General features: G+C 32.1%; 20 protein-coding genes and 1 long non-coding RNA gene across 41 annotated transcripts in view; 11 read left to right on the top strand and 10 right to left on the bottom strand.

The window, feature by feature from the left end:
* The first annotated feature begins 1,959 nt into the window (after positions 1–1,959).
* Positions 1,960–9,777, top strand: LOC123206458 (metal transporter Nramp6-like). Its single transcript, XM_044623672.1, has 14 exons — positions 1,960–2,043; positions 2,392–2,536; positions 4,518–4,596; positions 4,690–4,730; positions 5,197–5,275; positions 5,375–5,479; positions 6,277–6,386; positions 6,564–6,745; positions 6,834–6,903; positions 7,394–7,567; positions 7,707–7,811; positions 7,997–8,128; positions 8,893–8,988; positions 9,223–9,777. Exons 2-14 carry the CDS (start codon positions 2,420–2,422, stop codon positions 9,559–9,561), a joined length of 1,629 nt encoding a protein of 542 aa, XP_044479607.1. The 5' UTR covers positions 1,960–2,043; positions 2,392–2,419; the 3' UTR covers positions 9,562–9,777.
* An 8,040-nt stretch (positions 9,778–17,817) lies between these two features.
* On the top strand, positions 17,818–19,634 carry LOC123206471 (cinnamoyl-CoA reductase 1-like). Its single transcript, XM_044623691.1, has 5 exons — positions 17,818–18,014; positions 18,140–18,300; positions 18,531–18,713; positions 18,793–19,145; positions 19,248–19,634. The coding sequence occupies exons 1-5, from the start codon at positions 17,879–17,881 to the stop codon at positions 19,405–19,407; spliced, it is 993 nt and encodes a 330-aa protein (XP_044479626.1). The 5' UTR covers positions 17,818–17,878; the 3' UTR covers positions 19,408–19,634.
* A 761-nt stretch (positions 19,635–20,395) lies between these two features.
* Positions 20,396–22,658, top strand: LOC123206446 (cinnamoyl-CoA reductase 1-like). Its single transcript, XM_044623648.1, has 5 exons — positions 20,396–20,615; positions 20,708–20,862; positions 21,193–21,378; positions 21,583–21,935; positions 22,344–22,658. The coding sequence occupies exons 1-5, from the start codon at positions 20,483–20,485 to the stop codon at positions 22,534–22,536; spliced, it is 1,020 nt and encodes a 339-aa protein (XP_044479583.1). The 5' UTR covers positions 20,396–20,482; the 3' UTR covers positions 22,537–22,658.
* A 1,640-nt stretch (positions 22,659–24,298) lies between these two features.
* Positions 24,299–27,624, bottom strand: LOC123206459. 2 transcript variants are annotated; one of them, XM_044623673.1, is made up of 7 exons: positions 27,319–27,624; positions 26,618–26,690; positions 25,783–25,834; positions 25,536–25,622; positions 25,409–25,452; positions 25,017–25,085; positions 24,299–24,939 (listed from the first exon to the last, which is right to left on the bottom strand). In XM_044623673.1, exons 2-7 carry the CDS (start codon positions 26,626–26,628, stop codon positions 24,552–24,554), a joined length of 651 nt encoding a protein of 216 aa, XP_044479608.1. In that variant the 5' UTR covers positions 26,629–26,690; positions 27,319–27,624; the 3' UTR covers positions 24,299–24,551. The 2 variants fall into 2 exon arrangements, with proteins under 2 accessions (XP_044479608.1, XP_044479609.1); XM_044623674.1 differs by having other exon boundaries at positions 24,299–24,936.
* A 378-nt stretch (positions 27,625–28,002) lies between these two features.
* On the bottom strand, positions 28,003–33,885 carry LOC123206461. Of its 4 annotated transcripts, none has more exons than XM_044623677.1 (5): positions 33,105–33,885; positions 31,833–32,249; positions 30,858–30,984; positions 30,578–30,769; positions 28,003–28,653 (listed from the first exon to the last, which is right to left on the bottom strand). In XM_044623677.1, exons 3-5 carry the CDS (start codon positions 30,951–30,953, stop codon positions 28,381–28,383), a joined length of 561 nt encoding a protein of 186 aa, XP_044479612.1. In that variant the 5' UTR covers positions 30,954–30,984; positions 31,833–32,249; positions 33,105–33,885; the 3' UTR covers positions 28,003–28,380. The 4 variants fall into 4 exon arrangements, with proteins under 4 accessions (XP_044479612.1, XP_044479613.1, XP_044479611.1 ...); XM_044623678.1 differs by having other exon boundaries at positions 32,046–32,249; XM_044623676.1 differs by having other exon boundaries at positions 28,004–28,653; positions 31,750–32,249.
* Positions 33,886–33,964: 79 nt separating this feature from the next.
* LOC123206462 (40S ribosomal protein S12-like) lies at positions 33,965–36,163 on the bottom strand. Its single transcript, XM_044623680.1, has 5 exons — positions 36,062–36,163; positions 35,908–35,954; positions 35,129–35,417; positions 34,398–34,463; positions 33,965–34,305 (listed from the first exon to the last, which is right to left on the bottom strand). The coding sequence occupies exons 2-5, from the start codon at positions 35,913–35,915 to the stop codon at positions 34,246–34,248; spliced, it is 423 nt and encodes a 140-aa protein (XP_044479615.1). The 5' UTR covers positions 35,916–35,954; positions 36,062–36,163; the 3' UTR covers positions 33,965–34,245.
* A 1,418-nt stretch (positions 36,164–37,581) lies between these two features.
* Positions 37,582–39,074, top strand: LOC123206454 (probable CCR4-associated factor 1 homolog 6). Its single transcript, XM_044623655.1, has 2 exons — positions 37,582–37,825; positions 38,021–39,074. The coding sequence occupies exon 2, from the start codon at positions 38,116–38,118 to the stop codon at positions 38,944–38,946; it is 831 nt and encodes a 276-aa protein (XP_044479590.1). The 5' UTR covers positions 37,582–37,825; positions 38,021–38,115; the 3' UTR covers positions 38,947–39,074.
* Positions 39,075–49,641: 10,567 nt separating this feature from the next.
* Positions 49,642–53,110, top strand: LOC123206452 (aquaporin NIP6-1-like). The gene is made up of 5 exons (XM_044623653.1): positions 49,642–50,171; positions 50,358–50,582; positions 50,673–50,873; positions 52,109–52,170; positions 52,672–53,110. Exons 1-5 carry the CDS (start codon positions 49,929–49,931, stop codon positions 52,874–52,876), a joined length of 936 nt encoding a protein of 311 aa, XP_044479588.1. The 5' UTR covers positions 49,642–49,928; the 3' UTR covers positions 52,877–53,110.
* Positions 53,111–53,172: 62 nt separating this feature from the next.
* LOC123206453 (60S ribosomal protein L7-1-like) lies at positions 53,173–55,794 on the bottom strand. The gene is made up of 5 exons (XM_044623654.1): positions 55,433–55,794; positions 54,945–55,042; positions 54,721–54,858; positions 53,665–53,767; positions 53,173–53,528 (listed from the first exon to the last, which is right to left on the bottom strand). Exons 1-5 carry the CDS (start codon positions 55,625–55,627, stop codon positions 53,313–53,315), a joined length of 750 nt encoding a protein of 249 aa, XP_044479589.1. The 5' UTR covers positions 55,628–55,794; the 3' UTR covers positions 53,173–53,312.
* A 1,044-nt stretch (positions 55,795–56,838) lies between these two features.
* LOC123206455 (Golgi SNAP receptor complex member 1-1-like) lies at positions 56,839–66,835 on the top strand. 9 transcript variants are annotated; one of them, XM_044623663.1, is made up of 9 exons: positions 56,839–57,079; positions 57,943–57,995; positions 58,094–58,215; positions 58,755–58,815; positions 59,682–59,921; positions 63,959–64,126; positions 65,663–65,776; positions 66,195–66,266; positions 66,611–66,835. In XM_044623663.1, exons 5-9 carry the CDS (start codon positions 59,715–59,717, stop codon positions 66,734–66,736), a joined length of 687 nt encoding a protein of 228 aa, XP_044479598.1. In that variant the 5' UTR covers positions 56,839–57,079; positions 57,943–57,995; positions 58,094–58,215; positions 58,755–58,815; positions 59,682–59,714; the 3' UTR covers positions 66,737–66,835. The 9 variants fall into 9 exon arrangements, with proteins under 9 accessions (XP_044479598.1, XP_044479593.1, XP_044479592.1 ...); XM_044623658.1 differs by having other exon boundaries at positions 58,094–58,341; XM_044623657.1 differs by lacking the exon at positions 58,755–58,815 and having other exon boundaries at positions 58,094–58,341.
* An 11,146-nt stretch (positions 66,836–77,981) lies between these two features.
* On the top strand, positions 77,982–79,098 carry LOC123206445 (zinc finger protein 1-like). The gene has a single exon (XM_044623647.1). It carries the CDS (start codon positions 78,098–78,100, stop codon positions 78,908–78,910), a length of 813 nt encoding a protein of 270 aa, XP_044479582.1. The 5' UTR covers positions 77,982–78,097; the 3' UTR covers positions 78,911–79,098.
* A 4,187-nt stretch (positions 79,099–83,285) lies between these two features.
* On the bottom strand, positions 83,286–86,735 carry LOC123206473 (uncharacterized protein At2g39795, mitochondrial-like). The gene is made up of 3 exons (XM_044623694.1): positions 86,469–86,735; positions 83,945–84,267; positions 83,286–83,592 (listed from the first exon to the last, which is right to left on the bottom strand). Exons 1-3 carry the CDS (start codon positions 86,682–86,684, stop codon positions 83,433–83,435), a joined length of 699 nt encoding a protein of 232 aa, XP_044479629.1. The 5' UTR covers positions 86,685–86,735; the 3' UTR covers positions 83,286–83,432.
* Positions 86,736–87,519: 784 nt separating this feature from the next.
* LOC123206472 (protein MNN4-like) lies at positions 87,520–89,519 on the bottom strand. Its single transcript, XM_044623693.1, has 4 exons — positions 89,260–89,519; positions 88,444–88,493; positions 88,309–88,361; positions 87,520–88,179 (listed from the first exon to the last, which is right to left on the bottom strand). Exons 1-4 carry the CDS (start codon positions 89,472–89,474, stop codon positions 87,835–87,837), a joined length of 663 nt encoding a protein of 220 aa, XP_044479628.1. The 5' UTR covers positions 89,475–89,519; the 3' UTR covers positions 87,520–87,834.
* Positions 89,520–93,746: 4,227 nt separating this feature from the next.
* Positions 93,747–95,568, top strand: LOC123206451 (deSI-like protein At4g17486). The gene is made up of 3 exons (XM_044623651.1): positions 93,747–94,257; positions 94,599–94,886; positions 95,106–95,568. The coding sequence occupies exons 1-3, from the start codon at positions 94,125–94,127 to the stop codon at positions 95,357–95,359; spliced, it is 675 nt and encodes a 224-aa protein (XP_044479586.1). The 5' UTR covers positions 93,747–94,124; the 3' UTR covers positions 95,360–95,568.
* A 792-nt stretch (positions 95,569–96,360) lies between these two features.
* On the bottom strand, positions 96,361–104,649 carry LOC123206474 (DCN1-like protein 4). 7 transcript variants are annotated; one of them, XR_006500024.1, is made up of 11 exons: positions 104,490–104,648; positions 104,309–104,378; positions 103,219–103,303; positions 100,942–101,016; positions 100,816–100,852; positions 99,603–99,686; positions 99,416–99,476; positions 99,209–99,315; positions 98,588–98,653; positions 97,004–97,121; positions 96,361–96,894 (listed from the first exon to the last, which is right to left on the bottom strand). XR_006500024.1 is itself a non-coding variant. In XM_044623699.1 (10 exons), exons 2-10 carry the CDS (start codon positions 104,376–104,378, stop codon positions 97,783–97,785), a joined length of 681 nt encoding a protein of 226 aa, XP_044479634.1. In that variant the 5' UTR covers positions 104,490–104,648; the 3' UTR covers positions 97,524–97,782. The 7 variants fall into 7 exon arrangements, 5 of the variants coding, with proteins under 5 accessions (XP_044479634.1, XP_044479632.1, XP_044479630.1 ...); XR_006500023.1 differs by having other exon boundaries at positions 97,004–97,113; XM_044623699.1 differs by lacking the exons at positions 96,361–96,894; positions 97,004–97,121 and adding an exon at positions 97,524–97,878.
* Positions 104,650–105,741: 1,092 nt separating this feature from the next.
* LOC123206463 (nuclear pore complex protein NUP96-like) lies at positions 105,742–112,801 on the bottom strand. Its single transcript, XM_044623681.1, has 6 exons — positions 112,360–112,801; positions 109,196–111,795; positions 108,814–108,937; positions 107,930–108,078; positions 107,166–107,263; positions 105,742–106,094 (listed from the first exon to the last, which is right to left on the bottom strand). The coding sequence occupies exons 1-6, from the start codon at positions 112,388–112,390 to the stop codon at positions 105,899–105,901; spliced, it is 3,198 nt and encodes a 1,065-aa protein (XP_044479616.1). The 5' UTR covers positions 112,391–112,801; the 3' UTR covers positions 105,742–105,898.
* Positions 112,802–114,964: 2,163 nt separating this feature from the next.
* Positions 114,965–121,336, top strand: LOC123206442 (protein RAE1-like). Its single transcript, XM_044623644.1, has 11 exons — positions 114,965–115,234; positions 116,190–116,276; positions 116,370–116,447; positions 116,546–116,739; positions 117,460–117,601; positions 118,449–118,529; positions 118,782–118,910; positions 119,842–119,919; positions 120,067–120,138; positions 120,788–120,868; positions 120,958–121,336. The coding sequence occupies exons 1-11, from the start codon at positions 115,175–115,177 to the stop codon at positions 121,006–121,008; spliced, it is 1,053 nt and encodes a 350-aa protein (XP_044479579.1). The 5' UTR covers positions 114,965–115,174; the 3' UTR covers positions 121,009–121,336.
* A 4,492-nt stretch (positions 121,337–125,828) lies between these two features.
* LOC123206444 (ethylene-responsive transcription factor ERF003-like) lies at positions 125,829–126,865 on the top strand. The gene is made up of 2 exons (XM_044623646.1): positions 125,829–126,099; positions 126,297–126,865. The coding sequence occupies exons 1-2, from the start codon at positions 126,017–126,019 to the stop codon at positions 126,727–126,729; spliced, it is 516 nt and encodes a 171-aa protein (XP_044479581.1). The 5' UTR covers positions 125,829–126,016; the 3' UTR covers positions 126,730–126,865.
* Positions 126,866–129,747: 2,882 nt separating this feature from the next.
* LOC123206448 (ATPase 9, plasma membrane-type) lies at positions 129,748–134,218 on the top strand. Its single transcript, XM_044623649.1, has 15 exons — positions 129,748–129,844; positions 129,986–130,105; positions 130,226–130,324; positions 130,416–130,553; positions 130,649–130,963; positions 131,063–131,389; positions 131,486–131,605; positions 131,705–131,827; positions 131,913–132,017; positions 132,117–132,426; positions 132,509–133,023; positions 133,102–133,275; positions 133,356–133,538; positions 133,627–133,790; positions 133,867–134,218. Exons 1-15 carry the CDS (start codon positions 129,791–129,793, stop codon positions 133,961–133,963), a joined length of 2,844 nt encoding a protein of 947 aa, XP_044479584.1. The 5' UTR covers positions 129,748–129,790; the 3' UTR covers positions 133,964–134,218.
* Positions 131,572–132,250, bottom strand: LOC123206449. The gene is made up of 2 exons (XR_006500022.1): positions 132,092–132,250; positions 131,572–131,896 (listed from the first exon to the last, which is right to left on the bottom strand). It is a non-coding gene; the product is annotated as an uncharacterized LOC123206449 (long non-coding RNA).
* Positions 134,219–134,770: 552 nt separating the features above from the next.
* LOC123206441 (ribonuclease 3-like protein 1) overlaps positions 134,771–139,211 on the bottom strand; it is a 4,533-nt gene continuing 92 nt past the window's right edge. Inside the window, exons 1-4 of one of the 3 annotated variants that reach the window (XM_044623642.1) lie at positions 139,151–139,211; positions 138,815–139,067; positions 135,708–135,822; positions 134,771–135,510 (exon numbers count right to left, since the gene is read on the bottom strand). The exon at positions 139,151–139,211 is cut by the window's right edge and continues 92 nt beyond it. In XM_044623642.1, the coding sequence (XP_044479577.1) occupies positions 135,354–135,510; positions 135,708–135,822; positions 138,815–139,067; positions 139,151–139,211 (586 nt within the window). In that variant the 3' untranslated portion in view covers positions 134,771–135,353. Of the gene's footprint in view, positions 135,631–135,707; positions 135,823–138,814; positions 139,068–139,150 lie in introns of all 3 variants that reach the window. The other 2 variants (XM_044623643.1, XM_044623640.1) reach the window with 2 other exon arrangements.

Below are 139,211 nucleotides of genomic sequence, written 5' to 3'. Positions count from 1 at the left end.
TTTGTTCGGTCTCTTGATCTACAAAATGATCCATTTTATCCTAAAGAAGAAGATAAAGAAATACTCAGTCCTGAAATACCATACCTTAATGTCATTGAAGCTTTATTATATTTGGCCCAATGCACAAGACTAGATATATCCTTTACAATTAATTTGTTGGCTCGATTTAGAGCTACACCAACCCGTCACCACTAGAACGGAATTGAATACATATTTCGTTACCTATATGGAACTAAATATTTGAGATTATTCTATTCTGTCAAATCTCCTAAAAATCCTAATTTGGTTGAATATGCAGATGATGGTTATCTTTTTAACCCCTATAAGGCCCGTTTATAGACAAGATATGTTTTCACTTATAATGACACAATAATATCGTGACACTTTACCAAACAGACCATGGTTGTAACGTCTTCAAATCATTCAGAAATTCTACCTCCCCATGAAGCAGTCGAGAATACATATGGTTACGGTCTATTATCCATCATATCCGAAATGTATGCAGTCTTCCTTTTATAATAGACACTTTTTCTATATTATATGAAGACAATGCAACATGTATTGCCCAAATTAGAGGAGGATACATCAAAGGAGACAAAACCAAACATATCTCACCGAAGTTCTTCTATACTCATGAGCTCCAACAAAGTAGAAAGATTGATGTCAAACAAATCAGATCTAATGAGAATCTGACAAATTTATTCACTAAGACACTACCGACATCAACATTTGAGAAGTTAGTGTATAATATTGTTATACGGCAACTCAATAAGCAGCCAAATTAATCCTACTACAAAAAGGGGGAGTATTCATCAGGGGGAACATTTATCAGACCAATTTTTGAAATATATCATATTGTAGACAAAATGTACACTGTACTCTTTTTCTTGACTAGGTTTTGTCCCATCGGGTTTTCTTAGTAAAGTTTTTAATAAAACAATTTAAGCACGTCTAACACCAACTTATATGACCTTAAATAATTATGTTCTTTTACTTTGATTTTTATCTCACTTAATTTTTTTTAACAAGATTAATATAATTATCTGTAAATGGTAAAAATCCAAAGGAGAATGTTACATATCTAAGTGGTCTCCACCTAATCAAGTCAAGAAAAAGTGATAGGAAATCATTTATTATTGCAAGCATATGAAGGAGGGAAAATGTTGAGGGCTGATGTAGGAAGAAGAAATAAAGGGAATTAGCCAATTGTATTAGGTGATAAGGGTGGCGGCAAACTGCTATATAAACCTCTCTTTCTATCACTTGTGGATATATGAAAAAACACTCAACTCTCTTTCATAAAGCCACTCCTTTAATTTTCGTTTTTGCTTCTGCTTCTTTTCTCTCTTTAGTTCTCTTCTCTTTTTATATATATTTGCAATTATCATTACTATCTATCAATTAACTTTATAACACGTTATTAATACGATTTGTTCAGGTATATTATTATAATCTTTCAATTATTATATATATTTTATCTTATGTTATGTTATGCTTCTATTTAATTTTTTAGTTATAATTATACCTTATTTGTAACCCAAAATTTGTAAACTATTATAAATTTAGACATAAAGTCCTGAATATTATTTGTAACCTAAAGTTACAAAATTATAAGAGAAAATGTCACCTTTTAAATTTTTTGGTAAAGAAAAATTATTAATTTTTAAACTGAAAAAATAAATAGATGAATATTTAATTTTTTAATATTATGAATTAAATAATATTTTTAAACTAAAAAAGATAAATAGATGAACATTTAACATTTTTATTAAATAATTATTTAATGATATTTTTAATATTATTTAATAATATTTTAAATCTTTTTTATTTAAAAAAGATAAATAATATTTTTATTGATTAAAGAAAAATATTATTGATTAAATCCCGGGATATGTGACAACAAAAGTTTCCAAATGTTTGTTTATTTTAGTAGTAAACGTGGATGTGTTTCCAAGACTACCGAGTGTAGCAATTTGCTCCACTGTTTGATTGATTTATTGAAAGTTCGTTTACTGTTTGTTTGCTGAGAAAACATGGGGAAATGCAATAGCTTTTTTCCTTCTCATTTATTTTTTAACACTTGATTTGTTCTATTTTCTTTCTGTTTCTCGGAAGTAGTGTTAATTCTAATCATCCTGCACTTTTCGTATAAATCTTGTGTATATTACATTCAATTTATATGATCTATTGAAGATTTCAGTTATGAGTTTTTTTTTATTTTATTTCAGATGCGTGATGATTAGTGATTGCATGTTTCTAAGTGCAATTGTCACTATTTTCAAATGCAAACTGAAACTTATTTTATTGTTTCAGTTAATGAAATTTGGTTTCAGTTTTCAAGCAGAGAATTGCCTGAATACGATTGAAACTTCATATTTTGTGATTCATCAGAATAACATCAGGAAACAAAAAGGTGGCTATGGCGGCTGCAACATCTGAGCGGCCACAATTCATTGCCAGCACTGGCGGAAATCAGAGCTTTTCAAATACACCGCTGATTGAGAGTGAAGAAAATGACCAAATTGTTGTGCCCGATGTGAGTTTTTTATTTCTATTATTATCATGATTCATTGTATCATTTCCAGCTCTGAAACTTTGTGCCTTTTTGGGCTTGTGTTGGGTTGCAGACAATCTTTTTTTGGGATGTCAATCTTTATTTTAATTGGTGATTGCATGGAAGTTTTTACGTTGTGGCCACAGTTTATGGTAGTTGAAGATAGTTTGGGTTGAATTGAAAAGTGAAGTGAAGAGTAATATTTTTGTTGTACTCAGATACTAAATCGCATAAATCTTTTTATCAACAAATATCTTACTGGCAGAGATGGCCATTTTTCGGTGATAGGGGCTGAACCTATACATGGTTTTTGAAAGTAATTTGAGTTCAACATCCTGATCATATTCATTTTACTTTTTCAAATTTTTGTTGAATGAAAGCTTCAGTTGGTTGTGTCTTTTATACATTATCTTGGTTAGATATAGTGAAGAGACCGTGGAATAATGAGCTAGAAAAGTCCATCTAGAGATACGTCCTTGTTATGACTTATTATTAGGTAATTAACATCACCGGCTTTGAACCTAGTATTATTGATAAGATGATATCTACTTCATTGAACACAAGCCACTGAAGTTTTACCTTTTCAATGTTGAGGTCCTTTTTGATATTACATTTCGGATCTTACTATTACATATCTGTCCAAACATCTGCATGTGACTTGGAGATACTTTATATTGGATTGCCTTTTTATGTTCTTTTAATCAAGTTAGTTTCTAGCCATGGAAACTCAAAAGTTGAATATGTATACGAAAAATTGTATCCACATATTGTGGATAAACTTATGGCTATAACAGTGACTTTTGTAGAATTTGGAGTTTTTTTTTTTTTGGTCAAGGAAATGACATAGCTGGATGCCTTTGTCAAATATTATAGGCGTGTCATGCTGTAATCCCCCAGGTCTCTATGTGGCCCTAAATTGTTATAGATCATCCACAAAATTCGGTAATTGCTCCTTTGGGGATGCAATCTTGTTGAATTGCTCCTATCATTTTTCCAATAGAATAATTGTTTTATGAGAGATGGTTCTAATGAGTTGAGTTGGTTGGAAATTTAATTTATCAGGTGCATTTACTAAGCTAAATGCACCTGATAAATTGAAGTACTGGGCACAACTAAAACTATAACCCCTGGAATTTTGTGTATTGATAATTTAATAAAATAAGTTGCAGAAGCATATTGAGTCAAAGTAGGTGGCTCTATTGTAGGCGGCATCAGTAAAGGGCATTAATGCTGTTACATTTAAAAAACAAAACCTTTTTGTGTAGAAGGACCATGTGGTAATATTAAAGAGAGGATAACAAGGAATATAATGGATTTTACAACCAAGAAAGTTACGCTTGCAATGTATTTAATATTTGTTTAAAAAAAAAGTTAAATGTTATCAGTGTTTAAACTGATCATGGATGCTTTTGATTGTTTATTTTCATTAATGCTAGAGTATTTTAAAAAAAGAACAAAAATGTTATACATTTATCAAGAGCTAGATATGTATTTGACGTTGTCTAGATATATATTTAGTTTATTCAGCTTTAGGAATCTCCTTGAATACTTAAGAATTTTCCCGATAAGGGAACTGGAATATATTTGAGGGTGCAGAGCTGCAATGTGGAGCACAAGTGAAAGATGGGTTATTTGTGTAGGACTTTTCCCAACTATAATTGACTCTCTACTTAAACATCATAGTTCTTATTAGTTAGTTTTTGGCCTTTGCGCTTTGGATTCTTACTAAATGTTTTTCATTCTTTCATGAATAGTGGTTGCAAGATACGTATTGGTACCATTGACCTCAATTTTGAAATTTCAATAACAAGGCAATCCTTTTTAGATTTTTGCAATGCTATCAATATGAAACTTTTGATATAATGTATTATACAGGGATCTGCTGCAGTAAGTCTTTTTTGATGTAATTGTTTATTAAAATAAAATAGTATGATATTTGATAATATATGTTGCATTCTTGCAGAGGACAAGCTGGAAGAACTTGTTTGCTTATATGGGTCCTGGATTCCTTGTTTCCATTGCATATATAGATCCCGGAAATTGTAAGTTCACTATTTTTCTTTCTTTCTGAGAAATAAAACATTGCAATGCTCCTAATCAGTATTCGCTTGTTATAATTTGTTGATTATTTACAGTTGAGACGGATCTACAGTCAGGAGCAATTTACAAGTATGAGGTGTGGATACTATCCTTAAAATGAAAGGACTCCTCCCATCATTTTGTTTTAATGAACTCATTTTTTCCCTTTAAATTTTCATGATTAAGATTAAATTAATAACTGTCTTATTGTTCTTAGTGTTCAAATTTTAAATTAATAACTGTCGAAATATAATCTTATTGTTCACCGTTGAAATTAATCTTAGTGTTCATAATTCTCAAGTTTAAAGGATTCATTTTCCAAAGATCTTTTCAGCCAAAAAAAGGGTATAAAGAGATGTCATATCATGTACCATTCTATATAGTCTAGTTTATTTGTGCCTTGGTGGAGATACAAGGTGAAATTAGTTTCTTGACTGGTGCAGTTGTGCAATTCAAAAAACAAAAGTTAACGCGTGCTTTGAAAATTCACATCAATTCCTGAGTTCATTTCTGAATTTCAACATCATGCACTCTTCTTAAGAGACGTTTTTCTTTTCTTGCAGTTACTTTGGATCATATTAGTGGCTTCATGTGCTGCTGTAATTATTCAGTCCTTAGCAGCCAATCTTGGTGTTGTCACAGGTCTGTCATCTGTAAAGCTGGCCATAGTTGCTACAAATCTAGTTTCAATGTGTGCACTGATACAGCTCTTTGTTTCAAATGTTGTTTCTTTGATTGTAGGAAAGCATTTAGCAGAACACTGTAGAAATGAGTATCCTCGGGTACCAAATTTCATCTTATGGGTTCTTGCTGAAATTGCTATAGTTGCATGTGACATACCTGAAGGTAAACATGTCACTCATTTGCTTGAAATTGTGAAATATGAATGCTCTTTTTTCTATTGCCTAATTGTCTAGAAATCTGGGGACTTGTGCAAATAGGTTGCATATATAGAGATCGATGTAGGTAAGTTACTGAAAAAAATTGTTTCATTCTTAATCAAAATAAGGCCATGCTTAATAAGAATATAGACAAACAGATGCTTCCGAGCAAAACACAGACACACACACATAAATAAAAAAGACAGAAGATGCCAGTTTTAGTTCAATGGTAAATTCTGAATTAAGTTGTAATTTTTGACTTGCAAGGTCTTACACAAGGTTCTATGTGCAAGATTAGGAAAAACTGTGTTTTCTGCTTAAGATATATCTCCTTTTTCTGTGTTTTTCTTTCCCTGGTCACAACAGATCCTTGTTTTTATTCAGTAAGTTTTGTCCTCTTTTTGCTGTCTTGAAGCAGAGTCTTTATTGGCTGGGCACCTATGTTATGAGCATTCTTGCCATTTTATGTTACCTTTGCATTTTTGGCTTAATTAGAGTTCACACCTATGTAGAACTTGATGTCAGTAGATGGAAATGACTCATTACTAAATAAAATTAACTGTATTCCCCTGGTAGACATAAAAATGAAGCTGTGAATACGATTTTATTTTATTTTATATGTGCACATATATGTTTGATTTTATGTGCATAGTCGATGATAAGAGGGGCTTACTCTATATGCAACATCTCTCTTTAGTAACAATTTTCCTGATATACCTTCTGTTCAACCTATTCTGACTGAATAATTTCTTCTATTCTCAGTGATTGGAACGGCCTTTGCATTGAATATGCTCTTTAAAATTCCAGTATGGATTGGTGTCCTTTTAACTGGCTTGAGTACATTGATTCTTCTAGCATTACAACGATATGGGGTATGATGTTAAATTTCACATGTCCTATACATCTAGATTAGATTGCAATTGACTGGTTCATTGAATCTTTATTGGCCAGTAAATTGAAATTGCTTTATTAGCCTCTGGTGGCACTAAAATAAGATTGCAAAAAAAAAAAAAAAATCAACTTAAGTTTTTATGTCATCTATTTTGCAGGTTAGGAAGCTTGAATTTTTGATTGCTTTTCTTGTATTTACAATGGCTGCATGCTTTTTGGCCGAGCTTGGCTATGCAAAGCCAGATGCGAAAGAAGTTTTATATGGGCTTTTTGTTCCCCAACTCAAAGGAAATGGTGCTACCGGTCTTGCAATTTCTCTTCTTGGTGCTATGGTTATGCCGTAAGTTCCAGACTTGTTCCAACTTTTAAGTATTTAATCCTAATTGAAAGTTCTCATCTTGTTTGTTGTTGTGCGTTTCATTTTGTAGGCACAATCTCTTCCTGCACTCGGCATTGGTGCTTTCTAGAAAAATCCCAAGATCTGTTCGGGGCATCAAGGTGAAGTTTCAATTTGGTAGACTAGTTTTGTTATTTCTGTGGGTGTATAAAAATCAGTGGGACATTTGGTCTGTACATCATTGTTTTTGGATCTGAAATAATATTTTTACCCTAACCTATTAGCTTAAACTTCAAGATTTTGTGATTTCTTCTCATTGATATGTCCAAAAGGTTATGCTTCTCAGTTCTCCATGTCACAGATGTCTGCCTCATATCTGCTATACTATTTCCATTTCCATTTTCATTTTCGTTTGCATTTGTATCTAGATTCAATGTTACAGGTTAGGTATATTGTTTGTAATAATGTAGAACTCCAAAAAATGCTCTTATTCATTGACATCTATATCAATTAACATTGGAATTTTTACATGAATCTACCTTTATAAATTGTACCCAGATCCAACCTATTATTGGACTTCTTTAAAGAACTAAAGTTTCTGGTTCAATGGCTTCTTAACATAATGTATTCCCATGTCATTTTTGTTCACAGGAGGCGTGCAGATTTTATATGATCGAAAGTGGCATTGCTCTATCAGTGGCATTTCTCATTAATGTATCTGTTATTTCTGTAAGTGGAGCAGTTTGCAGTTCTTCAAATCTAAATCCTGAAGATAAAGATAATTGCAAAGACTTGGATTTGAACAAAGCTTCCTTTTTACTTGGAGTATGTATTCTGGCAACATTTTTTTTTATATTTCAAATGTTATTTTGACCTGGCATTATTACTACAAGATAATATCATTTTCTTCTGGAATTATACTTGGTTATTTTTCTTGATACTAGTTTATATATATGTTTTACAGAATGTCTTAGGTAGTTGGAGTTCAAAACTCTTTGCAATTGCTTTGTTGGCATCAGGTCAAAGTTCTACTATAACGGGCACTTATGCAGGGCAATATGTCATGCAGGTATTTTTATAATTCTTGTCTCTAAATGGCGATGTTTAACACATGAAGATGCTTTCTAGAAGTTAGCTGATATAATTAGCATATGATTGTTGACTTGGGTAAAATGCATCTTTGTTGCTTTAAATTTGCATTCTGTGGCACATCTTGTTTTTTGTTTGATATTTTCTTTACATTCTATTTTGTAGGGCTTTCTTGACTTGCGGTTGAGGCCATGGATTAGGAATTTCTTAACTCGATGCTTAGCAATAGTCCCTAGTTTAATTGCGCCACTGATTGGCGGTTCTGCTGGGGCTGGAAAACTCATTATTATTGCATCGGTAACTGACACAACTTGCAATTTTATTTAGAATGAAAACACCTTATGTTGAAATGACGGGGTATACATTTAGTCTATTATATTGAAATGCAACATCTATTTTAGACTTTGGAAGTGCTTAGAATTTTTGTTGAATTGGTAACTGGACTTAATTTTGCAAGCAAGTCAATAATGAAATATAATGTGTTAATGTTGATTCTTAAAGAGTTTTAAATTGTTTTCCTAATGTTTTATGGATTTTTTTTTGCAAATTTCGAATAAATAATTTAGTAAATTTGTAGCTTCATCTTGCTAATGTTCTGGTAAAACCTCAGCATTGTTGCAGAATCTTAAACACCATCAGTTTTTTCCATTATTGAGTATTTTCTCAGCTGATCTACAATTTCTTTTTTGCTTTATCTGATTATTGTAATATAAAAATAATGGATCCATCCATTTTGAAAATCACATCATATTAATCATTTTGTCTTATGGTTAAATGGCTTTTTGTCCTGATAAGAGTGAGTGCTTCAGATAAAATTATTAATAGCAGATTTGTTGAAGTGATCTGTACCCCCTACATATATTAATGTTTAAGATTATATCAGCTACAATATTATAGTATTTTATTCTTCTCAGAACTAAATGACCATTGGTTTTCTCTGATTTCATATCACTGACAATAAGGGTTGACAAGAGAGAGAGATTAGAAAGGAAACAGTTATATTAGTGCATTTTTACCATTATATCAAAAAATTTTCACTTACCTCTAATGCTTATTTGCAGATGATTCTCTCATTTGAGCTTCCATTTGCTCTTGTTCCACTTCTCAAGTTTACTAGCAGCAAGGTCAAGATGGGGGCATACACCAACTCCCTTATGGTACAACTTTATGCTTGTTTCTCTATTTATATTGTTAAGTGTTTAACGTTGTAATCTTATACTTTAGGATGGACATTAAATACGAGAAGGTTTGCCACTAAAGAATCTGGAAAATGTTTTGGTTTTGCTCTTGTGTTTTCCATTTCGCCTTGATCATGCAGGACTACAATTATTAACCTAAGTCTAGAACATCATCATTAAAGGGCTGATATTTATCTCTATCTCTCCTGGCAGATTTCATCTATCACTTGGATCATTGGTTTCCTGATAATGTCAATAAACATATACTACCTTGTAAGCAGCTTCATCAAGTTTCTTTTTCGTGGCCCTCTAAAACTCGTGGAAGCCATCTTCTTGGGAATATTTGGTTTTGCAGCCATAGGATTGTATTTTGCTGGAGTAGCTTACCTGGTCTTCCGTAAAAATAAGAAAGTAACTCACCTTTTGGCACTAACAACAGATGAAAGTGAACAAACATCTAATGCTTCTGGTATTGCATCAATGTACACTCTCCCTCGCGAAGACATTGCATGCATGCAGTTACCACAGAAAAGGGGAATGGATCTTGAGTAATAGCTGGTAGGTTAGGTGATAATAGGAATGTGAAATCTCTAAAATCACTTTTGCTATGCTTCTTTTTTCTTTTAATTTTTATAATGAAAAATCTAATTTTCATAGTGTGGAAGGACATTAGAATAAGTTAATAGTTTCAGTTTTATGCCTTGCCTCTTTGCTCATGCTCCTCATCAAACTTAATTTACAACATCACTTGAAATCTCTCTTAATTAATTAATGTGTATCTGTGAGTTTTGGCCATATTTAATGCTGCTTCTCATTCAATTATCTCTGCCAATCTAACTGGATTTGATGGGCTTAGCTTAACATAAATTGGAGCAATTAAAGTGAACAGGTATTTAAGGAGATAGGAGACAGATTTTTTTGTTAAAAGTGATACACTATTTGGGGTTTTGGTAAAGCTCCCTGCTTTTGATCTGGTGAGCATTTGCTGGGTGTTAATTGGACTAGGTGAAGAATAAGAAGGGAGTACAATAGGCAGATTTACAACTAATTGGATATCTAGATAAGAAGTTGTTTACTTAACTCTGTGGTGTGTTTATGTTGTGTTAAGGTGTATCAAAATTTGGTGGGGATAAATCCACAACAGGTGGTAACCGGAGATGCAAAATCACACAGATTTTGGTATTAAGATAAGGGTTTTTGCTGATCAAATGTAGACAAGGATGCAGTTGATATTGGGAAAGTAAAAACTGAGCAAGGCTTATTAGCTATGTTGCAACTATCACAAAACATACAAGCTCTACTTTTGGAAACAAGTTTGTTTGAAAACTGAGTCATGTAAAAAAGGGAAATTTTCTTTCATTGAATTTCACGCCTTGAGCTATGTAAATTCTTCCATTGGAACCCAAACTCCTGTACCCTTTTCAATATGGAAATTAAACTTGTTTTGGTGGCAGGGTCTAAGATAAGGAAAGAATCCCAACATTCAAACACCCTAAGGAGGGCAACCTATTAAATTCAAATAATGAGGACTAAAGCCACCCAAAATTTAAAGGAATTCGAAATTCAGCCAATAGAGCAAGTTTGTTTTCTTCCGCTCAATCATTTTGTTGATGAACATGTGGACATGAATGTCTGAATATAATTCCTTAACATTTTAAAAGGCATAAAAGACTTATACTTCCTCTCCAATTAGTTTGTAAACATTTAATTTTAGAATCAAACTGTTTTTCTATATGTCTATGTAATAAGCATGACTTCAACTCCTTATTTTAGTTTGAAAGGAAAGACCTACGTAAATTTACTAAAATCATCAAAATGTCTTCTCCTTTTTCCATTATTTTTCTTATTTTGTTTAGTATTAGTTTTTGTAGCATTAACCTTGTGTGAATCACACTCTGTATATTTTCATAAATTCGAGTTTTAAGAACTTGGCGATCGCTAGATCTTCTTAAGTGTATGGTAATTTCTTTCTATAATCATTTCAAGTAAAAAGTAACTTTGAAATAATTGTAGCAACGTGACATGATTTAGAATTTTTGATCTTCAAATCTTTAAATTCTAATAAATAATTAAAATTTTAAAATAATTATTTAATAATTAAAATATAATTAATTGTATCACAAAACATGCAAATATACTAAAAATGTAACATTTAATATGATAAAAGAGTAACAATGCTTTAATTATAGTTCTCGCAACTTAGAGGAGTTATTATAAGAAAATAAAAAATTATTATTTAATGTTTTATATATTATTAGAGCCGTAGAGGATTTTTCTATTTAATGGTTCCAAAAAAAATCGTATTCAATTCAAAGATTTTTTTCTAAGTTATAAGTTAAAGTAATATTTATTTACTATTTAATTATCGTCTTTATAAATGAAATTTATAAATTTAATGAAAGAAGAGATTATTGTATAATTGTATTAGTTCTATCAAAATAAGTAATTTAGTAAAATTTTAAATAATAAATAAAATGGCTATTAAGTTACATCCGACACCACCACTCGTGTAAAACTAATGCAATCGTATAAGTTTGTTCCGCACAAAATTGTCAGAGTATTGCTCGTATGACTATGATTAGGCAAAAGATGTCTCAATTAGATGCATGAGGTAGTCAAATTTGACCACCTCCTCCGGTCAAATGAATTGGATCAATCCGACCCATTATGGATTGTCCACTGAATTTGGGTGGGTGGGTGAGACCTCAGTGAGTTGGGTTTCTTTCCAATCTTATACTCTTGCATTGCATTTAGTGCGGGGCCGCCTTAGTGAAATTTTCGTTGGATTTTGAATCCATCACTCAATAAATAAGCCGACTAATTACTTGAAATTAATGGGTAATTCAGCTTTTATTAGCTATCTTCACGTTGCATTTTAACTAAAGTTTTAAGTTTGAATTCTTAAATAATTATCTCATATTATTCCAATACCATATTTCAAGTTATTGTTGGTCTTTGAAATAACAAATAGAATTGCGTTATGTATATAATTTTATACATAAATAATAATATATTATTATGTAATCGTATGATGATTGTTAGAGACTAAAGTTAAACAACTAATAAAATCAAGGTAAAAGGACTATTTTCCACCCAAGTTCAGTTGCATTCTTAAAGTTACATCTGTAGAGTTTCAAAAACTCAAAGTTTTACCCAATAACTAATCGGGGTTAAAATTTTTTATTAGAAACAAGAGTAAAATTGTTATTTTATTAATAATATTAAAAAATATAAAGCTGATTATATTTTCCCTACTAAGTTTTAAAAACTAACAATTTCACTTCTGTCTAAAATTTTCTTAACTTTGAAAAATCACATCCCCCCAAACCTAGGTGTTTTTTTCCTCCTTTCCAGCCACTATCTTCTACACTGACAACCTCTCCTCTCCACCCTAAAATGTCGGATGACGCCTCCCCTCTCTAAATCTCTTCATTGGAGACGAAAAGATTCGTCTCTTCATCGGAGACAAAGAGATCTAGAAAGGGGAGGCATTAATTGATGTTTTAGGGTGGAGAGAAGAGGTTGTCAGCGTCAGAAATGGTGGCTATAGGAGTAAAGAAAAAAACTTTAGATTCAAAGGGGAAAATATCTCCTCGTCAAGACAAACAGATCAATCTCTTTGTTGGAGATGAAAAGATCTGGAGAGGAGAGACGTTGACCGACGTTTTAGGGTAAAGAGGGGAGGTTGTCGACGCCGGAGATGGTGGCTAGAGGGGTGAAGGAAAAAACTTTAGATTTGGAGGGGAAAATATTTTTTTGTCGAGACAAAAAGCCTAATCTCTTTGTTGGAGATGAAGAGATCTAGAGAGGAGAGGTGCCAACCGACGTTTTACAGTGAAGAAGGGAGGTTGTCGATGCCAGAGATGGTGTTGGAGGGGTAAAAGAAAAAACATTAGGTTTGGAGGGAAAAATATGACTTTTCAAAGTTAGAAAACTTTATGCAAGGGTGAAGTTGTTAGTTTTTAAAATTTATAGGAAAAAATTTAATCAGTTTTATATATTTTTTAATATTATTAGTAAAATAATGATTTTATCCATATCTTTTCTAACAGTAGTTAACCCATAGGTGAGACTTTGAGTTTTTCAAAACTCATGGATGTAACTTTGAGAACGCATCTAAACTTGGGTGGGAAATAGTCTTTTGGCCTAAAATCAATATAAGTAAGTGATATATATGTAAGTGAGATTAAATCTTAATATAAACCAGTTAGTTTTGTGTAATATGAGTTTCGACCTCCGTATTTATAGTCAAATATATTTCGGCAATGATATATCGTTATTTTTATATAAAATTATACATAAAAATTATACATATAATTTTATCATAAAAATATTTTTATTCACACTTTTAATAATGATAATTTTTTTACAAAATGTGTAATATTATGGGTGTATAATTATTAATTCAACTGGCAAATTGGTGAGGTCTCTGGGAGCATCATACAAGAGGTCTTGCATTGACTAGGAAAATAACTAGTTATACCATTTTAGTAGGTCATCTATAATATGAAACCCAAGTTAAGAACATTTGACTTTTATGCATAAGATTTTTATTTGATTTGTACACACAAAATTTCTCAGGTGTTATAACCAATAAAATAGTAATTATACATTATGCTTCCAAATTCGAATTAGTAATTTAATTTGACCATCTCAGCATCAAAATATTGACTTCCCTCTTAACAATATCTTATCAGCATTTGAAGTAGCACATGGGCATTGAGGCGCTTCCAGTATTGCATAGCCTTGAATAATACACTCATTAACTCGATTTTAAAAAATATCAGAATTGATGGAATATTAAGACTTTTAAAATAAAAACTTAAATTTAATTTTTTATTACACTTATCAGACTTTACACTTATCTAATACAGTAGTTTAATATGATTTGATATATTATTTAGAGTGTTCCAATTTGTATTTACAAAAATTGATGTCTAAAATTGGCTCTTTTCTTATATTCTCTATAAGTATTTCTCCAAAACAACACCCACAAACACCATGAAACGTCCATTCTCCACCCACCTCCCCAAATACCATTCGCTACCACAACAATCGAGCCATCCGACCACCTAAGGCACGTTGCCTTGATAGTATTATTGATAGATTCGTATGTATAAAAGCTTGAGAAGAATTATTACCGCTAGCATCAACACTTCCCAAGTTTCTTTCTCCTTAGTTACTTATTTGTACTTAACTCATTTTCGTCTTTTTTCTCTAGACATATTTTGAATCAAGAATCTTCCAAGAAACACGTCTTATTACTTGAATATGATAGTTTTATTGATTAAAAAATAATTAATAAAATTATTTATATATTTTTTAGTATACAAATACACATCTAGTTAGTATATATAGTATTGCCTAAAAAACAATAGGACCGATTATTTTCTAGATCATATTTTTTTATTATTATTATAATTATATTTTTTTTTTCAAATTTTAGAGATAAAAAGAAGCCGTGTTCTCTGTAAAAGTGGAGGCTTGTATTTCCTTCTTTCAATCATAAAAAATCCGAAGAAAGGTTATCGGCCATCACCTAACCCTAACTCATTCACAATGAATTTGAAAATTTTAACAGACACAAACTTTTTGCCCTTACAAGTTTCTTCTTTTCACTCATCTTTTACTGTTTACAAATTTAATTAAGGCCAAAAGACTAATTCCCACCCAAGGTATAGTAAATTTCTAAATTCCCACTCACCAACGTTCAAAAACCCAAACACTCACCCATAGTTCAAAAAACTAACACCTACTCTCCAAAATTAAGATAAAATTAAGGGTAAAATCATCATTTAACAATAATATTTAACATTTATATCATTTTACTCCCTTAATTTAAAAAACTAATAATTTCACCCAAAATTAAGTTTTAAAAAGTGATATTTTCCCCCTACATAGGGTTTCCAATTTCACCGGTGAATTTTCGACCAACAACGACAGATCTCTCTCCCACCTGGTGTCGTCACTCCCTTTTGTGTTAAATATTGGATCGACGACGTCTGGATTTGACGAAGAGTTGAAACTCTTTTTTTGGATCTTTCTCGTCCAAACGAAGTTGGTTTCGTCTGGACGACGACGATGATCTAAATGAGGAGATCGGTCTTTTTTAGACTATCATCATCTTCCAGATGAAGCAGACTTCGTTTAGATGACAAAGATCCAAAAAAAGAATTTCGATTTTTTGTTTGAACTCTGTCAAATCCAGACGTTGTCGGTCCAATATTGAACATTGGAGGGAGAGATAACATCGGGAGGGAGAGAGATCGACCATCATTGGTCGAAAATTTACCGGCAAAATTAGAAACCCTAGGTAGGGGTAAAATATCACTTTTTAAAACTTAATTTTAGGTGAAATTGTTAGTTTTTCAAATTAAGACAGTAAAATGATATAAATGTTAAATATTATTGTTAAATGATGATTTTACCTTTAATTTTATCTTAATTTTGGAGGGTAGGTGTTAGTTTTCCAAATCATAGGTGAGTGTTTGGATTTTTGAAAGTTAGTGAGTGGGAATAGGATTTTACTATACCTTGGGTAGGAACCAGCAGCAACCATTTATGACTTTGAGGTCAAAGTTTTATACCTTCCACCATGCTGAATTTCCAATTCTTACAATTGAAAAATAATTCGTCTTTTGAATTACTATTAATATGTAGAAAAGCCATCGATTGATTTCCCTACACTGCAGTGTTTTTCACATGGTTTTAATTTGCTCTCAACAACCACTCGATTTTTTGTGGGGTTCTTTCTTCGTTATTTCAAGTTCCCGCGTTCAAAAAGTTAGAATTTTCTTCCCATGGAGTATGACTAGGGCTGGATTCGAGCCGAGCCGAGCTCGGCTCGCAGCCAGCTCGGGCTCGGCTCGGCTTTTTAAGGGTTGGCTCGAGCTCGATTCGAGCCGAATTCGGCTCGTTTTCAGCTCGGCTCGGTAACGGCTCGGCTCGGCTCGTTTATTATATCAAAACGACACCGTTTTGTATATATATATGGATCAAAACGACGCCGTTTTGTATAAAAAAATTTTTAAAAAAATATACCGAGTCAACCCGAGCCAGCTCGGGCTCGGCTCGAGCTCGATCGAGCCGAGCTGAGCCCGACTCGTTTCGGGCTCGAACCGAGCCGAGCCGAGCTCGAGCTCGAGCTGGCTCGGCTCGAATCCAGCCCTAAGTATGACTATTCACTTTTGTGTTTCCTATGTAGTTAGAATTTTTACCCTTATAGCGTTAGATCTGAACTAAGTTTATTTAGACTTAAAAATTGACTTAACTTAATTTAGTTTAATTTAAATTTAAATATAAATTGAATTCCAATGAAAAGATTTAATTTGTTTTAAAATTAAGTCAAATTTGAACTAGAGAGAGTTTGAATCGATTTGACTCGTGAGATTGATCGATGGCTGAATTCAGTTCAAATTTAGCTTGTGACCTAATTAAAATTATATTAAATAATTATTAAATAACTTCATTTTGTCAATAAATCATAAATGTAAATTATAAATCTGAGTCATAAATTTAAATCATAAATTAAAATCAAATTCGAATCGAACTATTTTTATTTGAACTGAACTCGAATTGCCTTTAATGTTGGCTCAATGAATTTGAATCAAACTTGAATAGAGCTATTTTTTATTCAAATCAAAATGTATGAGGTAGGTTTAGTTTGTATCCACCCCTACTTTACATACATTAATTTAATTAAATATACATGATCACTTTAATAAATTAATGTGAATGTAATTACTGATAATTGTTACGAATGTCAAGGGAATCTGATTCTATTCAATATAAATTTCATTGTTTATTTGCGATGGTTATCTTTGGATTCACCCTATTATTTTCAAATTATCATTCACATGAAGCGTTTCACACTTAAACCCTTATTTTGATATCAACTTTGGATAGATAAGACAATAATTTTTTATCTTATATATAAAACAAAGTGTCTTATAAAATTAACCATAATGTAACGTGGCTAGGACAAAGGGATATCGGCAAATTTTTTTTTTAAAAAACTTTGACAGCTCATTCAATAAAAATAATTAAAAATAGGTAAAAACTTTAATCGAATAAATATATTATAGAGAGATGAATAATATTATATGAGTAATTTTACACATAAATAATGACGTATTATTATATAATTAGATACTTAAAAATTAAAGATAAAATAATATATAATCATATAATAACTATTGTTATTTGTATACATAATTTTATTGAATAAAGATTATATAATTCAATAAATGTAATAAGGAAATATAAGATCTACGGTTTATGTGATATTAAAAATTTATTTTATCGAGTATAATTATATTTATTTAATAAAATAATTAGCCTTTAATAAGATTTTTAATATCTAAATTATATTTATTAATGTAAAGATGTAATTATTATAATATAAAAATGTGATTGTTTATAATCAAAAAATATATTATTTTTCATAATGCAAAAATATGGCTCTTCGAAATAAAAAATTAAAATTAAAATCCTCTAAATTTTTTATATTTTAAAATATAATAAATTAAATAATATATTTCTATCTTTAAATTATGTAAAAAATATGAATTTAGAATTTATGAATATGATAGTTTGATGTATAATCATTTCTTCGGAAATGTAATTATGATTCACATGTTGAATCGACTGTATTAAAAAAACAAATATTCTAATAAATTTGACTTATCAAAAGATAAACATCCAAAAAATAAAAAAATCTAGTTCAACTTGATAACTTACTAGCCCTTGAAAGCCTTATAAATATAACATACGCGTAACCAGTTCTCTTGCCTCAATCCGAGCAAAAACTCCCTATCTGATATAAGCTTCATCTTCATTTTTTTCTACTGCTCAAACGAATAACTACAATATGCCAGCCGTTAATAGCTCTCCGGTTTCAGGCCAAACTGTCTGTGTCACCGGCGCCGGTGGTTTCATTGCTTCTTGGATTGTTAAGCTTCTCCTTGAAAAAGGGTACACTGTCAAAGGAACTGTCAGGAATCCTGGTAATTATTAATTTATTAATTAATTATTAAGTAATGATATTCATGATTGTTTGGTTTTCTTGGTGAGGTTGTTTCCAGGGAAATTCTGAAAGATTGTGTTATTGTTGTGTGTGTTTATTTTGTAGATGACCCGAAGAATGATCATTTGAGGGATCTCGAAGGAGCAAAGGAAAGATTGATTTTATGCAGGGCCGATCTTCTCGAGTATGAAGGACTTAAAGAAGCCATTAAAGGGTGTGATGGTGTTTTCCATACTGCTTCACCTGTCAGTACCTCAGACGTTCCAGTGAGTTCTTTATCTTTGCTTAATTTATTTGCTCTTCGGTTCTTGTTTGGTTTGCGAGAAAAGGTTAGAAATATTTTTCTATATAATATTTAATACGTATATCAAATTATTCGTAACATTTAACACAGCAGAATGAAAGTTATTTTGAACGATGAAGACGAAATGGGTAAATCCATTGATTTGCTTTCCAAAAACGTTGATTTTGACTGTGTTAATGTTTATTCATGAAGGATAATGTGGAGCCGGCTGTGGTTGGAACAAAGAACGTGATTATCGCAGCTGCCGAGGCTAAAGTCCGCCGTCTGGTGTTCACATCCACGATTGGTGCTGTCTACATGAACCCCAATCGAAGCCCTGATGTCATAGTCGATGAGTCCTGCTGGAGCGATCTTGACTACTGCAAAAACACAAACGTAAATTATATTTTTATATAATATATATATTCTTAATTAAACAATAATGCTGATATACATAACATTTCCTTTTTCACAGAATTGGTATTGCTATGGAAAAACTGTGGCGGAGCAGGTGGCCTGGGAGGAGACAAAGAAGAGAGGGGTGAATTTGGTGGTGGTGAATCCATCGCTGGTGCTTGGGCCGTTGTTGCAACCAACAATCAATGCTAGCATAATTCACATTCTCAAGTATTTAACTGGGTCTGCGAAGACTTATGCTAATTCCGTTCAGGCATATGTGCACGTTAAGGATGTAGCACTTGCCCACATTCTTGTTTACGAAACTCCGGCCGCCGCCGGCCGATACCTCTGTGCCGAAAGCATATTTCATCGCGGCGAAGTCGTGGAAATTCTGGCCAAGTTCTTCCCTGAATATCCCGTCCCGACCAAGTCATTAAGTTGTTCATTATTTTGGTGAATCTTAAAAATGATTTTGTTGTTTCAGATTTCATTTGAATTTACTAAAAAAATTCTCGATGTGGAACATTGCAGGTGTTCAGATGTGAAGAACGCAAGAGTGAAACCCTACAAGTTCTCAAACAAAAAGCTGAGGGATTTAGGATTGGAGTTTACACCGGCGAAGCAATGTATGTACGACGCCGTTAAGAGCCTCCAAGAGAGGGGTCACCTTCCTATCCCTTCAAGAGATTAGAGAAAGGATTCTGGAATGGACCATAATCACTATGAAAGACGTAGAAAAGGATTCAAGAATTCATCATCATTAACTAGAAATATTAAATTTAACGGTTTATACATTTACACTTTCGTGTGATATTAATGTCTATTCATGTATTTGTGTTAGCCGTCAAGTTCTTAACGCAAGCACAAAGCCTATATTAAGATTAAATGTGATTTCGAAGCATGCCAAAGTTCTTTTTCTGATTTGAATTTGGGAAGAAGTTTAGTTCGATTCAAGTATATGATCTCTATGTCTGAATATTTATGTTCCCCATCCTTGTTTTTAAAGAACACAACGAGAGCACAACATCATCCATTAATTTTACACCATTTTGATGTGATTTTAATCATAATTACATCGAAAACTCATTTGATGACTCGAAGTAGAGAACATGAGTGCATGGTTAGACCAAAAATACTGCAAGAATCATTGCTTACCGCAACAAATGTTGGTGTCATCGTTGATTGAGCTTGAGTGGATAGTTGCTTGTTGTTGGAAGAGATTGAGAGTCGAATTGTAGATGAGCAAAAGTTGTGAGGTTTTGGGGAAATTTTGAGGCATTACTTACTATCAAAAATTGAGGGGAGGGGGGGTGGTGTGGGTGGAATTTTTGGGTCTTCAACTTTAAGGGTGACAATTTGTTATTTTGATATAGTTTGCATGAAAAATAGTATTAAAATAGTGAGCCTTTAAGGAATGGAATATTAATAAAAAAACATTTCAAATTAATGGAAATTGGGTTGTGTTTTTTATATAAATTTTACAAATCTTTTGGAGACTAATTGCAAAAGTAGGTTTAAATTCAAAGGGAAAAAAAAAATAAGAATTTTAAACATTAAAAAAATAAAAGCCTGTTCAGGATATTTATAAGTGCATTAATCTTTTTGAAGTACCTAAAATTCTAACCTATGGTAGGTGAGAAGGTGAACTTTTCTTTTCTTACAAATAACAGTTCTATAATCTTTCTTTCTCACCTTAACTGGTTGTTCATACTCAACAAAAATTCTCTTTCATTCTTCTTCTTCTACTCTCTCCACCTAATTCCAATATGCCAGTTGACGCCTCTCCAGTTTCCGGCCAAACTGTTTGTGTCACCGGCGCTGGTGGCTTCATAGCTTCATGGATGGTTAAGCTCCTCCTCGAAAGAGGCTATTATGTCAAAGGAACCGTGAGAAATCCTGGTAATTAACTGATTTTCATTTTTTTGAATTTCTCGTTCACTGATTGTCTTATGTTCATGAGTGAGGTTATGAATGTGTGTATGTGTATATAGATGATCCGAAGAATCGCCATTTGAGGGAGCTTGAAGGAGCAAAGGAAAGATTGACTCTATGCAAAGCTGATCTTCTTGATTATGAGCGTCTTAAAGAAGCCATTAATGAATGCGATGGAGTTTTTCATTCTGCTTCGCCTGTGACAGATGATCCAGTGAGTTGTTAATTTTTTTCATTTTCTTAGCTTGTTTCTTTTTACTGTTTGGTTGCCAAGAAAGTGAAAAGAAAAAACATTGAATACGTGTCATTTACCTTTATAAATTGAAAAAAAGAAAGCATATAACAAACGAAACCACTAAACTTTTATTGTAGGTTCCGCGATATTCTTTCTCCAATTGCGGTTGTTGAGAAATTAAATCTCTACGTTCACCTAAAATTTCAAGTTTAGTAATGCAGTTTGATGATTATAGTTTATTTAATGAAGTGAATTTGCCTTTATGCTTCTGTGATAAGTAAAAATGATTTGGTTTGTTTAATGATGAAGGAACAAATGGTGGAGCCAGCGGTGGTTGGAACTAAGAATGTTATTCTTGCAGCGGCCGAGGCAAAAGTCCGGCGTGTGGTCTTCACTTCGTCGATTGGTGCTGTCTACATGGACCCCAATCGGAGCCCTGATGTCATCGTAGACGAGTCTTGTTGGAGCGACCTTGAATTTTGCAAGAACACGAAAGTATTTTCTAAAAAATAAAATTATATACACCTACTGTTATGATATTTTATCATAAATTCAAAAATTTTCAATTATACAATTATATATCATATATGTATTATTTATATACACAAAAAAATTAAGTAGGCATAGGATTGCTATGGAATAAATATAATTTGTTTATATTTTTTTTGTTGCTTACCTGATCTGTTCTGCCATGATCAGAACTGGTACTGCTACGGAAAAGCAGTGGCAGAGCAGGCGGCGTGGGCGGAGGCGAAGGAGAGAGGGGTGGACTTGGTGGTGGTGAACCCGGTGCTGGTGCTAGGACCACTGCTGCAACCAACAATCAATGCTAGCATTATTCACATCCTCAAGTATTTAACTGGCTCCGCAAAGACTTACGCTAATTCTGTTCAGGCCTACGTGCACGTTAGGGATGTAGCACTAGCCCACGTTCTTGTTTACGAGAATCCGGCTGCCGCTGGCCGGTACCTCTGTGCCGAAAGCGTGCTCCACCGTGGCGACGTGGTGGAGATTCTTTCCAAGTTCTTCCCTGAATACCCCATCCCCACCAGGTAAGTTTTCTCTCCATTTTTTAGTGTTAATTTGTCATCAATTGGCTCCATGCTAATTCAATTAAAAATCTTAATGCTTATTAAGTTTTCGTTTGAAGAGGTTGACGATGATGCTAAAAGGCTAACTTTCAATTGGAAATGTTTATGAGTAAGCTAAGACTCACTAGCGGCTTTACCAATTTTGATAGGTAAATGATAAAAATATCTAATCCCACCAGAAAGATGGAGACAAACAAAACCTGTAAAAAGAGACGAATACTTACAAAAGGAAATATGATTGAATGGTGCTCACCTAACACATTGTCTTTGTCAGAGACATTGGTTGGGGGCATCATAGTATACATAGTTTTGTTCCTTCTTATTTACATATTAAATTGATTACTTATGCGTTTCCAAATATAATTGCAGGTGTTCAGATGAGGAGAACCCAAGAGCAAAACCCTACAGGTTCTCCAACCAAAAGCTCAAGGAGCTAGGGTTGGAGTTTACACCAGTGAAGCAGTGTCTATACGACACCGTTAAGAGCCTGCAAGAGAAGGGTCATCTTCCTATGCCTACACACCAACAAAAGAACTCGCTTAGAGTTCAATCTCTTATATAAATCAAAGTGTTTTTATTGTTGCCACTGAGTCAGAGTGAGTTTGTATAAAAAATGGTATCACCGATGGCTAATTAACAATATTGTTAAAATTATAATATTTGATAATATTTTGATTTATTTAATTAAATTTGGGTAGAATTAAATTAAATTAATTTAAACGAAATTTAAATTGAATTAATTTTAATATGATACAATACATTTACACTTCTGTTTTATAAAAAACCTCATTTGTTATCCTGTCATTATTTCGTCTTTGTAAATTTAACAAGTTTTGTCGATTGATTACTCACTAAATTTTTTTTGTATTCAATTGTGCTAACTTTAGATCTCTCTTTATGTTTAAAATAGATGTGTTAAAAATGAATATATCTATACTATATATATATATATATATATATATATGCTAAAGATGAAATTTTACTTCACATGAATACTATTACACAAATTATTGTATTATCTCTCCATAGGTGGTTTCTTAGATTATCTTTTCATATGTTACTTTAATATGAGATTGACGCCAACCAAAATTTCAGCATATGAGATCAATTGATTTTACAATTGTTGTATATTTAATCTAAAAAATTTAAACTCAACAATTTTATATTTACTTCATTTTATCTAACATATATATATATATATATATATATATATATATATATATATATATATATATATATATATATATATATAAAAATCTTGTTTTAAATACTGATGCTAAATATTTATACATGTTCTCTCTCTAAAGTGTATTAAAAGCAAGTAATACTGTAAACTTTATTTTGGTTTCTCAAAGTTGAAGATAAGGGCAATTTAGGTATTTTATCATATAAAATGGTAAAAAAGTTTAAAGTATAAAAAGTGTAATATAAGAGGGCATTTGGTTCCAGGTTTTTAAAATTACATTGGTAATCTATTTTTTATTCCTTTGTTTAGTTTGACAGTAATAAAATATTATAGTAATCTTTTATTACTAATATTGACGTGGCAGGTAATATAGGTAATAATCTGATTACCACATTCACTTTAGGTATTTAAAGATTATCAAGGTAATTTTGATTTTATTATAATTATATTATTATTTATTAATTTTTTGAGACAAAAATAAATTTATTTTTAATTAATATGATAAATAATATAAAAAATATTTAAAAATAATTATATTTAAGGACATTTAAGTAAAATAATTTATTAGTAATTTTTTATTACCTTTAACCAAATACAATAATTATTTATACCTACCAAATTTTATCAAACATAGTAATCATTTATACCCAGTAATCTTCTAAGTAATCTATTTTCAAAGTAATCTTTCTATTTTGGTAATAAAATATTACCGAAATCAAACGTCTCCTAAATATATACATGGGCCCAAATGAGGGTAAAAATTTCAATTTTCCAAATGTTTTTGTTTTTTTCTTCTTTGTGTGAATGCCTCCTCAAATGAGATTAAATCATTCTAGTCTATTACGAAATTACCCCAGAAGTTTTACTTTATTTCCTCATCCACGTGAGCGTGTATATATTATAAATTAATAGTGTAATTTTGTAGCATTATTTGTTTAACCTTCACCTACCGTTAATTATTATTATTTTATTCATTATCAATCTATGAGTTAGCTTTTCTTCCCTAACCAATCAATCAGTGAACTTAATCATAGAAATTATTCAACAATGTAAGTCAAATTGCAGCTTATTTTTTTCATATCCGTAGCTGTCAATTGACTCTTCTGATAAAAGGGATGCAATAACTCATTACACAAAATGATGATAATATACTTAAATATGATCTTTAATATATGGATAACTAATTAAATTGCAGTCTAAATGGTCTGTCTGTGACCTCAGTTTTCTACACCCCATTACACAGTAGAGGGAAGAAGATGAATTTACAGCTCTCTGGCAAAATAAGAAGGCACAAATGAGCTGATATTCACCTCAAAAACACAGCCACTATATATAAACCAACACTTCCACTATACAGAACCCAAACTTGTAAGTTTTCAAGCCTCTTCTCCCTATATTACTTGGTCTATGTCCAGTATTTCCTTCGCTTCAATGTTGGTTGAACATTCCACATTTTTTGCTTCTTTCTCTTTGTCAAAATCCTCTCCGACAGTATTGCAAACGCCTGGAAATTCCCCACCATCACCTTGAGAGCTTTTGCTCTTGGTAGGGGTCGTATTAGTCTTTTGTGGTCTGGTTATGGTCAATATCAGTTTCCTGTCTTTCACTATCAATTTGTTTATGGAGTTGTGATCATCCCCTTTCGAACCGCAATCTTTTCCAGGTGCATCGATCATTGGTTCACCATGGGTAATAGTTTTGTCAAGTTTAGTACCATTGGCAGAAGCACCAGCTGATTTTCTAGCCTTCGCTTTGGATGCAATGGCATGATCATTACTCCTAGAAAACCATGTTATTAGCTAAGGGCCAAAAATACCAAAAACTGATTCATAATTCATTCAAGATTATAGACCAACCTTTTCAAGGATGAGGCCTTCACTTCTTTGACCAGCTGAAACTTTGTCTCATGTTTTTCCCTCTGCGATCTGCTCATGTAAAGAAAAGAAAAATCAAAGATGTATAAGCCAAAGGAATTGACCACAAAGAACAACTACATTGGGATTTGAGCGAAAAAAAAAACACGTTCATTGAATGATAAAACAAAAGCATTTTAAGAATACGATGTGACCAATTAACAAACCACAAAAAATACATCTTATACATCTTGTTGCATTACAATATAAAATTGGTGACTACTCTAGTGCAAAAGAACAAAAGGTACAAAGTATACTCCCGTGTTGGATGTTTAAACCTTAAAATATAAGACTTCTGCAAGAAGGCAAAAGTATATCTGATGAGCAATACTTACATATGGGATGAAGAATCAGATTTTAGCACATCAATCTCTTGTCCCTGTTTATAGTATCAGTATGTTACATGGGAATTGCTAACATAGTAAAGAAAATTAAAATTGCACATAATAGCAGAAAACTCACCTCTTTTGACAAATCAACATCTCCAACCAGTTTAAAACGTTGTCTTTCAAGATTCAATCTCTCTACATGCCCATCAGCATATAATATCTATGCAAAATCCACAAAAAGAAAGAATTTTTAACAACACATTAGGTATTAAATGATAGACCATGGATTATAGGCAGTAAGAAACAGCACAATGACTTGTAAATTAACAAGACCTTTGGTATAAATTAGATTATCCATATCGTATTCGAATTCATTTTACCTTGTGCCCCTTTTTTATGCAGTCATAAGAATCAATGACACCTTCATAAAACCTGTAGAACAAGAAAAAGTGCCTCATGAGAAAAACAAAGTTTCAACTTGTGTCTTACAAATATCCATGGTGAAAGATAAATACAGCTACGGGGCAAAGGGCTCAAAATTCCATAGTCACAAATATACAACATCATTGTATCCTTAACAAATGAATATTCGTGAACTCTGGGTAGCTCTGGAGACCTTGGGAACACAATGTTTGCCAAACATACAAAGCACCAAGAAACAATAAGTGACATTACAAAAGCTTTGCCCCAATCCATCACCAGATGAAGACCATGCATTTTTTAGTCAAGTTTCCTCCATGTCAGAAGCCTTGCATATAGTATGCAAGACTTTGCCCACTCATTCAGTGAGTTGATGTAGCTACATCACATGCAATACTATTGCTAGGCAGTTACCAAGCCTTGAGTGTTAGTCTAACAATCTCCAGCTACTAGTTCCTTCTTAGACAAGCATTATGTGTTAGAACCTAAATGAATTTGTAAAGAGATCACGCTTAGTCCTGTAATGAAATGGAGGCATGATTGTTCTGGATCGTAACACAACTATAGGACATATGCAGGCTTACTTGATTAATCTCAATCTCCAAATTGACCGTTAGGAGGTGAAGGATAATTCTAATGTTTTAGAGAATGAGACTTGGAATTGCAGAAGCCAATGAAAGCAATCAACTTGCCAAGACCAAAAATAAATAAATAAATAAATAGAAGACAAAGAATTTTTATTTAAAAAGAATATTACTCAGCAAATTATGAAGCAAGGTGCACTGAAGTACTCACGTCTTGTCCATTGGCCATCAAACCTTTACTCTCTTACCAACCAATTGCTCACTGTGCCACGCATTTCAGAAGCCTGAATTGGAACAATAAACAAACATAAAGATGCAGAAACATGACATTAAGATTAAGAAGAGATGAAGAGATACAGAAGGGTAAAGCAAATAAAATACTATTAGATCAAAGAAGATGATTTGAGGAGTAGTTAAGGCAATCCACAGAATAAGCCAGTATAATTAACTAAGGGGACCATATGTTCAAAACAAGCAAGTGGTTCAGCTTCCTAAACATCTGATGAGAAAATCCTGAGCTTCAGCGTACAAATAAGCTACAACAAAACACTGTTCCACTGGGATCAAGGAAACAAAGGAGAAAAGAAAAAAACAAAAGCGTTTCTAGATGAATGTAGACAGTACTTATTTGCTCTATTTGATATTTTATTAACTAATTCTGAGTTTTTTTTTTTTTATAAGTGACGTCTAAGGGATGGAGATATCAATGCTACTCTTCTGCAGTTTGTGAATAATAACAAAGGTTGAATAATTTAGCTAATGGATGTTATATAGCACTATAGCAAAAGATGTCAAAATAATTCTTTACTGGCCACTTCTAAGATAAGAATAAATGATGTCAATATCTTTCCAGAAAATGATGTCATGTCAAAATTACCAGCTCCAGAGCAGACGAACAATATGAATTCATACCAATTCCTCCCCAGCAGTACACTTCCTCTTGACTTTGGTTTTAGGAGTTTCCTCTGAGTGATTTCTATCTCTATTTGATGATTTAGATGCAGTATTCCTCTTCTATATGGTTGACAAGCAGGTTAAAAACATTAGAGCTTATATCAGCCGACATTTATAAAGAAACCAAAAGAAGATAGACAAGTCATAGACCCCACAAATAAGTTTATTACTGCTTTCTTCCAGGAAGTGTATTTCTTCTTGATTTCTGTGATAGGAGTTTCCTCTGAGTTATTTCCATCTCTATTTGATGATTTACCCACAACTTTAGAAGTTCTCCCCTCCTTCATGATTGACAAGAAAGGAAGATAATGTGAGAGCTTATAACAAAACAAAGACTTTACCAATTAACAAGATTTTAAGAGAATAAAACTCCTCTCTTTTTTCCGTACCTTAGTATTAGATGCATCAATAATACCATTAGCTGAAGCAGTGACAATCAAACTCCCTTTCTTGACATCTGTCTGGACTGATGGCTTGTCCTCATTGATACCCTTTCCCCTTGCCTTAATAGCTGGCAGGTTTTGTGGTTTTCCCTTGAGACCACTTGGGACATCAATTTCATTCTCCAAAACTCCACATTGAGGAGCTGCAGCAGTCTCTTCACTAGCCCTTGCAGCAAGTTCACCTTCTAATGAGCACTTATGTCGTTTTATGTCTTTGTCATGTCTGTTTTCAGGCTCCTTTTTCAACATAGAATTTGCAGATCTGATCAATCTCACTGAGAGGGAATTGAGATCACCATTTTGATCCTCCATGCTCCGTTTTTTTTTTTTTTGGCCAACCCCTTCGAGGATGACTTTCCTCATTAATGTGGCTTTTTGTGGTTGGGGAAGAAGCAGGTTCACCCACATTCTTTTCTGTTGGCAGAAAAGCTATCTTCTTGGAATCTGGATCTACAGATGGTGAATAATGAAATTCCTCATCATGAGATCTTTTGCGACCAGGTAATTCAGAATTTTTTCTTCCAGTACAAATCCTAGAGTGGTCATAGCCTTCCTCTGGATTCATCAAGGAATTAGGTTATCTACCCCTTTTCTTCCAAGCACTCTCTGGCTTGGTATCTGACTTGACATTCCTCACAGAGTCTAAATTATCAGGTTCAGCAATGCCTTTCACATCAATACTTCTGGAATGGTCAGCATAAGTACACTGCTCAGATACTTTTGAGGTCCTATTATCTATGGATTCATCATTCCTAGATGGAGAAGTTCCATTACACTTCATTGTCTTGAAAATATTATCCACACCGTGGCAAACTTCTCCATGAGAAACAGAATCTAATCTGTTAGTCGTCTGATCAATAGAAATTTGAATGTAAGTTACAACTATTATAAAAGGATTATTAAAACAACAACAAAAATAAAAACAAAATATATAGCAACAGTTCAGACATAATGTCATCAAGGTCATGTAATATCAAAAAGCTCAATTTTTCATCTGCCAGAAGCATGCTAATGCAATTTATCAAAATTTTTGTCCTGAATCATGATTATTTTCACAGAAACTGCTCTTATTTCAGTGCTAATGATATGACCGACGGTCTTGTATGCATTTCAGGAAAATTCGATGGCTATGTATGAAAATATGTTTCACATTTTTGTAACAAGAAAAAGATATAGATCAGGCACAAGGATTTACAAGTGGAATAGAGACCTCCTTCATGATCAATTTTAATGGCCACTTAATTCATCTACTGGATTTTCAAGAGCATTGACCTGGTATACCAGTTACATGATTCAAAAGAAACCAGATTTGTCCAAGAAGTTTATCAGGCATTTAAAAACATAGTGATGCATGTTTATACAGCCAGTATTAGCACCAAAAGGGTCAAGTTGGATCAAAACAGCCATTGATTCCATCCAGAGTTTTTATGATGGATTTAAACGACACTTAAAAAGCTTGTTCCACAGTGAGAAAGAGGTATACAAGAGTTTATGACCCAACATCCAATTCTATTCTTCCAGCAATAAGACCAAGGATAGTTTAAGGCATTGCTATACTAACGAATAAGAATGTAGCGTATACATGCCACATGGAAAGAACATGTACCAAAAAATAAGAATGTAGCATAATACCTTACTCCGTGTGTTTAAAATATTCATGCACTGAAAATAACATCCATAGACTCTACAAACATTTTGATGCGTACCTGAGCAATGCTTCAGAACCAGAGCAATTCCAGGCAGAACCACACCTCACAACTCAATCACCAATATGGAAGTAATGCAGAAGCAAGCACTTACAGCCAGAAACAGAACATGTATTTGTAAATGGATGCAAAAAATACTAATTGTATTGATTGATTTTTTTAATTTGGTTACAATATTCTCTCATCAATACAAAGACTATTTCTCAGCTAATACATAGATAGTTATCAAAGTACAACACCGGAACAGATTACACTCAATAACACCAGCTTAGAACAAACAGACTTGATTCCCCAAAATCCACAAAAACACAAAATGCAGTGCACCAGCTTCTTTCTTGCTCAGCTTCCGAGAGGCTGGCTCTCTCCCACCCACATTCCTGAAATTTTTCCTTCTGCCTCTGCATTTCCACCCGCTCCCTTTTTCTTCCTTTCCTCAACTAATCTCTTCTTCTCTTCCTCTAATGATATGCCACGTCTCTCTTTCTCCTGTTGTTGATTTGTTAGTATAGTTGAGACCCTCCTCTCTTCCTGTTTGCTACCAACTGCCCTCCCCTCTTTATTTTTTTCTTTTCCTAAGAGAGACATAAACATTAGTCCTAACACATTTTCATTATAATTATATCATCACCCTATGCTGCTGAAGTTGCATAACAAAGTCCTCTATACACATCTCATACAAATTAGTTGACCAGTTTATATATATCCCTTACTAATCATGAACATAGCAGATGCACAGCACTGTCCTTTGCTTTAATTTTCTGCTGGCCATTTTATAATCGTCTCTAGCTGAAAACCTTTTTTGTGTTCATTATATTATAGAATCTATTCACTTTCTTCTATTCAAAAATCCAAGGAAAGAGGAAAACGCCCAAAACAAGAGCAGCTAAGAATCAAGATTAGCTTCAGGAAATTATTAGAGAAACAAACTTCAAAGATTTAAATTCAGTAAATGAAATCAAAACTAAATAAACAGTGTATTCAATCAAAGCAAAAAATTGCATGAGGGTAAGACAACATCTCCAACATGGGAATGCCAACCATGTACTAGTGATATGAGGAGAAACATACCAAGTATTTCCCATTACAATCAAGACCCTGGAGAGTTTTATATTCATTTTTGCAAATATGGGAAACTATCTCAGCATACTCATCCAAAGCAATGCCTCTAGACTGCACTGCATCCATGAAACTGGATTTAAGCTTAGCAGCACAACTAGTGATAAACTTCTTTCCTAGCTTCCAAGAAACAGTAGAAACATCCTGAAATTTCAGAACAGAAAGGACTAAATAAAAATTAGAAAAAACAATTAAAACTATGACCAGAAATTATTGAACAAGAAGTAATTACTTGATTCTCCTTTCGGACACTAGCTAAGAGAACACTGAGAAGATCCCAGGAAATATCTTCACTTTCATCTATGACCAGGGTCATAATTGTTTCCATGGATGAAAATACAGCATGTCAATGGTTGGACCTTAGAATTAGCAGGAAAACACCATTAGTAATTAATCACTAACGGAAGATGTAATTGATAGTTGCGGTGCTAAGAAATGAAAAAGGACATCAAGTTCTCGACTACTACATAAGTAAAATGAGAAGCAAAGACTACCTCAGCTTACTACAATAATAAAATATTTTGAGAGACTTAGAAAATTAATTAAATGGTGCCAAAATATCTCTCTACCATAAAAGTCTAAGAGCTGACAACTACCATCCTATTCACCAATACAAAACGGTAAAGAGCCAATGTTGCATTTATGTGAATACATCAACAAGCACATGACTTTAGTTCGCCTGAGTATAACTGTACAACTAAATCATAGTCCAAAAGTGTATGGATCATACATAATTCACCTTGGTCTTGCCTTGTCGAGCCCAATGCTCCATAAATATGAAAGCTCAGTTGACTTTTGGGCATACTATCATCAATATGGTGAATTTTATATTATAACTCCATGCACACAAATTGACTAGGTTCTAAACATGGATTTTGTTCCAGCTATTATAGTTCCATAAGTTCAAGACTGAAACTGAATGTTATGATCCCATAAGTTGAACAACTTTGTCTAGCTGTATGGAATATTCATATTAAATATTCAAGCCATGGGATATAACATCAGTTTGACCTTTACATCAAACAGGGAATTATCTTTGAGGAGTTTATAGAAATTGGTATGAGTTTTAACATCAGTTTGAAGAGATAGAGAAAAACAATAAACAATATGGACAATGAACTTACCTAATGAATTTTAGGAAATGTTGAAACATCTCAATAATCAATGTATCACACTCAAGGTCCAACATCACCAAGCATGAACTTACATTCGCAACAGTGTCAAGAATGGAAACTGCCTTTGTATAACAATGACCAGAGACATGTGATAATTTCTCAAAAGCTGCAACAGACAGCTCAAAAATTTCCTATCCACCAATAATTTTTAAACAGAAAACATAAGAGTCAACAAAATCATCCTCTAACTGCAGCTCATCAGTTACAAATTTCTGTTTAGATTGAAAATTTTATCAGAATAGCACCTTCATAATGTCATCATCATAGGGAGCCTCTGGGGCTGCTATTCAGGTGATTTCATTAATGCAAGATGCAACTGATAGCCTCACATCTGTGTCTGAGTACCTCAGTAGCTCATCAGCAATTAATGCCTCCATTGACGGTAGAAGTGCATCTTGCATTGACCTTGGAGGTGCTTGTTCCACATTTGCAAGCAAGTGCTCAGCTTTCTAGCAAACAAATCAAACCAATAGAATTAACCCAAGGAGTTTTGTTTGAAATGAAGCAATGAACGAGAAGCAAGAAAAATCCATAAGGAAGCTATGGCACTGGTGAAGCTTGGCAAGTAGCCAAGATAGAGTTAATAAAAGCATTGTCAGATATGAAGCTCAAACTACAACTAGCCCCTGTTTTAAATAAGAACTTCCCAGAGTGAAAACTATAAAAATTACACTTTAAATATCAGTAACCAAAAATCCAAGTACCATAAAAAAGAAGCTCCTATCACAATAAAAATTATTAGCTTAAAGAAACTTTTAAACTGATTCAAAAAGCAATCTTAATTTACAAAATATGCCAGAAACTGATAATATAAAACCATGTAAAGATAGTGCCATTGAATACTTCGAAAGAGCCCGTTAACTTCTTATCACTGATTCCACAAACAAACATCTATTTTCATTATGGAATAGAAATTGAGGAACGAAAATGAATTTAAATGAAAAAAAATCAAGTCCTAATACAAACATATTATACCATACTACAAGAAATGCAAAAAGGAAGCTTACATATCACCCAAAAAAAATCACCATTTGACACTTACAATACTTAGCTATACTGCAATAACATGCACTTGAATATTCTGAATGAACATGTAACCAGGATACAAATTGAAGCATATATTGAAAACATAGTCTGTTTGTAAACACCTGAAAACCCAAATAATACCCAGTTGATAATTTAACATTTCATTCAAGAATCAGAGAACCCAAAACATTACAATTGCACACCAACATTAATAAACAAGAATACAATCAACCCATTTTCACAAAAAATAATAATAAAAATAAAAAACTGGTCATTACATCAAGAAGAGCGGTAAGTTCATCAATGGCAGATGGAGGACTCAGCAGCACATTCCCGACCTCCTTAAGCTGTTCCTCGTGCTCCACATCTCTCCCTGAAGAGCCCATTTTCAATCCCACAAAGAAAAAAAAAAAAACACCCCTAAAGAGCACTAACTTTAAAAGGCTGACACTTAGTTAACACTTCCAAAATGAAAATGTTGATTACTAAGTGAAACCCCACAAAGGAAACAACATACTTGCAGCTGTTAAACACAATCACTTGCCTAAAATTTACCCAATTCAAGAAATAAAAATAGGAAAAACAAGCAAACAGGAGGCTAAGTGTTGACTGTTGACATGCAGGAAGGAAGCACAGAACAGAGCCCAGTTTCGGATTCTGCCCACTTTATGCATTCACTTTGGCACGTTATAAGTTACTTTTACATCCGTTGCTGCGACTTTCGCCACTCGCCGCCTTCGGCGCTTCACTTTTTGGTTTGACAAAGAGTGCGTCTGGCCCGGCCACATTGATAATTTGTGACTAAATATAATATTATCCATGTCTTGGTAATAAGGATTTGTGTTTAACGCTGCCGACTGAGTATTACTGAAATGACAAATTTCCATCCCTCCGCAAACTTTGACAGCTAAAATCGATACTTAAGGGATGCAAACTTATTTTTACAACAATTCAATATTTAAAATAGACTTTTATTTGAGAAGTTTAATCAAATAACCGTTCAATTTACTTCTCAACAGCACATATGATTATACATTATTCCGAATTAAATTTTAAAATAATTTCTGGAATTTTCAGTATCGATAGTTAAATTTTTCATTAAACTTAAAAATCCGTCCAAATTTTCAGTATATTCAAATTCAAGGAAAGCTTGTAATATGATAAATTGGCATGTTCTAAGTGTCAACTTTTGCTCAAAACATAATTGCTAGATCCAGCCAAAAACATGAAAATGAGATGTTCAATTGCAATTAAGCTAAACAAAACACTGAGGCAATAACTGAACACTCGAAAAAAAAAAAAAAAAAAAGGAATTCTATCGAGCAAAACAGCCCACAAATTAAACAAAAAACAGAGGTCTCTATGAATATCATCTAATTATGACCCCCATCAAATGAGTTTAGGACCATTTGAAACTACTCAGTGAGACTTAACATGCTGTTGGACAACATTAAGACCATCGCTTTCCTCGCCAAAGTCCTGAAAACCAGTAACAAAAAAGTTAAAAACACCATTTAGAAGACAAATTATTATCATGTAATATACCATTGTCCAATGAGATCAATTCACACCTTCACAACAACACAGGAACAACCAACAACCTTCCTGGCCTTTCCCTCAGAGTCAATTTTACACAACTGCAACCAAAGCAACATTAACATACATTAACAGTAGTAATAAACATTGTCAATCTTCGAGTAAACAACATGTTGCAAGTTGTAACAAAAAATTCAATGCAAAACCAATAAAATAAGAAACTTTATAATGTGAGAAAGACCGATAAAAATTCCTCCCAACTGAGTGGTATCATAAGATTATGATTTTTACACAGACTACAAACAATTGGAAACCTGATTGGGAAAAAAAAAAAAGAATTGTAAACTGTAACCGAGGAAAACAGCTACATATGATTTAGATTAGATGCCAAAGCCTATTTTACATTAATTGAGGTGACAACAGCAAAAAAGTGTTACTCTACAAACACAAAGCAGAAAGGTAGTCAGTTTTCTTTTAATCATGGCATTTTTTCCACAGTAACTAAAACTATGCAATGTCCACAAAAGCAACCACGACTCTCCTTCAACCATTCAAACAAGAACCAGATGGAAAGTTACATTATTTTATCTCTGCACTAACATCATTTGACAAAAAAATTGACAAGGTAACACAGTAGGGATATGATATGCTTGCAACATATGACTACCATCACAAAAGATATGATAAAGCAACGAAGACTTTTTTGCAAACTATAAAGGAGAGTAAAAGATCCTGGACAGAAAAATCAACAATTCATAATACTTACACCAGCCCACTCGCCAAGGGTCTTTGCACTAGGAACTGTCAGCAAGCTCACATTGTGGTCAGCACAAAGAGCTTTCACCAACTTGACATAGTCAGGCTGGTTGCAGTCCTCTGCCAATACACACAGCTGGGCTGCATGCTTCTCAATCACTTTTGCACCTTCATGCAGGCCCCTAGCAAGCCCACCATGAGCAAGTGACTTTCTGAGCACAACCTGCAATGCCGTCATGAGATCCATTGCCTCACCCAGAGGGACTGGGGTGGTCTCAGCTGCAGGAACAACCTCTTCACTGCAAAATTAATTTTCCAAAATCAACAAAACAGTAATAGTAAATTCTAACATACATTCGGAGCACAAATCACTTCAATTCCCAAAACACAAAAGTTCAATACTAAGCCCCAGATTTTGGCTTAAACCTTGCATCCAAAGTAGGTTCTAATCAAGGTTAACCAAACAATCCACCACTAAACAAGCAATTTCCTATCAGATCAAACACTACATCCATTAATATTTTACAGTGTTTTAAAAAATAAAACAACTTAATTTAGCAAACTATTTATTTCCCATAAACTCTGAAAAAAATTGTTAACAAAAGAATCATAACACGCAAGAGTCTATACTGGAAAATTAATTTCAATTAACAAAACATTAAAAAACATAAAGCACTTAAACACTATTTGACAAATTCAAATCTGTACAACCTCATAACATAAGAGTAATTACATTTAATGTAATATAAAAAACCCACATACATAAAAAATTAATGAAAGTATACTTACCCTGACATTTTTGTTGTTTTAGTTCGGATGTTTAACAGATTTCCTTCCTGAAGAACACAAAAACCCAGATCGTAATTTTAAGAACAACAAATTTTATTCAGAAAAGTGAAGCATACCCTTGAGAGTAGATTCAAAATAAGAGAGACAGACAGACCTTGCAAGTGAGATAGTGAAGAGTCCCGTGACGGCGAGCAAGTGGGATGTGAGGAAGAAGAAAAGCGATTATATACAGACTCTATAAACCCTAGTTATATTCGAATTTACGAAATTGTCCTTCAATTTTGGGCTATGAACTGGGCCTGATATATCGTCTTGGACCACCACAGAAAACCCATACTAAACTTATATGAGTTGGAATTCTAATTTTGTGAATACAATTCTAAATTAAATATTATTTTTATATTATTTTTTTTCTATTTTTATTAATTCAACAAAAATGTTGTGGAGGAAAATTTAAAATAATAGACAAGCAAACTTATGCCAATTGAAACTATACATTTTAGAAAGCAATACCCTTGAAGGGTATTTTAATTATACACCTTCTCTATTATTAAGTTCTAAAAAACCTGATTTCGACTTACTATTTATTTTAATTAGTAAATTTCATTAACTGAAAAGGTAAAAAGATCATTTTGTATATTATTTATACAAATTAAAGATGGAAAAATGTTTTTAAACCAAGGCCAAAAGATTTATTTTCACCCAAGATTTAGTCTATTTTCAAACTTTCACTTATTAAGTTTCGAAAATCTAAATATCTACCTATAATTTAATTTTTGTTAAAATTTTTTATTAGTTGTAAGATTAAAATTATTATTTTATCAATAATATTAAAATAAATAAAATTTAATCTTATTTCTCAATCTTAGTTTTAAAAACTTACAATTTTTCTTCAACTTCAATTTTAAAAAAATATATTTTCCTCTTAGGGTTTGCATTCTTTCTCCTTTCTTTTTTGACGATCGGACTTCGGTCGAGATTGTTTTTATCTCATCCTTCTCTCTTTATCACCAACAACAAAGGTTGATGACAAACAAAGAAGCCCCAACGCTTTGTCTTCATCAAATTGGCTCCAGACGAAGACAAATTGTATGATGAAAGCTTTGTCTGAAGTCAGTTTGATGGAAAAGGCTAATGAATCTAAAGAAGTTGGTTGGGGCTTCTTCATTAGCATCAAAACTTCTTTGTTTATTTTCGACTATCATTGTTGATGACAGAGGGAGAAGGATAGAATAAAAACGGTCTCACCCATAGCCTCATTGCCAAAGAAGGAAAGGGAAATGATGCAAAACTTAAGGGTGAATAAACTTTTAAAACTTAGACTATAAGAAAATTATGAATTTTTAAATTTATGATAGGAAAATAAAATGAAATTTTATTTATTTTAATATTACTGATATAATGATAATTTTATTTTTTATAATTAATTGAGATTTTTAATAGAAATTAAATAATAAATAATTATTTAAAATTTTAAAATTAAACCAATAAAAATTTGAAAATAAACTAATCTTTCGATGGGAATAAATTTTTTTGGCCTTAAGCCAAAGCTGCGGAAAAATGTTATTTACCCTAGGTTAAATTCTGGCTTATATTAGGATGCTTAAGGTAAAACTGTACATCATTTTAACCATAATGTGCTATAAAAGTAACTCTACTTAAATTTTGAGGAATAGAATTCCACCTTTCTCCTCTCTCTCCTCCTTTTTATTTCAAAAGCTGCAATTATTTTTATTCTCTCCTTTCGTTTCTTCGGGAGGCGAGCACTAAAAACAAAAACAAAAAAACCTGTAGACACCCCAGAAGCCCACGTCGAATTTTCCTTTTTCTCTCTAAATAATGTTCATTTCTCTCTCTAGAATCTGCATTTTTTCTCTCATGATTCGCCGTTCGAATTTTCAGTTTTCACTTTTTTAAGGTCTGATTACATCTTTTGTTAATTATTTGCTATAATTTTCTTACAATTGTTGTTTTTGTTGTGAATTATTGTGGACTTGATTCATTTTCGTAATTGCTTGGCCAAATTGGGATTAGTTTTTTTTTTTCGTTTGAGAAAGATTGTTACTTGTTGACAATTCATGGCTGAATTTTTTTTTTGTTTGATTTTGTGCAGATCTTGGTGGACTTGAGATTAGGGTTTTTTTTATGCAATCGCTAATTCTTAGTTCTAGAGAGAGTTTTGTTGTTGGTTTTTGTAGTTTTTAAGCAATGTCCCTGTTGCCAAAGGGCGATTCAATCCAAATTCGAGAGGTTTGGAATGATACTCTTGAACAAGAATTTGATTTGATTCGCCAAATCATTGATGATTTCCCTTATGTTGCAATGGACACTGAATTTCCTGGCATTGTTTTGAGACCTGTGGGAAATTTCAAGAACGGTAACGACTATCATTATCAAACTTTGAAAGACAATGTTGATATGTTGAAGTTAATCCAGTTGGGGCTCACTTTTTCGGATGAGCAAGGTAACCTACCCACGTGTGGGACGGATAAATATTGCATTTGGCAATTTAATTTTCGTGAGTTCAATATCAATGAGGATGTGTTTGCCAATGACTCTATTGAGCTCTTGAAACAAAGTGGGATTGATTTTAATAAAAATAATGAAAAGGGTGTAGATGCAATGAGGTTTGGAGAGTTATTGATGTCATCTGGGATTGTTTTGAATGATAATGTGCGTTGGGTGACATTTCATAGTGGGTATGACTTCGGGTACTTGCTAAAGGTCTTGACTTGCCTGAATTTGCCTGATTCACAAGCGGAGTTCTTTAAGTTGATCAAAATTTATTTTCCAACATTATATGACATCAAGCACTTGATGAAGTTTTGCAATAGTCTTCATGGTGGATTGAACAAGCTTGCAGAGTTGTTGGAAGTTGAAAGAGTTGGGATTTGTCATCAAGCGGGTTCAGATAGTTTGCTTACATCTTGTACATTCAGGAAATTAAAAGAGAATTTCTTTAGCAACTCATTGGATAAATATGCTGGTGTGTTGTATGGTTTAGGTGTTGAGAACGGACAAAATGTTCATTTAAAGTGAATAAGAACCGAAAAAGAAAGGTTTAGGAGTTGTTTATTCAATTGTATGAGTGTGCCTTACATCCACATATCCTTGTACACCTTTGGCAACAATTTGCGTAATTTATGAATATTCCTTATGTTGATTAATCTTCTGTTAATTGCCTTTTTGTAGCATAACTGTGGAATTTTCTCCTGGCTTTTTGTTCAGTCTAGTTTATTAATTTGTGCATTTTGTTGCACTTAATACCTATTATGAAAGGAGCGGCAAATTACATGCATAAGAGCCAAAGCAGATTGAACAAACAATGGTATGATGCAGCATATTTGCTAGTTTGAAGTAAATTATAAACTTTCTCTCCAAAATGATACTTTTGCTTTGGGAGTTTGATTGTTGAAGTTGAACTTTATGGAGAGCAGAAGTTCTTGTCTTTTTTATCCGTAACTTGGTGTTGTATGTTTTTTGTACTTATTTTGTATGTCTCAGTTGAAGAATTTCTTATTGATTGTGTTTTAGATTGACTTTTCTTTGCATCCGATCGGTTGGAGCAACCATCAAGTTTGGTATGGATTTTATGTTTTGATAGTCAAATTTGCATATATTAAAGGGAAGTTTCTTTTCTAATTCTTGTTTAGTAGGCTTGTTTCTCTTATGAAAAAGTGATGTTAGCCCCCTTCTATTTAAACTTTTGTTTATGGAGTCTCAATTGGTTAACCATCTCTTGTTTCAAATGACAACCCATTCCTTTTTCCAATCGCTATAAGTATTAGCTGCTCTCACATCAGTTTGTACTTAAGTTGCTAGGATTCGTAGTTTGTTCTTTAAACCACTAACCCTTTTTTAAGTTCAATCTCTCTGTTAAGCTTTTAGTATTTTCATGTAAGTTCATGGAATTTTCTTGTCTATGAACATTATCTGGACTCTATGTTTGTGTTCTAGAAATGCAATGTGTCGTTTTTTCTCTCTTTTGATCATATATTATATTTTAGTAGCCACACTGTGATGAAATGGCTTGATTGGTAGTTTTACTGACAATAAGCAGAACCTTTCTTTGTTCATTGAATGCCATGAATAATATCTTGTCTTGCTAGGTAGGGTTGCATGGAAATTTTGTCTGGCCAATGGTCACCTGCCAGTTTTGAAGGGAGTAGATATTCAACGGCTATTAATGTGTGATCCATGAGAACATATGAAACTTCTTTGCAGCATCTATTGTGGAGATCTCTCTGGGTTACAGGCTACACTGGCAGGCCGTGCTCTATGATTGGGAGATCGCTTGCTTGAGGTTTGGAATTAATTCTGCATTGCTATAGATATGTCTGGTAGTTTAGATTGTAATCCTAATATTACATTTTCCCCCACATTGAAATTTATTGTTGGTATGTTTCTGGGATTTTAAACATAATTGTGATGGACTATTGCATTTCTTGGATTTGCATAAATTTATTTCTGTTATGTTTCATTCTATATGACTTACAATAGTAGAGAAGATCTCTGTGACTGTCTTTATTTTCTCACTTGGAGTTCATTTAATTTATAATGACCTTAGATTTTTTACATTACAAGTCATACATATATGTTCTATGTGCCTATATTTGAAGTCTCTCCGTAAAGTAACATGGAGGTTTATTATGGCTTCAAAATATTATACTTCTCCAAATCAAGTGATTAGGGGAAATTTAACCCCAGTCACTATGTTATATTCTTCACTATTTCACTGCATTTATAATGGGAAATAATTGACCTCCCCTGCAGGTCAATTACAGATACAACATTATTTACTACTAAATATTTAGTGAAAATAGATACTGGTGACTTCTTATTGGTTGGTTTTCTGAAAAAATAACCCAAAAATCCCTCACCTTTCCCATTAACTTTCTAAATCCTTTATCCCTTAACCAGTAGTCACTAATATTTTGGAGTACAGATTTGCCTCAATGGGGCATCTTGACTGTTTGCTTTGGCCACCATGCTTGCCACATACCTACTTGTTAAATTTCCCTTGATTAGGCTTAAGCCATTTGATCAACAAGATATCATTGAAGGAGTGTAATTAGGGATACCTGACTCAACTCTTTATGTGCTTCTTGTAGCTCATCATTTTTCTGAAGCACTTTGGTGATAAGAGTTAGATTTAATTCCTCCAAAGAACCCAAATCCTCAACTTTCTCTGCCAACTCTTAATTCACCTCTTTCATCACCTGCACCGCGGCATCGTCTGCGTCTTCATGCTATCGCCTGCATTTTGCCTCTCAAGTCTTCAATTCCCATATCCAGTTTCCGTTTTTGATGCAACCGTTTTTCTAACTGCAGTATCTTGTGCAAGGCCTCTTCTTTCTCCCTCAAAAAAAAAAAAAAACTCATAAAAGGTTCATTTATGAAACAACAGAAATAGTATAATACAAAAAAGTTTGACAAAAAGATCTTTAATGCCACTAACTTCTCAAAATCAAATATTAAGTATAATATTTTTGAACTATATATTAAGACAAAACACCATTTGGCCATTAAATCATCATTAGAGGCCTACATAGAGAGGCAGGAGCAAACTTTCAACAAAAACATGTGTAGCTTGTCTTCTCCTCAAAACATCCTGCTCAAAGACATGGCCTTCTCATGGTACTCTTATTCCGGTTCATTTAGATTTTCGTTTGTCCTACCAATGTTTCCAGTCTGGCCTGCAAGAAAATATGGGCAGTCAATGTATACCAAGTACGCCTCTATTTGATGAACAATATATGCAGGCATGACCTACCCTAAAAGCGTGATCACATTTATTAGATATTTCATGTTTACTGAATAGAAAATCAGTAAAGTAAACAAAAAATTTTTCATTGATTAATAACCAATTTCAATTTAAAAATTGTAAAGTGGAATTCAAAAATCTAATTGGAAACACTAAATTTTCTACCCATAAAAAATTTATTATTTCCCAACCAAATTCATAATTTCAAGTCCCAATTGACAGCCTAGTCTATTGAAAAATATTTTTTCATAAAATAATAACCAATTTTAAGTTTAAAAGACGAAACATTGATAACCCAAATTTAAAAATCTAAACAGAAACGTACAAACTCACCACATACGATAAAACAAAAGATTATTATAAACAATTCTTATATAATATATATATATATATATATTTTTTAAATTTCAATATTTTAAAATTATGAATCTGATCAATTTTGCTGATTGATAATTGTCAAGGCGCAGGGAATGAATATGTTTTATAGTGAAATTATAAGTATAAACAAATTTTATAAATTTATTTGTATAAACTGATATAATATTTTATGATTATGTGACATCAGATGTTACCATATTAAATTATATGGATGAGTTTGTATAATTTATTTGTACATACAATATGACTTACTTATAAACACTAAAGATTGGTAATATGTCCTAATGTGTAAGTAATAATAACTCTACAAAATTTATTTTTATTAGAAGGCAGCAACTTTATAAAGGGCATGTACTAGGCATAGTGATTGTTTGTGGGATCATATTGCGATTAATAGAATGGAGAATGGAGAATGGAGAAGCCGCAGAGCACAAGCAATGGGTTTTCATTTCTCCTCATGATTGAAAATTGGCATCATTTTTTTCAGTGGGGCTAAAATTATTCAAAATAAGTCAACTTGTGTTTTTGGCCATTTTGTGCTAGGCCGAAAGACTTATTTTCACCCAAGGTTTGGCTCATTATTAAATTCCTATTCACTAAATTTTAAAAATCTAAACATCTAAAAGTCAATTGTTAAAGTTAATGAAATTCGTTAGCATTAAGAGTATATTTATCATTTAAATAGTAAGATTAAAAAAAAAAATTATCTCATTCCCCCCGCCCCCCGCAAACTTAAGTTTTTTCCTTTTAAGGTTTATTTTTCTTTTTTACATTTTCTAACCCTTAGAATTCAAATGATAAGCCTCTTTCCTTAGCCCAGTCCCTCTCCCTCCTAGTGTTCTTTCTCATTGATCGGCTACATCTTTCGTTTTCATGAATCGATTGCATTTTTGTCATGCATTTCCATGAAGAAGAAGAGTTTGGTTTGGCATAAACCGAAGATCAAACAATTCATGGAGACAAGCCAACGAAGATGCATGATGACAAAATTGCATGAAGATGTTGTTTCGTGAGATGAAGATTCAGCCAATTCGATGAAGATGCAATTGATTTGTGGAGACAAAAGATGCAACGAGTTAGAAAGAGATAGAGCATTGGGAGGGAGAGAGATTGAGTTGAAGAAGGTGGTTTGTTGATTGGATTCTGGTGATTGAAAAATATAAGAAAGAAAAATAAATTTTAAAAGGAAAAATATTATTTTTTAAAACTTAGGTTAAGAGAAATTGTGAGTTTTTAAAATTAAGGTGAGAAAATGAAATAGTATTTTATTTTTTTATTTTACTAGTTAAATAATAATTATACTATTAAATTTAACAAATTTTGTTAATTTCGTCCTTTTCTTTTTCTTCTTAAGGTGATTTTTTCCTACCTTTTAATTTATAAATTGTGGCCAAAATTTTGTTATCTTTTGCTCTTGTCTCCTTAAATTTTATAAAATAAATAAATATAATAATATTTTCTTATTAATTTATATATACAAATTAATATGTATAGCTGTGATTAGATGATTAAATAATTTATTTATTTTTTAATTCAAAATTATTTAATAGATAATTATTCAGTTTTATATCACACCAATAGTTTTTATTTGGTGGAATTGCTGACCGTGATTATTGTTATGGAGATGAGTCAATGATAAAGGTAAATTATGGTCTTGTTATTAATCAATTTTTTCATTATTTTAATTAACAAAAAAATTTATTCATTATTTTTTATTTATTTTTTTCTTTCTCATAAAATATGTGATAAATATTTGTATAAGTTTTTTGTTTTGATTCTTACAAAACAAAAAATTTCAAAGGCCCCTCTGAAATTTTTTATTGTCTGCAATTTTTCGTTTATTATGTGTTTTTAGACAAATATGTCAAATAATGATTTATTTTTAATTTTTTAATCATTTTCAATATTTAAAAAATACACAAAATTCATAAAAAAGTACATCTTATTTTTCCTTTAAATTCATTTTATTTGTTAATTAACTTTTTTTGCAATCACAAGAGACTATTACACTTGATATTAGTTTTATTTTTTTTATAACGAAAAAATTTTATTTGAATTAGATCATTTCTTCAAAACTGAATTAATCATCGAACAGATAAAATTTTAGGTTTAAAATTTTTAAATATTATTATAAGAAATTTAAACTTTTTTATATTTGAAGTACCAATTCATTGTAACTCAAACTATTAGATGCTTCATTGCATGCGGAAACGATAAAACAAAGAAGATGAAAGTTCTTGCCAAGCAACCCTAAATTCATTTTAAAAAAGAAAAAAGACAAGCCAAGCGAATCAACAATCACGTTCACGGTTCACATGTATGAAAAGGAATTTCATTGTGACCCTTCATAATTTATAGCCTTTTTCCTCTCATGTTCTGATTGTTCTCCCCTATAATTTGATGGATTCAACCATATATTATAATCTTTGTCACACCCACCATTTGTTCAGTGGTATTAAGCAAAAGATAATTCTTATGCCTGGCAACTTATAGATCCATACTATACTATCACTTTTATTAATCACCAATCTCTTCAGAAAATATGTTCAGTGGTATTAAGCAGAACCAGTGCTTTCTCCCTTGTGTGTGTGGATGGAGATTCATCTCCATGAATAAATTGAAATGGACGATAATTCCGAAATGACATTAGATCTGATTTTCTTATCATACCAGCGAGCCTGTCTATTCCCTTAACATGAGTGATGGCTGCAATGTTGAGTTTATTCAAGAGAATTTATAGAAATGACCCATCATTTATCCCACAAAAGTTATACCAACTTTTTTTCAAAAGAGAGATTTAGGTCATACAAATGTAAAAGTTTAAATTTCACCATCGATATTTTAAGAAAGATTTAGAAGGTAAAAGTAAGAGTTTCAATTCTACCAATAACATTTTAAAAAAGAATTAAAACATAAAAAAAAAATTTAAATCTCACCGATGATATTTGAAAAGAGATTTAGAGTATAAAAATAAGAGTTTAAATCCCACTAATAAAATTTTAAATATTAAACTCTTAACTAATTTGATATAGTGATTATGAGGTTTACTATTGAATCTAAAGTTTCACTTGTTTAAACTGGTTGATTCAGTGTGTAATAATTATAAAATTAGTTATTAAATTTAAAATTTTATTTATTTGATATAACTCATTCATTTTCAAAATAACATCGAACTCAAACCAGCCCCTACTAATCACGTTGTTGGTCGGTCCATGTATGCTGAGTATTCTTTTGTTTTTTTGTTGACATGTAGTTTTCCCTCATGGAATTTCTCTTATTCTTGATAGAGTCTTCTCATCCAATGATTAATCTTCATCTAACTTAGACAAATTAACAAAACAGTCATATATATATATATATATATATATATATATATATATATATATATATATATATATATATATTAATCTATATATATTTGCACGATTTTCATGCATTCAAGTGGGTGAGGCTTCACGCCTCAGTTTTTTTGAATCATTAGTCATTAAAAATACCATATAAACTAAACTGCGAAAAAACATGCATTTGACAAAGTATGAACTATTTTTAATGAGTAATCCTTTATATATATATATATATATATATATATATATATATATATATATATATATATATATATATATAAAATTTATGTATACAAATAATATATCATTATGTGATTGGGTGTTTTCATTGCTCATAAATGGCTTTAAACTCTAAGCATGAAGTGTGATGAAGGTGACCAAGTGATCCAAGCAGAATCACACACCGAAACACACAGTGAAAGACAACATGATGAACAATGAGAATTTAGGGTGACCAAGTGATCCAAGCGGAACACACACCGAAACACCCAGTGAAAGACAACATGATGAACAATGAGAAATTAGGGTTTGAGTTGCCCCACCACTTTGTTTCTTCTTCATAGCGCCATCAGTAATTGGATACTCATGCAGATTCATTGTGTCTCTTCTGAAGTCTTTCACAATTCCATCATGAAGAATTATCAGTTGTATGTAAGGTGATTAAGGGTCTTGTTATTTGTTTTTAAAATTTTTCTTTAGATGAAATAGAAGATTTGTAATTGTTTATGTAAAGCATAGTGTAGTACTATTATCTATGTAGACCAAAAAAAAAAGTCAAAGACTTATTCCCACCTAAGGTTTAGTATATTCTCAAACTCTTATCTGTGAAGTTTTAAAAACTCAAATATCTATCTATAAATTGTTAAAGTTAACAAAATCTGTTAGTTTTAGAGATAAAATCGTCATTTAATCAATGCTACTAAAACAATTAAACTCCTTCCCCCCTCTTCACCTTGAAGTTTTGTGTATTCACAAACTCTCACCTATAAAATTTTAAAAATTTAAATATCTATTTATAAATTATTAAAATTAACAAAATATGTTTATTTTAGGGTAAAATCATCCCTAGAGTTAAAAAAATACAAAAAATCATTCTAACCAGATCACAGTAAAAGAAGATGAAGAAAGCAATGCATCTTGGCAACTGAAAAAGTATTATTCCCACCCAAGATTTGTTGAAAACCCAAACTCTGAGTCTTTGAGCATCTATGACAAAGATGTCGTCTTCATTATGATATTGTCTTAGAGAGAAAGATTTTATTGGGAGGGTGATCCTCGGTGGCACAGAGAGAGAGATGATAGTCAGATTCTGACACTGGTTAAATTTGGTTGAAAATGAAATCTTAGGGGGGAAATATAATTTTTCAAAGTTCAATCATAGGACAAATTATTAGTTTTCTAAACCAAAAAAGAAAATAATAAAAAATTTTATTATTTTTAATATATTATAGTTAAATCAAAATTTTATCTCTAAAGTTAATTAAATCTATTAATTTTAACAACCCATGAATGAGAGTTTGATTTTTTCATATTTAATGGATACTAATTTATTTTTTAACAAACCTTGGGTGGGAAAAAGTCTTCTGGCCATATTTTACAAGAAGAACTATTTTGACACGAAACTAATACTATTTAGTTATAAAATAAACCCATATGCATCCACTTTATGTACATAAGTAAATATATATTTGATGTGTATCATCAAGTGATTGAATGATTTTAAATTAACGATAAAATAATCTCTAATCTCATGATAATATATATTTATTTATATATTTAAAATACGTCCGGATAATATTGCTCTTAGTTATAATCCTTAAATTTAGACTTAATTGAAATATATTAATAACTATTTTGTAATAATATCTATAAAAATAAATAAATAAATAAAAATTTTACTTTTGAATATTTTAATTTTTTTCCATATTGGTTGGTCACCATTTCGTTGAACCATAGCTTTTGAAGGGCCTGGAATCTTGAGAAAATAAAAAAAAACTACAGAATATTAATTAATTTGATAATGGAATAACTAATTAAGAATCAATCGACAACTAAGCATAAATCGAACAAAATTTCATGGGTGATTTTGTTAATAAAAGTGCGTAATTTAATTGATCATAATCAAAGATTCTCCTATCCACATCTTGACTCTTGTATGTTTTGAACAATATTTTAATGTGATATTATGAAATTAATCATCCTGTCCTATCATACATGTATTAATCAAGGGTTATAAGGGGGCCACACATAACTGATTAAGCTTAGTTTCTTTAAATCACCATCGCTCATTAATTTAAAAAAAAAAATTAAGAAGAAAAAGAAAAGAGAAGGGGATTGATCTCCACCTACCCCTGATTAAAAAAACAATTATAATTATAATGTAGATATTAAAAATAATATATATAGGCTCCCTAGCAAAACTGAGTGTGTTTATATATATATTTATTTATTTATTTATTTATTTATTTATTTATTTATTTATTTATTTATTTATTTACAAATATTAATAGATTATCAAAAAGTTTTTGCATTAATAAACAAATATATCTTTAAGCACTTCTGAAGCCAATTTTTCTTTATTCAATTCTTTGGTGCAAAGTAGGGTTAAAGTCGAATCGAGTCAGTTTGAGCTCAAGCTACTTGTTAGATTTTCTAATTAAAAATTTTGATACAAAACGACGTCGTTTTAACCAATATGTATTAAAATGATGTCATTTTAATAACGAAAAACGAGTTGGACTGAATTTAAACCGAGTTTGAGTTTGACTTTTACGAGTTCGACGAGCTCGAGCTTACCTATATATGAATCGAGCTGAACTCGAACTTAGCTTGAATCAGCCCTAGTGCAAAGGAAGCTGCAGTGGAAATTAAAAAAAAAGAAGCCTTTTGGAGCAAATATTTCTTTGCTGAAGTATAATATTTCTTTTATTTGATCACCTAAGTAGCAATTATTAATGGATATTTGTCTACCTTATGGCAATAAATTTAAATAAAGTAATGTCTTGTTTATATATTTTTGAACATATAATTAAATATGTAAACATTTTTCTTAGCTAGAGTAGGTTTTTCTTTAATAGGAAAAAGTTTTTATTTTTAATTGAACTAAAATAACACGTCATCTATATTATTATTATTATTAGTAGTTAATTGTACGAGTAATTGTCTTGTTAATATGGGTTCTGTTTTAAAACTTTCTTATGAACAACATTTTTTAAATGTGTCGAGGATCAGTACAGACACAAGTATGTGTGCACTGATTTCTATTGAGAACTGCAAATTAAATTAAGCAGCAGAAATCAATTTTCCAGCAAAATGAAACTATACATTCAAGGAAAATTTCCATTTCCATATTTAAAGGCAAAAATAGGGGCCTTTGACCTTTGTCACAGGATGAATTTTCTTGACCTGTCTATATAGTATTCTTGATGTACTGTTTTGAGGATCAACCTTGTATGCGTCTACATTTTGACTTAAAATCACTAGTTTCTTCTGTCTTAGACTTATGAGGGAAGTGGCTCTAACTTTCAATCAGTTTATATAGGATTTGAGTAATCTCTTCTTCAATATGCTATCACAATAATATTACGCATGTTTCATAACTAGAGCATCCCCAACTACAAATATTGTATCTACGAACCTAATAATCACACACACTTACTTTTAAACGTCCCACCATTCAAAGCCCTATGATAGCTCCCAACCTGAGCCTATGGTACCTTCTCTTTCTCTCAATCACAAACCCATTTACACACATTTTTAAGCCTTCTAGTTAATATTCAATAGGATGATATGTTATCCGGTGTCAAATTCGTCGTCTATAATGAATATAAAAGTTACCCAATTCCTGGATTTTATGTAAAAATATCGTAGGGAGATGGGAGCCATAACCGATTTGATATTTACTAATACAAGGATATTGTAATAAGCAACATTAGTAACATTCATGATTATAATTAGTACTTTCCTTCAATCCTTTCTGGTTTTTTATCAGTAATAAAATGAGAATCTTGATCCAGATACAAAATATCGTACTATAAGATATTGCGCACATTAATTTTTCTGAATAAAATTATGTATAAACTTATCTTTACAAAAGGATAAGATAGCCGTTCTTTCGACTGAACATACACATGCACGGAGTGGGTAGCTTCTATCTTCACCAATAATGGAGGGAAAACAGGCAATGAAATGTGTGGATAAAACAAAACTGAGCAGAGGGAGAGACAAAGGCAGATGGATCATTTTTCATGTTTCATTTAACTAAAATGTTTCATTACATTTACAAGTTCTCAAATAAAACAAGTCTGAGTCTTCTGCAATGCCCCATCTACACCCTCCACTTCTAAGTCTCAACCACTTACTTCTTCCTTGGGATTCTCCCTAAGTCAACTACTTTTTTTGCTCCTACTATAAATAACAAACACAGATCTCACACTTCTCTTCCAACGTACAGTCAAAGGCAGTGCCAAAACATCATTATAATTAAATATCTCCTTAATTCTCTCCTTCTTTGTCTCTTCTATTTTTGTGCAATAATGGAGAAAGAGGATGTTGCATCAATTTCTTCAGCACCAGCCACACCAGGCACTCCTGGTGCTCCTCTGTTTGGCGGGTTCGAAGGAGAGAGAGATGGCTTTGGAAATGGAAGAAGATCATTTCTCAGAAGTCCATGCAGGTGCTTCGGTGTTGAAGAATGGGCCATGGAAGAAGGGAGACTCCCTCCTGTCTCTTGCTCAATCTCATTCCTTGTTCCCCCTCCTGTCTCTCTTGCAAGAAAGGTGGTGTAATATATAGAGTAATACTATACATATCCATTACACAAATTGATATATATTGATTGAATATTATTTTTTATTAATTTAAAATCACTTATATGATAAATATAGTTTTATTGTAATATATAATGTCTAAGGATTCTCAAGTGAGAAGTCTTTTAGCTTAATATTTTGGTGTATTGATTTCAGGTAGGGGCTGAATTCATTGGCACATTTATACTCATGTTTGCGGGGACAGCCACAGCCATTGTGAACCAAAAAACAAAAGGGGTGGAAACCCTACTCGGCTGCGCCAGCTCCACCGGTCTCGCTGTCATGGTCATCATATTGTCCATCGGCCACATTTCCGGAGCCCATCTCAACCCCGGTGTCACCATCGCCTTTGCTGCCTTAAAACATTTCCCATGGAAAAACGTAAACACATATATAAACTACATTTCTTCACCTTTCATTTCTAATTGTTGAAGACTTAAATTCGATTTCATTTATGGTCAATGTTTGCAGGTTCCAGTATATATAGGAGCACAAGTAGCGGCATCATTATGCTCATCATTTGCACTGAAAGGGATATTTCATCCGTTCATGGGAGGGGGAGTGACAGTGCCTGCAGAAGGATTCGCATATGGGAAAGCTTTTGCTTTGGAGTTTATTATCGGATTCAATCTTATGTTTGTCGTCACCGCCGTGGCAACCGACACTCGGGCTGTAAGTGCATGCTTGCCGTTCAATCAATTATTATTTGAGTCTCCCTTTTCTCTTTCTTTGATCACTCCCGAACTAGACGGCCCTCCCGTGGATTATGCAAGCAAGAGACACGAGTCTCTCTATTTCTTTTATTTTAGAAAAAATGACATTGTCCCTCCCCAAGTGTGGCCACAAACCTTTTCTACCACTAGATTTCATAAATAACACTTTTCCACCTAAAATAAAACTCTCTAAATAAAATAAATTGATACAGTGCTAAAACTGAGAAATCACCATTTTATTTTCACTATTTTAAATTTTCAAAATTTTTATATAAACCTAAATTAACAAAAATTAAACAAGAGTGACAATAACGTATAATTATATATTTGAAAATTAAATATTATTTTTAAAATATTAGAGGTATTAATGAAATTTCTAAAAGGGTTTTAAATTTTAAAAACAGTTTAGGAGTATTTTGAAAAATTTTAAATTTTAAATATACCCCTTAATAGTTTTAAATATAATCATTATACTTCAAAAAATTGAAATTAGAAGTATAAATATCATATTATAAACTATTAAAATTATATAATTTGTAAAATATATGAGTGAATTTGATATTTTTGTAGGGATTGATTTATATGTTCTTAAACTTTTTTTAAGGGAAAAATTGTTATGTTTGTAATATTTGGGTATGATTTGTAAACAATTATTTTTTAATTTTTAAAATTTAGAGATAATAAAATTATTATTTTACTTTTACTCTATTACTTTTTTCTTTTAAACAAAGTTTGATTTTGGGTGGAAAAGTGTTATTTGTGCAACTAAAGGTGCAAAGTTTATACGCGAAACATCGGGCCGGAATATGTAATTTACTGCACATGCAACTTAAGAGGCAAAATTCAAGAAAAGAAAGTTGGCGTCCGGGCAAGTTTCCACCCAGTGGTATTCATTAAATGCCACTGACAATAATTTACCCGATGCACACTTGTCCACATCCCTCCAAAACCAACTAAAATGACCCCACAACATCCAGACAGTTTCAATTTTTACTAAACATTTGCCTCACCAAACTTTCAAACCACCTTTGTTACCCTCGTCTGACCCTCCATTCAATTGAGCTTGAGAGCTGAAACTGTAACTAATTAAATCTCTTATAATTTAGTTGTCAATTACCATGTTGAGGAAATGATTTTGATGAAATTAAGACTAATTAATGTGAAGATGTCTCTGCAACTGTGATGTTTACGCAGGTGGGGGAGCTTGCAGGAATAGCTGTGGGAGCTACTGTGGCTCTTAACATTCTCATAGCCGGGTATTGCATTTCACACTTTCATTTTATGAGGCCTTTTTCTTATTTTATCAAATAACTTTTAATTTATTTTCTGTAGACAGTAGTTTATCAAGACCTTTTCAAATTATGATAAACGTTTTTTAAATTTATTTTACAGTTTTTAATTAAAGTATTTAGTAAATGTTCTGTGAAAAGCGATTTTTAAGTCAAAAAGGCTTCCGAAATCACTATTGACTAAAAAGACTTCTTTCAGGACCATTCTACAATTCTGCAGTCTAGATCCGGTGAATGAGAATGGTGAAAGCTGAACCACCAAAACCATGCGCATAAATTTTTGAGAATATAAACTGACACACAGACACATATCATAATGTGATTTAATGAATTTTTTTTTTAAATAATATTTAATCACATAATAACACATCATTTACATATTTTATATATTCAAAAATTTATATGCAAAATATTATTCAAACTATTACTATGATCAGTTGAAAATTATTTTCTTGTGTTACCTTGCAGACCTTCTACTGGCGGTTCAATGAATCCAGTGAGAACTTTGGGTCCGGCTGTTGCGGCAAACAATTATAAGGCCATATGGGTGTATCTAACGGCTCCAATCCTAGGAGCACTATGTGGCGCGGGATGCTATACTGCAGTCAAACTACCAGACACAGAAGGTGAAAGTCATGAAAGGCCTACTTCAGCAGCAAGCTTCAGAAGGTGACAAGATGGAAACAACTGCTCTATATCAGTGGTACATACAAAGACAGAGAGAATAAGAAACGAATAAGTTTGATAGTTGTATCAAATAAATGTATGATAGTCAGGCTAGAGACTTTGGGAATGGGTGAAGTATTGAGTTTGTAATATATGTGTAAAGGATTGAGATGTAATCTCCTATGTCAAATTTCCTCCAAAATCCTATAAATCTTGATCTCATATTGACAATGACAACAAAGCTAAAGGCAATCATAGGCATAAGGTGGTAACTGACATGAATGGTTTCTGATATTAGTATTACTCGCAAGCAAAATTAAATTGGAAAAATAGCTTCAAATTTTGGAATACAGGACATTGCAGGTCATTTGAGGTATAACTGTTAGACATTTTCGTCATTATATCATTGATTTCATCCTCAGAGTGTCCATGTATTCTTGATACTAATTCATTTTACTGATTAAATCATTGATTTGATCCTCACGGTTTCCAGACTCTCCGCCATCCTTGAATCTTTGTTTCTTCCCCAGCAGTCCTCCTTCTGGTTTGCTAAGTAGAAAAGGCCCCAAAAATTTGATCACCTCCTTAAAATGTGGACCAACATTGGCAATTTCATGAATTAAATCTTCAATGCAAATCATGCCATATTTCCCCAATGTCTGCCAAATTTTAACAATGCAATAAGACACTAAATAATTACAGAAGTCTAGGAAAAAATAAGTAGAGAGAGTCATGCAAAGATTAATATATGGGTAGGAATACAAAGGAAATGAACATTTGAGCAAAATACATTACCTGTTCAATAATGTTATTATCCGTCAGAGGAATTCTTTGTTTCTCTATCTTCGCATATCCCTTCTTGTAAATTAACTCCTTCACATTTGTCAGATTAGGGTATCTACAAGTACAAATATTAAGGGAAAAATATCATCAATACAATATTGACAACATTATAGCTAGGGCTGGACTCGAACTAAGCCCCATTCGAGCTCGAGCTCAACTCAAACGTGCCCGAAACAAGTCAACCCTATACGAGCTCGGTCAAGCTCGAGCTCAAGCTACTCGCCAAATTTTTCAATTAAAAATTTTGATACAAAACGATGTTGTTTTGACCTATATATATTAAAACGACGTCGTTTTAATAACGAAAAACAAGCCGAGTTCGAGCTTGGCTTTCACCAGTTCGAGCTCAAACTCAAGCTCAACTATATGTAAACCGAGGCTAGGCTCGAATCCAACCCTAATTATAGCAATTAAAAAATTTAGAAAAGCACAAGTTAATTGACATTCTTAAGAGACAATGGAAATACAAGGTAATACAAAGTGGTTATTGGGTGGTAAAAGGGAGCCCAAGGAGGTTATAGCCGCTTAATGCTGAGTGAAATACCCAAGAAAAACCAACAATATACCATCTACATTGACTTAAACCTATGTGTAATTGACACCTAAGGGCTTATTATTACTCCACAGATATGCAAGTTCTTTAAAAATTATTTGCATTGGGAAATTTAAGATGATAAACTTAAAAAATGATTTCCTGTATAAGCAGTTTGATTGAAGGAACGAAAGCTATTGATCCATCAACACCAGCAGTACTCCCACATCAAGTACAAAAACCAAGAAGCTTAAATTAATTATATTGGTAGAACTTGATCATAGTTGTATCCTTCAACAGAGAGTGCTCTTCTTGTTACCTAATTAAGGGTAATAGAAAATAAGATAAAAAAGTTATGCAGTTTCATTATCACACAGTTTCATGGGATGTAGCATGTGTTCGTTGTTTGCTCCTCACACTGAACATCCATAAGATCATATCACAAAATAATGGAAAGTGATGTTTGCTTGTCTTACCCATAAGTGACGTATGGCTCCACCTTTTGCAGCTGTTGTAATATGCCTTCACTAGACATGGCAAAGACACCACTGAAGATTTTTGTCAATCTTAGTTTGTACAGGATCTTCCTAGTTTTTGGGTGCATGTCATTTTGCCTGAATATAATGATATTGAGATATCAGAACCCTAACAATACAAAGCATATATAATTTCAGGTAAATCACAATAGAATGCAACCTACCCTTGTATGCGTATGATAAAAAGCAACTTAGATTTTGGCTTCACAAGAGCTGATTTGGCCCCTTTTCCCCTCTGTTTCATTCTGATAAGGTCCAGTTCCTATGCAGATACACAAGTTAATAATTGTTAATATCAGACCATAGTTACACTAATCATTTTACTGCATACAAAAATGGGCAAACACAAAAAGTTATGCAAGACAAATAAAACAATAGCAGTTTATTTGAGACTATCATAGTTCTTCAATCCTGGCAAAAAATTATGGAAAACTCACAAATTAAAAAAATAATTACAAAAGACTAGAGCTACTATGAGAACACTTTCCGAAAGGCAACGTGCTTTGTCCATTATTTTCTCTCACACAAGCAACACATTCACCATATTATCAATTTAAACACTATGCCAACTCAAGTGAAAATATTTTACGCTGAAAACACCAGATATTCAATAAAAAAGCCTTAAAAATAAAACAGAATGATAGAAGGTTACCTGCGCTCTAAACTGTTTGATAAATTCCTCAGGTCTTTTAATATCCTCAACCTTCTTTTTCTTATTGTTATTCTGTCCATATTTTCCCAACTCTAGCTGAGCTTTTCTCGTGAGCGCCAAAGATTCAGTACTTTTCCTTTTCTTCAACACAGTCTCTGATATATATGCTAACGGCTTTGCCTCCCCTTCTGCCATCTCTATTTCTACCAGAGGCGCGTACAAATCAGTGGCCGGCGACACGGTGCGGAGTTGGAGATGTGTTTGAAGGAACTCAAAGCGCTTGAATTAGGGTTCTGTCTTGAGGCTTAGATTATCGGCGGGGCTTATGTTGGGCCCAAAATCGATAATTGAAAAAAGAAACCTCCGTCTGTCTACTTAACAGTTAACGTTGTCCATGCATATTGCCTTATGGTTGATTTTTTTTAATAGGTTTAAAGTTTAGGGTTTAAAGAGATATTATAGTAAAAAGGTAAACTGAATTTGATTTAGGGGTAGATCTAACAATCAGGCTATTGAGTTAAGCCTCACTATTCAAGCTTTGAGCAAACAATTTTAAGCCAAAGATATTATAATCATACCCTAAGAATACATGAAATGATTCAATAACCCCGACCTATAATCATTAAACAAACAAACAAACAACAAAACCAATCTCTTAATCAATCTTGATTAAGCTCAAAATTTCTCGCCTAATCAAACTTTAGGTGTAAACAATCTTTATTCAATCCAAGCTAAAAATATCTATTAAACAAAATATTTGTTTAAATTAATCTATAATGAATAAGATCCCACTCAAAAAATTTTCTTCAAGCCAAACAATTAGCCTTCGGGTTTGCCCAATTCAAACAACCTATTTATAAGGTTAATTATATATTACAATACAATTAATCTATCTTTAAATGAGTTATTTTATAATAGGGCATTTTTGTCAAGATAAATAAAAGCGTTTCAAAATTAAACATATTTTGAGGGGGTTATAAAAACGTGACCAACTATTCAAGGTTATTAGTCTTGATGTGCTTCCACTGGTAGATGACCCTCCGCGGATTAACGAGTACCTATGACGTGTTCTAGTCTGGGACATGACCGCGGAGTCATCGAGTAAGACGATTAACCGTAGGTACAATGACGTGGTGTAGTTGCCTGCAAAGAAACAAAAGAACATCCTTATGATTTTATAGGTAGTGTAGTTGGCTTTTCAGGCACAAATCCCTCGACATTATTTTGGATATTTAACTAACTTTAATTTTTTTTTTTAAATTTAATTATTTCATTGAATTTTTTATTTTATAAATTTAAATTTATGAGATTTAACTTATAATAATATATTATTATTTATATATAAAATTATAATTGAAATACCCTTTAAAAGACGATAGAGTATTTTAGGAAAGATAAATACAACTTATTAAGATCAGTAAGATAATAGCAGAGGATTGGATGTCAGCAGACAGTGTGTCTCCCTCTCCAAACAACCCCTTAAGCAGAGCCTTTAGTCATCCTATTTCTCCTGTTTAAACAAACAAAATCATATAAATATATAATATATATTTTTCAAATATGCGAAGAGGAGTTTGAATTTTTGAGAGATCGAGTTGCTGTTCAACTATGGAAGTACCTAGCTCATGGGACGCGTTACGCAAACAGGTTCAGTTTCTCTCTTTTTCTTTTTCTTTTTTTAATCTATAATTTCAGATTTCATGCTGAGTTCTACTTGGTTGCGAAGGATTTAGGATTGATTGTGGATTTGTTTAAGATATGAGGCTTAAAGTCGAGAATTGCGATTAATGTAAGATGAATATTGTCGGATTGAATCTTCAGTTGATGGATTTGATTGCATTTGATGTTAAATAATTTGACTCGATTAATCAGTGTTATATTTTGGCACTGATTGAATCCAGCTTTTAAGTTTTCTAGAAGGTGTGTGTGATTTAGGAATTGTGAATGAGAATTATGTGGATCTGATGTTATTTGTGAGAATGTTTGGATTGATTCTGTAGGCATTCAGAATTCAATTGAATTGACCTCGAATTATGCATAATTATGGAGGTTGCTTACCGTCAAGCTCTGTTTGACTCTGAGTGTGAAGAGTACTAAGGACAGGAAGGAAAATAAAATGATTGTTACCTTGTCAAATTTTCATTTTCCCGTTGTCTATTATTAGATCCTAACAGATGTGTAAGGTCTGAAGTTTGTTTCTTGTGCAGTGATATTAATACTTCTGCCTCATAGATGTGCACATGTGATTTTTTGACAAATGTTTGACTTAGGAATTTCTTGTGGCTATAGTTTGATCAGTTCTTTTTTTTGGTTTAATAATCAGATAGTTCTTGCATATTAATTTACCATTGTATATCAAGAAAGGAGTGCCCTCTTTCCCAGTCATGAAGAATCATACTAAGTTGCTGATACAAATTGGATTTTTTGGATAGCAAGTAAATTGAAATGTTTAATTGTCTTCTGTGGTGGTTTATGATTTACTCAGTTGCAGTCAGCTTCTTGTTCAGCAGGAGTCTCCTAAAAAATTCACTTGTCAATGTTGCACTGTGGTTGATGAAAGATGGTTGGATCCTTGTTCTGTTACTAAGGTCTTTAAGTTGTTCTCCTGTGGTGCTTTGCAAGAAAATGGAATGACGACAGTTTTGCTTTTTCCTCATTTAGGGGATAGTACAAGTACGATGAATGGAGTACATGATCAAAGTTCTCTTCAGCTCATTACACACCAAGAAGGAGGCAGACTCTCTATAATCCTTTCTTGGGATCACTTTACATTTGAAGTGGATGTGAGAGAAGTTGGACATGACATTAACGGATTAAAAATTTCTCTAGTCCCCATTAATTGTGAATACTGAATTTGGTTTCCCCAGATAAGTTGATGAACAGTTTGAAATTTAATACCTTACCCACAGGTAAAAGTAATGAGGACCAATCTCCTAGAGAAGGATCATACTTATTTGTTCGTTTCGCTTAGAGTTATACTATTTGTTACAATCAAAGCTTTGTCTGATGATTAAGTATTAGTGAGTTATTGCATTTGCAAACAATTGGAATTAGAGTCAAATATTGGATTTTATTAGATTAATTATAATCAATGGAGCAAATTATGAACTATGTATTAGTTTACTCTCTTGGATAGTCATAAAATAACCAGACATAGGTTAATTGGCTCCTTTGAGTAGGGGAAAAGCTATTGATGTATATGTGATTGATTGTTAACTTGGTTTTCAAACTCTAATTTTGGAACTGATAATGAGCAGGTCAAAAACATTAGTAGGTTGTTACATTGAACTCACATCAATGAAAGTATTTTTTGATCTTTTAGGTGGCAAGCTTGATTCTTTTTGAGGCATCAGCCCAACGTGAAGAATCAAAATGATGTTAAGTTAAGAAGCTGCCACATCATTCTAAAACTTCCATAACTTGATTTAGAGAGCAGTTCTTGAATGGTTGTTGATGGAATATAAATGTTTAAGCTATAATTTTATCCTCTTTTTGGTTCAGTTGCATTTGAAGACACCCTTGCATGTGGATCATTCTTCAAGAACTTCATTTTGGAGTCTGTTGATGATGATTTCTTTGAGATTTATTCATCCCTACTTTGGTTGCCGACTTGTCATAGTTATTGGAATTTGAATTCTTTGCTTGTGAGATGGCATGGATAATATTATGAAGTTGAAAACCAAAATGAAAAAAATAGGGTTTTGATAACCTTTACTGATTGTTTGATTTCAGTGGCTGTGACCTTTAGTTGCCGAATATAATAAATGCGATTTTAATTAGTTTTGGGCTTATTGGTTGTCTATAGTTTCTTATGAATAAATAAAAGAGGTGCATTGGTTATCTTATTCTGGTGGTCATAACCTTAGAGTATATCAAACATGAGTGAGATCTTTGCTAAAATTTAGAGGCAACAACCCTCTGAAATCTTGTTAAGGGTCTTGTTAAAATTTCTTTTGAGAAGTTATTCTCCTAATTGTTTTGGATAAGTGATACTTGTTTATCTTTGGGGATGCAACCGTAAAAATCTTACAGAGCAGGTATATTATTAGAACTTTGCATATTTCTTATGAAAACTGTTGTCTTTAAACCTGTTTGGCTGCTCTTGTCCCCGTCCTTTTGATTTTGAATTGGTTGAACAGTTCTTTCTATTCTCCCTTTAATTTTTTGCATTCAAACTTGTAATCTTTGTCAAAAGTAATCTCATTATCATTTTATTTTATGCAAATGATTGATTTGTCTATAATTGCAGGCAAGAAAACTGGAAGCGCAATTGGATGAGCAGATGAATTCTTACAGGAAGTTTGTTTCCACTAAGGTTTCTACTAAAGTAGACTCAGCTGGAAATGATCTTGAATCTGGGATAGATAGACTACTAAAACAACTACAACAAGTCAATATTCAAATGCAAGATTGGGTTTCATCTGGAGGATCTGAAATGGTTTCTCACACCTTGACTCGTCATCAAGAAATTCTCCAAGATATCACTCAGGTATAGCTGAACTTGAATGTTACTCTGTTTATTTATTTTTAATTGTTGTGCAGTTGCTATTGAGCTTTTGTAAAAAATGCTACCAAAATTTTGATAGTTTCTTGAGTCTGATGTATGTCTTAAGTGCTCTCCAAGCTTTAAAATATATTCTTTGCTCCTTTTGTATACGTAAAACTACATGTAAGACCATTTTTGGGTTTGGTGGCGTAATAGGAAGAAATGTAACTGCCATGTTTTCCCTTTAAAAATAACTTTCTTCACTTCATTATTATTCTCTACATAAGGATTAGTGACATGCTTTTTAGGGTTTTGTGGTATAAGAAAAAGACCTGTAACTGCTGATCTTTTCCCTTAATATATGGCTCTCTTGACTCTTAAAGTGATTATACTTGATATTGAACACGATTAATAACAAATGAAAATAGGTTTAATTTTTCCTATAGTTTGAACAGTGGATAACTAATTTCTTATTATTGGATGTGGGATTTAGCCATACTATGTTGTCAACACTTAACGCCTTTTTGAAAGATGAGGACATTGTATTAGGAATCCCAGTGATTTCCAATTCACAGCCAATGTAATTAAAGTGAATGACAATGATTGTGAAAAACGGTTGAAATTTGTATTGCTTGTAGACTAAATTTGTTACAAACACAATTTACAAAACAATGATGACAAAAATCACTCCAAGTTCGGCTATTTGACAGGCCGAAAATCTCTGTAATTGTTTTAGCTTTCATGAGGCTGTTAGGAACCCAGCAAGGTTTCAATTCACAACTCAAATAACTTTGTAAATAACCAGAGAAAAGAAGTATATTGCAATATTGATTGCTTGTATTTATAAGCAAAATGATTATCACTCCCTCACTTGAAAGCAAAACCAAAACACTTTAAGTATTGGCAATTCGAGAGGTTGAATCTCTCCCAAAAATTCCTAGCATTTAAGAGGCTAGGTGTTCTTCTTCTTAGCTGAAGCTATGCACTATTTTGCTGGAAAATCTCTCTGCCTTCTTTCCCATTTTCTTCTCTTTTTATACTAGATTCCTCCCTAACCATGATTCTCTATTGTCATGTGTCCATACTTTTCACAGTGGTCCCCATTTGTATCTTGCTGTAGTTACACTTTTATATTGCTGCGCCACTTGTTTGTGTCATCATAATAATCCTAACAATACCCCACCCAATGAGAACTATCTTGTCCTCAAGGTGGAAGTGAGGATACTGTGCCTTCATTGCATCAAAACTCTCTACATTAAACTGAAAAAAAAATTGGATCTTCAAGAACTACATTGATGTAAACATGTTATGCCAAAATTGAATTCCATGAAGATGAATTTGGGCCTAACATATTTGATAAAATCCTAATAGCTTCTCCTATTACACCAAATTGAGTGATGCCTCCTTGCAACACCCTCGATTGGCCATAAGCGATTAATGCTACAACGAACGAGTACACAGTGTTATAAATTTCAGCATCCACATCAGAAATGAATCCAACTTTTTTAACGTGACAATGAAGTCATTGGCAATAAGAATAGAAACCCAAGTGAATTCAGTTTGATCTATGGAGTGAAATATTGGTGCGACAAGCAATATTAAAGGATGCAATGTGGATGTTGGATAGGAAAAGAAAAATAATGATATGGTTGCGTGAGGAAAGGAGGGACTGAGAAACAGGGTTAAGGTGGAGAAGTGAAAGAAGGGTGTCTTGGGTCAGGTAGTGGCAGTGACAGTTGATTGCAGTAGAGGAACGGGTTTTAAGAGCGGCGTTGGCAAAATGGTAGGACTTGTCTGGTGCTTTGGTGTTGTAAAAGGAATGAAGGAAATTTCAGTGACTGGATCCAACTAATTTTCTACCAGAAAATGTCAACTCTTCTTTTTACGGCACCATTGGCAAGTTAGTCTTCACCAAATGCTCCTGTAATTTATTTGCAAAAGGGAGACTCAATTTTTGTGTAACCTAGGAAGTTTCTTAAAAAATTTCTCTTCAAATTTTGTTTATATCTCTTTTTTCATTTCCCATGCTTCCTCTTCTTGATTTTAATTTTATCAATTCCAAATTTATCCCAGAAAAGTGATTTGATACAAGCAAAACAATTTTCACTCTCTCACTTGAAAGAAAAACCAAAACACTTCAAGTATCGGCAATTTGAGAGGCCGAATCTTGAAAATTCCTAGCGTTTGAAAGGCTAGGTGTTCTCTTTCTCGGCTAGAGCTGCCCATTATTTTGCTGAAAAGTCTTTCTGCCTTAAAATCTCTTTTCCTTCTTTCTCATTTTCTTCTTTTTTTGTACTAAATTCCTCCCTAACTAACCATGATTTTCCATTGTCATGTGTCCATTCTTTTCACAGTGGTCTCCATTTGTATCTTGCTGTAGCTACACTTTTATATTGTTGTGCCATTATGCTATTGTGTTGTGCCATCATAATAATCCTAATAGAGGCTAAACACTCTCCTTTAATCAAACGAAGCTTCCAGAATACTCAATATCAATAATCTCCCTCTGTTTGTATATCCTCTTTCAAACCAGTTACAAAAGACCTCATTAAAATCTAATCGAATAAATCTATTAATGGTGTCGATAAGAGTAAAAATCAGCAATGATAATCTATGGTTGTGTCTTACTGTCAGAGTGACAACAACTCCTCATGGGGTGTGATGTCTTGCGACGGTCGAAAACTTTGTAACAATCCAACCTTTAGATCTTCTCACGTGTCGAATGATTGAGTTTCATCCTAATGGATTGTCCCCAATAAAAGTCAACAACTCCAATCGTTGATGATATGCATCTTGCCTGCCAATGCTTAGATTTTCGTCGATCATCGTTTCCCATCCCTTGGCGCCTTCTCTGGCTATAGTCTTTCCATACCTTATTTGTTCGTTTCGTTTCGTTGGTAAAGGCGGTGTCATCTATTTCACGATGTCTATTGTGCCGTTAATAGGGTTGCTCTATTGGTGCTTCTCCTTGATCACCACCAAATAACTCTCTATTCATTGTCATTTCCCTTAACTTCTCGAGATAATCTTTCACTATCTTAACATTCCCTTTGAAATTCTTCATTCTTAAGTTCATATTTTCCAGTTTCTCGTCTATTTCATCCAACCTATTCTTCACCAACTCCAGATCTTTCTTCATCCCCTCTACTCTAATCTTCCTTTGATACCGATTCTATTAGGAATCTCAGTAATTTCCAATCTACAACCATGTAACTAAAGTGAATTGTGAAAAATAGTTGAAATTTGTATTGCTTGTGGATTGAATTTGTGATAAACACAATTTATGAAACAATGATAATAAAAATCACTCAAAGTCCCCCTATTTGAGAGGTCTTAAATCTCTTCTCAGAATTGTTTGGCTTTCGAGAGGCTGAACACTCCCTTAATCAGTTGAAGCTTCGCAAAAAACTCGATATCAGTAATCTCCCTCTTCTTCCCATCCAATTCCTCCGTTTTATCTCTTCTTTTCTTCTCCTTAGCTATAGCTACGTGGGCTTAAAGTGGTCCTCTTTCTTTTTGTGCCAGCAACTCCATTGCGTTTATGCACCTAATAATTTTTTATCCCCCACTGTAACAGGTAGTGGTCCTGACTCACTGCATTTTGAGATTTTCTGGAATCACTCATTATATTTCTTACCTTATCTCTTTCTCCTGTCATTCACATTTGTTTTCTAGAATTTCATTACATCAATGCATCTTGTGGTTTAGTAACAAAACAATCTGTTCATCACCATTCACTAAGTGGCTCTCCAGGGTTGTTGTTGCCATAATAATTTTATTTATGCCCCTCTCATTCTTAAAGACGAGTTCAAATTTCTGAGTCTTGAAATGCGCAATATTGATGAAAAATACACCTATGAGGTTTATTGTAAGCTTGTCATTTGTCAGTGGAGTGTTAAGACTTTTGGATAGATGAAGCCAGCATGTGTGAACACTATAGTTTTTGGTTGTTTGGTTTGTCAATTTTGATTTTGTTTGTTATAAACCATTAGATCACATTAATGGGCACCGACTTCTTGTTAGACATGATTGAAGTGCAGGAATTTTATCGTCTTCGCTCCAGCCTTAAAGCTAAGCAAGAACATGCTTCACTCCTTGAGGATTTTAGGGAGTTTGATCGGAGTAGATTAGATTTCGAAGAAGGTGTTGGTTCTACAGAACAAGCTCTCCTTAAAGAGCATAGATCCATTAGCCGAAGTGCAGGGCAGGTATGTACACAAATAATCCATCCTTTTTTGTTGGGTAAATTAAATGCCAATATATTTTTTTTCTCCTTCAAAGGATAAGACGTTTTAGATTGCCATGACTTTGAAAACTTAATGATGATAATCTTTTAGTTTGTCCACAAAGAATGAGGAACTAAAGAATAAATGTATCATAAAATCTTTTTTGTTTATCTGTTTCCTTTTTCTTAGCACCCAAAATTCTGCAATCCACCCTGCAACTTTAGTGGCAAGAAAATTTCTGGGATATGAATATCCATCATAAGTAGGTGGCCACAAGGGGATTTGTACCACAAAGCACAACCCTTTGGGTTATCTATCTTTCTGTTTCTGGTTACTATATGTGGACAGAGGTTGTTGTAAGCTATATTATGTTACAAGTCCAGCTGTCTTGATTAATATGCTGGTGCCTCGATCAGTTGTAACAGAATCTGTAAATGGCCATAAGGTGGATTTGAAAAATCTGCATCCAAGTCTGATTACTGTATTTCTTTGCGGTTTGCTAAATAAATTATGTACATTTCTTTTTTTAATATTTATTATCCATGGAATCATAATCAGCTCAAAGAAAGGTAGCTGCCAATCTGTAAATGCATATTGTGTGGAAATTTAATATATGATGATGGTTGTTAGTGGGAGTTTTTCTTGTGGTTCAAAAAAATTTTAATTTTTAATATTTAGTATGCTTTTCTTTTTAAAACATGACGTGTGTAATGGTTCTTCGTGGGTTTGGTGGGCTGTGGACCATAGAATTTTTTTTCATGGGTTGTGATAGTAGCATCTTTTACTGATAACTTGTAGAATTAATTACCATTGTTATATCTTTTCCATTCAAGAAGGAAAAATGTCGGAGGTGTTAAGGTTTTGAAGTAGATTTTTTATCCTTGGCTTCAAATTTCAAAGAGAACTTGAAGCAGATTCATGCAAACATGTTTGTAAATTTCATGTCATCATGTTGGTTGATCTCTAAGCCAATACACCCAAGCACATGATCAGGATATAAAAAAATAAGAATAGAAACAATTATTTGAATTTGTTTGTTTATGCATTAAGATGAAGAGTTGTAGAATCTCCATAGAGGACCATAGAATTTTTTTTCATGGGTTGTAACAGTAGCATCTTTTACTGATAACTTGTAGAATTAATTACCATTGTTTTATCTTTTCCATTCAAAAAGGAAAAAATGTCGGAGGTGTTAAGGTTTTGAAGTAGATTATCCTTGGCTTCAAATTTCAAAGAGAACTTGAAGCAGCTTCATGCAAACATGTTTTTAAATTTCATGTCATCATGTTGGTTGATCTCTAAGCCAATATGCCCAAGCACATGATCAAGATATAAAAATAATAAGAATAGAAACAATTATTTGAATTTGTTTGTTTATGCATTAAGATGAACAGTTGTAGAATCTCCATAGAGGAACATTATTTGGAATATAATTAAAAGAAAGGTACAAAATGTGAACTGATATTTATTTCAATTATAGTTTTCATTAAAGTTGCCTTTCATATTCTGATGATGCAGATGGATTCTGTAGTTTCTCAAGCTCAAACAACTCTTGGTGCCCTGGTCCTTCAACGTTCAACTTTTGGGGGCATCAACTCAAAGCTCAGCAATGTTAGAAGCCACCTTCCCTCGGTATGAACCTCTGTTAATGTAGTTATCCATGCTTAAATATATATTTCAAATAGTAATTTATTATATTTCAGAGCTTGTTTAGCATATCCATGAAATAGAATTTAGATCTTATTGCTTCCCATGGCCTGAGGACTCTTAAAAGAGAGTTTAATATGCTTGAGAAAAGGATTGGTCACCGAGAAATAGAATCTGTTGTGACTAACTTTTTTAAAAAGGCATTGTAGGATGCTGAAAGTAATTGTGAATGGTTCAGCGAATTAAGTTGACATCATTTAGGTGAGACAAAAGATAATGGACCGATTGTATATTTATGACACGAAGCTTCTCTTAGTGTAGATATTTGTTTGTGATATTTGGTGATATCAAACCGTTTGTAGCCCTGTAGTGATCAATGAACTGTTTTGACAAAACATTGCAGGTAAATAACATTCTGTCAGCAATAAAGAGAAAAAAGTCAATGGATACCATCATTCTTTCCCTTGTTGCATCGGTATGCACATTTCTGATTTTTATCTATTGGTTGACCAAGTGAGGATGCGATTATACGTCATCTAGATGCTTTATAATAGTGGGTTAACAGAGGCTGCTTTTCTTTTGTTATATTATTGTGAAATTGTTTCTGCCTGGTATTCTATTGTGCTTTCTTCATCTCTATTTAGTGTAAAGCTCAGAACATCACAAGGTATAGACAGACATCATATGGTACATGAAAAGGCTCGATCTAAGACACAAATATTATTTCTTTGTAGCTCCCGGAAAATAGAAATTAGCTCAAATTAATATACTTTCATATTTGTGCACAATGAAATATGATAATATCTAATACAATGTTAGATCCATGTTTCTGGGGAAATAAGTTGCAAGGATGAGCAAATCTATGTAAAAGATGCAAAGAGATTGGAAGGATTAAAAAGGTGGGGGTTTTTTCAACTCATGCCAAGTGAGAACAATTCCAAGTAATGTCTAATGGTAAAGTTTTGTTTATCTTGAATGATTTTGTAATGTTGGAAAAAAGCGAGTCATCAGAGCAATGATCAAAATTATTTTGTTTCTTCTTCATAGTGGTATGCCTACCCCAGCCCATTTTTTATGATAATGTTTTGTTTCGGGTTTGGGACACTCTCCTATACAAAGTTTGGAGAACTTTCACATTCAGTTGTCAATGGAGCCACTCGCTCCTCCTTAAAATTGGGTCATCTTAAATCTCAAATATTCTTGCTTATAATTAATGCTATTCCATTTTTATGTTGAAAGTTGTAAACTTTTATTTGAAAATTTTAAGTAATTACACAAATGAGTATTTATTTTAAGTACAAAAATAAGTATATATTTAATATATATCATTATGGATGATTTTGAAATAAAAATAAAATAATATTTAATCGCGTAATAATATATATAAGTGTGTTACAAATAAGTATATATAGTATTATTTAAGGTATTTAGGAACATTATTAGTAATAACCGTACATTCTAAGGCAATTGAATTGCAAAAGTTACTATTTTTACTTTCAAAAATTAAGCCAAGTAAAAGAGTAATAGAGTGATACAATTTGCAAACTTAGAGGATAAAAAAAAGCGAAGTTAAAGTTTAACTGAAAAACTTTATTATAAATTTTAATGTATGATGGATACATAACTACACAATTTACTTTACGTTATATTCATGAATTTAATCGAGAAAATCTCCCTTGATATTTGAAGACGTGATATCATTTGCATAACTATGATTACCTGAATGAAATTCAAACCTAAAGTCCTCCAATATAAAATATTTGATGATGTGCAATCTTACAGCAAGCAACTGACAAAATTTGCTGGGCCAAAAAAATTTGCTGCCAATACGATGGCTCAACGGCACAATTTATAGGAAGATGTCAAACCATTTTGTTATATATAAATAAATTATATATTTATTTTAAATATGATATATATTATTATCTTATTAAATATTTATTTATTATTAATTTAAAAATATTAAATTATATAAAAATATGTATTTATTTATATATTTAAAATAAATACAAATAATTTTATTATATATATAATCAATAATATCTTTTGAACTTTTAAATGTGGTATAGTGATGGCAAAGTCAGTGACTTGCTCTTCAAACTACTTCCAAACAGTCATATATATATATATATATATATATATATATATATATAAAGAAAGAAAGTGAGACAGGGAGATCTATGAAAGAGATTTTGGGTCCAATTTGATTTGACAAAGCAGGCCAAATAGCCAACAGAGGAGGTATCATATTGGCTTTTTTCTCAGCAATGGACAAACCAGATAATTTCAAAAGCATGCACACAATATCATAATCAATGTCATATATGACTGATCTTCATTAATCTGTGAGAAATTTTATATGCGCCGATGAAATAATTCACAAAAGTTTTCAAAGCTTCTAGGAAGGACATCACTATGGAGGCATTTAAGCCCTCTCCACATCAACTTCTTCATCTACTTGTCGGCCACTTGTCGCCTTCACCCTCTTCATTGCTGCAAAAGGACAACCCCCTTCTCCTATTTGCATGTGGGTAGCTTTGTTTTTGTCTGGTTATCATATTTGTTAGGATAAAGCTGGACTATCTGTATCACGTCATTGAAATATCTTTTCTACTTAAAATTAATGTATATTTATACAGTAAGATTTTGATGTCAGTTACGTGTAAGACTTTCTCTAGTGTCGCAATGGAAGATAGATTTATAGTTGATTAGATTTCTTTTTCTTTTTCTTCCAAAGAGTGGATATGTACAAGATTGATACATAGGTCATTGCAATGGAGAAACAGTTTGTGGGCTTAAAACTGGACAATAATTTAGTGAGGGTGGCACTTTGTTCGGTTGGAGAGAAGTTAAAAGAGAAAACGATATCTCCTTACTTCAACACTACAGAAAAGAAAGTGGGTTCATGTAGATGCTCTTTCTATTTTATTGTTGAGTAGATTTCATTTTATTTTGGATATTTATTGAAGATTGTGCATTTTAAGTCTAAAGTGCTCCCTCTTTATCCTTTTTTAACCCCCAACTAAGGCTAGTCGTTTTTTTTTTATGAATAAACTAATTATATCAAATAAATAATATTTTAAATTTAGTGATTAATTTTATAATCATTATATCAGATATATGTTAAAAATTTGATTATAAAATATCATCAAAAGACACTTGAACCCGTCTTTGTTATCAATTTGGTCATTTTTTTTCTCTTTCATCTATGTTATCATCTAGGTCTAGTAATTTAGGTGAGAGTTTTATTGACATTTCTTTTTACTTTAATGACAATTTACTTTAATTATATAGCAAGCAACTACAAGAAAATGAGATCAGACAATTGAGATTTCACAACCCAATGTTAGTTATTAGTAAAATAGTGGATCTTCCCATGCAATGGTAAAAGTTGAAGATAGATATATTTATTGTGTATGTAGAAAGAAATCGCAAAAAGGGTTTGTTTTTTTAAAATAATAGAAAAAAATAAAGTATTCTGAAATAAAAAGAATAAAATTATACATACAAATAAATTATATTAAATTATTTGTATAAACTGAAGTGACGGTATATGATTGGGTAATATGCTTATTTATTTTTTCTCTCACTTTAAAATTACTCAATCATATATTACCACATCAGGTTGTATGAATAAATTTGTATAATTTGTCTCTATATATAGTATTACTCAATAAGGAAATACCATTTTCAACTATTAAAATAAATCAATAAAACTATGTATACAAACAATGATATATCACTATATGATTTGGGGTTATTTTATCTTTAATTTTTAACTATCCAATTAAATAATGACACATAATTGTTTATATATAAAATTGTGTACAAAAATTGTACAGACAGTAAAAGTTGTCCAAAAATGGATTCAAAAAGAGACAAACAACAAACATGGATACAAAAGGAGACAAATAACAAAAGGGTAGAGCTTAATTTCAGATTTCTAATGGCTCTGAGGTGTTTTTTTGCATTTGGGATATAAAGATGAAAGTAACATCTCGAGAATATGTATTTTCCTACTTTTAAAATCAACCACACGAGTAAAACGACCTTTGTTGCATCATGTTTATCCAGAAACCCAGATGAACTTCAACAGTAAATCAATGGCAAACAGTAAAATTATTATTCCTTTTTTACTTGTTTGTGACTTTGGATGTGATTCATCAATCATCTTCACTGTGCATTTATTCTTAAATGGAGACACGCACGTTGATAATAATTTATTTATGTTCCTCCCTCCCACAGCCTCCATTATTCTCTTCTGGTTTTGGTCACTGTTGCAAGCAATAATCTAGTTCATGTCATGTGTTATGTTTATAATGCTCTCACAACCCCACCACCATTAATACTTCATCTCTTATTATCTGAAAACCTCGGACATCATAAAGTGTTGAGCTGCACGCTTGCCTCTTTGAATGTCATCAAAATATCTATTAATCTCTCACTTAATTGCACCCTGATTTTTTAATTAATTGACTACTGATTTGAAGATTTAATTATGAGGTTTCAACTTGCAGTTTTCTTATATTATGTTCCTACCGACACAATAACTATAAACCCTAGAAAATCATAATATGGGAATCTTGAAATATTTTATCTTTTATGATAGCCATGCTTGTAATTTAAGGTTATCCTCATCATTAATTAACTAATAATCCATAAAGAAATATGCATGTAATAATTATAAAAGAAAAGATATTTTTTCCAACACTGATCTCAAGATTAGAGTTCATTATATCCAGAGATCTCTTAGTTTGAATAATGGAACTAGAAAATAACCCTTTTTAGGGTTTTGAAGATTGTAATCAAAATTAATTTACAAAGAAAATTAATGTTATATATTAATTAATTAATAATCTATTAAAAAAATAAACATATAGTAAATTTAAAAGAAAAGATATTGATCTCAAAATTAGTATTCATTATATCTACATATCGATTAATTTGAATAAAATAATATTATATATATTTTGATAAATAATTTAAATATATAAATAATATATTATTATATTATCAAATATTATTTTTTATTTAAAATTATTTAATTATAAAATAATATATTATTTATATATTTAAATTATATATAAAAAATATACCTTCATATCTTAATTAATAAAGTATAAATTAACCTTTTATATTTGATTATACGGCAAGACAAATCCCAGATGCAAATCTAATTGTAATCCCGAGAATCTGACATTTTGTTTTGTCTTCATATTCATCTTTCATTTACGTAAATAGTACTAGTTTTGTTTTGTTCCTTTTATTTCAATCTCTTCTGATTAAGACAATTACTTCAATTAATTAATTAATCACTCAACAAATAATATATATATATTCCACTAATTATTTGTAAATGAAATCTTACGTCTACCACAGTGAATTTAAATGCCGTACATCTCAGGGAACAATTAAATTAATTAAGATACCAAAATTATGTGGGGTGATCTTCTGTATGGAATTTTATAAAATTCGAAACTTGTATTTAATTTAAGAAATTAAAACAAAACTTATACCAATTCAAAACATCGACTCATAGATTTTCTTATTAGTTGCGTATAATACTAAGATTATTATAATGATATAAAAAAAGATCGATTATTAATAAAATATTTTAATTTATAGAATCTTATCATTTTCTTTATGTTTTTTTACTTATACATTATTTTTTTTAATTTTTAACCTAATAATTAGATTTTTATTTCACATCACCATATCTTTAGATACAATTATTGGAGACAAATGACCTTATAATATAAAATTATTCAGTTTTTTGTCCTCAGTGCCATAAAATATCAATACTTCTTCAAAATTAACTAATGTTTTTATATCTTCGAAGGTGTATATCCCGCATCGATTGGCCTTCAAATTAAGGTGACATTCTTCTGTCATCACCAATTTAATTTTACTAATTTTTTAAAATATTTTTAATTAAAAAATTTAATTTTAAAATATCATTAAAAGGAATTTTAACCCTTAATTCATTGCCGACACCTTTTGCTTGTTCCTTTTTTTTTTTTTTCCTGTTAACATTGGAAAATAAAGTAGAAGGTGATGGAGAAATAATAAAAATAGTAAAGATAGTTCTCCCATGTCCATCAATTGTCAATGAATTATTTCTCAAGGAAATGTCAAATATAAAAAAGTGGGCTAAGTCCTATTCAAACTATCATTTCTGCTAGGATTATGCATGATTAATTCTAGACTCTAAGTCTAACTGATTCTTATAGCCTTACAAAGATGTGATAGCTGCATTGCATAGATTAATTTTCATTGGCCTTTGTTTCTCTCTTTCTCAATGGAGCCTCACCTAACATATTCAATGATAATTATTCTACTATATGTCACCTAAATCAACTGTTTTTCATTTTATGTTTTCACTGTTTGCCCTAGAAAGAATTCTAGCCAGGGGGCATGTTTTACGAATCATAAATGATTGACACCTGTCAATGGGATCCTAAGTTAATAGAACTCTATCATACATAAAATTTCATTGAGAAAAAAAAAATACAACTTCTCTTGTATAGCCATCTTCTACAGTTTTAATTTCCAAAATATTAAGATTTAATCATAAAATTCCCATTAAAGGGTAGTTTGGCTGATGAAGTTATAAAACCTCTCAAAGAATCTTAAAAGAATTCGAGATCGAAATTTATTGTGAGACTAATCACTAAACTTAGAATTTATTTTTTCGATATAGTTAATCGATTTTAAAAGAATAGACCAACTTAGATGGGGTTCTTCATTATAAAAAAAAAAAGAAAAATCATGAAATAACATAGCTTAACATTATTTTACTTGATAACAAAAATACCCAAGTAGTTTAGTACAATCTAGTATAATCTAACATGCTTTAATTAGATTGTTAAATTATGTTGTTATATGTTTCATTAAAAATATAATTGGTAAGACTTGGATTTTACAGTTAGATTGGTTCTACAAATAAAATCTTGAAAAAAGATTATTGACTTAAAAGAAAATTTCCAAAATAAATATGATCAATAATTTATGTTAGGAAAGGGCAATAGTATAAGAGAAAATTGCTCAAGTTGTGTTATGAAAGTGAAAAATGACCAATAATTTGCTTTTGACAAATGCATCAAGGGTTTAATTAAAATTGAAGACAAATGAATAAATATATTTAAAAAAAAAACAACTAATCAATAAAGTGAAGTGTGATTCAAATAATTTTGGGTACTTTATAGCTTATAAAATTAGTAAATTAAATTCTCTAAGGTTATGATGTCAAAATCAACCAACTCTTCATTCTTTCTTATTATATTCATAGAAAAGAGCTAGCGTTTCATGGACGACTACCCCAAAGTGGCCAAATTTTCAGGTTCACATCAGAAAACTAATTAGGGTTTGGTGTTATGCAAAAATAAAGATGCTTTATATTGACATTGGGAACTTTCTCTATACTTTTTAAAAGAGAATTATAATTATTTTGGTTAATTAATCTTAATTAATATGTTTGCGCATGTATTGTTTTCTTAATAAGCATACTCAAGTTAAAGCAATTGATCAATTCATAAATCAATTAAGGGTTTTCATTATTTTGGCTAAATAAAATAATTATAGAATTAACATTAATCATCAATATATTATGTATTTTCTCAAAGTAAAATAATATTGAAGGGATCCTAGGTATGCTACTTTAACAGACTATTCATCTTAGTAATTATCATTTTTTTTTTTTGCATTGATAATTTGGTAATATTATTAAATAGGTGGACTCACTAAGCATTAATTATAAACATTATTTTTGATTGAGATGTACACTTAGCCAGTGATTGATTATACACATATAAACATATAACTTGGTAGTGTAATATTATACGTATTTATTTTAAATATATAAATAAGTATATATTTATATATGTTATTATATAATTAAATATTGTTTTATATTTAATTTAAAATTATCTAATTATATAATAATATATATCAAATACATATTTATTTATATATTTAAAATAAATATGTATAATTTTATTAAATTTGATGATGTAATATGTTAAAACAACTGACCCCACTACTAAATAATATCAACCTTTGATGCTCCTTCAGTCCTACATTATTTCTCCAATCTCCATGATAGCCCATGTTCTTAGATGATTGAGCATAGTTTCTCGAGATCTACATTTGTAAAGTACAAGCATCATAAGAAAATTTTATTTGTCCCTCTCTACTTCACAAAGCTTATTTCTCCGGGGATATAAAATCTTAAGAAAAATCTTGAATGTATACAATCATCTATAATCTATGTATTTTAAGTATATGTCGTAATGTTTTTGTACTTGAGCTTTTTTGAGTCGATGGACATTTGAGTTTATAGTTCATTTCCGAATTCTCTCAACTCTGGAAACTTTGTCAGCAATCAATGCAGCGCCTAACACAGATTCATTGATGTAATGCGTATTTTTATGAGTAATATTAGGTATATAATCAAATTATATAAATTTACTTATAAAACCTAATATGGTATCATTTGATTGAGTAATTTTGAAATGAGAAAACAAATAAACAATCATATTACTTAATCATAAGTTGTTATCTCAATTTGTATAAATAAATAAGAATTGATTATATACATAGTTTTATTCTTTTGCCCCCACATAGATGTATTGGTGTTTGAAATTTGGATCAACTTATTTCCCACAGAACGGTCCCAGCACGCAACAGCATAAAAACCCTAACTGTATATATCTCACTTTTTATATACTCCGGTAAAATACTAGGAGAATTTGAACCCAGGAGTCAGCATAAATCTGATTTGCTTTAAGTAGGATAAGGATATAAAGGGCATTTTTGTGAAGATACTGCAAATCCTCCATGTGAGTTTAAGCCTTAAATAAATCACATCCATTGTAGATCGATAAATAATTCTTTAACTCAAAAAAGCATATTATATTTTAAGCCAAAAGACTTATTCCCACTCAAAGGTTATTATTTTCTCAAGTTTCTATCATTTATCTTTCAAAAACTCATATACCCATTCATAAGCGGTTAAAATTAATTAAATCTATTAGTTTTAAAATTTTATATCATTTCTTCCCTTAAATTTTAAAAAATAATAATTTTCACTCATGTCAAGTTTTAAAAAGTAATATTCCCCCCTTAGAGTTTCCATTTTTTTAGAGACTTTTTTTTTTTGCCACAACTGGCTTCTCTAGCGATCTTCAAGTGATGTATCTTTCTTTTTGACACTGTCGACAAAGAATCTTTCCAATGTCGTTGATAAAGAAATTGTCAGAGAATGAAGATGGTTCATCTTCATCTATAGATGATGACAAGGTCTTCGTTCTCCGATGATTTCTCCATCGATAGCGTTAGGAAGACTCTTCGTCAATAGCGCCAGAAGGAGAGACAATCCAAAAAGGAAGAGATGTCACCTAGAGATCATCTAAGAAGTCAACCATCGCCAAAAAAAGCCTCTAAAAAAATGAAAACCCTATGGGAAAAATTTTGCTTTTTCAAACTTAGTCTGAGAAAAAATTATTAATTTTTAGAATTTATAAGAGAAATGAATAATATTACTAGTTAAATAATAATTTTATTCTCAAAACTAACGGACTTAACGGACAGGTGGATATATGAGTTTTGGAAAGATAAAGGGTAGAAACTTGGGGAAAGAGTTAACTTTGGGTGGGAAGAAGTTCATTGGCCTATATTTTATTGGATAATATTATTTCTGAATAAATATAAAAATGTTAGAGGTAGCTTTAAATATTAATATAATTGAAAGGAAGTTTAACAGGATGGATCAATCAATTAGAACAAGTAATATAAAGAGACAAGAATAGGAAGACAAAAGAAAATTGAAAAAACTTCAATGGGACATATGCAAGAAAAAGAGGTACACATTGTTCCCTCATAAGTTTCAATCAAAATATTTCTTTCCTAACGTATTTTAAAATGATATTGTATGCAGTACGATTGAAACATTAGGGTTGTACAACTGTAAATTTGTTTTCACATCTTATATAGTTTGTTAGCTTTATTTTTTTTTATAATTTATTGTTTAGACTATTTAATTAGCTACTTTCATTGTAATATATTGTTGTATTTCATTATAAATATCAATGTGATTTATTCCCATACTAATATGAATTTTCCTGCAAGCAAAATCTTGTATAGTATCTGAGTTAGATGAAATCTTTTTTTTGTTCTCTCTTATTTTTTCTTTACTTTAAGTCATTTTATTTCTTACTCTCTTTACACCATGTCCACAAAAGAACCTGTAATTGAAATTTCTTCAACTTCTGTTCCTCTAACGTCATCAAATCTCTCATGAAACCGTTCTTCATTCTTTGGTTTTAACGTAAAATTTATGTTGAAGAAACTTTGACCTATACCAATTATGTTGTCCTTGGTCATGCGGATGACACTTCTCTTTGTCCACAAAATACCTTAACAAATGACAATGGAGAATATGTTTCTAATCTTTCGTACTTCTTATGGATCAAAATTGATAACCTTGTTATTTCATAAATCCAAGGTATTCTTTTAACTGAAATTTTGCAACATTTTCTTAAACCATATCAAACAATGACAATCAAAGAAGCTTGGCTAGAACAAAAGTGGTCATCAACACAATAAAGGATCATTCTTGGTAATTGTAAAGTGGTTGGGGTGATTATACGGTTGTCAACAAATTATTAAACATTTTAATGTGACACTCCCAGAAAAATCTCATATTAGAAAAGTACAAGAAATATGTTGGATATATATGTGTATCTCATATTGTTTGAGGATATTAAAAGAATATTAGTTAAACAACATATAAACTATTAAGTTATTAACATACGCTTTGAGTTACAAAACTCAAAAACAAAATAATAATGAATTGTATATCAAAAATGGACAGTATCCTAATAATAGGTTGAATTATTTGGATCGAGATGTTCCAAATGGTTATTAGAGTAACTTCACGTGTCCCTTTGAGAAATGGTCAAGAAAACCTCAATAAGGACACTGACATTTTTAGACAAATCTTATACTGGTAAAACACAATCTCTTAGTAATGTTAAGAGAAAATTGGTTAAATAGTATACGAACTCTTAAACTATCAAGACGTGTTTTAGGTGGTAAAATCCAAATATAATGCATATCTTGTTAGCTTTGTCCTTTTAAAATTTGTGAGTTTTACAACACTCACAAGAATGATCTTTTGCTTTTGCAACTAAAAAGCGAGTTTTACAATACTCTCAATAATGATATTTCCATTAATGCATACCTTCAAAAATTGAAAACTATTTTAATTTTATTGGGCATACTGATCAATAAAGTCGATTATGTCTTTTAGGCTATTGAAAATTTACCTCTAGAAAACTATAGTGTTGTCGTTGATATTAATGCCCAAAATCTTTTACAATCCTTTGTTGATGTTTGTACTTAATTACACCTTGATGAGATTTGTCGTAAACAAAATCGTCATTTACCTATAGACACTTCTAGTACACTTATTGTTAATCAACATTTGACACAAGATAAATAATGAAATTCACACCTAAAAATTTTTCTAAAGCACGTCTGTCCTTTCCTTTTGATAAGATCGGTCATGGATGTCGACATTATCATTCACAAAATTTCAATAATCATGATTTCCAATCTGGTCAAGGATCTCACACTAGTCATGACTTTCATTTTGAGCGTAGTTTCTCTTCTTCTTATAACTCACTAATACCAGATGAATTAGGTCTTAAACCAAACTTTTTAACAAATTTTTCTCCCTCATTCTAACTTGTACAACATCAAAATTGTTATGAAAATTTGCTTATACAATTGTAAATCATATATATATATATATATATATATATATATATATATATATATATATATATATATATATATATATATATATATATATATATATATATATATATATATATATATATATATACATACATATTCATTGTAATCTACTATTGTCTTACATTATAAATATCAGTATGATTTATTCCCACACTAAGGTAGGTTTTCAGCCAAGCTTAATCTTATAAAAACTTTGTAATCGGTCGTAACAATGTATTTATATGGCATGATTTCAATACATTACGATATAAATCGAATCTTAAAACTTTACATCATTTATTTCTGGGAATAGAAACATTTGGTTTAGTAAGTCTTACTATATAAAGACCTAGTAACTGTAACACAGTAGTATAAAATTCCATAGATTGAGCACATGGCATTTATTACCATATCACTGACATTTCACCTCTCTTTCTTTTATATTCTCACACTTGATCCCACAAAAACGAGAAGTTTTCTCCTTCCAATTCCATAATCTTCATTATCATTATGGATCAACCTCTAAAATTAGACCCAACTCTCTCTCAATCTTCCTCAACCATCATCTCAGTAGACAATAATCCAAAGCAACAACAAGAAAATCCTCAAGTAGATCATATTTTGTTGGATCTGAGCCTTGCAAACAAGAATTCCGATGAAGGGTCCAATCCAGAGCTCAACCTCATCGATTGTTTTAAGTCTAGTAATTCATCATCTCAAGATTCATTAGACGAAAATACTGCTACAACTACAACTACTACTCTTCAAGGTAATAATAATGAAACCGAGCCTCGAGTTTTTTCATGCAACTATTGTCAAAGAAAATTCTATAGCTCACAGGCGCTCGGTGGCCACCAGAATGCCCATAAACGAGAGCGAACTCTCGCGAAAAGAGGCCAAAGATCGATCAGCAGTTCAGCTTCTTTCTCTTTTCCTCAGTCTAGTTCTCAACTAAACAGATATCCCAGTATGGCGTCTCTTCCTTTGCATGGTTCTTTCAACCGATCACTTGGAATTCAGGTTCACTCCATGATTCACAAGCCATCTTTTGTGTCTTCTCCGATCGCTTCTTCGAACGTTTACAGCCAAAATAGGTGGCCTAGGCAAGCGGCGATTGAGCAGCAGCCGGCAATTGGGAGGCTTAATTCACAAGAGAATAATTTCCAAGTGGGAGGATCATCTTCTAGTAATGTAGCTGCAAGATTTGAAGGTGTTAAAAAATTTTCTGAAGGAAATATTGGAGGAATTTGGTGGGATTTTGTTTGCCCTTTTAAGACAAAAAAAGATGAATTGCAAAAACTGGACTTGTCCCTCAAGCTCTGAGAAGGTTTTTTTTTTTTTTCCATTATTTCTTTTGTTATTTTCTTTATTTTTCAGTGTAGATGGATAATTTTTTTTTTTGTGGGTTTTTTAGTTGAGCCTTTTGTAAATGCTTTCTGGCAATAGAAGATTAATTTTGAGAGGTTTTCTTAATAAAATTCTTAAGTTGGAATGGCTTGAATTCTGTGTAAGTTTGGTGTTGATCAAGTTTGAATGCTTATCATTCTTTTACTAACTTCAGCATATTCTTAGGCCAAAAGTAAATGTTATAGCAGTAAAAGATGCCTCTCTTTCCTCATTTTGTTGGCAATTTCCCATTACTTTTAGGCTTTTCAAGATTGGTTTCACACTTCAAACCAATAAAATAAAGTTAGGCAAATTTGCATCTATCTTCAATTGATGCTATACACTCATCATATTGCAATTCAAATTTCAATACATAAATAAGGAAATGGGAGATGAAGAACTGAAACAGTTTGAAGCTTTGTATTAATGGTTGATGAATTGATATTAATTTGCATGCTTAATTGTTTAGAGATGGTCCACAAGCAGAAATTTGACTGTTTGTGCCTGTCAATACATAGTGTTATGTACTTAAACATTACAAGGTCCACTTACTGTATATGAAATCAGATGGTTGTGATTGTCTCCATGACACCCACTTGCAGTTGAATAAATTGACCAGCTCTATTGAATTTGATGGTTCTTGTCCCGAGCAGTAGCTTGAGTGACAAAGGGAATGAGTTATATTATGTGAATATAATTTTTTACACATAATTTGAATAAACAAATTATATATCATTATATGATTGAATATTATTTTATTTTTAATTCAAAATCATTTAATCACATAATAATACATTATTTATATATAAATTTTATATATACACATAATTTTATTAAAATAGAATTATAATTCTAAGTATGAAAATAATGATTCAAATTCTCTCCAACGATATTTTCAGATTAAATACTTCCTTGTTGTAGTATTCATAGGTTAGTTACTCAAGAAAGGTGCAAATTTTTATTAGGATAGATATAAATTTTTTAACTTTTTATTAAGTAATACTATTAAAAAAGAATTAATGCATTGACCCATAAGATTTAATTACATAATACAAATATTTATCAGATTTAAAAAAAAAAAACATAAATCTCTCAACAAAAATGTTTTTTTTTTTTTTAAACATTTCAATAACCTAGAAGGGACAAAAGAAACATCTACTTTCTTTAATAATCTCTAATTTCTAGTAATCCTCTTAGTAAAATTTAAAACTAGAAGAAATTGTGACCATCAATCAAAGAAAAATGAAACAATAAAATCTTGTTAAGATTTTCAGGAAATTTCTTGTATTTTCTATGTAGATAAATAATCAATAAACTGAAATCAAAAGAGGATTTAAAAAATAATAAATGATAGAAGGTGGTGGGGGGGCATGAAAGAAAGAGGTAGGTGTGGCTTGGTGATGCTAAAGTAAGGAAGACAGATAAATTAAATTAAAGACTAAATGGGTCTTTTTGCTATGCTATCAACATCATTATATTTTTGTGATTATAATAAGAAGAGTAAATCTTGATTTCTCACCTAAGAGATCCCCTTGATTGGGTCCAAATCAACCTGATGTAATACAAATCACATTGTATTAATAAAATACAAACTTGATTTTCCTAGAATCAAGATGTTAAAAGTAACAGAAATCTTGCAATTATGACACTTACTTATCATTCAAATCTCACATTAACATGAGATGAGATGAGATGTGATCGGGGCATGAGGGTGGGGCTACAAAGGTTGAATTTAGAAGAACAATTCATCTGGGCTTCTGCCACGTGTCAAGATTAAGTTGGGTTGTCAATTTTCTTAGTGTTGGACTGGCTTTATCCTTGAAGAATTAATGGGAATAAAAAATTGGGAAAACATTTGATTTTGCCACTGGGTTAAGAAACACTTGAAAAGCAATAGGTGGAAAACGATAAAGGAGACATGTGGAGCTATCATTTTGCTCAGTTTAGGTGGAATTTTAAGCCCAAAAACTGGCCTTCTCCTTCAAGTTCTTATCATAATTAAACAAGGGTTTGCTTGTGTCATCTTTTAATTATTAATTAAGATTTTAAATCTACTAATGCCTCTTCAAAGAGACGTATACAAATACATTTTCAATCAATCATATTCTTTATATTAGTGTTTGCTTGTGTCATCTTTTAATTATTAATTAAGATTTATAGACATTTTAAATATATTAATAAATATATACTTATATATATTATTATGTAATTAAATATTATTTTATATACACATTTATATATTTAAAATAAGTTTGTATAGTTTTATTAATTTCTTATATACGCAATATTATATATTTATATTTTGAATACATAAATTGATATATATTTATATAAGTTATTATATAATTAAATATTATTTTATCGATAATTTAAAAATATATCATCACATAATAATATATATAAATATACACCTATTTATATATTTAAAAAAATATAGAAAATTTATTTTTCTTATCTCTATCACTGACTCATGTGAAAACATATGTGTACATGCATCCCGTCTCTCTCATTTTAAAGAGGCCAATAAGACTTCACTAAACTTAGAGAATACCTCCAAATGCTGATTTAAATTAATATCAGGGAGGTGTCTCATCAGTGTTGATCAAGAGCCAGTTTCATGAAAGCAAAGACAAATCATGCCGCCTACTTCACACGTCTGCGTTTACACTGACATTGCGTTTAATATTTGTCTAGATTCTACACTTTAACCACAAGGATAGGCTCCGGAGTTTAATAAACACGACAGGACGAACAATTTTTTCATGCACATCAAGACAAATAAAGGAATTCAGAGTCTTTAGGCCAAAAAAAATTATTTTAGAGTCAGTGATTATTGATTAACAATTTCCCGTCCAAAGTTTAGAAAACACTTCCTCACCCGTTGGTTACATCTAAAATTTATTTTTATTTAACATTTTTTATGTAATAATGTCGGTTTGTGCCATTAAATTATGTTTGTATCATATTAGTTTAGGATTTAGGTTTAAAGTCTTTAATTTTAACTTGAATCAAATTAAAAAAAAAATCTTTTCCCTTTCCTTCTCTTATTCATTCATTCATTAATTTCTACTCTCTGAGTGTTTTATTGTCTCAAAATTTCCCTAAATTACCATCCAATCTTTGACCTCCTGTTTAATGATTTCATTTTTCTTCTTAGATTATAGCTTCATTTCTTGCATTCATCAAAATGCAAGCTTGAGTAAGGGAAAACGAAATTCCTGAACTAGAATCGGATCTATTGAGTAATGAATTTCAATTTGGTATAGAAATCGAAACTAACTTACTTTGGGTAGGTTCCAACTCCAATTTTGTGGAATCCACAGATTCTAATTCCAGTTGCAATTCCAAATCCTTAGGAACCAGAACCAAAGGAAGGATCTCACATGAATGTCCATTCTTTTAGCTTGTGTTATGGAATGTATCCAATTTCTCTTGCAGCGCAACTTAAAAACTTTTAAATGGTTTACTCGTCTTCTAAGTCGTGGAAATGGCAGCCTTTTTTCACTAATTACAGAAAACTACAGCCCTTGACGTCACTAGCACAATATTTAGGATATCAGGCGGGTGCTCATATGAAGTTCAGAGTATAAAAAGTTTATCAGAAAATGTAAACTAATGTGTACACATAAACAATCTTCTTAAATTTCTAGATTATGAAGCTGGATTGGAATCAATTCCTTCTCTCTAAGACCAACTAAATTTACACTAGATCCTGATGAATGAGAGTGACTTTAAATTCTATGTTTGTGCAGACCAGGCCAACGTTTTATATTCTTCATCAACAGTTTAATTGCTGTTGAGGTGGATGAATGAATAAATGAGGTTTCCGTGGCCATTACGGAAAGCAAGAAAGAAATGAATCCATAAAAAATACAATACAACTTAAATTGTCAGCTCTAGATAAGAACCGGACCCTATTCAAAATTGAGATGATCGGTTCCCAATAACAATCAACTATAAGAGAGTTTGGTTTCGGTTCCTATTTTCAGAAATCAACTGGTTTCAATTCCGATTCTAGTTCCCTATTTTTAAATAAGACACCCAGAACCACTTACTCTGTTTTTGAAAGCCCTCAATTTTGCTATGAGGACAAGCACTGATGTATTCTTATGAACAAGTTCTTGGGAGGTAAATTCGATTCACAAGTTTAATTACAGAGTCTATGAAAAATCCTTATATTTGTGGTTTTTTCAACTTTTTTATTTTGTTGAAATATTTAAAATTAAAAAATAGTATTTGATTAAATTAGTTGATTAGATTGGTCTAGCATAGTAAACGGATTTTAATTGATATCTACTTTTTTTTTGGTATCTTTTGGTAATAGTAATAATATATTAACTGATGAGTTTTGAAGCTCCAAAAGCTCTCAGGAGACAATATATTCTAAATCTTCTGTAATACCAATGCAAATTTTGATCGAATCACCAAAAATATCAGACTGAGTACTGCAGAAATATATCTACTTCTCAATGTATGATTTGACAGTTTGCATCCATCTAATGAACTCAGATTTCTCCTTATTTCTCATGTATTCATGCAAGAAAATAGCCAGTTGATCATCTATACCTCTTTCCTCCAAGAATTCATAGAGAGAGTTTTGCAGCTCATCATCCAATTCCCTGTTAACAGCAATACATAAAACAATAACCTTGTTAAAAAAAAATTACACGTAAGATGCAACTTAGAAAAACAGAGAAAACTGATAAAAGGGGATTTTGGAGTTCTCATGGTATTGTTTGGGTTCCTTTTAACTATGCCTAATCAAAAGAGATAGTTAGCACAGGTGATGAACACTACTGATTTGTTTTCAGATAATGTGCAATCACAAATGACTTAAGTCGTTCTAAATGATTCATTAAAGTGTATTACTAAGTCTATCAGTCTTCCAAAATTCAAAGTTTATATTCTCTCTCTCTAATTTCTTGGTAGCTAAAAAGTATATGCACAGAAAATAAATATAGATGATCATACTTGAATCCAGGACCAGCATAAGGCTGACCAGACGTTTTGTTCTTCTCTCGAACAAACAGCTTTGTAATCTCTATGGTATCTGGCCAAGCAGAGCACATTATTTCCAACACCTCACCATCACCCTTGGTGATATTGACAATCAAGGTAATGGGAAGCTGAACTTCTTCGCCTGTTACAACACCACCTTTCGAAACAGGAATGGATCCATCAAACATGGTGACCTCAAGTTTAATATCTTCTTTCTCCCCAAATTTTCTGTTCAACCTTATCCACTGCTCTCCAGATCGCTCATCAACAGTGAATGAATTAAATTTGGTGATAGGCTGCAATTTAATCCAGGTTACAATCCACAATTGTATCCTGGAAATAATAAAAAGGAAATAGATTCTGTCTGGATAGAAAATTTTACTAAGGGGAAATGTTATTATCAACTCAGTCATTAAGATATATCAAAGTATTCATATTATGGGTTGCATCTAGCAAAATAAGCTTCTATTAGTGAAACCATAGAGTTGCCTTTAGCCAAATGTCGGTTACAGGCTAAACTTCCATACAAAATACCCATTAACATAATGAGAAAAACAGAGCTTCATTCAGTTTTAAGGGAAGCCAAGGGAAACAAAACTAACACAGGATCTAAAGTCTTATGATTTAGGGTGTTAATTGTGAGTGGTTGAACTTGCTTGTGCCAAGCCAATATAGCTGACAAGTATCTTTTTCCAATTTCCTTAAAGCCAAAACCAATAGCACCTCTCCCCTTGTTAGATTCAAGAGCCTATAAAACTAGTTTCATTTCTTTTTTCCTTTTTTTTTTTTAAATTTATGTCAACATATATTCTTTCCTAATATAATTGAGAGAGGCACATTGTCCCTTATACATCATTTTGATTAATAAATAACCTAAACATTAGTAGATTTGCCTCTAGCAAGAAAAAAAGTCATGGATTTTAAGGACCTAAGAGATGAAAAAACAACTAAAGAACATAACATATTTATGTTTGGGGTGGAAAATGAATCAGTCAGAATTATCATTAAAATGAACTGGTCTTATAATCTTGTAACCAGGGAAAAGCAAAATCTAGCATGGGAAGGGATGATTTTTACCTACCCAAAAAAAAAAAAAATCTAGCATGGGAAGGGATGGTGATGGGGCAACTAGAATTGGCTCTTTGATGCTTAAATTAGCAATACATACTGAGGAGTGCAAAGGTTAGTCAAATTTGCACTCTTTTCCTCAGTAACTTTTTTCCCTTGCAATAGGTCAAATGTCTTTCGCTTATTTCAAAGCATACACCTCATCAATTTTTTATTCATGTATTTCCATTATGCCATCCTAAAAGAAGTTATAACTTATCATTCAATTTACATTATATGCCCTTGCTATTCAAGATTTTTCTATACTTTGTTAAAGTTATTCCCAAACAAATTCAATACAATTTCTAATTGGTTAGAAATCTACTAAACCAATTTTTAATACTAAATCATTTATTTATTACACTTTCTAAAAGAATCGATCCAGCTAACTTCTAGCCAATTACAAAGTATATTTAATTTTCTTGGGAATAGCTCCAACAAAGAATTGAGAGATTTAGGAAAGCAATAGAATAAGGTGTGAATTTTATTATATTTATGGCTTTGGTTAAAATGGCATAATGTAAATAACTAAATTGAAAAAATGATTACACGTATGCTTTGAAATAAGCAAAAGACAATCCATCTATTGCAAGGGAAAAAAGTAACTAAGGAAGAGAGTGCAAATTCAACTGACGTAGCACTCCCACTTGATGGACTTGTTTAAGCAAAGTTTCAACATGTAAAGTAGGTTTAATGTATAATATGTTCTTGGCTTCATGGTCCCTTCAGGATATTAAAGCATTGCCTTTGAAATGGTTGAATATTTTTAGGGCCATGACCCCTGTCAAAGTCATGGGCTCGTCCACGAAATTGGAGGGTTTAATGCTGCGTCAAATGACATTTATGGTCCTAACTTGCTAAAACAAAAACCTATTTTACACTCTGAAATTTCACTTAAACGAGTCACTTATCTGCATATCATTGACTTAAACACCGGAGAGGTCACACCTTAAACCCCACCAAGGCCATTTCTAACGCTACATTGTGTGCTTCTGTGGTTACAGATTACAGGGCTATCTCCCTTTAATGAGAACTATGAACTAAGTCAACTTTCCCTCAAACACATTTCTTCTTCTTTTTTATCAATTGGAAACTAAATTTGCTAAAAAAAAAAAATCAGTAATTTTTATATATTCGGGTTCTTATAACGTCAGCCAAAACATAGACCATTTCAGACAAATTAATCATCAGCATCCATGTTCAGTCAACCAAAAGCTCTTGTTTCAGTCCCATAACAAAAAAAGAGTTTCATTTTCTGGGCTACACAAACACTTGGACAAAATCTCAGAAAATATAAAAAATAAAAGAAAATTCTCTTCTGCAGATATTTGTTTTCTTTTTACGTAGACCGACCTCACAAAACCAATAAAAAACATACAAAGCAAACTACCTGTTTAGGAGGGGAGTGTTCAAGTTCGTATTGAATCTCGTTACGGAGAAGTCTCAGAACGTTACCTTCAAAGGCAGATTTGCGCATTTCTGATACGTAATTTCTTCTTGTGGTTTGAGAGATTGGGTTTAAGTTCGATGTAAAGAGAGATTTGTTTTGTTTTGAAATGATAAACAAAACGCAGGTTCTCTTCAGAGATTTCATCAGGCACCCCATTTTGTTTCTCAAGAATTTGGAGATTGTAAGTGGGTTTAGGGGTTTAGGGGTTTAGGGGTTATGTGCTAGCTGCAGGGTTTCCTTTGGTCAAGAAAGAGGAAATCACTTGTTCCCACCCAAGGTTCGGTCAAAGAACACTTTTCTACTCTCAGATGGCATAAATAATATTTTTCACCCAAGATCAAACCCTTTTTTCAGAAAAAACTCACCATATAAAGGCTAAACAATAATTTTTTCATCATTAATTTAAAAAATAAAAAAAACAATTATTTTCAAATCAATCCAAACATTTTAAACATAACAATTTAATCCTTAAAAAAATTTAAAAACTCATAAATCAATTCTTAAGATTTTTCTAAACACCAAAGTATTTTAAAACTATTAAATGAGCCTAATAATTGTAATATGACTTTTATTTTGACAATTTGTTATATTTTGTTCAGTTGTTTAAGAATATAATATCATTTTTAAAATTATTAGGACAAACTAATATTTAAAAATTATAAAAGGCCCCGAAATTTTTTAAATTTCTAATAATCTCCTAAAATTTTTAAAACAGTCCAAATGTTTTCAAATATTATTTTTATATCCTCATATATAATTATATGACAAAGACATACATCTTAACAAAATATAATGGGAAATTAACTGAATCCCTGCTAATCTCACAATCTCAATTCTCTATTATTTGTCACATTAATGATAGAAGGATGAAGGAAGAAGATTCAAGGATAGCTTAACACAAAAAAAAATCAAGATAGTTGGAATCATATTATTTAAGCAATGTATAAAATCAAAATTGTGCTTCCAAATTATTGATTGTGATCAAAACTGAAAAAAAAAAAAAAATCTCTTCAATCATAATACGGTTTACAAGGAGAAAAAGAAACAACAGTGATTAGCAAAAACCATTGATGCATAAACACGTTTATCTACAGATAATATAAATTGTTAATTAAATCACCTATTTGGGTTGCTCATACTAGCTCAAAAATGCCACGCACATAATGGCTAGTTATTTCTTGTTGATCGTGAAGCCTTAATGATTATAAGCTATATTTCAAGAACACAGGGCTTTTCTTATCTCTTAGAATCTTCAGAAAGCCCTCCATTTTTGTTCTTGCTCATCTGATCCTGATAGGGAGCATCATTAGTGGGGTGTCGATTCACCAGATTTCTGTTTACCCAGGTGGTCTTTTTCCACTGGTTTGTTTGATTCTGATCTGCTTTGTTGGTCACCTAGTTCGCTCTTTGTGTGCTGTTCCTTCTCAGCACCATCTTTCAGGTCTTTTGAAATGCTATCACTTGACTGTTTCTTTGATTCAACCACAATTTCTTTTACAGCCTCCTCTAGTTTACCTAGTCGTCTTTTCACTTCCAATAGCTCTGGATTTGATTTTGCTTTTTCTTCAGCCTCCTTTAATTCCAACTCCTTTGCTTTCTCTTCTTCCTCTCGCTTCTTCTTTTCCTCTTGCTCTTTTTTCTGCTCCAGTTCCTACGGTGATTTTTGACAATATAAAACGAAATCATCAAGCAGAAAGTGCAAAGAATAGAATATAAATCAACACTCAGAGAATTATTTAAATAAAGAAGTACAAATATCACATGAGAAACATTGTCTTACTGCTTCCATTCTTCTCATTTCATAGCGAGCATATTGAGCCACCAGATATACAGCTGTCAGAGGGAAAACACCACCTTAGATAGCAAACCAAACCAAGAAAGATTCTAAGTACGAAATACTAGTAAATAAAGATACCCAATGAAGGCATGCAGGCAAAGAAGAGTTGTACCAGATGGAAATCAATCCTGACACAATATAAAGGCATGTAAGCATAAATTTTAACTGAAACAACACACATTCAAGTAGAGACAATCATCATGTCAACAATGAACATATACCTAGAGATATATTTCAAACATGTTCATTGATTACTGACCACTATATAAATAGAACAAAGAGTAACATTTCAACTTTTGTGCCCAACACATCCGACCTATATATGTTTGCAACAAGAAGATCCCCATAGAAAAAGCGCAAAGCAGGTCCGAATTTCGTAGTTCAACTTCAATCTGCTGAAACCAATCCCTTAATCCAATTCTCAATTCTAGAAGACTAATGTTATTCATCCAAGCGGTATCCTAAATATGTATGTGGCTCACCTAACATTATCGTATAAATAAGGAATTAATGTGACAATTATTATATAGCAATGCATAAGATGAGACATAACTATACAATTTGCATACTACTTAGGGTGTGTAAAGTACCCACATCAAAGACACTATTTTTACAACAAAAGAAACTTTACCAAATTTTTGTTGATTAGATACATACTAAACATCAAAACACATCAACAAAAGCATGTGTGATTGTTGAATCAGCAAGTAAAGATCAAAACAAAAGGGTTGCAGTATATCAACATGTCAAATATTACATAGAACAACATGTTCGACAAAATGCCCAGCAGAAACCAGCCATGAATCAGCACAATATTAGGAGATTAAAAGTAACTAAACAAATGAAAACCCAACAAAAGCATCAAAAGAATAAGTATAAAACCGCATCAAATACCCGAATTTCCTTTTCTTGGGAGGTTCAGTGAAAAGCATTTTAGCGGCAGTCATGAAATCGAGATTCTCAAGTTGTTTGTAGGCGTCCTGGTAACGGCTTAAATTTGATTCAATCTTTTCAGCATTGTTATGCTTTGTGGTGTCGCTGCAAAAGGGTTTGGTCTGTGTGAGCCTGAATCGGATTCGGACCCAGCGAGTGGCTCTGGCGCGAAACATGGTTTTTCAATTTTGGCTCCACCTCTTTGATTCACGTTATGTTTGTAAATGGAGAAAATACTGAGATTTACACAAGTGGCCCTCAAATTATGTAGGGTGGTTCACAAAGTAACTATTACTTTGAAAAATAATTTAATTAAAAAAATTTTAATTACATTACGACACATAATTTATATTTTTAAATTATATACATATAATTTTATTGATAATTATTTAACTAATTTAAATTTTTTCATAAACACTTGTATGACCGAAAGTAATTGTTTTCATTATTTGGAACAATATAAGATTTTAGAATGATTACAAAATAGTTATGTAAAAATTTAAGAAGGATTTCTTTTGGTAAATATGCATCTAAATATGGAAATGTGTTCTCTTTGATCACTCAAACATACAAAAATAATTTTGCATAATTATATATTCATTGAAAACATCATCTGAAATACTAATTTTTAAAAGTATATTGTCACAATTCAAAGTCGGTGAGCATGACAAGGGTTTGAATTGATACTGTTAATATGCATGCTAAATGGTAAATGTGTATGATTGTTGATTTCATAAGTATATTTTTTATTGTTGGGATGCTCTGGTTATAAGGTATATGCAATGTAATTAGGGGTGCATTGAAGAGTGACTAAGTCATCTTTAGACAAACTAATGAGAAATTAGAATTGTTCTCTTAATAAGTCTAAAGTAAGATAAAACTAATAATTCTAAATTATAATGTAGGTATATATAAGATTAACCCTTGAAAAGATAATATCAAAGATGCTATACAAATAGAGAGGAAATTTTAGCCCCAGACAATGTCCATTCAAATATGCATTATTGATGGTAATTTCTAGTGACAGACATGAACTAGGGAAAAAGACTATTTTCCACCCAAATTTGAGGGCATTCTCAAACATAGACTTATGGGAGATGAAAAACTTTAATTCCCACCCATAGCCAAACTGTCATCTAAAATTTCAGTTAGAGATAGGGGTGAAATAGTTATTTTATTTATAAACTTTAAAATTTTATCATTTCCCCCTCTAGGTTTTAAAAACTAACACCTCAACCCATCCTTAAAGTTTAAAAAGTTTAGATTTTACCCCTAGGGTTTGCTTCCTTCTCCGGCCACCACTGCGACCAACGCATTCCACCAATTTTCTATCTCCGACTACAAAGGACGACCCTTCGTTGCCTAGATCTAGACGACGAAGCATCATCTAAATCTGAAAGAACAGACGAAGGGCGATTTTTGTCGTCGCATCGTTTAGACGAGACAAGCTATAAAGGATGACGAAACGTCGTCCTTCGTCATCTGGGTAGTGCAATGAAGAGAGATCTCTTCGTCGCAAGATCTCTGTCTCTTCGTCTCATTATGCGACAAAGAAATCTCCGTCTCTTCGTTGTATCATGCGACTAGGAGATGAAGATCTCTTCATTGCACCACTATCGTCACACCAAGAGAAGGAGGAGGCTAGAAACAATGTCTGAAAATGAAGTTAAAGAATAGAGGTGAAACTATTATTTTTGAAAGTTATAGGGGGTAGTTGAGTTTTAAAAAATATGAAAACTCTAGGTTTGGGGGTGAAAATATTACTTTTTAAAGTTTAAAAAATTTAGGTAAAAGTGAAATGTTAGTTTTTAAAACCTGAGGGAGAGGGGGGAGGGGGGCGAAGAGTAATAAACTTTACAATTTTTTAATATAAATAGTAAAATAATTATTTTACCCCTCTTTTTAACAGAAAAAATTAATGAAAATTTAGTTATGGGTGAAAATTAGGGTTTTTTTATCTCTTATGAATATATATTTAAGAATAACCTAAAATTTATGTGGGAAATAGTTTTTTTCCCCATAAACTATTCTTTTGACATAATTTGAAGTGACATGTATTTTGGGCATTGAAATGGGTCCACCAACCCAACCAAAAAGAAATAGCTTGAAAATTTGTGGGCCTCCATGTATCATATAGGTTGACTCCTCCCTTTTTCTCTTGTTGGGCCCAAGTTAGCTTACCAAACACCACCACCAAAATTTTAAACTTCAATGTTAATAGTTTTTTTCAAAATTAAAATTCAAAAAATTTGGTCAGTATTTTCCAAAACAAATTTATATATGTACACTCACAATTAACCATAGTTAAAAGTCTCAGAGCTTGATTATTTTTGGATTCTAATAAATATTTTTTAAAAAATCCTACATAATTATGGGAAAAAGACTTGAAAAAAAATATTAAACAATATATTTAGAAATCTCTCATATTATTTTTTAATTGCTCAAGCTAATTGACAAATTTGATTTATGTATTAAAATTCAATATTTTTCTTTTTCTAAATGAAAGATAACATTATAATTAATAAAAGTAACACCATTCATATTTATTTATTTATTATTCTAGATTTAATTTAATTACAAAATTTATATTGATATAAGAGTAAGTTGTACACTAAAATGAATTGCATTTTAAATGTGAAAATAAATAAGATTATGTAATTAATTCATCAACAACTCCTACCCATATTTCCCAACTATATAATTATTTTACAAATTTAATAAATTTAAGATTCAACAATTCTATTAATTACACTTTAAGAAATTCTTGACTCTCTTTTATTAGTATTTGCTTTAAAAAAATAAGCTTACCAATACGTAACCATTAACGAGTTGAACCACATTAAAAAATCTCGTGTATCTAGTTTTCACTACATTTATTTTATCTCTCACTATAATAGGTATCATGATTAATTAATTATCTTTATCGTGTTACTATAATTTATTATTTGCAAGGTTTTAAATTGCCTATATTAGTTGGTGATGAAAAATTTCATTAATGATTTGAAGCTAAAAAGAGGACTTTTATTGAATATCTCAGTGTATTGTCAGTTTTTGACACACATCTTCAACGTTTCTCAAAAGGAGATCAAATTCTTTAACATTCAAATCTTAAACAGAGATTCTTTCTAGAGTTGTTCATGAAAAGATATCCAAAAAGACTTTATATAGTTGTATCATCGTATACATACCAAGAAAAAATAAGTTTTTTAATAAAATAAAACATAAAAATAGATTGTAGTATGATGTGAAATGAAAAAAAAAATATTTATAATAGGCAAATTAAATTTATATATAAACACAGGGACAAGTAAAATTGAAATATTTAAAGTGGGTAGAGGGAGACAGGGTCAAGTTAATCTTCACCTACAAACATGGAAACCTGCCCTTCAAACCCCAGACCATCCAAATTTAAATCATAATCAAAGTTTATGCTTCCAATAACTCTACTTAAAAATAATATTACCTTTTTACATTAAATACTAATTAATCAAAATTGCTTAAAATTTTGTCTTATAATCAAACTTTTTTTTTTAATTTTTGGACATGGGTTCCTCTCCATTGATAGATTTTTTTTTTTTTTTATAAACATTATATAAATTGCATTCCATTGTTGTGATAATTGATTTTCCATTAAATGGGTTGTCTTAACCTATAATATGTTATAGTATATTAATAACATATGAAAAAATTTCACATTATAAATTTCAATTTAACCCACCATTTTCAAAAATCACTGGAATGTTTGAGCTTATAATATGTTAATAACACATGAAAATAATGATGATTAAAAAATAAATCATAATTTAGTGATAGATTATAGTTTTTGTTGGGAAGGTATGAGTTGTTGTTAACATATAATAATCAATAAAACTGTATATACTAATTTTTGAATATACAATTAAGTATATAGATAATTTATCATTATATTATTAGTTAATTTTGAATTAAAAATAAATTAATATTCAATTATATGATGATAAATAATCTATCCACATAATTATATATTTAAAAAATATGTACACATAATATTACTCTGTAATAATACATTATTAATTGGAAATCCTAAATGATGATGATAATATTTATTTTCTTATAAAAAGAAAAATCCAAAATAATACACTGTTAATTGGAAATCCCAAATGATGATGATAATATTCCTCTCCTTATAAAAAGAAAAATCCAACACTAATCACACTAATTTTAATTTAATATCATTTTCAGTCACACATCCACTACATAACATTATGACTCAAACCGTTACTTTCCTCCAAACGTTATTTTTCAATACAATAAAATTGTATATATTTATTTTAAGTATACAAATAAATATATATTTATATTTATCATTATATAAATAATTAAAATAATATTTAATTATGTAATAATATATATAAATATAAATATTTATTGATGCACTTAAAGTGTGTACAACTAGTATTACCCTTTTCAAAATTCTAAAAATCCCATTTCTGTTGTTTTCTTCAACTTCAGGTCTTCATTTCAACAACTCTATACTTGTATAACTATCTTAGTCTGAATTAAAAATATTGGTGTGGCACAACCTGCCGCCGGTTGTAACCATTATCAGAAGATTCTCATTCTCTTTATCAGATTTTCCTTCATTTTTATTTGTTTTTATTTAATCACGCTATAATTTCCCACTATTATATTTTCAGCTTTCTTAATCTCTTCTCTGGGTTTAACATGATTTGCTTGATTTGACGTATGTTGAAAAGGACCCCTAGTCTCATTTTTTCTCTTGGCACAAAGTCTTCAGTTTGGTGATATAATTTAACAAACAAGAAAGAAAACTTTTAAAGAACATAATGTTGTGTAGAAAAAACTCAGGTTTTGATGATAGAGGATCTGTGCCAGTGCACTTAAACGTGTATGATTTAACACCATTTAATGTCTATGCATATTGGCTTGGCCTTGGAGTATATCATTCTGGAGTTCAAGGTTTGTATTTTAAGCTCTGTTATGTGAAGAATTTGCTTAATATTTTTTCTGGGTTTTTTAAGGATCTGATTCTGAACTTGCTAGATCGCTTGCTTTTTGTTTTTGGTCAATGTTTTCAGTGTTGTTAGCGTTTCTGTTTTTTTTTTTTTTTTTCCTATTGCTTGCGGTGGATCTGGTGGTGCTTGACTGAGTAAACTTCTGAGTAGTGCATTGTGTTTGGTTAATGGGAAAGTGCAGGAAAAGGGAAATGTAGTTCAAGTTTAGAATTTCGGATACTTTCTGTGATGTGGGTTTCTGTTTTACTGAACTTAATTTGATGAAGTTTGAAACTTGGAATGCAGTTCATGGTGTTGAGTATGCATTTGGAGCTCATGAGTATCCGACGACTGGGATTTTTGAGGGAGAGCCGAAACACTCTGAAGGATTTACATATAGGAAGACAATTTTGATTGGGAAAACTGATATGAGCCCTTCAGAAGTGAGTGCTGTAATGGAGGATTTGGCAGATGATTATAAGGGAAATGCATATAATTTAATCACAAAGAACTGTAACCATTTCTGCAATGATGCTTGTATTCGACTCACCGGAAATCCAATCCCCAGCTGGGTCAATCGCCTCGCCCGAATCGGTAAGGCCTATTTCATTGCAATTTGATGTTGCTTCTGCAAACATGTTATTTTGTTGGTGAAATGGAGAAAAAAGGTGAGAATTGTTAGGATAAAAGTGCAATGTGGAGCTTTAATTCTTTGAAATTTATGGCTTTTGATGTTTGCGTGGTTCTCATTTTTTTCCAGTTCTGGGTTTGATTTAATTCTGGACTGAGAGTCTAATAACTGTTGTTGTCCAGGGTTTTTCTGTAGTTGTGTTCTTCCAGCGACTCTAAATTCGACTAAATTCCGGCATCATAGAATAGAAGATAAAGCATTTGAAGGGGAGAAGAAGAAATTGACAAGCGAATCAAACAGATTAGCATCTTCGAATTCGTCTTCATCATCTTCGTCGTCTCCTTCCGGGACTCAAGTTCGCGGTAGAAGTAGAACCAGGCGAGCTCTTCCTCCATCTTCCCCTTTGATTTTTGGTTCTTCATCTTCTTCATGTTGAAAATGTTAAATTTTTTTCCCTCAATGAAAGCATAATTTTAATTATTTCTGTAATTCTTTCTTGTGATTGGACGAGGCTAACATTCGCTGAGAAACTTCGGCAGTGGCAGGAATGTTACACATAGTTGTACGATTGAGTGCTTCACTTCATTTTTTTTGTTGTGTCGGCGCAATTTTAAAAGAAATTTGACCTCCATTTTTGTTACCAAACAGATGGGTTGCCAAATTTTGTGGTGTTTCCTTTTGAAGCTTGCATTTTACCGAAGTAATTCAAATTTAAAAAGCATAATTATAATTAATTTCGGTGAAAAGATTGAAGTAGATTGTAAATTAATTTTATTAACTCGTTTAGCGTTGAGCATGAAATTTGCAGTGTCTAAATTTTCTTAATCTGTTATTTTGGAAATAATTTTTCTTCTTTAATTTTCGATAAACATAAATAAAATTAATTTGAGAAGCATTAATGGAAAGCTTGTCCCAAATAAAATTTTTGTCTGCCGTCTCAAGAAGAATGTGTTGTCCACACCCCAAATCAGCAAAACAATATACCAATAAAATTACACGAACATTTTGAATATCTATTATTAAATTATTGAATAAATTTAAAATAAAAAGTTTGAACAAGACAATACATCTCTCTCTATCAACAGATCAAAAGACACTCGTCAACGTTTCTTCATCTATTGACATTAAGACAGAGTTGACTAACAGTCAAGAAAGAAAGAGAAGATCACCAGAGACAAGAGTGATGGTTAAAGAGAGGAGAAAAAAACCTAGGCGTAGAGAAAAAATAATCACATTTCAAAATTAAAAAAATTTAGACAAAAGTAAAATTATTAATTTTCAAAATATGCAAAAAAAGAAGAAGATAAAATTATATATATTTTAATATTAATGTTAAAATAACAGTTTTACTCTTATATATAATAAAAATTTTTAACAGATGTATGATAATAGATGGATATTTGAGTTTTTAGAAACTCCACAATATGAATTTGAGAATGGATTAAACATTGGGTAGGATCAAGTCTTTTGGCCAATTAAGAGTAATGCAATATCCAATTACATAAAAAGCATCATGTATACTCAAATGTGGTATGCCCAAAGACTAAAAGCCAAACAAACACCACCAAGAAGCTACCAATTGTTGCTCCTGAATTCACCTTCCATCTCAATCACATTACCATCTCTAAATCACTACACATCCAATCAATTTCTACCTTTGAATTTTCATCAAATCATCATCTAGTGAACCGTTGAATAATCCATCTAAACACAATCATACATGACAAGGCATCTATAAAAAAACATACCATAAAATACAAATGTTTAACATCAAAAGCTTTGACTGAAAGCAACACAACACAATATTTGAATTTTAAAATTAAAATATGACCATACAGCAGCAAGTACAATACAAAATAAAATACAGTATAGTATAGACCAAGTTATAGTGTCAGGACAGAGTATATTCTTTTACCTTGCCTGCAACATCAAGACACGACAGCAAGGAAGAAAACAAATCAATGCGACCCACTGCACCCAAAATTTGGTGTTGGGTTACATTCTTATGACTAAAAATCATATGCATACATTACATATATCATTCCAAATCAGATGTTTAATCAAATGTGCCAGAAGATACCTGATTTATGGTTCAAATCACTTGGAAATATATATGCATTGACAATAAGAATGCGACTGAGCAATTGCATAGCCAACTTACAGGAAGATCAGCCCAAGTTCGATAATCATCTGTGTTACTAAAACATCCAACAGTGAAGGGATGTAATGTGAGACTGAAAACTACAAAACAATGTTGCCTCAAAACAGCCAAATGAAAAGCACCTATCATAAAACATTGGGGCTTGGGGACATGATTTGTCAGAGAATAATTCCTGCATATGGATATGGTAAAGGCAGACATGGACAGATTCCTGCCAAATTGGCAGAAATTTCCAAGCCAATATAAACAACAACTAAAAAAAACAAATAATGCTGTACTAATTTCATCATACATCTACCATCTATGCAACTGATCTACAGTTTATTCAACAACATAGCCAACTTCACACTACAGTTCTTTGCGATAAACTCTAGTTAAGAACTATTTGGCAGTTGTCATATTGACAAGGCTGATGAGTTTGAGGATAACGCTCATGTCCTGAAATGTACAATATAAAAGTCTAGATTGCAAATAGGAAAAAATTCAAGTGCCACTTTAGTTTGTGTACTTTCAACAGTCCTGCAAACAGATTGATGAACTAGAAGTGACAAAAGAACGCAGTACTTATGCTTCTGCAAAGCTTAATACAATTTCTAGGCACTTTTTCTGTAAGTGTATAACGAAGATTTCAACACTACCTACTCAAGTAAAAATTACAGTATACAGCTGAGAATCAAGTCGGCTAAAAGAAGCCCAGTTTACGCTTGCTTTTCTTTCATCCACTCTACAAAATTGTCTAGGATCAACGGCCAAGCCAGATTCGGATCATAGTTATCGAAGTCTGGGAAGCTTATCTGTCAAATGATTAAAAGGTCATCAAAGGCTTAAACACCCATAAAAACGATGTTTAAAAAAAACCTCATTATTTATGGGGAAAAAGCCACTAAGAATGTCACCTGGTTATTATGCAAAACCAGATGCAAAGGAGCAAACATACTATACAAGATAAGATAAAACCCCATATCCTCTCCCCTTTTTAATTTCTACGATTATTTGAATGATAGTTTGATCACTTTCTTGTAGCATAAACTATAAGATATTTTTCAGAACTAATAACAGAGAAAGTAGCAATGGTTTTAACGCGACCCTGATCCACACTTCCACACTGTAAGAGAGAAAATCATGTGGACTTACAATTCCAACCAACTCCATATCCTTGTAAAGATCCCTCCAGAAGGTGGGGTCCCAATGCTTATAATATTTACTCCAACAGAAAATCTGACACATTGCCACACATCATATATACACTTCCACCTTGACAAAAAAATCTGTTCCAAGGAATGTTCTTGCAAAGCTAAATTCCAAATCAGAATACAAGCAACAAATATTCTTTTTACAAGGGCAAGTCTCTGCTGATTGGTGCATGTATGCCTAGTAAAGCAAAGATCTTTTCTCAATTATAGGTGCAATTAGAAGCGTACCAACTTGTCAAACTTTCATTTTATAAGGACATAATAAAAAGGACGAAGAAGTTCCAAACCAAGAGTGGAAAAATATAACTACCTCATTGCAGAACCTGAAGAAGCCCATCCACTGATCCATGTTTATGACCTTGTAATCAGTTTGAACCTGCATCCAGAAGACATGTATAAGAAATATTTATATTAGCATCACTGTTTTTTCACTCAAGTATTAAGAAATATGAGGTACACTCATTTGTTCAACATTTTTCCTCTCGGTTAATAATAGGGCATACATGGGTTGGTGTTTAAGGATGGTTTGCTCAATTTGGTGCCACTCAAGAATAAGTTTTCTTTTGAGCTTTCTGCCCACAGTGATGGTTTATGTATTTGGGAAAAGGTAAGGGTGATAGGGAAATGGTTTTTCTCTTTAACTTAAAGATATAACTATTCTTCCTATAAGTAAACAAAGCACAAAAAATATTATGAAATAATCTCTCTCCTAATTGGAAGATAATTAATTATTCAAATTTCCTAAATATCTTTTTATTCTACCGATGTTGAACCCATAAAAGATGATATATCCTAGTATCTAAAATTAAAATGAGATCTTCAATTAACAAAAGCATGATGAGTTGCTAGTGTATTAACCATATTATATTAAATATATCCAACAACGTATAAAATGAAATCTCTGAAGACATGTAATCAAATGGCCACTCACCTTTAGATACTCAATGAAATAGTCAACCTGGGCACGACATTGGGATCCTAAAACAAGATCTAGCAGTTCACAGACACTCTCTATGTCCACACTCTTCTGTTTCTCTTCTGGTAGAAAAAACCATATATATTAAAAAGAAGCACAAAAAAGGAAGAAAAATCTTGGATGTCTCAACATCCAACTTCATGTGTCATAAACTCATAATACCTGTCAAACAATATCGGAATGAATAGGCATAGAAATCCATAAAGTTTGATGGCCTTTTAACCTTTATAAGATGAAAAGAAAATGTCATCATTTCTATACCATTTAATATAAAAATCCAAGAATCATTTAATATATCAAGCTTTTAAATACGCAGATGTTCAAAAAGGAAGACTGTAAGAAATTCTACCTCTTTCTCCAGCTCTGGGAGGGACTTCTTTAATTTATTTACATTGTCAGCCCTCAGTGATTTGAGTCCCCTTCGCCACTCCTCCTATCAAAAAAGGATTGTGAAGGCAAGTTATAAGGCAATACCAAATAAACCCTACAAACGCATGAATTAATAACGTACTACTGATGATCCTCAAACACAAATGTTCGACTGAAGCAATGCGTCAAACTGATTATAAAAATTCTTCTTCATTTAGTATACATGTTTGAGCTGCTTCCAAACAGTTGGCACATCAAACAAAGACCACAGAGAAACACTTCTGGGCCATCACTTTTCTTTCACAGAGGTATTAGCACACTTCAAATGGGATGTCAACCTAGGTGTGACAATTTATACAAGACCCATAAACACATTTCAATTCAATCCAATGCAAAGTCAATGGTATAGGATTTACCTAAACTGGTTATGGGTAAAAATGGTTGACCATTTAATATGATAATTAATTAGGTAGTGTTCAGATTCAACTGTCCAACCCAGAATTGATCATCATTGACCTATTGACCCATGTAAAAGTTATTTTCAATCAGTCTATTCTTAATCAGTGAATTGAGTTGTAAGAATTCTCAATCCCATATCATGTATGATCCACAATTAAAAAAAAAAAAAAAAAAAAAAAGCTTGCCAACCATGTTTGCAAAAAGATGGGCAAAACAACTGAAAACTTGTTGCTAAGAAACACCTAACATATAATTCCTAGGCATTAAGTAAATCTGTAACTATCCAATGGTTCACTTTAAGAACTTAAAAGCAATTATATGTTTCTAAAAGGCTCATCCAACACAAATAACATATAAGGGAAAAATTTTCCAATGTTGCATTTTATTCAAATCCTTACCCACCCAAACACACATATTCTCCCTTTCTTTTTCAGTTAATAAACAGTGAAAACACATGTTTCTATCCAGCTCAAACCTATGCCAGTTAAAATTCTAGAACAAAGAATTTAAACAGATTTCCAAACTTCTTCGAATGTCTAACTTCCCCACCTAAAAGTTGATAATAAAATTGGTACTCAACAGCTGGATTGTCAAATAAAATGATATGCCAATAAACATATAACTGAAGGATGCAAAACCAAACAACAATTCTGTCTAGTTCAGATAAAATAGAAAGAAAAATTTACAAATAAGTTTATAAAAGTAAAAGTGCATATGAGACCAATGATCCTTACCAGAGTAAAGTACCCTTGCTTTTCAGCTTTCATTTTCCTGATATGTGTAGTCCATCAGTTCTACTATATTATCTTGATGCTTAGAGTTAAGAAAGGAGGTATCAAATGCATATGTATGCAACTTACCAAGCCAGCATCAAGACCCTAACATCAGTATGATTGACTTCCAAATCTGAACAAAGAGCTTCAATTCCTTCTGGGCTGTTCAAATAGTATATATAACATCAGAAAGTATTCACATCTTAAGATGCTAACTCCACACACACACACAGACACAAATCACATCTTGAATTACAACAGTATAATGCTGTTTGATACAGGGATATCTTAAAGACTGAAAGATAATATAACAAATATTTCCATTAGTAGGTTAACACAATCTATTGTGGCTATTATAAAGTATCTGTTCTTTCTGCTTTTTCACTTTTCTAAGATCATCGTAAATATTCCTCATTCTTTTGAGAATCCTCCATGTTCCTCAACAGGAGTAATTTTACTCACCTTGCAATTATGGCAGTTCAATTTAGCATCATTTACCACTTAAGTTTGCAGCACAAATTTTTTTTTGAAACTAATATACATACCAAGATAATTATAGTTGCCACTACAAACATTTGAGTTCCACTGGAGGATAGCAACATAACAGTTCCAAAATCTTTTTCACAGAAACAATTGCAGAAAGATCATGCACCATTTTAATTATCAGAGTTTGTCAGCTCTCAGACAATTAAATGGTCAACAAACCATCATGTCAAAGACCTTGAAGATAAGGTTAGACCTTCAGCTCTAGGTCAATGCATGTAAAGTGATAAGGAGTAAATAAATAAAATTAAACAAACAACCTAAATGCAGAAAGAAGAGTGAAAAAGAAGATAAACTGCACAAATTAAGTTGTACATCCAAAAATCATAATCCATAATAGTTCATTAGCAATTCTCCTTGGCTTAAGTAACCTGGATATTGAGTATTTTAGGTCATACTTTATCAAAAAGCCATGAATTTATTGCCAGTAACTATCAGACTTCAAAAATCAGTATTAGCCAAGTATTTATGTGGGCCCTTGGCTACCTTAAATTATCCTCAACCATACAGGTCAAAAGTTTATTTAAAATCTTCTGATAAGACAAATTTTTAGTTAATACTAAAATTAGCATCAAATATACAATGTGTGACTGTGATTTTGAAGAACCCTTGTTATAAATATGCAGTGCAACTGTTTTTGGAGTTTCCACTGAATCTATGCAGTTGTCATACGATTCCAGGGGGAACAGTGTGCCGACAATATTGCTGCTAATGCAAAGACACCTGTATGGTCGAGGAGGCTTGCAGGTACCTCACATTGTTTTCTTTTCTTTTCATTAGTTCTCACATATATTATGGTAATTGGACAGATTCTGTTCATTAAAGCGTTTAATGTACACCATCTTACCATTGTGATGGGGGCTTGTTTAAATTGCTATCAGTTAAATTTTTTATTTTATCTTCTTCTTGTTGTTATTATTTTTGTTTTGCCTTTCTTTTGTTTTAAACCTCTGAATTCGTGAATGCAGTCAGAAGGGATTTTCAGAATAAATGCAGAAAATAGTCAGGAGGAGTATGTGAGAAACCAATTAAACAGTGGAGTGATACCAGATGGTGTTGATGTGCACTGTTTGGCAGGACTAATCAAGGTATCCGTTAACCTCTTTTGACATTCAGTATCTGAAAACATGTTTGATAGATATTCAAAAACAATTCTCAAAGTTGGAATATTATATAAAACAGAGAAAATGGCTCCTTTTTTTCAGGCATCTTAAAAATTTTCAATCAGATGTATTTTCTTGAAGTTTCTTGTATTCCCTTTCTCAAAAAAAGAGGAACTGTATTTAAGCTCTGAACTAAACCACCATTTAGTTTCATGCAATTTACATGCCACTTCAAAATCTCCAATTTTAGCATCTCACTCTCATTGTAACAATGACATTCTGGCAAAACAAAATGGCAAACATGGATTTCTGTAGCTACAAAGACAGGTAGGACTTTATTGAATTGAGTCAACCAAATTTTGTGCATGTTAACCGGGTAACAGGTCTGCTGTACAGCCATTATAAAGTTATATCATATCTAATATGGTGTTGACAAATATTTCCTTTTTCTCTAAATCATCCAAAATTTCATGAACCAAATAAAGTATACTCCAATCTCTACAATCAGGTTAACAGTAAGTTTGCAGCATTACCCAACACCAACAGTCTCACTTATGCAATTGCATTGGAAATTGTATTTGTAACCATTAATTACACAAATTTTAATCAAACATCACTATGTTTTATGAAAACTCGATAATGACATTTATATTAAAAATTGTGAAAAATTATAATATCAATTCCATCAATCAAATCACACATGTAAAAGTGTCCTTACTCAATCACACCAGAAGATCTATTTGCATATGTGTAAAACAGGTTGTCAATTCGTTCCATCTCTTTGGAAGATGCTTTACCAGAAGCTGAAAAACAAGATACAAGATGATTATGACTCTCTAATAAGAGAAGAATACATAAATTTTCACAAAACGGACATAAACAGAGACCAGTTACAAGTTTTAGCTCCTCCTTAGCTCACTATTTTTCAGCCATAATATGTTAATAGGTTCACTTCTGTTTATCCCCATTGATTCCCTTTAATTTTTTTTTTCTCTTAAATCTTTTACATCCATAAACATGATTGACAACATACCAACCTACCATGAATAATATGATAAAACCTACAATCACTGAAACATAAAACTTAATTAGCACAGTACAAACATATATGTAATGTACTTCAAACAATTTTGACCAATTTGTGACATGTTTATTGCATTTTAATTGCTATTGGCTACATTTGTTGGAAAAATGAACATTTAGTAAGGATCATCACAGCATGTAGGAGAACTAAATAATCACTCTCTTCCAATATAAGGGCAGAACACTGGACACAGAAAAGTTTTCAATTTATAGCTGGTCCAATAATTATCTTTGCGTGTGCCACATTTTTTCATATCCATACTGAACACAATTAGTTATAAAAATTCCATCATATGCACCTTTAAGTTCTGGAAACAAATCCAATACACCTCTAAATTCTATCCAATACATGCTGTATTCACTTAATTGTAATTGAAAGCTGGAGCTTCTTCTTCCACTTCAAGAAAGGTAAAAATTCAAAAATAAATGGCGGTTATAGACATAAATTCATTGAGCATTTCAAAAGCAAAAAGATCATACCAAGTGAAAAAGAATGACCAGACTTCCAAAAACAATTGTACCTCTAGAAATGAACAGATGGAAACTTAAACAGAGCCAAGAAATCTGATCGAGCAATCTTTTAACAACAGAATTTTGCTTAAAACAATGAGAATTTCAAAAGAGCTGATAGTTTAAAGATCATCATATCACAATCAAGATAAAGAAAAATAGAATGAAATCAAGAGATAAAAAATGAAGATCGAGAAAGTAAAAAGAAAGGATACCAGAGAGAAAGGGATCAGCGGAGTCCGTAGAATTACTTTGACCCGTTTTCCTCGATGCAGAACGACGCATCTTCACCAAAAACATGAGAGAATTTTACTTTTTAATTTCAATTTTGAGAATCAAACAATTATATATATATAAAAGAAAAATAAATATATTATAAAGAAGGAAAAAGAAAACCTCGGAAGTGAGCGAACGAAGAAGAAGCTTCGTCGCACGGTAAAAGTATGATGATGCTGCTGGAGCGCCAATTTCTGTATGGAAATCCTTTTTATTATTATTTTATTTAATTTATTAGTTAAGTTTGCTTTTGAATTCGATGTAGTAATAAAATTAGGTCAACAAACAAATTATACAATTTTTATTTTTTTTATAAAATAAGATAACAGTTCACAGCTATGTGGTATGATTTTTTTTTATTTTAAAATCAATTTATTATAAATTATTATATCAAATTATATATAAAATATTGTATAATTTATTTATATATATAATATCATTCGTTGTCATAGTGTGAATATACTTTAAGTATAGAAAATGTATATATAAATATATCATAAATTATATATCATTATATGAATAATATATTTAATAACATGATAACATATTATTTATATATTTATTTTGTAAACTCAAATTATCTATAAGTAATTTTATTATTTAATTAATATTTGAGAGGACTGGTTAGTTGTTTGGTCTAAGAGGCTTGCACAATCCAATTTTATTCAATTTGAGAGTTTTTTTAAATTAAATTGAAAAAATTGTTTAAAATTTTTTTAAACTAAATCAAATTATTTTAGACTTCAAATTAAATTAAACTAAATTAAAAAAATATAATTGGCCAGATTTAGATTATGATTTGAATTTATTAAAATTCTCCGTAAATATAATATTTAAGAAAATATAGTTTATGGTTTAATTCAGTTTAAAAATCATCGAACCTATAACTCAAATTAAAAATTATTTTTTAATCATTTATTAATCTAAAATAAACTATTTTATATACTAAAACAAATTAAACTATAGTTTTTAAATAATTTATTTAATTTTATAATTTAAATCAAATTATCCATACCTCTATTTGGTTGGGATTAGTGGCGTTGCTATGAAATGGTTTTTCACGCGCAAGTGCATCAATGCCGGTAATTTAGACACGTAAATTTCGTTTATTATATCATTTTGATACATTTTTTATTCGGTAAAGTTTAATATAAATTCAGTCAACATTCGGCATTAAATCATAATCTTTTAACCGGCATGAATCTGTAAAATTATAAAGATAGTAAAGGAGTGAAAATTGAAACCAAATCTAGAAATATTAAAGAAAATGATAATGCAATCACAAGATGTGTTTTGTCGTTTAATTTTTTTTTTTTTCCTGGGACTAAATATATAGACTAAAGCCTCCCTTTTAGTCCCATCAAATATTAGATTCAATTCGAAGACATCTAGTTCAATTATATTGATAATGGAAGCCAAGTATGCAACTTAAATTCGTGATTACAGTAACAAACTATACAACAAGAAGCTGAAAATTGTTTAATCACAAATCAGTGCTCAAGTCATAACTTGAAGTTAATGCGAACAATCTAAGAGGCGATCTCTGAAAGATAACATGAAAAAAGTGATACCGCATCCTGCAGATGATTAGAGCGGAAGTCTTCTGGAATGGGAGCACTCAAGACGGTTTCAAAGCAAGATAGCTGAGCATCTCGAGTTGGACCCTCGCTGATATCTGATAGCAGCAAATTGGATATCTCCTCTGCCATCTTCGAATATGCAACTCTGCAATAAAGATTTGTTCATGGTTAACTTCTTGGCTATTGCCTTTTTAACAATCCAATAACACAAATTTTATTTTCATTATTGTTGAATTTATCTAACACAAAAGCATCTACTCAATTTATACATGGCGAGACTAGTTCAACAACAGTTCCTATATTCAAGCACACACATTTCGGCTTTAAGAGAAGCATGTTTCTCTTACAAAAGCAAACATTGTATTCACGTATGCACATAGACATCTTTTGCTCTTTTCACCAGGGGTCTCTATAGTAACTCTTTTTATAGTGCAGAACACTATGAAGCTACCAATAAGAACTGTAAAGCACAAGGATGTAATCCAACAGCACGCCGTTAGAAGGGTCAACGGTTACAAATGAATTGCGGAAAAATTATCGACAAAAGACCTACCATACTGAGTATTAAAACCATTGACATGCCAATAAGAACGTGTTTGTGATTTTTTTTTTTTACCGAAAGATAACCTTTGTCAAAGGCATTTATAACAAGAAGGAATGAGTTACTTGGAATCTAGGATCCACCATAGATTGACAATACATGAAAGTCGCTTGAGGGCACGGTAAAAAGGTTTTCTGTCAGCTAGTCAGATACTTTATAAGCAAATGATGCACACAAAGAATATTTATTTTCGACAAACCAGAAAAAGAGCAGGGGCAAAAGTAACAACAGTTTTACTGTTCAGAAAAGATGGAAGACAAAAACTTTTTGGATTAGTGGTATCCCCAACACTTGGATAAAACATCTAAAGATTCATGAATGAGATAGTGCAAATAAAACATACAAAGATTCATGCATAAGATCATGCAATGCTGCAAACCCATCTGTTACTTTACTAGAAAGAAGAGTAGACACAGAAGCGGGGTAATATTTCTGTTTCATATGAACATATCTGGGAGGTGTCTCATAAAAAATAAGTCCATCAGGTATGGCCCAATCCACAAGATAATTAACAGGATTTAGTGGAAGGCAAAAAAATGTTGTTGGGCATACAAGGTGTAAGCATTATTAACATTTTGTACTTGCAGAAACTAAAGTTGAAATTGGCTAAATTACCTTGCCTCTATGGGTAATCTACCATCCCAAACTGCCAAAGACTCATTCAAACGATCAAGGAAGTCCTTGCAAGCAGCATTTTTGCCCTCAAGGGATTCCTACAAAAGGAAATACTTTCTTCTGCGATCAGCAGTAACATAAAAGGATAAGTAATAACTACAATTAGCATGGACCATATTCCACAATTACAGATCCATTGCCTGAGATTTCTACTCTCATATTTTGAAATCATCTGAGGCCACTCTATACAAAAAAATTGGCATCATTGTTAACTAAGCCTATCTTATAGGTTTACTATTAGCAGAAATTTCTATTACACCAGCATCAAGTCATAGCTTTTTTAGTACTAAATAAGCTTTAATCAATATGTTACTGACGTGTATTCATCCAGTTACATCCCAGCACCAAAAATAGTGTAGTGGCTGCTTTACTCCTTTGTATGAGAAATATGAAACAGTAGTCCACAAGCGGAAAGAGATATAAAGTTCTTGTGAATCACCAATAGTTCAGAAATCATTATCCATTCATATCCTAATATAGACTTCCACTCCAATTTCAGAAACTTAAGCAAAGCACTGCAAACCGTTCAGGCTGGGATCAAATCAAATTCAACACAACCAAATTATATGGCAGCTCAAATTTAAAAACTGACAGAAACCACAAAACAGAAAAGCCTTGAGCTGAAGGACTAGTATATGTAATGATTTAGAACATAAGATAACAAGATTCAAACATACACCTACATTTATGGCAAGTTCCCTTACCATTTCACTCATAGGATTGTCATTTTCCTGCAATGAACTTCTTATTAAATAGAAAGAAATGTAAATTCCAGCTCCCAAGTCCCAATTCTCAATCTCTGACTTGTGGTTCTCCATGGATGTCACAAGCCTCCACACTTCTGAGTGGTTGCCTTCATAAATAAAAATATGATGCCAATTACAAACAATTTAAGCACTGCTACAGAACATGTAAAAAATTTACGACAGTTTAAAAAAGTATCAAGCGTTTGAGTTATGCAACCAATTATACAGTTTAACATTGATATGTTGTGACTAGACACTCATAAAAACAAAACAATGAAATATTTCAAGACCATAGAAGTGCTAAGATTAAACAAATTTAAGAACTACAGTCTTCAAAATCAGATAAAATACCAAAGGAGAAGGAGGTTCATAATAGATTTATTATATGAAAGAAAGAAATAAAGGAGCACAAAGATGGCCAAGCTGTCCACAGTAAAGATTCTATCTCCCAATGTAGGGACCAAAGAAAAAAAGAAAAACTTAACAGAAGACTCCCCAAAAGTGTGAATATAGTCTGTCAGAAGTGATCTCAAATTCAAATTTGTCAGAACCTGACAGCAATGCATATTGGAGGTGCTTAGTACCAAGAACTCCATGCATGTATGACCCCTAAGAACACTCAAAAATCCATTAGCATAAACTTATTAATTATAACTTAGAGCTTGCCATTTAAATATCACTCTAGAAAGAAGTAACATCATTATAGCCTGTTTCATGTACATGTAAGAAGCAAAGTTTACTATTTGAAAAAAAAAAAAAAGCTTGTGCCAAAATTTATGAAAACATATAAAAAAAAAAAACTGCACAATTCATTGGTTAGGCAGAGGATAATCACAAATTACCTGACAAAAATAATTTATGGGCGACTGAAGTAACATATATAGAGTGAGCTTTTTGCCAATTTGCACATTCAAGATAGTGTTCTAAGGCCTTTGAGAGATCACCGTAGTAACTAAAATAAACTGCCTGCATTCAGAAAAAAGAAACATTTGAATGAGTTGAAAAGGAACTCAATAAGGGAATAAGAACTTCATTTAAGATTCCAAGAGTTTCTCATGCAGAAAATTTGAGAGTGGTGCAAGCAACATTATTTGCTGTAAATTTGTAATATAATTGACCCAAAATATAGTTAAGTTTGCCAAGACAAAGAAGTGTATCAAAATCTTTGATAAATATTAAGTCAAAACAAAACCCAAGGCACATATGCTGGAATCGGTGTTATACCATAGCTTCATGCAGCCACTCCGTTGGAACACCCAAATCCTCAATAAACTGGCGTTGTGATTCTTGTGAGCTCCAGGATTCACAATATTGGAACAAGATTTCTCGAATAAGGGTAGCCTGCAGATATGGATAATCATCATGATGAGGCATATGAAGGACCACATAGATGGCCCAGTGACACTGCCCCTGACACAGCAACTGAGAAATAAGTCCCATGTCAAGGCTTTGAAGATCATTAGAATTGAAGGCACCAACTGCTTCTAAAACTGCACGTTGATGCCAGATCATATGGTAGTCTAGTGGATCATGTGTTGAAGAGAAGGCACTAAACATTTTCTTCAAAAAGCCGAATTTACTCTCACCACTGGCATGAAGAAGCATCAGATAATATGAGAGGTCAAAGTGTTCCTTTGTACCCTGGTGAATAGGCTCATCTATGGGTCCTTCATCAACATAAATTGGAACAGGAGGTGGAGCCTTTCCATCTTCAAGAAGGTGCTGATAAGTTTGAAAAACAACAGGCAATGAGGTGTCAGGTGGTAGTTGATACCACATCAATAAACCTAGGAACCTCTTCCAATCAATTTTAACATCCTGTAATGAGCCATGAATATGGCCAGCAAGCAACTCATAAAGCCTAATTCTATCTTTCTCAATGAAATTGAAGTCCATCCCATTCAGTCGCCAAAGATCAAGCTGACGAGCAATATCAGAACGGCTCACCATGGACCCACCAGCTTGACTTAACAAACAAGCCAGTCTTACGTCTCCTCTGGAAGCAGCCAGTTCCACAGATGAGTCTAGCTGTCGCCCTGTTAGGAGTAAAAATATGTGCTTTAGATAATTTGATTCATCCAAGGAGCTTACTTCCTCTTGTACCCGGTGGCAAACACTCTCTTGCAGCCAATAACTGAACTCTGCCCTTCGAATAAGAGTGAGTGCTTCTGTGTCTACATCTGGAGGACCTTCCTTCATATCCTGCATAATGTCTTCCTCATTGTCAGCAGCCACAGGCTTTGATTGCCCACTATTTTCTCTTTCTGAAAATAAAACTTTTATCAATTCCCAGACCATTACTTGGTGCATCAAAACCAAACGAGCAGAAGAAGATATCCCAGGTACATCCAGCTCTGCCTCTATAATGTCTATATAGCTCCGACAAATTTCTGAAAGCACTAAACGATTTGACACAACCTTTTGAAGCTTCAACTTGAAGGAACCAACCTCTACTTCTTTTGTTTCATGATTCAACTCCTTGTGGAGGTTCAATGGAGCATCAAATGAAAATTCAACAAGTTCCTTTCTCACTTTGTTATTCTCATCTCTTAACACTTTGTCAATTGCAACCTTCTCCACATTGATCACAGAAGATAGTACCCCATGTGAGTTATTAGTACCAATTGGAGGACCACTGTGAACAAGGATGCCATTTGGGCCCCATCCAACACGAAATGATCTACTCATAAACAAACCTGCATCAACAATATTGTGAGAGTGGCTTCCAGTTACTGGTGTCTCATGCCTGAGATCCAGCTTAAACCCATCTGATTTTATTTTCTTTACAGGCAAGCCCTTATTTTGTTGAGTCATCAGAATTGTTCCAGGAGAAGCAGAATCAAAACTACCAGGGTGGTACTCCAGCAAAGCTAGTGGAGGTTTTCGTGCAACAGGTGGACTAGATCTGTGGCTCATTTTCTGGGAGGAATACTGCAGAGGAGATCTTATGCATTCTTTAACAAGGGATGGTTTCTGCCGCAAAGGCATCCCATTGAAATCATCAATCTCCTCTTCTTGAAACATCAACATTCTCATTTCTTTCATCTTTATCGGGTCAAGCCCAAGATGTGCAGGAAGAGAATGAGAAAGCTCAGGTCCCATAGAATCCATTTGGGTTTCTTCATCGACATCATATACCTCACCATTCATCTCTGCTGAATCTTGAACAGGGGTTGCATCATCCATAGCAATATCTTCTTCCTCATCTTCACTTAACCCAAATCTGCTAAAATGGTCAACCAAGAATTTCCATTCACCATTCATAGAGTCAAACGAAATGAACTGAGCGCCTTGTCTCTGCGTACTCTCCTTCAATTTCTTCACAACATCATTTAAATGCCCATCTTTTGAACTTAAATTTCTTATTTGTAGCATCAAAGTCACTTCGGCTGCTTTGTTTAGGCCCTGACCATTTGCAGGCTTTGAATCTTCATCTTCATACACAACTAACTCATGCCTATGGAACTTTACAATTTGATCTAGATCTAGACATCTAACATCAGTGTTCCCAAGAAACTTTACATATCCATAACCATGCCGTCCAACTGTGAAATCAGGAACCCGGCTAGAATAACCTGGATCTGTGACTTCACTCCTAATTAAATCCTCCAAGCAAGGTTTCATGTAATAATCAGAAGACTGCAAAATAGGTAAGACATCTCTGATCTCTTTCAATATCTCATATGATGAGAGATCAGCGTTATGCAAGATCTTCCTTTTGTTGTATTGAGATACATTAGAGGAAGTTCCAGCAGCAGGGCCCATTACATGAATATTATCCGATGAGGTATTTATTCTTGCACTATGAAGTTCACAGAAACCCCCTGATAACATAAAATACAATGTCAATGTAAACAGCATAGAAACACTTTCTACATTAAAAAAATTGTAAAAAAAAATTATATCCTGAGTACATATAACTTTCAACACTCTAACTATCGAAAATGGAAATTACATTAAGATAAATGAATCCAACTTATAAATACATTGTCAAATAACGGTCTCACATTCAACTATCAAGATATTGTATTAAAAAGTTTCAAGTAATAAGTTAGAAAGTAAACCAATTCAGTCTAGAAACCTAACAAGAGCACTGTAAAAGCATGGACTTAATAGCAGACATGCCAAACCCTATCCCCCTGTTTGGCCGCTAAGAAAATTAACAGAAAACAATAGAAAATGAGAAATTAACCTCACATTTTCTTCGGCTTAAAGATAATTTCAATTCGCTTAACTCTGCGACACATTTAACGTTAAAACTCCAAAAAAAAAAAAAAAGCGAATCCAAATTGTATGAAATTTAAAAATCTATGATTACTTATACGTGAACTTCTTTAAGCAACCGATAAGTTAATATTTGACGTAGTAAGAGGAGTTTCCAGGATTACCGACGACCGGGAGCAGAGAAGAAGAAGCCATGATTGCGCCTAAGAAGCAGAGGTGAGAAGGTTGCGGGAGGAGAGTTATGGTTTTGGTTTGATGTTGTTTTCCCGGTTAGCGGCAGTTCCGGTCTACGGTTGAAGTGAAATGAGGATCTTGTGAACTCTGGAAGCTGGAGAATGAGAGAGCATTTTGCAGCCGCAGCGGCGTCTGAACTGAGGGAGGGAAAGTTGCAACTTATTTTGTCACCGGGCTGGGCTTTGAATTAATGAGCCACCCCAAGATTTCATAAATCACTGTGTTTGGGAAAAAAAAAACAAAAGAGATATTTAAGCCCCAGCTCCTTGAAATTACTGTCTTTCCACCTTTATGACCGCCGATCTAGATCCCATGAATCCAGACGAAGAGTTTCATTTTTTGTTTGGATGACAAAGAGTTTCATCTTTTGATTAGACAATGACATCATTCAAATAAAGAGTTTTGTTTGGACAATGACATATCTAAAGAAAACCTTTTGTTTGAATTCAAACGAAACTCTTTGTCTAGGTTTGTCGAATTTAAAGCAGTGACTAGAGAAGTGGAAAGGGGAAAATGTGATAGGTTAATGATGATAGTTTTAGGTGAAAAAAAAAGTTACTAGAGATGAAAATAGTAATCGAATAGGTGAAAAAGAAACTCTTAAATTTGAAGAAAAAAATATAATTTTTTCAAATTGAAAAACTTTAATCAATAGTAAAATTGTTTATTTAAAAAGGAAAATTAATTAAAATAGACATAAAATTTGTCACGTAAACCTTTTTATTCTAATAATACCATTTATCGTATTTCTTCCTACCTATATTAGTTTTTACCATAAAATATTTTATTTTTTAGAGTATACAAATTAAGTTTAATTTATCTATAATGGTTAAGATTTACATATAAAAATCAGATTAAATTTTAATGTAATAGTTGATATTTATATGCGTTTAGAAAATGATAAACATAACTATACAAAGAGTGTGTGTGGGTTGTGCACAAGTGCTAAAGGTGTGTGTAAAATAGGGAAAGGATACGCATTTTTTCAAAAGAGTGTGAAAATATGCAAAAAGGTGTGAAATGGTGTAAAAATATACGAAAATGTAAAAAGGTGCATGAAACTGTGAAAGAGTGCATAAAAAATGTAAATGAGTGTAAGAAATTGTGAAGGGGTGCATAAAAATGTGAAATGGTGTGTAAAAATGTGAAGAGTACGTGAAAATATAAACAGGTGTATAAAAATACAAAAAAGTGCGTAAAAAATGTAAAAAGGTGTTTGAAACTGTGAAGAGGTACAGGAAAATGTGAAGGAGTGCGTAAAAATATTAAGGAATGCGTGAAACTGTGAAGGAGTGCATGAAACTGTGAAGAGGTGCGTAAAAATGTGAAGGAGTGCATAAAAATGTAAAGGGGTACGTGAAAATACAAACGGATGTGTAAAAGTACAAATGGATACGTGAAAATACAAACGAGTACATGAAAATATAAACAGGTGCGTGAAAATAGACACGGGTACATAAAAATATAAACAGGTGCGTGAAAATACATACGAGTATATAAAAATACAAACGAATACGTAAAAATATAAAAGAGTGCGTGAAAATACAAATGAATGTGTAAAAATACAAACATGTGTGTAATAATAATAATAATAATAATATATTATATAATATAATATAATTTATAATATATTATATATAAAGGGGTGTGTGAAAATACAAAGAGATATGCACCCCTTTGCATTGCATTTGCATGCACCCTTTTATATATATATATAATATTATATTATTAATACAATATATATTAATAATATAATATATACTTTTTATATTCTCACGCACCCTTTTTATAATCTATGTACTCTTTTTATATTCTACGCATCTGTTTGTATTTTCACACTCCCATTTGTATTTTCACGCACCCATTTATATTTTTGCGCACCTGTTTTGTATTTTTATGTAACTGTTTGCATTTTTACGCACCAATTTATATTTTCACGCACTCGTTTATATTTTCACACACCCGTTTATATTTTTACTTACTCTTTTATATTTTTACATACCCGTTTGTATTTTCAGGTACCCCTTCATATTTTTATGCACTCTTTCACAGTTTCACACACCCCTTCACAATTTTACGTATCCCTTCACAGTTTTATGTACTCCTTCACATTTTCACGTACTTTTTTATACTTTCTTATATTTTTTCACCATTTTACACATTTTCGCACCCTTTCAAAATAACGCAGTCTCTGCATTGTTATGTTTATTATTTTCTAAAGGTATGTAAACATCAACTATTACATCATAAATTAATCTATTTTTTATATGTAAATTTTAACAATTACGAAAAAATTAAACTTAATTTATGTATTCTTAAAAATAAGAGTTTTTTGATAAAAACTAATCTGGATAAGAAAAAATATGATAAAGATTATTATTAAAATAAAAAATAAGGTTTAATTAAAAAGGTAAAACTACATAAATTTTATCAAAAAAAAGTTCACATGGCAAATTCCGCGTCTGTTTTAATTAATTTTCCATTTAAAAAAGATGTCTGTGGTGAAAGTTTGGAATGCATCAAACCTTCCGTTGGAACGATCTTTTGGCCAATTCTTAAATTATGAGAATTATTCTACAATTTCTTAAACATTATTAGCCTGACATTTCCTCTCCCTATAAATACCGCTCTCTTTTCCCTCTTCTTTCAAATCCAAAACACAATCCTTCTCACTCAGCTACTCCCTCTCTCTGTAAATCCTTCTCAACATCACACTTATTGTTAACAAATAAAAAAACTCATTCAATGGCTACTTTCGGCACTGCTGCTACTGCTACCAGTCAAAACCCTAACAAATCCTTCGAGGTTTTTATTTCTTTTGTATTTTCAGCTTTTTTTTTTCCCTAGCTTCTTTGTGTAATTTTTCTCTAACATCTTAAGCGGTCTTATGAATTTTCCATTGTTATAGCTTGCCTATTTGTAAATATCGCTAGTAATTGTGTTAGTAGATATCCGTCGATATTTTTATTTATTTATTTATTTTTGTATTTCCAGTTTATTTTTGAAAGCTTGCTTGTGTAAATTTTCAATACGATCCTAATTGGTGCATGAATTTAGTGATTGTTATAGCTTGCCTAATTAATTAATTTTGCAATCTGTTGTGATAATAGATTTTATGATTTCATTTTCCTTTGGCTAAGTTAAGCAAATATGAATTGTTGATGTTAATCGTGGTTAAACATCTTGTTGTTGCTTCTCCTATGAAGGGCTTAATTTTGAGCTGAAACTTTGTTAATGATTCTTCCTAGTTTAATTTTATTTATTTTTTATCCAAAGCATTTGTCAACTCAACTGAATCATGAATGCACTCATGTTAATGTTAGTAGTGTTACTTACTGCTCCTGGGATGAAACTGGGAAGAGTATTGCTTGTGCTAAAATAGGTTATACTAATTACTAAATTACAAGTTTTGTGGTGAACACTATTTTTAGAAGCAGCATTGTTGAAAAAAGCTAAATTGTAGGAAAGAATTACATGCATATGTGATTTATTAAAACAATTTTTCAAATCCCCAAGCATGTCAAAATTTTTTGGCATTTTATCCTACAAACCTTAAACATATTTTAGGATAACATGTGATAGTACATTAGACTAAGTAGAAGTGTTATGAAAAACTTAGGCTTTAACTTATATATTCACATTTTATATTCGTCTAAAGTTTAATGGTATGGAAGTTTGGTTCTTTGGTGAGCTTTGTTGACGGTTTAAAATGTACTTTGTGTGAAAAGAAAAGGATTTATGTGAAACCTCTGAATGTCAGGTGGCTCAGCCTCCCAGTGATTCTGTTTCAAGCCTTAGTTTCAGTCCCAAGGCCAATTTCTTGGTTGCGACTTCATGGGATAATCAGGTTGTGGATTTTTCTCTGTTGTATAGTTTATGTCTTCTATTTGTTGGTTAAAACTGCTGTATTCAAATTCCTCCTGATTGAATGATATGGCAGGTACGTTGTTGGGAAATTTCACGCAATGGAGCTAATGTGGCTAGTGTTCCCAAGGCATCAATTTCACACGACCAACCAGTAATTTTAAACCAAGTTTATTCTTATTACAAATCCATTTTCTGTTGTGCAATTCATAATTGCAATTTATAACTTTTGTCTGTTTTTCCATTTTAAAGGTTTTGTGCTCAACATGGAAGGATGATGGAACTACAGTCTTTTCTGGAGGATGTGACAAGCAGGTGAAGATGTGGCCTCTGCTGTCTGGTGGTCAGCCAGTGACTGTGGCCATGCATGATGCACCAATTAAAGAGGTTGCCTGGGTTCCAGAGATGAATCTACTTGTCACTGGAAGCTGGGACAAGACTGTGAAGTAATATTTTCTCTCCTTTCTCTTTGTTGGTCAGTCTTATACTGTTGTTTGCTTGGAATTTCTTGGCTATTTAGTTTAGGCTTATAACAGAAATTGTAATTTTTTCAAGTACTTTAGGTTTAGGACTTGCATACTTTATAAGTCCACATGCTACGTGAAAGTAGCCTCAACTATTTACAAATTAGCTGATATGTGAATCTAGGGAGCTAAATCTAGTTTACATTATCTTAAAAGAAGTAATGGTCAGATGGTAGTTCTATGATCTGTTGTACATGGTGGGATCAGATAATTGAATTCATATGTGTGGAAGGCTGGTGGTTCCACTTGATGCATGTTTTGTTCTGCTATTTTAAACTGTACTAACACTTTTTGCTGTGAAAGAGGTGGGGTGGCAGGGCTTGGACTCTCAAACCATTGGCCTACTTTTCCAGTGCTTAATAATTACTAGTTGATAAAGGGAGAAGGCCTAGAATAAGAGTATACTATTGTGGGGAGTGTGTCTCTCTTGCTCTCGTTCTGTCAGTTGTTTTCTGGTTTAATTTCATATTATTTTGTGATAAATGTTAAGATTTGGTTAATCCAACTGCATTTGTCTTCACTGTGTACTGTTTATGGTTTTACATGCATCTGTTACATGTAGACAGTGTGCTTGCATATTTGAGTTCCTTGTGTGTGTCAGTCACTGATGAGTGTTTGTGATGATATCCAATCTGTAATTAGGTACTGGGACACAAGGCAGTCAAATCCTGTGCACACTCAACAGCTACCTGATCGCTGTTATGCACTCACAGTGAGGCATCCTCTGATGGTTGTTGGCACTGCAGATAGAAATCTAGTTGTCTTTAACTTGCAGAACCCACAGGTACGTTTTCTTATTCTTTGATTGCATTGTTTTATAAGGAAATTCAAACAGGAAACAATCATTGAGAGCAGTTTAGGCATTTGTTATTTTGAATTGTCAGTACTAGTAGCCTAGTTAGTGTAATTTCAGATTTAATATTTTAAGCATCTTATTGAATGTGGCATTATAACATGTAATTACTAGTTGATTTTTTTTTATGACCAACCACCGGTTGATTTTCTTCAAACTAAAAGTTATCCTTTTGGGTAATCCACTTTTATCTTATATAAAAGCCTTATGGAGGTCCTTCAATTGTTCTGCAAAACCTGGTCTAAAAAAGAGTGATTTCCTGTTATCATTGTGGTTGTTATTCTCATTTCTTGTTTACAATATAAATAACGTCTTTTATAATATGTTATTCTTAAAAAAGATTGATGTTGTAATTTTTAGGTTAATTTTTTATGATATGCATTGTGATTATATGTATTTCATCTTTTCTTTTCCTTATTTTTCTTTGATAAAAAATGTTGTTAATCTTTTCAATTACCCACGTCTGACTATGTTTTCAAATTGATTTGTTCTCTGTCTAACTTGATAGTATTGGCCACACAATTTTATTCCTGTATTATAAGTAAATGAGAAACATATTGAAAACTGCTGGTCATTTACTCAGTTTAGGTGCAATTTTATGAAAGGGTGGATGAAAGATATCTTTTCATAAAACACCAAAGGGGTTAAGAGGATGTGAAAATGAAAATGTTTGTGCGGTGATAAAGTTCTAAATTTTTTTAGGATGCCAATTGTCTGAGTTGGAGATTACTTATGACTATATCTTACAAATTTGTCTGATAATGTTTAATGATAACAGACTGAATTTAAAAGAATTCCTTCACCCTTGAAGTGTCAGACAAGATGTGTAGCTGCCTTTCCTGATCAGCAAGGGTTTTTGGTATGTATTCAGTTAATTTTGGTTGTAGTCATTCCCCCTCCTTTTTGTGACCTTTATTTTCACAAGAAGTCCTTAGCTCCTGTTCCACTTTATATTTCATTCATTTTTTGTTTTCCCAGTGTCATTGACTCTTCACTACTTCCTATTTAAGCTTACTGCCTTTGTTTCCATTTCTTTTTTTTTTTTTGGTCCATATGTACTATGGTGATTGGCTAGTCTGATAATTAAAAATTGTGATTTGATTTTTTCTAGGTTGGTTCAATAGAGGGAAGGGTTGGTGTACATCATCTAGATGATTCACAGCAAAGTAAGAATTTCACATTCAAATGCCACAGAGATGGCAATGATATATACTCAGTCAATTCTTTGAACTTCCATCCTGTAAGTTACCTTTGTGCTTTCTGATTTTATTTGAAGTTAAAAGTATTTGGTTGACTGCATTTCATGCTGGTTTATTAAAATTTTTTATTAAATATAGGTTAGCATAGACAATAGATTTTTTTTTTTTCTATATGGAGAAATAACATCTATAGTTAAATTCTATCTATATTCATCCTCTTTCATCGGAAGCTAAACATATCGTATGTGATCTATATTTGCTGGCAATTGTGATGCTGGAGCCATAGTTAATTTTGTACCTGTCAGGTGTAATAGTGCAGCAAAGCTTTACCAAAACAATTGCTCCATGTTGGTTGATAAGACAACCTTTTCTTTTCCATCACTGAAATGGAAATCTTGTGAATCGTGGAAAAAATTTAAAACCATTTGAGGTACTCTACTTTTTACAAAAAAATTTCATCCTTTTACTTCCAAAGTTCTTAATTTTATATCTGAAATTTGTTACTAAATCTTTATGTACTACTACACTTTTTGACCATAAAAAAATCCGACGGAAAAAGGGTATACAAATTGTTCACCTAGACCTGGAATGGATAGTCAAAAGGCAGATCATCTCGAAAAGTATTCTAACTTATGGAGAAAAACTGTTGTATTAGCCTTCACACATGCTTAAAATCATAATCCCTGATGTTAAACCTGGGGCAGTGGTTCAATCTTTGCAATATCTGTTTATCAATCATATAACAAGAATTTCTTGTGTTGCTGAATCTAGGAAATACAAGCACACAGGGTTATATCAACTCCTGCTGTATGAATTTGCTTCTCTTATCTCAAGGTCCTTCAGGATTTGAGAGCTTTCAAGTGCAAAATCTTGGTTCTATTTGTTCATTTGTTATATTATCAACTTTGGACTCGGGGGTTAATCATTGTCTTCTGTTCCTGAGGATCTCATGTAACTGCCTTTTGTTTGCAGATGCATCACACTTTTGCAACTTCTGGGTCTGACGGTGCATTCAATTTCTGGGACAAGGACAGTAAGCAGAGGCTCAAGGTCTTTTCTATTTTCTTTTCTTTATCACTTTAAATTTTCTATATTTTGGCAAGGTTGAATCTTGTTTTGTCCATATCATGCTAGCACATTGTGCTGTTCATACTCACTGAATATTTGCATATAATAATTTCTTTTTAATTATTTCAGGCTATGTCAAGGTGTGGGCAGCCTATTCCTTGCAGTACATTCAACAATGACGGCTCAATATTTGCATACTCAGTATGTCTTCTTCTCCCACTGTCACACTTGTTTACACATGTATAGAGAGATGCAATGTGTGAGGTTATAAACAGTGGCAATTTCATAAAGCTCGCTCGTCTCTCGCCACATTTAGCAAACATGTCTATTATATGTCATAGTTATTAGTATCTTATGATACACGATACGTATCATGAGGTGTATTAAATTAATACGATATAATAGACGTATCATACGATACGATATATATTACTATTATGGATCGATATATTTATTAGAGAAAATGATGATATAATAAGGGTGTATATGAGAAATCTTAAATTTTCAAAGGTGTTTGTGATATTTTCTAAAATGATGATATGTCATAAGTGTCCGGTTCCCGTAGCATCTCGGTACTGAACCGTTGAATTGATGCTGCGGAGATCAATACACAGAGTATGAGTAGATTACATCCCTCACCCCTATCAGGTGTGGGCATAAAACTCCAGTGACAATATTTATGGTATTTGTTTCCATTGAAGGCTTCATTTGGGCTCCTAATATGGATGGTTTCTTGGTGGTCCTCTTTATTATTAATCTGCAGTAACCACTTTAGTATTGTCCGTTATTCTTTTAATTCTCTTATCGTCCTTGACTGAATTGTCTTGATTACTCTTGAAAATTCCTGCAGGTTTGTTATGACTGGAGTAAGGGTGCAGAAAATCACAACCCAGCAACAGCGAAAACATATATCTATCTGCACTTGCCACAGGTACCTTTATTTTAATCATATATTTGCAGAATAACTTGTAATAACAGTAGTGTCAATCGGCTCCATGAGCATGTTTTATTATTATGCAGGAGAATGAGGTAAAAGGCAAGCCACGAGTTGGAACAAGTGGAAGAAAATGAAGCACTTTATAATTGGGAGCATAAAGTGGAAGCCTAGAGAAAAACTATTTCTCATCTGTTATTTTATGGTTTATATCATGGGTATCTTTTTTCCTTGCCGTCCAAGAATCCGAATCCCTCTTGTTCTTTTTGTCGGTAATAGGAGTTACGTTTTCTTGAAGGGTGTCACTGTTTTTGCTAAGATGAAATGACTTTGGTTAGTGATACTCGTAATAGTTTGAATTCATTGTCTTTGTTGATTATGTCATTTGATTGATCTGCTATTCTTGACACGATTAGATCGATGTAGTGTCTTGCTTCCGTTTAATGTGTAATTCTTTGTTGGTAATTTTTTCTAATCATAAGCGTAATCGCCATGGGAAGAAAATCCCATATTTCTAGAGCTTCTATTACTAAAAGGCTGTATGGTTGTAACACATTCAAGAATAAAAAAACAACTAAAAGTTCAAAAGGGTAATTTTGGGGTGCTTCTGTTTCAAGCTTTCTCAAAAGCACCTTGAACTCATTTGAGTTTAAACTCAATTCGATTTGTATATAATAAAGTTTGAACTCGGGCTCGAGCTCGTTGCAGCTAAGCTTAAACTCGGTTTAACTTGTTTCGAGTTTGATCATTTAATTAACTCGTTATTAAAATGACGTTGTTTTAATCGTTTTGTATCAAAAATTTTAATTCGTAAATTTGACAAGTAGTTCGAGCTTGAAATTATTGGCTCAAGCTCACTCGAACTTATATACGATTGGCTCGTTTTGGATTCATTTGAACTGATTTTAAATAAACTCGATTCGAATTCAATATTAGATAATATATTTAAATATATATCTATTTATATTCTTAAAATAAATACACATAATATTATTATTAAAAATAAAATAATATTTAATTATATAATAATTACCATCTTAATATAAAAAATTGTGCATGCTCAACTTCTTTAAAAAAACTCTGAAACATTATTTGCTTAATTAAATTCATTTCCACAACGTAATCAGAGTTGAACGTACCTTAATCCCGTAAATAAAAAATTAAAAAAAATGGCAAACAGTTGTACTTGCTTCAACTTTCAACAAAAGCTCGTTTATAAATAAAAGCTGACTATCTTCGTTTCAAAGGAGTAAGTTTAATTGGTTGACATTTAAGAACAATCCAGTTCCTTGCCTTCGTTACAATTCTCATACCTGTAATCACGTTTCATTTCATCTGAATGCATGTTTGTATTCTCAAACTACTCATTTTCCAGGGGAAAGTTCCCATCATTATAAGATAAAACTAAACAAGAAAGTCACTCAAATATTCATTATTATTTCTCTTGACAATTTCAAAAACAAACAAAGTTGAATTATTAGCATTCTTTTGTGTTTCTCCTTCAAAAATAGATTATAGCTGTAAGGCCCCATCCCATTTCAGTATTTTATGAATTAATCTCTTACTCATCTCAACAATCGAGTTTAATTCGAAGACGCATTTTGAGCTTTGTTATTTGAGGTAGATAAAAAATAATTACACGAGCTCCTGTAATTCAGAGATTTTGTATGTTTTGTCATTTAAACTATCTTCTAAAAAATAAATTCAAAACATAAAAATTTGAGATATTCTATTACTTTAATTTTGGGAAGGAAAAAATGACCCACCTGAGATCATTACAAATTATGAAAATTGAGGTAGGAGTCTCAATCACAAGGCTATACATTAACTGTAATCCACAAAATTGGAGGACAAAGATTGATGGATGGATGGATGGGTCCAATAATTATGCAACTTTTTAAGGTTTTTACATGCATGAAATGAAATTAAGTGCATTACACAAGTCCTCCATTCTTTGAGTAAATGTCTAGAAAGGGAAGACAGAAATTTTTTATGCTTTTTTGTAGTGTGTTTAGGGTTATATATGATTATCTTCATAGCATGCGTAATCTTTACTACCTTTATCTTTCCTCTATTACAAGTCTTAAATGGAAACCCTTTTAGGTTTTGAGCCTTCTGAAAATCTTTAAGCTTCAATTTTTTGTATCAATTCAAGATTTAGTATGTTTTTTATTAATAAATTATTTTTGAGCTGTTGATGCTAGATTTTTGTTTATTTTTGTTCCTTGAACATGCAACAAAGTATGCTGAGCAATTCCTAATTGTTTTTTACTTGTTACAAAGAGATAGATTGCTTTGTTTTAGAATTTAATATTTCTATTCAAGTTCTTTACAATCATTAAACAAGGTAAATCAAAAATTTGATTTTACTATGTTTTCAAAAGAGATTTGAATTCATACTTTCTTATACATGAAATCAACTCTTTTATTATTCAAACTACTCTTCGAAGATTATTCAAGTTAAGTGTAATGGTAGGAAATAAGATTATAAAATGCATTTATTTCAATACAAATTATGTAAGTTATTTTCTTTTCTCCATGTTATTAATCAATTTTAAAAACAATAAAACTATGAGTATCTACTTTAAATATATAAATAGGTACATCTTTGATATTTGACACCATCTTATGAAGTGATTTTGAATTAAAGATAAAGAAACACTCAATCACGTAATAACACATATATGTGTGTACTTATTTGTGTATTCAAAATACGTACACATAGTATTGCTTAGTGGTGAATTATATGACAATGTAAGAGTAGTACCTTGTAATTTTGTATGAATAACATTTCAATAAAATTATGAGTACACACTTTCTGTATATAATTCGGATACACAAATAATGTGTCATCATGTGATTAAATAATTTAAAAATAAAAATAAAGTAATATCTAATTATATGATAATATATTATTTATATAATCAAATTATATATAAAAAAATGTGTATATATAATATTATTTAGGAAAGATAATATTAGTTTAATTTATTACCCTTTTATTACTTTTAGAAAAGGTCCTCTAGTATGCATGGATGAAGTAGGGAGGCAATATAATTATGATTTATGCACTTGATTAGAAATGTTCATGTGAGGTTGAGGCACAAATGACTTGAGAGATGGCAATAAGGCTTCAAAATATTAGTGATATTCTCTTATTGTCCTCCAATTTGGGGGGAAAGATTCCATATACCTTTTTAAGGTAGCTTATTTATAAACATTTAAAAAAAAAAAATTTAGGATTCCGATAATACCACTCTAAGTTAAGTTGAATTGTTCATCATATTTGTGTGAATTGTATTAAAGACACAAAAAAAAAATAAAAATCATTAGGATAAATGATAAAACCTCAAGCAGTTAGTTTCAACCCTACCTTTTTCTTGTATAATATAATTATATATATATATATTTTTTTTGTATATAATTTATTTATAAAAATAATGTATCATCATATAATTTAATAATTTTAAATTAAAAATAAAATAATATTTAATCTCATGATAAGACATAATCTATATATATAAATTATGTATTAAAAATATATACTCTTAAATAAATGACATTTTTGTAATGAATTTGGTGTTGATTGATGCTCTCATCCTTTAACACCTTGCCCCCACTGAGGGGCACCCATTACTCCTTGTCTAAATCCCTTGCTTCTGCAAATTTACACTACATTGGCAATAGTAGGGGAAAATTAAAGTATTTAGTCATTATAAGTATTATTTTTATGATTTTAATAATTAATTATTTTTATTTTTATTAAAAATAAGTAAATTTATGAATTTATCAAGAGGTAAATGATTGTTAAATGTTTATTTTCCGTCATTAAAAAATTTTAACAACGAGAAAAATCTTGTCATCATCTGTTATTATAGTTTTACTCGTTAAAAGTATTCACATTATTAATAATTTTAACGATAAACAATAATAAAGGTTTTCTTGTCATTCAAACTTTTTAATAACAGTAGATAAACTTTTAATAACTATTTTCTTCATATCAAAATTATAGATTTATTTAGTTTTAATAAAAATATAAATAATTAACTATAAAAATAATAAAAATAGTATTTATAATGCTTAGATATTTATCCGGTTATTATTATTATTTTTTGCTATTGAAATTTTTTTTTTAATAGTGTTAGCCATCCCACCCACAACACCTCCCAAGAGATGACAAAGGGTAAATAAACTTTCGGGAGAGTGGTAGTTGCAAAACGCTGAAGCAAATAATTGCAGGCATGTGATGAGAAAGGAGCCGAAGATGAAGAAGACAAATGAGTGCAAAATTGATGTCAAACAGCTTGGCTTGTCTACTAATGCAAACATAAATGGAACAGCTTGTCAAATATAGCAGCTAATGCCCTAGAAAGACAGAAAAGATAAGCAACAAAGCAAATGGAATGGCATGGCATGGCATGGGCTTGAAAATTACATCAATCATGTATTTTTTGTCTTCAGTTCACATTGTGTCATATGGGTAGGGCTCCCATGTTTAGTATTTGTGATGTGAGCCACATACCCATGTGCACTAACAAAATTAAATCACACCCATTTCAATTTCCCTACGTGCACAAATAATAAACACAAATTTAAATTTAAATAATAATATGTTATTATATAATTAAATAATTTTTAATTAAAAATAAAATAATACTTAATTATATAATGACATATCACTATTTATATACGTAATACTACTCATACTATTTTTAATCTTTAAAAATTCTCAAATTTTATCTAATTTTCTGACCTATGACTTTATTATGAAGAAAGGTATATAGGAGTCTGAAATGGATAAACTCTATCAGACTAAATATGCTTTCAAATAAAGAAATACATGGGTGGTGAGATAAATTAATTTATTTCATCTTTTCAATGGAATTCTTGTAAAAACAGAAGGGCAAAAAAGAAGTGTTTAACCCATCACTAAAAGCAAAGAGAAAAGTCTAAAGACTAAAATTCCCTTTGTGGGCTCCCTTGTGTCATACAATTTTTAATGACTGAAAAAATATGCAAGGAGGTCGCAACATAAGGCCTATATAAACACCTTCAACTTAGTCTGTCAAATCCCCCCCCTCTCCTTCAGCCTCGTTAACACAGTAGGACATCAAAAGCCTTTGAAACGTTTCGTTTGGCTCCACCATGGCTAGACCACAACAACGCTTCCGTGGCGTCCGTCAAAGGCAGTGGGGCTCTTGGGTCTCCGAAATCCGCCACCCTCTACTGTAATTCTCTCTTCTACGAACTTATTTTGAATTGTCTTTTTAGAAACGTTTCCTAAAATTACGATCTGCTGTAAATGAAGTTAAAGAATGTGACATTTTCATCCAAGATAGAACCCCTTTTTATACAGTTTGACGTTGTTCGTATTGCTTGAAACTGTACTGAGAGAAACGTTTTGTGTGTTTTTTTTAACCCACAGGAAGACTAGAATATGGCTGGGCACATTCGAAACGGCGGAAGATGCGGCAAAAGCATACGATGAAGCGGCAAGATTGATGTGTGGGCCACAAGCACGAACAAATTTTCCATACAATCCAAACGACTCACAATCTTCATCATCAAAGCTTCTCTCAGCAACTTTGGTAGCTAAATTACATAAATGTCACATGGCATCCCTCCAACTGAACAAAAAAAACCTGAAAAAAGAGCAACACCATCAGCCAGAACATGCACCATTAGCCGGAAAAACCATCGACACCAGCCCCGAATGGCCGGAGACGAACTGGGGTGGCGCCGGAGAAGCCCACATGAATCAAAGTTCTCAACTTGAAGAAGATCACATAGAACAAATGATACAAGAGTTGCTTGACCATGGATCCATTGAACTATGTTGCAGTGACAATTCAACATAAAAACAAAAAGAAGGTTGTACCAGTATTGAATAGCTAATGCTGAGTTTTTCTTGTTTTGGTTTGAAGTGGGGAAAGAACCCATGGATAGATAGAAAATGATAAACGTTAATGTAAATATGAAAGCTGATTTAGCCGATGCGGTTGTCGTCCTGTCACTGTCTCCCAAGCTTTATCCGTCCAATCAATCTGAGCAGATTCCAGATAACCCAAAAAAAAAAAAAAGGTAATTTAGATTTGGATAGAGTTTGAGTTTGGTAGTATGAATGCATTCATGTGAATGACTCAAAAGCAAATTAGTCAGATGCCCATGCTGACATTAAAGATCAAAACTTTTTGATGAGAGAGAGATTTCTGATTTGATGTGAACAAGTTATGCTTCAATTCCCTTCTTCTTTTTGTCTTTCCTGCACATGAATTTAGAGGAGAGAAAGGAATCCAAATCTTGAAGAGTTAAAGTTTCAGGGCTCTTTTAGATCCTTAGAAAAAGAATTAGAATATTATTCAAATCTATGTTGAACTTTACCACTAAGTATTACATAAGCCTAAATTAATAATTGTCCAAATCAGGATTATTAGTAACTTTAGATAAGTCTTTTATAATATGATATAATATATAGATAAAAAAAATGTATATCTTTTGATGTATTGAATTAATATAATACAACAGACATATTATACAATATGTTATATATTTACAATACGATATATATTACCAATATAAATCGATATACTTTTTTAAAGAAAATAGTGATATAATAAGGGTGTGTATATAAAATTTTAAATTTTTAAAAATATTTATAGAAACGTGTCAACTAATTTTTTTTATTATTTAATTATATAAATGACGTTTCATACAATATAATATATAATATATAATATAAAAAATTAAATTTTAATATATAATATAATGCACGAGTAGTTTAAATTAAAGAGAATGAATCATTTTCAGGTGTCCATAGCTGGGAAGGAAGACTAACAATTAAAAAATGCAATAATAAGGTGCCAATCCAAATTATTCCAACAATTTTTCTCTGAACCGCGATAAATACCTTTTGATTTATGAGAACACAACAATTTGAGGGTCATTTTCATGAGCAGGCAAGAAAACATTGCAATATTAGAAAAATATTTTCCTGAGGTTGCTGTTTTGGACAATTTGTTCAGCTGTGTTTCCATAAATTTATTGTAAGTAAATTTTGAAGTAATGTGAACAAGATTTGAAGGATTGGATAGAGTGTTGATGATGGAGTTCTTTTGAATATACAAATAAATATATATATTTAATATATATTATTATATAATTTGATGATGATAAATTAATAATAAAAGTAATATCTAATTACATGATAATATATATAAATATATATATAAAATAAATATATATAGTATTACTCTTTAAATAAACATTCCTGTTAACTTTATAAAATTGAAATGAGAATTAACAAAGCTTTGGGATCGGGATTTAGACTCATTTTATTCCTTTAGAAATATCACTTTTAAACCCTAACTATTTTTTTTTTTCTGAAACCTCGTTAAATGGTAACTTTCAATAAATAAAATTATTATGTTAGAGTTTCAGAGAAATGTTTAACTAATATATAAGAGATTATTAGTTCCCTTAAAGGTAAAATAAATGAAAATTTTATACTATATCTTTTATCTAGATCATAACCTGTGGACTATACTGGATTATCTTTATTGATCACATTAAATCTATTTATAAAACTTTAATTAGATAATTCAATTATCCAGTTTTAATTAAATCAAAATTATAATTATTATTAATCAATATCTGAAAATGTTTCTAACATAGAAATCAACAATTGTTAGAATCTCGAACAAAAATGGACAAAAGTCTTATATTATTCCAAGAAATTTTAATACCTATGAAAGCTGATGTTAATAATTTAAAAAATATAAAATTATATGTATAATTTTATACATAATTTTATATATAAATAATAATTTGTCATAATATAATTAAATATTATTTTATCTTTAATTTTTTATTATTTTATCATATATTAATATATTTTTATTTATATATAAAATTATAATAAAAATTTATATATATAACATTATTTTTTTTAAGACGGCGAGTGATGAGCTATATTGTTGTTTAGATAAAAGGAGATATAACATCACCTATTCCTTCTTCAAGTGAATAAATTAATATTTTTAAAATCAAACCAAGTACTTTATTAAGTTATAATTCGATCAATTCAATCAAATTATTAATTGATTTAATCTATTACCAAATTATTATATATATTTTTAGAATAATATTAAATATTTACGACATTTTTTAAATATAAAACATATAAAATATAATTTTAAATATGTATTATGCAAATCCGATTTTGTTGGGTTTAGATATTTTTTTTGGTACAATAAGTTTATTAAATTTGACCCAATTTCAAATAAATCAATATTTATATATAAACTGAACTAAATTGTGCAACCACATTAGATTATAGACAAGTTCATGATTTAATTGATCAAATTAATCAATCCGATCTGAATAAACCAAATAATAATATTAGGATTATCTAGGCAATAATTTATTAATTGGTTATTACCATTAAACAAAAAAAAAAAAAAAATGATTTATCTGTAATTTTACTACGTATTGACAAAATCAACATCTGATTTCCACAACTTCGCGCCATCCATGGAAATGTGTCAAATGGAGTGATGAAGCACAGCCCAACAATGTCCAAGCAAAAGGCAGAGATCAAACAGACAAAATCTGCTTGGTCAGTGAGGGAGACAACATGGCAGCCGCAGTGAGAATACAGAAATAAAGAGCGAAAGCGAATGACCTGGGCTACAGGGTCCAGGTCCTTCGCTCTTGTCAGGTTTATTCTTGGCAACCATTTCCTTATAAACACACAATTCTGTTAACACTCCACTATTAGATTCATACTGCTCAAAACAGAAAACTGAATAAACAAGAAAAAACTACGTGTTTAAAAATCGAATAGTAGTGTTTATCTTTTGTTGTTTCGTTTTGAAGATTTGTTTAAGGAAAGTGAGTGAGAGAGAAGGTTGAAAGAGACCAATGGCGGATAAGGGAACCAGCCTAGAGGAAATAAAGAAAGAGAATGTCGACCTTGTAGGTTTTATTCTTTTTGTTGAATGTATTGCTGATCATTATATACATTACATTGATTTTATTGAATTAGGCGGACGTTGTTAAAAAAATTTGTTAGAGTTTGATGGCAAAAACTTATCTTTCTCTGCCTGTGTTTTAAAGGAGCGCATACCGGTTGATGAAGTATTTGAACAACTGAAATGCTCAAGAGAAGGTTTGACAAACGAGGAAGGACAGAAGAGGCTCCAAATCTTTGGTCCAAATAAACTAGAAGAGAAAGAGGCATTTCCTCAGCAATTTCTTTTTCTTCTTCTTCTTCTTCTTCTTCTTCTTCTTATTATTATTATTATTTTTACTTCTTGAGAGAAACATTAGTAAGGAATAACTGGTGTGCTACAACAGGAAAGCAAGATTCTGAAATTTTTGGGTTTTATGTGGAATCCTCTCTCATGGGTCATGGAGTTTGCTGCTATCATGGCTATTGTTTTGGCTAATGGAGGGGTAATTAATTTTTCTCTGTGAATGTGTTTGTCAATTTTTCGTTTCAAATAAATAAACATTCTCTCATTTTACAAATTTTTTAACAATGCAGGGACAGCCCCCGGACTGGCAGGACTTCGTTGGTATTGTGGTATTGCTTTTCATCAATTCTACTATAAGCTTCATAGAAGAAAACAATGCCGGCAATGCCGCAGCCGCCCTTATGGCGGGCCTTGCTCCCAAAACCAAGGTACATTAATGGAAGTGTTAGTCATATTTTGTTTAGTTTACAGTAGTTTTAGTTGCTGTTACAATTTTCTATTTGTGCATACCTGAAACACTAAGGTGTTGAGAGATGGAACATGGACTGAGCAAGAGGCTTCAATTTTAGTCCCTGGAGATGTGATCAGCATCAAGTTGGGAGATATTGTTCCGGCAGACGCTCGTCTATTGGAGGGCGACCCGCTCAAGATTGATCAGGCTGCACTGACTGGCGAGTCTTTGCCTGTAAATAAGAATCCTGGTGACGAAGTCTTCTCTGGGTCTACTTGCAAGCAGGGTGAGATTCAGGCGGTTGTCATAGCCACCGGTGTCCACACTTTCTTTGGTAAGGCTGCTCATCTTGTTGACAGCACTAATCAACAAGGGCACTTCCAAAAGGTACACAAATTTCAATTCAAACATGGGCTTCTGAAAAATATTCTGCAAAAGGTGGAAAAAAGGAGTCTTCATTTGGATTAAACTGTGATGATATATCAGGTGTTGACATCCATTGGAAACTTCTGCATATGCTCCATTGCAATAGGGATGGTTATAGAGATAGTGGTGATGTACCCAATTCAGAACAGGCCATACAGAAGTGGAATTGATAATCTTTTGGTGCTTCTCATTGGAGGGATTCCAATTGCCATGCCAACAGTATTGTCTGTGACAATGGCCATTGGCTCACACCGCCTTTCACATCAAGGTGCTATCACAAAGAGGATGACAGCCATTGAAGAGATGGCTGGAATGGATGTCCTTTGCAGTGACAAGACTGGGACTCTTACTCTCAATAAGCTTACAGTAGATAAGAGCATGGTTGAGGTGAGTGCTTATATTAAATGAAATTCAGTTTCAGGCAATTTTCAGTTGTGATATTTTTTATGGTTATTTATCATTGAGGTGATCCATGCATTTCAGGTATTTGTTAAGGAGATCGACAAGGACACCATGATTTTGTATGCAGCTAGAGCCTCTAGAGTTGAAAATCAGGATGCTATTGATACTTGTATTGTTGGAATGCTGGGAGACCCCAAAGAGGTACATTATATTAAAGATATAAACCTTTTTGCTATGCAATTGTAGTTCTTCAATTTTAAATCTAATTCATCAAATCTTTTTCCTTGTCGAACTCTGCAGGCTAGAGCTGGTATCACGGAGGTGCATTTCTTGCCATTTAATCCAGTGGAAAAGCGTACAGCCATAACATACATTGATTCCGATGGAAATTGGCACAGAATAAGCAAAGGTGCACCGGAGCAGGTAATGTATCCCTTAGCACAAATTACTAGTTTTTATTTGAATCTGCAGTTTCCTTCCCCTAATCAACACCTGAAATATTTGTTAGATCATTGAGCTGTGCAATCTTCGTGAAGATGTAAGCAAGAAAGCTCACGCTATCATTGGTAAGTTTGCGGATCGTGGACTTCGATCACTTGCAGTTGCTAGACAAGTAAGTTTGTACACTTTCTGTAACCCAACAATTGCATCAAAGTAATAACGCAAGGGGTTAGAGCAAAATCTCACCAGGAAAATATATTACTTGTTGCAGACAGTTCCAGAGAAAACCAAAGAGAGCACAGGAACTCCCTGGCAATTTTTGGGCCTCTTGCCTCTCTTTGATCCTCCAAGGCACGATAGTGCAGAGACCATTCGTCGTGCCCTCGATCTTGGTGTCAATGTCAAGATGATCACTGGTGACCAGCTTGCCATTGCCAAGGAGACTGGTCGCAGGCTTGGTATGGGAACCAATATGTATCCATCTTCAGCCCTCCTCGGTGATAACAAGGATGACTCTATGGCCGGACTACCAGTTGAAGAGCTTATCGAGAAGGCAGATGGCTTTGCTGGAGTGTTTCCAGGTAATTTGGCAAACCACTCTAAGCATATGCTGGTTACATGAATTAAGTCACATTGCAAGTATCTAATGGTGCAATTATTTAGAACACAAATATGAGATTGTGAAGAAGCTACAAGAAAAGAAGCATATCTGTGGAATGACTGGAGATGGCGTGAATGATGCTCCGGCCTTAAAAAGAGCAGACATCGGCATTGCAGTTGATGATGCTACTGATGCAGCTCGGGGTGCATCCGATATTGTGCTAACAGAGCCAGGCTTGAGTGTAATTGTGCATGCTGTCTTAACAAGCAGAGCCATTTTCCAGAGAATGAAAAATTACACCATCTATGCAGTGTCTTTAACCATACGTATTGTGCTGGGTTTTATGCTCCTAGCTCTTATCTGGAAGTTCGATTTCTCACCATTCATGGTTCTAGTCATTGCCATACTCAACGACGGAACCATCATGACCATTTCTAAAGACAGAGTGAAGCCATCTCCTCTCCCAGACTCATGGAAGCTCAAGGAGATCTTTACTACTGGCATATTCCTCGGCAGCTACCTTGCTGTCATGACTGTCATATTCTTCTGGGCTGCTTACAGTTCAACCTTCTTCACAGTAGGAATCCTGCACCTTGCTAAATTAGCACCTCCATTTTCTCTGCACAATTAATTAAACTTTGTCAAATATTTTCAGGATAAGTTCGGAGTGAGACCTATAAATAAGAACTACCATGAGCTCACATCAGCAGTCTACCTCCAAGTAAGTATTGTGAGTCAAGCACTGATCTTTGTCACCCGGTCCCGGAGCTGGTCTTTCATGGAACGCCCGGGTCTTCTACTTGTCACTGCCTTCTTTATCGCACAACTGGTGAGTTTGCGAAATTTCAGGTCAGGTTCCTTGTATCATACAATATATTACCCAATTATATTTTCCTTCTTGACTTACAGTTGGCTACACTCATAGCTGTATATGCAAATTTTGGCTTTGCAAAAATTCATGGTATTGGCTGGGGATGGGCTGGAGTTATATGGCTCTACAGCATTGTCACCTATTTTCCATTGGATGTTATCAAATTCCTGGTTAGATTTATCATAAACGGCAGGCCCTGGGATACCCTCCTCCAGAAGAAGGTATCAACTTATTCTGTTGGTCTTTCAAACATAAAAGGGCTTATGAATCTGAATTTGCCCTCACATTGCACTTCATTATATATTACAGACTGCTTTCACAACAAAGAAGGATTACGGTAAGGGAGAACGAGAGGCACAATGGGCTCTGGCGCAACGTACCCTCCATGGACTGCAGCCTCCTGAACCTGAAAGGGGCTATAGGGAGTTGTCCGAGATTGCAGAGCAGGCGAAGAGGCGTGCCGAAGTTGCCAGGTAACGATCACTTCAAGCCGATCTCATTGTTTATATGTTAACAGCTGACATTTTGTTTCCATTTGTTGATTACCAGGCTAAGAGAACTTCACACACTCAAAGGGCATGTTGAGTCTGTGGTGAAACTGAAGGGACTTGACATTGATACCATTCAACAGCACTACACTGTTTAAGTGAAAGGATGCAGGAGTTTCAAAAGAAGATCATTTCAATTTTGGAATAACCCTTGATTTTACAAGAAGGTAGAGAAGTTTTGGAATAATCCAACAGAAGAGATTGTCCCTCCGGCAATCCCAGGTTGAGAAAATTTTGGAATAAGCGAATTTACTGTATACTCTACTATTATAGTATATGCGTATTCTTGCTACCTTTTTTTCAATCAATAAATCCAATTTTGCAGGCATTCTTATCTTCGTCCCCTGTTGAAAGCTTTTTGTGGATGTGTTAGTGATTTTATGTGATTGGAGTTGCCCAATTTAAAGTCACAAATCAAAGTGGTGATATAAAACTGTCACAGCAGACTTATTATTGTTCAATAAACAGAAAAACTAATTCAACTTTTGCTCATTTAGCACTGCGATGACAAGAAATTATTAATCAAGAATTGTGGATTATAATCTGAGCTAACTGTTGATGGAAATTACATAAAAAGTATGCAAATCCAACTAGGGTTTCTTACTTCTTCAATTTTCTTTCTGGATTCTCAGATCTGCTGCTGAATACCACATAAACAACAACGAAAACATTCGTACACACAAACACACATATATATAAAATGATCTATCAATTTATGGTTTATATTTTTTATTTCTATGTAGTATATGCAAAACAAGAATCTGAAAACTCTCAAACTCTCAATTAGGCTAAGAACATACAAGATTTAGCATAAGTGGTATGATCAACTGTGATTTATTTTATTATTAAATATAATTTCTAAGGTGAATCATCTGAGACCACAGAATAGCCTAATGAGAAATAAATAGTCACTATGTAAAAGCCGACTCTTTGATTAAATTCTGAATTACAGATAAAAATTTACATAAAGTGGTCCTTACAAAGACTACTACTAATACAGAAGTCACTGCTAATGACAACAAAGAGGCTACTTCAAATAAAGTCAGATCATGTACACTTTATTTCCTCTCAATGGCGTCAGCTGAACAGAGATTTACAATTTTGAATAGAGCAATACTATATACACGTAGCTAATTGAGTATTCAAATGATTTTTACAATTTTGAATAGCGTAATACTATATACACCTAGTTTTGAGTAGCTAATTAAGTATTCAAATGATATGTCATTATGTGATTGAGAGTTATTTTATCTTTAATTCACAATCACTCAATCACATGATTATACATCATCTAAATACCCAATTAGATACTCAAAACTCAGTTCACATAGTTTTATTGTTTTGAATATACAAGTCATTGAACAAATTATACCAAAGAGTTCAAGCAAACAACGAATTTGTTACAATTTCTTGCTACTAGCCTCTGTTGGTGTGAGAGGAAAGAGACGATCTAATCTAAGTGGGTGCTTGAAATTTGTTAGTTGAACTTCATTTCTGGATTGGAAAATAGCCCAAATGATTCAAGTACCACAATGCCCCTTCAGCTGCATGCTCTGCTGCTGTTTTTTTCGTAGGCTGAGGAGCACTGAAGCTCTCCAAAAAGGTTTTCGAGGATTCTATAACAAAAGTCACCTTGTAGGTGAACCTGTTTACAGCATTTCATATTAGGCACAGCCTGGGAAATCTTACAGCATTCACACAACCTAAAGCAATAAGTTTCGCAAAAAGTAGCAATCCTGCAGTCAATGCAGTAACCACAGGGTTTCTGTAACATAGCAATAGCTAGTATTATAAACAAAAGAAGACTGAAACTTAAGTAGTCTTATGGCAGAGCATACTTACAATTTAAAGTGGTCTGGTCCCTCTTCTTTGAAGCACTCGAACAAAGGAGGCTTCCAATTTTTTGCAGCGCAGACCTCATGCAATTGTGACTTCGCTGAGACCTTAACTGGAGCATCTACACAACAAAATTATAATATAATGAAATTTCAATTCAGACAGATTCCAAAAACCAAAGGTGCTCTCAAAAGAGAATGAATAAGTAAATGACTAGTCCAATGACTGCTTGAATCTAAAAACCATTCAACCTTAAGAACCTAAGTAGATATTATTAGATAAATAACTGTAGACAGGTCAGGAATTATCATACACTGGGGTGTCTTTGAGATTCAAATTCATTTCAGGAAACCACACATATTGAACTTTATTTTTGACAAAGCAAATATGGAGTTTCAATCTCCATGGGGATGTGCTACAAAGTTGGAGTTTCCCCATTTTAATGGAAACCGGATTTTGAGAGCCAAATATTTCTTTGAAATAGATGGAACCCTAATAGAGGACCGATTAAAATTGCCACTCTACATCTTGAGGAAAGGGCAATCCAGTGGCATCAAGGGCTCACTAAATATTGGGGTGATGCTTTGGTTCCATGGGAGGGGTATGTGCAGTCGATGGGAGCTCACTTTGGTAGCCATGCTTATGACAACCCTTGTCAAATTAGCGCAACTTGAAAGAAGTACACAATAACAAAATTTGGATGAGTTTGATGAACTATATTTTAAGGTTGACAGACGTGAAGATTAGGCACTTAATTTCATTCTCTTTGGATTGATTGATGCATTACAGACGCCCATAAGAATGTTCAAGCCTAAAACTTTAGCCAAAGCTTATTTTCTTGCTAAGTTACAAGAAATAACAATGGCTACTCTTAGAGATCAGCCAAAACTTGTAACCAGAACCCCAAATCTGCATAATGTACATAAGAGTCCCAGTGTAGTTATTAACAACACCCAACCACATTATAAACTCAACAGCCCCAATGGATTGTTGCCCATGCCTAACCAACGTAGATTACCCCCCAACCCCATCCCCCTTTCCAATCCCACATAACTATAGAATAATAACCAGAGTGTTGTTTGATACCAAGGCCCTTTGCTTTTGATATGATGAGAGATATTCCCTAGGGAACAAGGGAAAAAAGAAGCAGACATTTGTACTACAACTTCAGGTAAAGACTAGGAACAAGAAAGAAGAAGTAACAAGGAAGGAGGAGGATTCAAACGAGTATAACTTGATGCCTCTTTCCCTCCATGCCTTGCAAGGTTTAGTAGGGTTTAGAACTATGAGGTTTAATGGAATTGGAATGCACAGGAAGAGAAGGTTGTATGTGCTGGTTGACTCGGCCAGCACTCACAACTTATCGAGTGAGAAAAGTGCTCACAAGTTGGGGTGTCCTTTTAAGTTAGTTAAAGGAGTACAAGTAACCATAGCCAATGGGCAAGACTTGCAAACTAGCACTACTGGAAAATTATGGAGTGCAAGGACAAATTTTCAATGTGAAAGCTTACACCTTAACCCTAGATAGTTATGACTTAATATCGGGGTCCAATGGTTGGTGAGATATATTATGGAATTTTGAAAAATTAAGGATAGTGTTTACTCTTCATGTCAACAATACAAGGAGAAAGGGGCAATGAGGTGAATGTGATTGAAGACTAATAGCTCTACAAACTGTTGTGTAAACAACAACAATTAGCTTCCATACAGTTGTTGTAGTAAGAAAGGTAGGAGGGAAGTGCATAATTGTATGAAATAAAGGTCATTAGTAATCCTAGTCCAAACCAACGGGCAGAATTGGAGGCCCTACTGCAACAGTTCAAGTCTTTGAAGAGCTGAAAGGCCTTCCCCCTTGGAGGTTGTAGGATCATTGAATAGTTCTTAAGGAAGGGCCCAACCAGTGAACATAAAAACCTATAGGTATGAGGGCTTACAAAAAGATGTGACAGAGAAAATAGCGAAAAAGATATTAGATGTTGGGGTGATTAGAGGTAGTTTTTGCTCATACTCAATTCTTTTAGTATTAGTTAAGAAAAAGATGGCACTTGGAATATACATATAGACTACAGGGCACTCAACCAATTAACCATTAAAGATAGGTATCCCATACTCCTAATAGAAAAGTTACATGATGAGCTTGGGAGGGCAGTGAATTTTTCTAAGGTAGATTTTAAGGTCAGGATATTGACAAATTAGAATGAGTCTGACTTCTACAGAGAAACTTTGAAGACCCCTGAAGAGCACTATAAGTTCATGGTGATGCCTTTTGGCCTCACCGATGCCCCATCCACCTTTTGTAAATATTATGAACTCCCTTTTAAAACAATATTTAAGTAAGTTTGTTTTCGTTTTCGTTGTCATTTTTCTTTTTCTATTTTTTTTTTAAATGATATCCTGGCGTATAGGAGTAACAAGGAAGAGCATATACTCCATTTGAAAATTGTTTGTGAAACCTTGAAAATAAACTAGTTATGCTAAGAGAAATAAGTGTGTATTTGGCTGCCAACAAATTGAAAACTTGGTGTATATTATAACTGCAGAAGGGGTAAGAACAGACCCTCAAAAAGCGCAAGCAACAAAGGATTCGTCCATATCTAAAACGACTAAGCAGTTAAGAGAGTTCCTTGGCCTTTTTGGGTATTATAGGAGGCTTATAAGGGGATATGGTCATATTGCTAAACCATTGACTGAACTATTGGAAGACTCCTAATGGAGTGAACCTGCCTAGAAGGCCTTGTCGCCTAAAAATCAGTAGTTGCCAACCTCTGAGTAGCATTCCTTCATTGATAAAAAAGTAGTCTTAAAAAATGCCATTGTGGAAGTGCTTGTAGGCCTTTCTGATCAAGATTGAGAAAAAAAAAAAACTAATTTTTAACACAAATCCTCAATTAAAACTGAGCCTAAATACAAAATTACACTAACCAATTAATAATTACAGCTATCAAGTTTGGTTCACACAAGGCAACCTTGTAATTTCAATAGAAACAACAGAAATTTCATTCACTAACAAAATCCACATGCACCATGGAAGCTGCTAGAAATGACAAGTGAAGAGAACCCAGAAAACAGAGGACTAAAACAACATCAAAACAGTGAAAAACTCAAGATTTTACCTTCACTTTTTGATTCACTCAACCGCTTTTCATTCCCAGTACTGCTTTCAATATTCTTTCCGTGGATGTTGTTTTTAGTGCTATTTGGGTCTATGCACTTTGTAGAACAAAAACTTGCACCTCCAACCTTCAAATTTTGCCGTAGTTTTGAGGCATCGTCAAATTCAGCAACTTTCGCTCCCTCTTTAGGCCAAGCCTTTACCACTCGAGGCGCAAAAACTCCTGAATTTGGTCTGTGTTTCTCATACTTAACCTGCAAATATCGTCAAATATATAAAAACAAACTTCACAAATAAACAAAAGAAAAGATTTATCAAACAATAAAAAACAAGATGCCTTGGATGATGGGGTGATGATTGAAGGATCTAGAGGAGGAACATGTTTCAGATCGAGTTTT

The sequence above is a fragment of the Mangifera indica genome, unplaced genomic scaffold, assembly GCF_011075055.1.
Source record: "Mangifera indica cultivar Alphonso unplaced genomic scaffold, CATAS_Mindica_2.1 Un_0037, whole genome shotgun sequence".
NCBI classification, from domain to species: domain Eukaryota; kingdom Viridiplantae; phylum Streptophyta; class Magnoliopsida; order Sapindales; family Anacardiaceae; genus Mangifera; species Mangifera indica.
This window is presented reverse-complemented; position numbering and strand designations above follow the sequence as displayed.

Bases quoted from the DNA above. Each gene is read 5' to 3' on its own strand.
- LOC123206458 (XM_044623672.1), top strand. From the start codon at position 2,420: ATGGCGGCTGCAACATCTGAGCGGCCACAATTCATTGCCAGCACTGGC. The intron at 4,597-4,689 runs GTAAGTTCACTA...GATTATTTACAG, and splicing joins ATATATAGATCCCGGAAATT to TTGAGACGGATCTACAGTCA. The intron at 7,568-7,706 runs GTATGTATTCTG...TATGTTTTACAG, and splicing joins AAGCTTCCTTTTTACTTGGA to AATGTCTTAGGTAGTTGGAG.
- LOC123206471 (XM_044623691.1), top strand. From the start codon at position 17,879: ATGCCAGCCGTTAATAGCTCTCCGGTTTCAGGCCAAACTGTCTGTGTC. The intron at 18,301-18,530 runs GTGAGTTCTTTA...TTATTCATGAAG, and splicing joins TCAGTACCTCAGACGTTCCA to GATAATGTGGAGCCGGCTGT. The intron at 18,714-18,792 runs GTAAATTATATT...CCTTTTTCACAG, and splicing joins ACTACTGCAAAAACACAAAC to AATTGGTATTGCTATGGAAA.
- LOC123206446 (XM_044623648.1), top strand. From the start codon at position 20,483: ATGCCAGTTGACGCCTCTCCAGTTTCCGGCCAAACTGTTTGTGTCACC. The intron at 20,863-21,192 runs GTGAGTTGTTAA...TTAATGATGAAG, and splicing joins CGCCTGTGACAGATGATCCA to GAACAAATGGTGGAGCCAGC. The intron at 21,936-22,343 runs GTAAGTTTTCTC...ATATAATTGCAG, and splicing joins GAATACCCCATCCCCACCAG to GTGTTCAGATGAGGAGAACC.
- LOC123206459 (XM_044623673.1), bottom strand. The intron at 25,623-25,782 runs GTAAAATGAATT...GATTTTGCATAG, and splicing joins GCATAAAAAAGGGGCACAAG to ATATTATATGCTGATGGGCA. The intron at 25,086-25,408 runs GTAAGTATTGCT...TTACATGAGCAG, and splicing joins TCTGATTCTTCATCCCATAT to ATCGCAGAGGGAAAAACATG.
- LOC123206461 (XM_044623677.1), bottom strand. From the start codon at position 30,953: ATGGAAACAATTATGACCCTGGTCATAGATGAAAGTGAAGATATTTCC. The intron at 30,770-30,857 runs GTAATTACTTCT...CTGAAATTTCAG, and splicing joins GTGTCCGAAAGGAGAATCAA to GATGTTTCTACTGTTTCTTG. The intron at 28,654-30,577 runs GTATGTTTCTCC...TCTATTGATCAG, and splicing joins ATTGTAATGGGAAATACTTG to ACGACTAACAGATTAGATTC.
- LOC123206462 (XM_044623680.1), bottom strand. The intron at 34,464-35,128 runs GTAAGTATTATG...CTTTGGTTGCAG, and splicing joins CCCTTGGCGAGTGGGCTGGT to TTGTGTAAAATTGACTCTGA. The intron at 34,306-34,397 runs GTGTGAATTGAT...ACTGGTTTTCAG, and splicing joins GTTCCTGTGTTGTTGTGAAG to GACTTTGGCGAGGAAAGCGA.
- LOC123206454 (XM_044623655.1), top strand. From the start codon at position 38,116: ATGTCCCTGTTGCCAAAGGGCGATTCAATCCAAATTCGAGAGGTTTGG.
- LOC123206452 (XM_044623653.1), top strand. From the start codon at position 49,929: ATGGAGAAAGAGGATGTTGCATCAATTTCTTCAGCACCAGCCACACCA. The intron at 50,583-50,672 runs GTAAACACATAT...CAATGTTTGCAG, and splicing joins AACATTTCCCATGGAAAAAC to GTTCCAGTATATATAGGAGC. The intron at 52,171-52,671 runs GTATTGCATTTC...GTTACCTTGCAG, and splicing joins CTTAACATTCTCATAGCCGG to ACCTTCTACTGGCGGTTCAA.
- LOC123206453 (XM_044623654.1), bottom strand. From the start codon at position 55,627: ATGGCAGAAGGGGAGGCAAAGCCGTTAGCATATATATCAGAGACTGTG. The intron at 54,859-54,944 runs GTAGGTTGCATT...CATTATATTCAG, and splicing joins TTTATCATACGCATACAAGG to GCAAAATGACATGCACCCAA. The intron at 53,529-53,664 runs GTAATGTATTTT...AAAATTTGGCAG, and splicing joins ATAATAACATTATTGAACAG to ACATTGGGGAAATATGGCAT.
- LOC123206455 (XM_044623656.1), top strand. From the start codon at position 57,041: ATGGAAGTACCTAGCTCATGGGACGCGTTACGCAAACAG. The intron at 59,922-63,958 runs GTATAGCTGAAC...ATTGAAGTGCAG, and splicing joins TTCTCCAAGATATCACTCAG to GAATTTTATCGTCTTCGCTC. The intron at 64,127-65,662 runs GTATGTACACAA...CTGATGATGCAG, and splicing joins TTAGCCGAAGTGCAGGGCAG to ATGGATTCTGTAGTTTCTCA.
- LOC123206445 (XM_044623647.1), top strand. From the start codon at position 78,098: ATGGATCAACCTCTAAAATTAGACCCAACTCTCTCTCAATCTTCCTCA.
- LOC123206473 (XM_044623694.1), bottom strand. From the start codon at position 86,684: ATGGGGTGCCTGATGAAATCTCTGAAGAGAACCTGCGTTTTGTTTATC. The intron at 84,268-86,468 runs GTAGTTTGCTTT...ATTAAATTGCAG, and splicing joins AACACTCCCCTCCTAAACAG to CCTATCACCAAATTTAATTC. The intron at 83,593-83,944 runs GTATGATCATCT...TGCTGTTAACAG, and splicing joins TATGCTGGTCCTGGATTCAA to GGAATTGGATGATGAGCTGC.
- LOC123206472 (XM_044623693.1), bottom strand. From the start codon at position 89,474: ATGTTTCGCGCCAGAGCCACTCGCTGGGTCCGAATCCGATTCAGGCTC. The intron at 88,362-88,443 runs GTATCTTTATTT...TCCCTCTGACAG, and splicing joins TGCCTGCATGCCTTCATTGG to CTGTATATCTGGTGGCTCAA. The intron at 88,180-88,308 runs GTAAGACAATGT...AAATCACCGTAG, and splicing joins AAATGAGAAGAATGGAAGCA to GAACTGGAGCAGAAAAAAGA.
- LOC123206451 (XM_044623651.1), top strand. From the start codon at position 94,125: ATGTTGTGTAGAAAAAACTCAGGTTTTGATGATAGAGGATCTGTGCCA. The intron at 94,258-94,598 runs GTTTGTATTTTA...CTTGGAATGCAG, and splicing joins ATATCATTCTGGAGTTCAAG to TTCATGGTGTTGAGTATGCA. The intron at 94,887-95,105 runs GTAAGGCCTATT...GTTGTTGTCCAG, and splicing joins CAATCGCCTCGCCCGAATCG to GGTTTTTCTGTAGTTGTGTT.
- LOC123206474 (XM_044623695.1), bottom strand. From the start codon at position 104,378: ATGCGTCGTTCTGCATCGAGGAAAACGGGTCAAAGTAATTCTACGGAC. The intron at 103,304-104,308 runs GTATCCTTTCTT...CTTGTTTTTCAG, and splicing joins CGCTGATCCCTTTCTCTCTG to CTTCTGGTAAAGCATCTTCC. The intron at 98,654-99,208 runs GTGAGTGGCCAT...TTCTGGATGCAG, and splicing joins ATTTCATTGAGTATCTAAAG to GTTCAAACTGATTACAAGGT.
- LOC123206463 (XM_044623681.1), bottom strand. From the start codon at position 112,390: ATGGCTTCTTCTTCTCTGCTCCCGGTCGTCG. The intron at 108,938-109,195 runs GTATAACACCGA...TTCTGAATGCAG, and splicing joins AGTGGCTGCATGAAGCTATG to GCAGTTTATTTTAGTTACTA. The intron at 106,095-107,165 runs GTAATTTAGCCA...TCTTTATTGCAG, and splicing joins AGATTACCCATAGAGGCAAG to AGTTGCATATTCGAAGATGG.
- LOC123206442 (XM_044623644.1), top strand. From the start codon at position 115,175: ATGGCTACTTTCGGCACTGCTGCTACTGCTACCAGTCAAAACCCTAAC. The intron at 115,235-116,189 runs GTTTTTATTTCT...TCTGAATGTCAG, and splicing joins ACCCTAACAAATCCTTCGAG to GTGGCTCAGCCTCCCAGTGA. The intron at 116,448-116,545 runs GTAATTTTAAAC...TCCATTTTAAAG, and splicing joins CAATTTCACACGACCAACCA to GTTTTGTGCTCAACATGGAA.
- LOC123206444 (XM_044623646.1), top strand. From the start codon at position 126,017: ATGGCTAGACCACAACAACGCTTCCGTGGCGTCCGTCAAAGGCAGTGG. The intron at 126,100-126,296 runs GTAATTCTCTCT...TTTAACCCACAG, and splicing joins GAAATCCGCCACCCTCTACT to GAAGACTAGAATATGGCTGG.
- LOC123206448 (XM_044623649.1), top strand. From the start codon at position 129,791: ATGGCGGATAAGGGAACCAGCCTAGAGGAAATAAAGAAAGAGAATGTC. The intron at 130,554-130,648 runs GTACATTAATGG...TGAAACACTAAG, and splicing joins GCCTTGCTCCCAAAACCAAG to GTGTTGAGAGATGGAACATG. The intron at 131,828-131,912 runs GTAATGTATCCC...AATATTTGTTAG, and splicing joins GCAAAGGTGCACCGGAGCAG to ATCATTGAGCTGTGCAATCT.